Genomic DNA, 130,000 nt, shown 5'->3' with positions numbered 1-130,000 from the left:
GTTTGTTTTGTGCATTGTAAATAATGGCGGACAATAAGAAGAAGGTTGACCGTTCTCCAAATTGTGACCATGTTGTGGTGTTCGATACTGCTAAACATAATAAAGCTTTATAAAACGACAATTTTCGTTTAGTAATACAGTTAATTAAACATTTATGAATGTACCTATCATATCCATTAATAATAATTAATGGTTGTTATGAACATAATATAATTATAGGTTATGTTATTTGATACTGCTGAACATGATAAACCCTTATAAAATATAAGAATGTTTGTGTATTAAGGCAAGGAATTGAAAAAAAATATATATATAGCCTATATATGTATCTACCATATCTATTAATATTAATAATAATGGTTATTCTTTTTGCACAATCTGCTACTCGTATATTTCAAACAGAAAAGAAATAACTGAACTTGGATCATCTAATTTAATCGGAGAAATTTCTTCAGTCAAAGTTGACTTTAGTTTAAGACAAATTAATCTCAGATTAGACTTTATACAACACAAAATTCCAAGTTCAGCTAGAACGAGGATCAATTTAACCTCTGATCTAAGATTAAATGGTTAATACAATCGGCCCTAAAAAGAGCAGATTTGTCTGTGTTTCTCGAATGCTTACGAAAAGACACTTTTCAGTACCAGTGATTTACTTTGTGTGAAGAGGGTTGGAATTTTTGGGGAAAGAAAGAAAGAAAGGTAACCGTGTTCTGAAGTTTATCCCAATACTGCTGAAGAACTGCGAGCAGTGGGCTTGGTTCGTGCAGTGAAGTCAAATGCGTCCTGTCGTCATAGTCCAGAATTCATATTTGTTTCGTTGGGGCAGTAGTTTCCCGCTGACGTCTGAATCTCTGATAAAGTGATCATGTAAATTATGGACGGTTGGTGCAATTGTGGATAGGAAATGTAAGTGCTCCAAGAAAACTTGTTTTTGACCGCCACTTATCCCAATGTGGTGTAGGTATTACTCAGTATTACTTAGCACTTCAGCTAACAATATGTTCTTGCATACATTTTTAAACTTCATGCTACGAAGGTTTATCACAACTACTGTTACCAAGGGGGGTAACACAATTACCCCCATCAAAATCATATACCAATCTTTGCTAATACATTTTACTATTGTTGACTGTAGACCTCCAGAAGATGTTGAAATGTAAAATAATCGGGCTAATTTTTTTTTTAATACAGAGTGCTTCAAAAGTTCCGTTCGATATTGTTCAAAACGTATATTAAAATCAAATATCTTTAGATATGTTACTGGTGACACTATAAAATGACATACCGGCATACAGTAAATTTAAAATTTCCTCCCTTCCATTTCAAGACAAACTCCTCAAAGCTGTAGGCCTACCTATAGTTTAGACATAGCTATGAATGTTAGTACTGTAACATAAATTGGAAATCATTTGATTTATTTGTTGAAATGTAAATATTTGATTACAATAAATACAGTCATGTACACCTCCAAAACATATTCATACTTACTCACTTACTTACTTACTTACTTACTTACTTACTTACTTACTTACTTACTGGCTTTTAAGAAACCTGGAAGTTCATTGCCGCCCTCACACAAGCCCGCCACTGATCCTTATCCTGAGCAAGAATTGTAAAATGTTTTAAAAAAAAATATACAAATAAATAAAAATAAACCCAATAAAACAAATTTTAATTCTTTGCTCAAATTCAAGTATTCGAACACCAGCTGCATTGCAATGGGGATCTCGGAAAAAGCCTTCACTTAATAAACTCGCTTTTCGATTAACCATAACACACACGAATGAAAAAAAAATTGCAAACCAAACGTCATGGTAATATAAATAACAATATGAAAAATGATATAACACGAAAGAAAATAAGAGGTTTATCAAGGCATATTTTTATTATTCTTTTCTGTAGCAGAGTTATTGGCATGAGGGAGGTTCTATAAGCACTATCCCATCCTATAATACCGTTTTGTAATATAGCTTGTACTAATGCACAGGATAGGGACCGATGGCGGGCTTATGTGAGGGCGGCAATGAACCTTCGGGTTCCTTAAAAGCCAGTAAGTAAGTAATGCGAGGTAAATCAGTCGTAAAGTATGGACAGTCAAGTAATTTAGTAGGATAACAAAATAGTGAATCATTTTTCTTAACATATTGCACAGAAAAAGAACGTGTTCATCCCAACGTAAGCGCTGGTCGATTATTATTCCGAGATATTTAACTTGAGGAGATTCGTTTAGAATAGGACAGTTACAACTATTAGAAGAACAATTGGATGTATGAAATTTTAAATACAAGAGCGCATCAGGAGATTTCATACCAACATATGTTAACGAAAGTGGTACAACCGTAGTTTTAGAATCATTTAAGAGAAGTAGGTTGGAATCAAACCAATTTTTAACCAACGTGATGGTATTATTTGCATTAAAACAGGCATCATCCTAAGTTTATGTGCAAAACTGTATGTGTCATCCGCATACGAAAATATCTCACCATTTAGTTTTTCTAAATTAATTGCCAATAAATCGTTAATATATGTCAGAAACAAAATTGGACTGAGGACAGTCCCCTGTTGGACACAGATACTAAAGCCATTATCAATTTTGGTTACAAGTGTTCTGTTTCTTAGGTAAGAAGCAAACAATTCCATTACTTTCTATCTTATTTAATTTGTATAACAATATAATGTGATTCACAGTGATTAGTGGATATATTCACTGTGTGTTTAGACAAAGAGGCGAGACAATAGAATGTGAGATGCTCACCAGGGTTCCTTAACCAGGAGTCGCGATCGAAACAAGGACCGCGACTTTTGGGGTGGGTTGCCGTAGGTTCACGAAAAAAATTAAAGTGAAGAACTTCAGACTAGTGCAAGGCCAGTGATGTTGTTGAAATACTGTGAATAATTGTTTTTTAATTTCTATTTTATAAAAGTTTTGAAGCTTTAATTAGGTCTATTATTACATGTTATTTGTTCCACTATATGACATTACTCACACCTTCCCAGTATTGGCATTAATTTTATTGTGATTACAGAATATTACAACTCTGTAATAATAATAATAATAATAATAATAATAATAATAATAAAAATAATAATAATAATAATAATAATAATAATTCATTTCTGCACTTACTACTACTACTTACTGCCTTTTAAGGAACCCAGAGGTTCATTGCCGCCCTCACATAAGCCCGCCATTGGTCCCTATCATGAGCAAGCTTAATCCATTCTCTATCATCATATCCCACTTCCCTCAAATCTATTTTAATATTATCTTCCCATCTACGTCTCGGCCTCCCTAAAGGTCTTTTTCCCTCCGGCCTCCCAACTAACACTCTATATGCATTTCTTGATTAGCCCATACGTGCTACATGCCCTGTCCATCTCAAACGTCTGGATTTAATGTTCCTAATTATGTCAGGTGAAGAATACAATGCGTGCAGTTTTGTGTTGCGTAACTTTCTCCATTCTCCTGTAACTTCATCCCTCTTAGCCCCAAATATTTTCCTAAGCACCTTATTCTCAAACATCCTTAACCTATGTTCCTCTCTCAAAGTGAGAGTCCAAGTTTCACAACCACAAAGAACAACCGGTAATATAACTGTTTTATAAATTCTAACTTTCAGATTTTTTGACAGCATCCCGATAAAAGCTTCTCAACCGAATAATAACAGGCATTTCCCATATTTATTCTGTGTTTAATTTCCTCTCGAGTATTATTTGTATTTGTTACTGTTGCTCCAAGATATTTGAACTTCTCCACCTCTTCAAAAGATAAATTTCCAATTTTTATACCTATTTCCATTTCGTACAATATTCTGGTCACGATACATAATCATATACTTTCTCTTTTCGGGATTTACTTCCATGGTTTACGCACGTCGATTTTGAGTGTTGATCGAACCCCTGCTGCAGACTGTATCGATGAGAATGTGTGGCCACTAGAACGTATATAAAACCTAGCTCGTTCTTTCCACTCACCCCCAATTTGGATTAATGTAACGCGATCTAGAAATCTGTTTTATTTTCAATACGTTAACCCTTGTGTGATATAGACAATGGTACATGTTAAATAAATACGAGAACAATAGTCTATTTTATTTGAAATATTACAAGATAAGATCACATTTGCAACCAGATTTTATGCAATGTGATGGGTGAAAATGTCCCATGTAGCTGTATTTGATTCAGCTTGATTACCGTGTTAATTCATTGGACCACTGCAAGGAAAGCTTTGCAAACAAACACGCTAGCATTGCAAAAGTATTTCGTAAATTACACACGCGTAGCCTATCTGTAGGCGACTCACTGGCTGTGAACATTAATTCTGCAATTCAAATAGAATTCACTGCAATGGGGAGGGGGACATCGGAACAAATGAAGTGTCCGTACGTGCGCATGAAATCTGGACTATGCAAAAGGAAGGAATAGACACCGCTGAACTTTTAAGGTATATGTACACCTTTACATACAAACAATTTTGTTTCGTATAATTTTGCTCTGTAAAATTTTTATACAATTGAGAATGGTACCAGACAGAGAATGAAGTGAACAGATCCCTTGAAATTATGTCTAAATTGTTTTTAAAAATTATTTTGTTTATAATTTTGACATGCAACTTGAAACATGATAGCTCATGCAGTTTTTAAGATAGAGCCACAGTTTCTTCACTGTTTTATAGCTAAAACTATTCTTTAGTGCCTAACATAGAGCTATTTTTTTTATTTTTATTTACATTAATTAAATATTACTACACAGTAGAACTTGGTTATAACGACATCCAAGGGACCTTGAAAATTATGTTGTTATAAACGAGTGTCGTAGTAACCGAGATTCACATTATCAATCTAGTGAGGTGGGAAATGAAAAATAACAAACATAATTAGGCTTATTTTAGATTTATGTATTTACTTTTAAGCATACCATGAACACAATAAAATACATATACAATTATAAATACAGTATTCTGTATTAAAACAGTTTGTTCATTACTCACCAAACTTATTTACTGAGGAGTGAAGTAATCAGTCATTTTACTCTGTTGTCTCCTACTTGCCCAATATACACTTTCTAAATTAAATTCTACGTTCATTATTTCAGTTGCAATTTCACTGCTCCTTCTCCTAGCTTCACACTCCCTCCTCTAGCTTCATAGAAATGTTCACAATTCTAATGGCTTCTAAAGTGTCACTCACTTCTTTTAGTGGCCATACTGCGTTAAAATGCGTGCACTTAGTGAAATCTTCCTGTCGAAACTGACTGCATGCAGGTACCATTAATACCGCATGAATTCGGGCAGGTTACAATGGGATGGGGAATCTGCCTGCATTCCAGAGGTCTATGATAGAAGGGAACAGTAAAGGATTTGCCACATTTCAGCAAACTATTTCTTAAAATACTTTGGTTCTTAGAAAATTGTATTCCAAACTGAGGTTGAAAATGACGTTATATGTGAGGTAGACGCATATGCGTTTGTCGTATTAAGCAAGGTAGGAAAGCATGTGTCTTATGGGGAAATAGTTGGACCACAGAATATTCGACGTTATAGGCGAGGTGTCGCACAAAACGAGGTCGGTATAACCAAGTTCTACTATGTGACTTACAATAATATTTTATGTTGCATAAATCATGTAAAAATCCATAGATAATTATTAATGATTGTATTAATGTTATTTTACTCATTGTCAGGCACTGGGGGACATTTCAAGCTTCAAAATGACACCAATATCTTCTTGGTATCACCATATTTGACTGAGATATCATGTTTGAAATAATTAAATATTCTAAAATTACTATTTACAGGAAATGAGCCACAAACTTTCAGAGCCTAGAAGACTCTATCGTCATATGTCACCCCTTAAGCAGCTTCATGTCGGTCCAGTTTCAGCTTCTTTCTGCCTCTCAAATACCTCCTCCTTGTTTTAACTTCAGGTGTTGAATATTTTTTTGGCATTTTTATCCCTATTTCCATTGATGCAACAAATCTTGCGATGGTGTTTGTGCCAGGGTTTATGCCCAATCCTCCTCAGAATTGTAATTTCTACTTTTGGACTCTTATTAAAATGACGTACAACATCACTGACACACAAATTTACAGTTTTATGACTAACAGTAAAAGATTGTAAATTACTTCATTATGTAAAAAAGTTTTTTTCAATCTAATGATCATGCCCAGATATCTATGCATCTATTTCGGGACTAGAAAGAAGTTTATTTTACAAGCAATGCTGGACGAGGGGATTGACTGCTACGAAGATCACTCCAAAAGTAATGCACTCCAAATGTAAGTGACCGTGGCTGATGACGCAGCATTTTGGAAAATGGGAGTTATCTGAAAAACCATAAGGCATAAATCGAAAATTATTATATCAAATTAAAGGGGAGAAAATTCTCTATTAAAATAGTTATATTTTGAAAATTCTAATTTTTCATCATTTTTTGCGTTTTGTGGGTGTACATATACCTTAAGATGAGTCGAGAAATTTGAAAGTAGACGAAATTGGAAAGAAATGAAACAAAATTACAGTACAGGAAATAAAATCTGCGGCATGTACAAAGAACGAAGGACCAGACAAGTGGAAATGCAACTTTAAAGTTTGAAAGTTTAATTGACTGACTGTACTCAGTGCTGCGATACACTTATTAAACGTTCCATGTGATTGAGCAGTCGAGGATGCCTCCACGATCCAGCTAACAACCGGAAGCTTGTTGACACTAACTTCGTTGTTTGTCTTCCAGATCGTTTTCAGATTCTTTGAGCAGCAGGAAAATTCTCGTTTACGTGATGGTGGAAATGAAAGAAGATGCTAGCTCAACTGTTTAGAGGGATGGACAGATCAAACACAGCAATGAAAACAGAAGCTGCTTGCTTTAGGAGTGGCAAAGTGGCAAGACGCAAACACGGACCACAGCTGTGAGGCGTACAGTCGCCGTGTTAAATAGATCACGGCTGCATTAAACAGCAACAACGGACGTGGGCGGGGTTCGAACCACGACTGTGCAGTGTCGAGACTGTTCGTTAGCTATTAGATACGAAATTAGTAGGTACTAAATTATTGAATAACTAGCCGTACCCGTGCGCTCCGCTGCACCCGTTAGAAATAAAAAGTAATTACATAATTAAAATAGGACATTTGATCCAGGGAATATTCGTGTTTGATAGAAGGGTAACTCGTATATTATGTTACTTAATTTAAATTGTATTAAAAAATTAAAATGCGATCATTTTGATCCAGAGACCACTCATTGGGCCATAAAAATTATTTTAGGAAATACAGGAAACGAATGTACAGAATAGCCTATCAAGTTTCCTGTGCATAAGAAGCTATTTTAATCTTACCTGTCCTCGATTCACTCACAAGTTACTGTAATAACATTATAGCATTATGTCCATCTAGAGAAACTACACTTTCCAATGGTGAATTAATAATTAACTATACAAATCGGTTAATTTAGCTTCCGATATTACTTCATACAAACACAGAAACATTCTCTGTATTCATAGCTTTCGATTGTTGTTGTCCAAGGCCCCTTATAGACGAAGTCGTTTATTTTTTATTTCATTACATCGCCTTAGATGGCGTTGTTATTGTAATTTTGAAACTCATTTATCTCATTAAATATCAGTCCTATCAAAATTGTGTATAGAATAAAACTTATCGGAAATTATTTTTAAAGAAACTTTTGTTATGTAATATTTTTCACGAAAATTAATAATAAGGGAGATATTTCGATTTATTTAATTCAAGCCCCCTTATAACCCCCCCCCCCTTTTAAATAAAATATTTTGAATGCCCTACAGTCTAAATTCTAAGTTACAACGAACTTAATTTATATTCCAATTTTCATATAAATCGGTTCGGCCATTATCGCTTGAAAAGGTAACATCCAGACCGACAGACAGACAGACATACAAACAAACATTTCAAAAAAGAGATTTTCGGTTTCAAGGCGGTTAATTGTATATGTTAGGACCAATTATTTTTGGAAAATCGAAAATTACCAGAAAAATTTCGGCTACAGATTTATTATTAGTATAGATTGCTGTTCGGAATTGAAAATAACTGATGGACATAATGCTGTAGAAAAGGAAATCATAACAACAATTAGGCTATACCAGCCATCGCCAACTGGCCTGCATACTATAAAAAATAGTTCGGAGCGCCGAGACGCTGGCTGAGGAGGTAGTAGTGTGCAGTGTGTCTAGCCAAGCCAACGCATCCCATCACAGAAGCCAACTTTCTGACCATAATTTACAATGCCTTCTTCGATTGTTCTACACGAGCATTGACACCTAACATAAACCAGTTAGTGAGGGGGAAAACGAATTAAAAAATTCAGGAAAACCAGTGCTAATGATCGGCAAAAATAATTTGTATCATTTGTTATTTACATTGTAATAAAATAATTTAGGCCTACTTCAGTCTTGTAACAGAAACGACAATATGTTATACAAAATAACAAATAATTGGTTTTGTGATATATAGTGTCAGATAAAAAATGGATAATTAATTTTATTTTATTGACGACACTTAAACAAAGGAATAGGATGACAGGATTTAAATATTAGTAATGGGTTCGATTTGTTTAATATTTTGTAACAGTGAAAATGCATTATAGGTCTGTAAGTTCTCAATTACTTTAATATAAAAAAAAAACTATTTGTTTTCAAAACCGCTGCAATACATGACGAAAAAGTACAACTTGCTTGTTGTCTTAAACTAAAAAGTGATTTAAAAATCCAGAAAAACCAATGCTAACGAACAGGGAAAATAAATTTTATAATTTGTTATTTACAGACGTGGACAAATTATTAACAAAATTTACGATTTTTATGATAATTCTGTTTACAAAATTTGACTTTTCAATTTAGACTACAGTTGACAATTTTGCATATTTCTATCATTACAATAGATAGAAATATGCAAAAATGTCGACTGTAGTTTAAATTGAAGAGTCAAATTTTGTAAACATTTATAATAAAAATCTTCATATTTTGCTAATAATTTGTAAATATGCAAAAGTGTCAACTGCAGTTTAAATTGAAGAGTCAAATTTTGTAAAAAATATAAATTAAAAATCTTCAGTTTTGCTAATAATTTGGAAATATCCAAAATGTAAACTGTATTCCAAATTGAAGAGTCAAATTTTGTAAAAATATATAATAAAAATCTTCAGTTTTGCTAATAATTTGTAAATATGCAAAAATATCAAATGTAGTCCAAATTGAAGAGTCAAATTTTGTAAAAAAATATACAATACAAATCTTCAATTTTGCTAATAATTTCGAAATACGCAAAAATGTCAACTGTAGTCTAAGCTGAAGAATAATATTTTGTAAAAATATATAATGAAAATCTTCACTTTTGCTAATAATTTGTCCACGTCTGTACATTGTAATAAAATAATTTAAGCCTATTTTAGCCTTGTAACAGAAACGATAATTTTGTTTGATATGTTATACATAATAACAAATAATTGGTTTTGTGATATATAGTGTCAGATAAAAAATGGATAATTAATTTTATTTTATTGACGACACTTGAACAAAGGAATAGGATGACATGATTTAAATATTACTAATGGATTCGATTTGTTTAACATTTCGTAATAGTGAAAATGCATTAGGCCTATAGGTCTGTAAGTTCTCAATTACTTTAATATAAAAAAACTATTTACTTTCAAAACCGATACAATACATAACGGCAAAATACATATTGTTTCTTGTCTTAAACTGAAAAGTGGTATACTTATTACACAGTTCCTCTTAAAATAAATTAAGTACATGTTTCTTCCGTGTTTATTATAATTATTAGAGGCTGATTAACAGGGTTGAACAAGTAAACGGACGCCACTGCCATCACCCGATTCCTTCCCTCCACCTCCTGCTGCACAGCTGATGTCTAAGGGCCGATACTGCACTGAGTTGACGACTCCTGGGCTATACTATAAATCTGTGAACAGACTTCATCACGAATTACAGTGAACAAACATGCATGTGCTGATCGAGGTTGGAACCCACACTTGATAACAACTCGGCCGGAACCCTTTTACCATCACGAAATAAAATATATTAAAATGCTGTTATCAATTGTGGTGCAGAGTGTATCTGTGTCCTAGCAATTGCCACAGTATTTAGGCTATGTAATGCCTCTCACCCCACGGTGCTTGTAACCTCATCCTCATCTCCGTTCTAGAGATTCTGACAGATCGCATGGCGTTCGTTTCTGGAACTAATTATATTCTCTATTGAACACAATTTTGTACAACTTTTAAAGGCTTGGGTGAGGATGATGATGGTGAGGAAGGGAGAAGGGGAAACCCGATGCCGGCACGTAGCCTACTCCTGTCGAATAGCACCAAGAGGGACGCCAGGCTTAACGTCCCCATCCGACGGACGAATCACTATCAACAGTGACATACGCCTTCTCTTCATATGCACTGTGGAGAGATTTGGAATTTAACCCATGCATAAAAGATAACCTTCCTAGCATTTCACTCCAATCATACTGATTTAAACTATCACTGTCTACATTGTTACTTCTTTCTTTAGACATGCATCCTGATAGTGCTGTATTTTCAAAATTGTCTCATAATAATCTCTTTCTATTATCTAACATTATTTGAAATATATTAACATTCTATGTATTTTAGCTTAATTCTGCTACATAGTGTAGTTTGTATTTCAGTGTTTAATTAATAGTTCACAGTATTTTGTTGTTTTATTCGTAAATAACTCTTGTATACATGTAGCTCTTATCTAAATCAAATTGTTGAATTCTTTGCAAGTTCATACATATGTATGTATACTTTTTGCTGATTGAGTGGAAGAGAAGGCCTTACGGCCTTAACTCTGCCAGCCAAAATAAATTATTATTATTATTATTATTATTATTATTATTATTATTATTATTATTATTATTATATTGGTGCACGAAGTCGTCATATCAAAGAAAAAAGAACGATCATATCTCGAAATAAAATGTTGCATTACATGAAAGAGGTTGGTTTGTTCATATTTTAATGTGGCCTGCATAAAGACCGTGAAGACCGTATGGAAAATTCGGTAAATGTTGGTCAAAGCTTGTACGTTTATACAGAGAATATACAAACATACGTAAATGCATACACATACATACATACATACATACATACATACATACATACATACATACATACATACATACATACATACATACATACATACATACATACATACATAGACTCATATTAGATGTAAGACACATTAATAAAAATAATAATCCTAGTAGTGGTCATACATGTATGTATATATGTATGTGCGTAGTATGTATGTGTATGCATCATCTAGTCTGCTGTCAAAAAATCTGAAAGTTAGAATTTATAAAACAGTTATATTACCGGTTGTTCTTTATGGTTGTGAAACTTGGACTCTCACTTTGAGAGAGGAACAGAGGTTAAGGGTGTTTGAGAATAAGGTGGTTAGAAAAATATTTGGGGCTAAGAGGGATGAAGTTACAAGAGAATGGAGAAAGTTACACAATACAGAACTGCACGCATTATATTCTTCACCTGACATAATTAGGAGCATTAAATCCAGACGTTTCAGATGGGCAGGGCATGTGTCATGTATGGGCGAATCCAGAAATGCATATAGAGTGTTAGTTGGGAGGCTGGAGGGAAAAAGACTTTTGGGGAGGCCGAGACGTAGATGGGAAGATAATATTAAAATGGATTTAAGGGAAGTGGGATATGATGATAGAGAATGGATTAATCTTGCTCAGGATAGGGACCAATGGCGGGCTTATGTGAGGGCGGCAATGAACCTCCGAGTTGCTTAAAAGCCAGTAAGTAAGTAAGTAAGTAAGTAAGTAAGTAAGTAAGTAGTCATGAGTACTGCAGACGACTGTGTATGAACCAAATCAATGCGATTATTTGGGAGTTACGATTTGCTCCATTTGACCTCAAATCATTTCCCGAAATATCTCCGTAATTATTGATCGCAGGTAGCGCTTCCTGCCTTTAGTTTCGTCAGTAAGGTATTCTGTGTTATGCCCCTGTCGTTCTGAAGAAGCAATATTCCTACACACTCTATAATTACGCGAGCTTGGATAGGCCTATGTGTAATGTAATTTGAGGTTTGCTTTTTATGCAGCTACTTGTACGTGCTATAAGCACTCCTGTTCTCCGCACATCACCCCCATTGTTATCCTGTCTGTGGGTAGTTTTTTGTGTGAGGAAGGAATGTTTAGCTGTATGACAAGTCTGCAGTTAAATTAAATTAAACAATCTCAAGGCGATAAAACAGTTGAAGCTATCAATCAGTATGATTGTTACACTCAATAAATGCAGACAACCCGAATGTCTGCGTAATAATTGCCAGTCACGGTGATTAATGGGCGACACTGCCCCACGCAGAAAGATGCAAAGAGGGATGTCTGCTACATCAGTAGGGTGGGGGCACAGCACCAGTTATTGTACCATCCACACACGATATGTACTTCGAACGTCAAGGTTGCGCTTTATTTCAAAAGCCTTCCGCTATAGACTACTAAATTTATTAATTGTTTACGATGCATAAAAAGGACCAATTTTATCTTAAATTTATATCCATAGTACTTGGACTTTGATGGATAAATTTATTCGCCCCATAATATTCAATAGAAAAGGTCCGATGCAATAGAAAAGGTCCAACGCAAGGCAGCAAAATATGTCAAAATGGGGAAGGGACATGGTGAGGAGATAGTAAAAGACTTAGGGTGGGAATCTCTCAAATCAAGGCGACGAAAAACCAGACTCACCGCATTGTTTAAGGCACAAATGGGACACAAAGCATGGACCGACATCAATGCTAGATTAGCAACACCATCATACTTAGGAAGGGCTGATCATATTACGAAGTTTAAATGTAGAAAACAAAAAACGGACGTGGCAAAATTTTCCTTTGTTAACCGCACAATAGTACACTAGAACAGCTTACCTGCGGCAATCTTTCAGGGTGGTCCTCTTAAAATCAATACATTTAAGGAAAGGTTGAGAAGAATAAACTGACAATGTAACTGTAGGTGCAGTGTAATTATTTAAGTTGTCATGTAATTAATTGAGTTGATATATAATTAATTAAGTTGATATGTAATTAATTAAGATATGTCATTAAGTTGGTATGTAATTAATTAAGGTGATATGTAATTACTTAAATTGGTAATAGTTGGGTGAAATAGAAGTACTTATAAGTTAGATTTACTTTTGCTTATCGTAGGCGTTATTATAGAATAGTTTTTATTTATAGTCCTAGGTTTATTGCATCTACTATTTATAGATTTACGTTTATTTTATTTTATTTCATGTACGTTTATTTTACTTTATTACTGTAATTATTATATATTATATATCACTGCCACCGGGTATACACATACATAAATATTCCTATAATTAAATTGCAACTAGAATAACATGTCCAGTTCTTGTATGAAATAGATACAGTGGATTATTGCGTTAATGTTTATGTTTAACAGTCGCAATAGGCCTACGATATAGTGGTTACTATTGAATAATGTTTGAAACATACTCCGAAGATTATTACATTAATATTTACACAGTACTGTGAAATGTCAAGGATTCATCTACAGATAGAAAGTATGTAAAATTAAGTAATTCTTTAGTTTTTCTTTAAATGATACCTACATAGTTTTGGCTATGATTTCTGATGTTTCCACGAAGACTATTAAATATATTTGTCACGTAACGTACTCTCTTTTGATAGTATGGCCGATTTGATGATGTATGAAAATCATTCTTCCTATGGGTTTTAAAAACTTGTGCTAAGTATGACTGAATTAGTAGGAAAATGTTCTTTATTACATAAGAGGACGTTTACTTATTTACTGGCTTTTAAGGAATCCGGAGGTTCATTGCCGCCCTCACATAAGCCCGCCATTGGTCCATATCCTTAGCAAGATTATCCTAAATATCTGTAGAATAATATAGGTAGCTGTAGTCACTGGAAGGATGTAGTATTCTAATTCTTAAAAAGACGCTGACACTGCGAATTTTTTAACTATCTAAACAAATCCCGTTAAACATTTCTACTAATTCCATGACTCTATTGCAAACAGAATTCTTGTACTAAGAAATCTAAATGTTGATATAAAGTCGTAGCATATAACAGCCAAAATGTACGGGCGCTGAGATTAACTATTTTATTTTTATAGTTTCGGGTCGTTCGGGTCGCCAAACACGAAAATGATCATCATGTTTCTTGACTGATTCTCAATTTTTGCAATTTTCAGAGTTCTAATAGGATATATATTTACGAAACAACCTGTAACTGGGATGTGGCGAGTATTATAGCACCCAGCAGACAGGTATAGACTCCCCTTAAGTGTGTCTTTCATTCAGGAATCCAGTTTAGTTCTTGCTTTTTCCGTGGTTGTGTGTTGTGCCATTCTTTGTACTTGCGGTTGTGAATGGAATAAACTACTTTGTGAGTGGTCAGTCATGATGGCTGATTCTAAAATACGAAACTGCCGTTAAGTTTGCCAATTCCAATAACGTTTGTTAGCTTATATCTGTGGGGAAATCTCAAAAACTAAATTAACCTCCATTGTTAAAAGGTATAGGCCCTTACAATCTTTAATTTGGTTGCAAAATAGGAAATCATGATAAGGCATTTCCACCTCGTATTTGTCGACTTAATTATTCTACAAACATACGAGAGTGGCTGAATAGAAAGGCGCGGTTCCTTCCGTTATTGGCGTGAATAATAAGAAGAAAAAAATTACTTTAACTTTCCTAAATATTCCTTCGGCTATTCACCCTGTACCACACAGTGATGAACTCACAGTCATCTACATAACGCATTCATTCATTCATTCATTCATTCATTCATTCATTCAATATTACAATTACAATTTTTTATAGTTTTACAATTTAGTAATTTTCTACAATTTTTACAATTTTGTGCAATTTTTACAATATTTTGGCGAGATGTAGTGATACGATGAAAGAGTAATGGAACGGAGAAAAATTCTCTCCGGCGCCGGGATTTGAACCCGAGTTTTCAGCTCTACGTGCTGATGCTTTATCCACTAAGCCACACCGGATACCACCCCGGCGTCGGACAGAATTGTCTCTGATTATGTTCCAACTCTTGGGTTCCCTCCGTTCCCATTACTCTTTCATCGTATGATGACGCAGAATATCTGCATGGAAATATCATATGTACTTCTGTACATTAAAATAATATATATATATATATATATGATATGCGTAAATCACTTTGTAATTTAAGACGGCGCTTATTCCGTCGGATCCCGGCCAACTAAGCACTCATAACGAGTGCACCTCAGCACATGCGTGGACTTCGGTCCTACGTTCATAGACATCTATGACGTAGTGCAGAGGGCGGCCACTAGAGGGAACCCAAGAGTTGGAACTTAAAACTGAGACGATTCTGTCCGACGCAGGGGTGGGTATCCGGTGTGGCTTAGTGGATAAAGCATCAGCACGTAGAGCTGAAAACCCGGGTTCAAATCCCGGCGCCGGAGAGAATTTTTCTCCGTTCCATTACTCTTTCATCGTATGATGACGCAGAATATCTGCATGGAAATATCACATGTACTTCGGTACATTAAAATAATATATATATGAGATGTAGTGAGATGAGGCGAGGTCCGAGGATTCGCCAAAATATTACCCGACATTTGCCTTTTGGTTGGAAAAAACCTCGGAAAAACCCAACGAGGTAATCAAATCAAAGGGGGGGGGGTAATCACGTGAAAGAGTGCAGACACAATCAACAGTAAAAGATGCAGATTTTGTGCCTGATAGATTATTATTTTCTGAGTCCCATAGTGACTCAAAAGGAGCTGAACAACCTTGTGAGATTTTTGGATTTGCCTAGAATTGCTATAATCTTTTCGCTGTAAGAAAAATCGTAATATAAACAATAGCACGTGACAGAAGTGAGGCTTCATTGGCCGCTGTTTGGCGCCATAGATTCTCAGTACGTGTTCCCGCCTACTGTTGTACATTCTGTTTCATGTTAAACATTTCCCGTTACTCGTCAAGTAGGCCTAACCTCACTACTATGCATTCGTTTGCTTAGGAAACATTTACTTTATAATTACTGTAATTAAATAATTTTTAAGTCTTATGTCTTCACAATGGACAGTTGAGGATGCAGAAGCCATACTTCAGTACCACGTGCTTACATGAACAAGTAGGAGCTCAAGTGACGCCAGCTTGTTACAAGAACAGACCACTTAGGTGTTACTGTTGGTATTCATCCGCTTTCATAGTACATAACAAAATATAAAATTAGCTTTTCTTTTAAATAGCGTTTCACATATGAGTAAAGTTAAATGTTTCATCGTATTTAACAATTAGAATTCAATTTTTCATTTTCATATAATACAAGATTATGGTTTCCAAATACGAACTATATTTTCCTGCGTCGTGTGAGTGTTTCGACTGGGAGCCAATCACGGGTATGACAGCAATGTGCTTATGTTTACATTAGGATTTTTCTTACAGCGAAAACAGTATAGAATTATGACTTAAACAGAGGAATCCAGTCGAAGAATCCTGCCCTATCAACTGACATCTTAATATTTATGCTGAACAAAATGTCAGACGACTTAAAATATTAGAAATGTCCAGCGGCATCCTTTGCAAAGCATCTGGTTATGGCTGTTATTGAGAGTGTCATAAATTATTGCATTGTGCCAGCACAGAACCAGTGTTCCTGTTGTAAATAGGAATTGCAATGAAAAAGCCTGACTGGACAACGGACAGATCGCAGGTAGAGGAGGGTGTTGTTCTGTTAGGAACAATGAGGTCCTGTGTTCTCTATTCCACTGGGTCGGCTTTGTCCATACAATAATGGCTAGTAAGACAGAAGTAGAATTCCAACCTGTGCGAGAGCCTTCAAAACCTCACCGTGTGACAAAATCAATTGTGGAAATGTCTGTGTGCCGGGTGGAGTTCACGAGGTCAGAACAATCCATAGAATACAATGTTCCCGTCGCAATCATGTAATCAACGTCTTTGCAATCCTGGCGCGTTACATAACATCTTCTGTTGCCATTGTCTTTTCCTGATGTGAACTGTTACGTAGATAGGGAGGCATGCCGTTCACCGCTGTGATCCAGGGGCTCCGGCTTCTGTTCCTGGAGGATAAGTAGACGGACTATATTCTCCTTACGTTCTCAACTCCTACGCCGTAGCGTCGTGAACTTTAGCGTCATGTGTTAGACCAGCGTTTCTCAAACTTTTCTGAAGTGGGGACCACATTTTTAAGTCAGAACAGTTCCGCGGACCACCTTACTCTTGTTCCCTTCGAAAGTAAATTTATCGTTTATGTAGCATATTTTAATACCAGTATACTAATATTTTAATTTGGAAATAATTAATTAATAGTACATTATGCAACGAGCCTATAATGATAGTAATTAAGACGCGAGGATGTTTATGAAACGAGCGCAAGCGAGATTCATAATTTTCATACGAGCGTCTTAATTACCATTATAGGCAAGTTTCATACGACTTTTTATGCTCGACCATATTTCTAACTTGAAATTATTCATAAGTATTCATGTAATTCTTATGTGACTGGGGAGCCTGACCTTGTGCAATCTCGTAAATTGTGAGATGTGCGCAGAAGCGAAAGTATTGATTTTTTCCGGGCAACGAATGTCGACGACCTTAATATAAATTCGAGAGTAAGATAAACGTTAAACTTGATATAACCTTGAAATTGAATTCGACATTGAAAAACGAGATGACAAATTGAATTTATTTGAATATTATTTACTATTAAAGCTAATTATTATAGTAACAAAACATAACCTTCTGCGACAGTATTGGATTTCCAGCCTCCGTGACGTTTCGCTAGTTGTCTTTCGATTGCATATCCGAGAATAATCGAAAACCTGTACTTTAATGAGTAGGTGTACTTTAATGGCATGCATTAAAGGACTGCTACCAGGTGTATAATTACTACATTTCGGCATGGTCGAGCATAAAATTAATTTAATTCAATTAATTTTATATTAGTATTAACTAATTAAGTTAATGTTTAATAGAAGAAAATTTCTTATATCGTCATCTGCAAAAAGAGAAATAAAAAAAATTAATGCAGAAACATGAGCGATTTTCAACAAGTAAAGATGCAATTTTGCTTTTTCTATTTTTATTAGTGTACGACGTACAGTACGTGACCATATCAATGTTCTAACTATTAAGAAAGTCATAAATACATGAAAAGTTTCGGCACTTTGGTTTTGTTATAAATTCGGGTAGTTCCTAGCTTGGTTAGAGGCATGGCGCCAGATGTGCAGGGAAAAGATGGCGAGAAACACCACGTTCATAGTGCTTTAAATCCCTCTTTTTTTGCTGAGAGTAGAGTGGGAAGCCGATAGAACGGGTAGGGTAAATAAATTTCATAAAATGTCAGTACTGGGAGAAAAAGTGAAAGGCGATTGCCATGGTCATTTCCAAACTCTGAGATTTTCAGCTATAGTGTAATACGCAATTCGTTTGAATTTTATTTTTTCTTCTGTCTTTTTTGAAGGACCACAAGGGCAGATCTCGAGGACCACGTGGTCCGCAGACCATAGTTTGAGAAACGCTGTGTTAGACTAACGTTACAAAAGAGCGCTGGCTGGAGTCTTCATGAGGACCGAAATTTTTTCGTGAAGCTTTCGGCCAGTGTATGGAACTGGTGACCACCCAGCACCGTGATTAATTTGGAGATCTGTAGTGCGTAGCAAAGTCCTATTTTGCAAACCAGTACAACGGCTCGGGGAATCAAGGTGATAACCTCGCTGCTGGTTGGTGATCACCTCTGCTGAGGAATGTGGACGTGATGCCAGCAGTCGGTCCCCCGGGTGGTGTTACCACGCTAGTCATTGGTTCGAACGCAGCCGAAGGTTAGCATGGCTTCCTTCGGGAAAAAAATTTGATGCTGAAAGGAATCTGCAGCTAAAAGCATCGTGTACCTACTACGTGTGTGTGTGTGTGTGTGTGTATGTATGTATGTATGTATGTATGTGATTAATTTTGGTGGGCATTATCTGGTCCTGAATCACAATCGTAAAACCTTTCATTATTATTATTATTATTATTATTATTATTATTATTATTATTATTATTATTATTATTATTATTATTTTACTGGAATTTTACTGGAAGCAAGTAAAGAGATAGGTTTGGAAATAAATCCCGAAAAGACAAAGTATGTATGTATGTATTTATTCACACTGCAATGGGTATATACCCGGTGGCAGTGATAACTAATTACACTCAATAATGACAATAATAAACTTATTAATTAAAAATACAATTAATGATAATACTAATAATTAATACTAATAATAATAATAATAATAATAATAATAACAACAGGGAATAGGCCTATACTAAATTAAATGACACGATCACTTAAAATAACATTTGAAATATTCTAATTTGTATCTTAAAACTAAGATCGAACTAAAACCCACGAGTATATGTTCATATCTGCACAAGTACCTTTCAACATTACACTCATTTCGCTGTCAACTCACTCACTGCACTGGAACTACGACACATTTCACTGATTCTATCCTGATTTCACTAACACTTCAAAAACATTTCACTGTTCAAATACTTTGCACTGCCACTATAACCTATACAGCTTCACTGACAGGAACACGTTTCACTTACACAGCACACTTCACTGACACGACATACTTCTTCACTGATACAACACACTTCACTGACACAACATAATTCTTCACTGATACAACACTTCAATAACAACATATCATTTACACCCTTTAAGTACTGTGTATAATTACCGTCTATTAGTAAGGTCCTTAAGCCTATTTTTAAATACATTTATTATATGTATATGATTATGTCTCATGACGAGAATATTGTACGAAATGGAAATATAAAAATTGGAAATTTATCTTTTGAAGAGGTGGAGAAGTTCAAATATTTTGGAGCAACAGTAACAAATATAAATGATACTCGGGACGAACTTAAACACAGAATAGATATGGGAAATGCCTGTTATTATTCGGTTGAGAAGCTTTTATCATTCAGTCTGTTGTCCAAAAATCTGAAAGTTAGAATTTATAAAACAGTTATATTACCGGTTGTTCTGTATGGTTGTGAAACTTGGACTCTCACTTTGAGAGAGGAACTTAGGTTAAGGGTGTTTGAGAATAAGGTGCTTAGGAAAATATTTGGGGCTAAGAGGGATGAAGTTACGGGAGAATGGAGAAAGTTACACTACACAGAACGGCACGCATTGTATTCTTCACCTGACATAATTAGGAACATTAAATCCAGACGTTTGAGATGGGCAGGGCATGTAGTACTTTTGTGTGAAACTATAAATGCATATAGAGTGTTATTTGGAGGCCGGAGGGAAAAAGACCTTTAGGGAGGCCGAGACGTAGATGGGAAGATAATATTAAAATGGATTTGAGGGAGGTGGGTTATGGTGATAGAGACTGGATTAATCTTGCTCAGGATAGGGACCAATGGCGGGTTTATGTGAGGGCGGCAATGAACCTCCGGGTTCCTTAAAAGCCAGTAAGTATTATTATTATTATTATTATTATTATTATTATTATTATTATTATTATTATTATTATATTCATGAAAATGTCTTTCTATCTCAGTGAAACTGAACAGAAAAATCGTACAAAATCTGGTTTCATTTGTCAAGGTATCTAGCTATGCCTAAATGTTGAAAGTTTCGTAATCCTTCTGTTTCAGTGTTGTCTGTGGGATCAAATTATTTAAAAAATATCAATAGCCCGAGGAAACGTGAGTCCACCTGAACTAAGCTCGCGGAATACGATTCACGACCACCGCTGAACGACCTTTGAGCAGGCCTTGGTGCCCAACACAAAAGGCGTAGGAGAATGGTTTGGTTCGTACAAACTGTGGATAGACTTTGTTTTGTATGAGTCGAAAAAAAAAAGTTGACAATATTAACTCGCGTGTTTTACAGAATATAATATTTGATATTTTGAATTCCGTTTATTTCGCCGGGATGTGCAAAACTTGTTTAATGGTATAAATTGTACACAATTGTCGATATATTTTTATGTGGCTCGCATTCAGATAGTGGCAGCCATTCAACCGTACAGAAGTGTATTTCCGTTATATTACAAGTTATCATGTGAAATTCATAACAGAAAATCTCTCTGGGCACGTATAAAACAGAATTGTTGATATTAGAACCCGTGTATGTTGTTTCACCGCCGTGTTATGTGACGTCAGGACGTTTACTCAACATCAATTGTAAATTGAAACTACTGTACGATCTAATTACTCGTTTCATACGAGTGTTTGGTCATTGAAACATTTTTATTATACAGGCTCTCTGCTCGTATACATAATGTGTATGCGCTTGTTTTGTTATGCGGGGGTGGGGGGCAGTATATGTATTGAGCTAGGTGGCGTTGTTGATATAAATTGGCCCTCACATCCATGGAGTAGCGCCTACTGAAGTTTTTTTAATGTTTTGTTTTGTTTTTGAATGGCCTCCTGTCCACACCGCTTGGTCACTATACAAGAGCACAACAGGCGGCTTTGGAAGTGAGGCGATTGTTCTATTGTGAATGCCACATGTTTGTACTCTAGCTCGCTCCCTCTCGCTCCCCACTTTTTTATTTTTCTACTTTACTATGCGTTTATATATACGTGTGCATGCGCTTTCATCCAATAGACAATATCTCTGTGTCTATATGCTGCAACGCCCGCTCTCGACAGGCCATCCATGACAGACAAGCTTGCATCCCTCCGAGCTGGACCAGTGACGTCATCACAATGGACAACTGCTGGACAATGCGCGTTCATTGGCGTTCCGTCCACAAGTCAAATATGGGGAAGGGTCCCGTGCTGTGTGAGGTCGAAGAAGACAAGGTGGACTATGGGGGTTAGCGCGTTTCACACTGTCCTCATTTTTAAGCTTGTGGTGATTGTCTCTTCTGATGATACTGTCTGAAGTGCTGGTCGATCAGTGTAGTGGTTTGCAACTTAATTCTAAGTTAATATTTATTACAATTTGCAGAGGATCAGTTGGTAGTGGCAGAACATTATGTATGTATGTATGTATGTATGTATGTATGTATGTATGTATGTATGTATGTATGTGTGTGTGTGTGTGTATGTATGTACGTATGTATTTATTCACACTGCAATGGGTATATACCCGGTGGCAGTGGTAACTAATTACACTCAATAATGACAATAAAACTTATTAATTAAAAATACAATTAATAATAATACTAATAATTAATACTAACAATAATTAAGAATTAATAATAATAATAATGATATTATTATTATTATTATTATTATTATTATTATTATTATTATTATTACCGTATTATTATTAACAGGGAATATCCTAAATTAAATGAATCACGATCACTTAAAATAACATTTAAAATAAATCTAATTTGTATCTTAAACCTAAGTTCGAACTAAAACCTACGAGTATGATATGTTCATATCTGCACAAGTACGTTTCAACACTACACTCATTTCGCTGTCAACTCACTCACTGCACTGGAACTACGACACATTTCACTGATTCTATCCTGATTTCACTAACACTTCAAAAACATTTCACTGTTCAAATACTTTGCACTGCCACTATAAACTATAAAGCTTCACTGACAGGAACACGTTTCACTTACACAACACACTTCACTGACACAACATAATTCTTCACTGATACAACACTTCAATAACAACATATCATTTACACCCTTTAAATACTGTGTATAATTACCGTCTATTAGTAAAGTCCTTAAGCCTATTTTTAAATACGTTTTTGGTTGTTGGTAAAGCCTTTAGTAAGTCTGCAGGTAAAGCATTCCAGTCCCTGATAGTACGATTGAGATGATGTGGAACATTTGACCAGAACATCGATTGAAGAATGTGCTAAATGGAGTTTGAACATAAATTTACTTAAAACTAAATATTTGGCAGTTTGGGAGAAGAATAAAAAGTTGGTATTTTATTAAGGATATGATTAATAGATTGCTAAGAGTGTGTAGGCTATATTTGGAAGCCTGTAAACATTAAGAATGAAGGCACTTACGGAACTGAAATAATAATGAAGGGAAGATCAGTTATTTCTATGCTATACTCAATATTGTAGGGCAAAATTGTTTCCAAAGTAATAAAAATGACATCATACAACTCATTGAACGATGCACTGCAAGGGATGATGAACGAGAAAGAATTTTGGGGCAGAAGAAGATACCAGATGATAAACATTATACTCTAGTATTTGCTATATTTATGTAACGTTTCATTTTATAATGCAAAATTGGAAATTTGTCAAACGAGGCCGCAAGCTGAGGTTAATAATCAGTCGAGAATTGTAATGAAGTGCCGACAAGTGTATCGTGCAAAGTTTCATCCACTTTGAAAAAAAAAATTAATTTGAATATTATCTAGTTTCGACATTAATAGATGAAAATGTAGATCCAATTTCCTTGGAAGAATTAGAAACCACTATTAATAATAGTAAGAATAAGAAAACTCCGGGTGTTGATAATATTAATAATGAATTAATTAAATATGCATCAATTCAATTAAAATATCGTCTTTTAGATTTGTTAAACATGTGTTGGAAATCTGGTCATATCCCAGAAGAATGGAGAATGGCAAAAATTTATCCAGTTTATAAAAAAGGAGACCGTCAAAACTGTGAAAATTACAGGGGTATAAGTGTTTTGGGGATTTGTTATAAAATTTATGCATCGATACTAAAATCTCGTTTTAATGTAATAATGGAAAACATTATCCTAGAACCCCAAAATTGGATTTAGGAAAGGCAGATCCTGTTCCGATTGTATTTTTGCTATTAACCAGATATTTGAGAAACATAGAGAATATAATATACCAACTTTTATACTGTTTGTAGACCTTGAAAAAGCCTTTGATAAAGTTAATAGAAATAAATTATGGAATATCATGAAACAGAAAGGAGTACCTCAACACTTAATAACTGTAATAAGAAGTTTGTATGTAGAAAACAAGATATTGGTTGAAACTGGAACGAGACATAAAAATGATATAACGGCAACCATAAATAGAGGTGTAAGACAGGGATGTCCACTTTCTCTTCTCTCTTTAATGTTTATATTGACGATGCCATATTTCATTGGCAGACAAATTTAGATTCACATTTCAAAATAAAAGAACAAATATTAGATATGTTACTTTTTGCTGACGACCAGGTTCTCATTTCAAGCTCAGAAAATGATTTACAGAAGGTCACATTTCAACTAAGTAATATTCTTAAAAATGATAATCTTAATATATCAACAAAGAAAACTAAAGTTTTAGCTTTTAAAGGACCAGAAACCTTACGAGCAAAAATTATTTTGGATGGGAAACCTATTGAGCAAGTAAATAATTTTAACTATCTAGGCTGTAATATGTCCTATTTTAAGAAGGAAGATCTTTTTAATAAACTTAGTAAATTTAATTTTATATGTGGCACAATAAAGAGATCCCTGAAATACACTAGAAGAGAAACCAAACTAAAATTCTATAAGGTTATGGCTGTGCCTATATTGATGTATGGTAGTGAATTTTGGACTTTAACCAAGAAAGAAGAAAAAACTATAGAAGCAGCTGAAATGAGGTTTCTACGTAGTGTAGCCGGTTGCACACTTTTGGATAAAAGAAAAAGTGAAGATATCAGGAATGAATTAAATATTTTTTAACTGATGGATAAAATAGAGCAACATAGGAACAATTGGAAGGAGCATGTTCAGAGTATGAAACCAGGCCGAATACCAAAAATTATTTTAGATTATAATCCAGAGGGTAGAAGAAGTGTTGGTAGGCCAAAGAAGAGATGGATACAAGTTTTAACTGAAATCTATGAGACCGGAACGAGCCTAAATGGCTTAAGCCGTGAAATGTTGATGATGGTGATGATGATGATGATGATGATGATGATCTAAATGTAAAATTCTTATGGCCGGCTATATACATTTGCTCGCTCCTGCAACGCACTTACCCCGAAACTTTGCCCTCGCATCGATCGATACACCGCAGTTGACGACCACTGCTCTACGCTATATTGTCGGACCATCGGATCTATGCCCCTTCAGCGCTGTCGTCGTTCTTGGAAAAGTTAACGCCTCTACTCACCCCATTCCACCTGTTTCTCTCCCACTACGTCAAACACCAGGCCACGAACCTTGCCAAACTTCCGTCAAACAGTGTCATGTCTCTTGAATATTGCTTATAATACTGTAAGGTTAATTATTACTTATTCATAATTTAATTTAAGTAGGTCTAATGACGCTGATTGACTTATGCAAAATGCTATTACTTGCTTAATAATATTTCTTTCACCACTCCGTGCTACAGTATTCATGTTGGGTTGACAACACTGGACTGCAAGTGCAAATAAACTGTCCCGCAAGAAGGCTCAAAATTGTGAGTAGTAGAGGAGAGAAAGAGAGAGGGATAGAAAGAGAGAAATAGGAATACAGGGGGAGAAATGAATTGCCGAGGCTGAAAAGGAATTAATGTTCAGTTCGCATATCTTACGGGGGCACAGATCCGATGGTCCGACTATACCTGGTCATAATTTTTCGATTTTGGTAGGCCTATGTGTTACTGTTTGGAAAACTTTATTTGGAAATAGATGCATGTTTCTCGAAAATATGAATGCATTCTCTCTCCTGTCTTTTTAATATATTTTATGGTTTTGTTCCTTTATTTCCATTTTTCTTCCTTGAATTATTCGACTTTATTTTCGGAATTTTATTTTCGAAGGAGAAGACCTCGCACACAGGCGTAAGTTGTGCTGTATGGAAAATGAAGAGCCGCAAAGACGGCAAGGAAACAGAAGCATAGGAAGAAGTGCAGCCAATGTCCGTTGAAGAGGGACAGACATCGTTCTATATTGTAAGATTGAAAGGAAAGAAGTCATCTGTTTCCCCTTCGTCCTTCTTCCCTTCGTGTTCCCCGTCTCTTGCTCTTCACATCTGCAGAAGATTTTGAGGACACTTCGGAACACCCTGTACAGTGGCCAAGATATAATATAATCCAAGGACAGACTTGTCGCATTCTATGATATAGACCACTATCAATCAGAAGGTGAAATTATCTTCACATCCCCCACAAAGCCGTCAAGCAGCACTGGAGATGAAGGCAAACAATTTTATTACGTTGCCGGACTCACATAAAGTGTTACGCTAACTACATAAGACTGTACAGACGTGATTGGAGGGAGAATTATGCAGGATTAACAAAGGGTGAATAGTAAAGAATTTAACTATTGGTGGGAACTTAATTGCGTTCTTGGGATTTATAATGAGCGAATATTTTGAAGTGTTCTTAAAGGAAAAGAGCTCTAGAAATGATTCAGAAAGAAATTAACACTATGCCACTTGTAAGTTATACTGGGTGTTCATTTCAAAGTGTGTCATGACGTCACTGTTCTTGGGTCACCGATTTGAAGCGAGTTTCAGCTTATATGTTAGAGAAGTTGCCTATTATTTAAGGCGTTCTTCAATCTGAACTTGAGAACGTGTACGGTATAACTTGAACGTCGTAGCAACAGATGGCGGTCTGTACGGTCTGTGTGCTACCATAACCTCTTTCGAACTGTGTTTTGCGCCGGCAAGTCGTACGCAGGGTATTTGTTATCATCGGTTGCGTACGGCAACATTCCACAACACAAATCAAATGCTCCGTGTCCATGTTGACCGTCGAAGTTAATGTCAACAAATACGTAAGTAATCGTCTTAACCCTCTCCCCATATCCCGACAGTACGTATTTCCAAACAGTTCACATTCCTGCCACTACCGGCGTTACCGTACGTATCGGTACGTACTCTTCAGAATGAACGCCGTACTTGCAAGACAACTTCTCTGCCTCATAGGTTATACACCTCTGCGGAAGTGTAGGAAGATTGAATTCTCTAGGCTCATCGGCTAGCGACATGACGGCATACAGCGAGCCATGACACACTTTGAACTGAACACCCAGTAGAGGCATGATTTTGTAGTTAATAATTCTATTTCTTGAAATAACAACTCCTGCAAACAAATTGCAAACAATTTTGTCGGTATCAAGAATACTGAAAACTTCAATTTCGAACATAATGTTTGTAGCATCACAATATTTTTTATCTATACTTTGTGCATGAGGTAAGCAAAAAATTCGGTCTGTGTATTAATTCTCCACTTACGTAGTACTAATCTGCTACTGTTAATACAACTGTTACTAATGCAGCAAACAATGCTGCTACTGCTGCTACTGGCCATCGACATAGCTCAGTCGGGCGTCGGTTCGATTTCCGCTTGGACAGATTACCTAGTTGTGTTTTTCCAAGGTTTTCCCTAACTGTAATGCGAATGTCAGGTATCTACGGCGAATCCTCGTCCTCATCTTGCTATCATCAATCCCATCGACACTAAATAACCTAGTAGTTGATACAGCGTCGTTAAATAACCAAGTAAAAAACTACTAATACTAGTCTACTACTCCTGCTACTTACAGAAGGCTTTTAAACAATTCGCAGGTTCATTGCCGCCCTCTCATAAGCCCGCCATCGGTCCCTATCCTGAGCAAGATTAATCCAGTCTCTATCATCATATCCCACCTCCCTCAAATCCATTTTAATATTATCTTCCCATCTACGTCTCGGCCTTCCTAAAGGTCTTTTTCCCTCCGGCCTCCCAACTAACACTCTATATGCATTTCTGGATTCGCCCATATGTGCTACATGCCCTGCCCATCTCAAACGTCTGGATTTAATGTTCCTAATTATATCAGGTGAAGAATACAATGCGTGCAGCTCTGCGTTGTGTAACTTTCTCCATTCCCCTGTAACTTCATCCCTCTCAGCCCCAAATATTTTCCTAAGCACCTTATTCTCCAACACCCTTAATCTCTGTTCCTCTCTCAAAGTGAGAGTCAAAGTTTCAGAACCATACAGAACAAACGGTAATATAACTGTTTTATAAATTCTAACATTCCAGAGCAGACTGGATGACAAAAGCTTCTCAACCGAATGAGAACAGGCATTTCCCATATTTATCCTGCATTTAAGATATTACTACTACTACTAATTAAATCCAGACGTTTGAGATGGGCAGGGCATGTAGCACGTATGGGCTAATCCAGAAATGCATATAGAGTGTTAGTTGGGAGACCGGAGGGAAAAAGATCTTTGGAGAGGCCGAGACGTAGATGGGAAGATAATATTAAAATGGATTTGAGGGAGGTGGGATATGATGGTAGAGACTGGATTAATGTTGCACAGGATATGAACCTCCGGGTTCAGTAAAAGCCATTTGTAAATAAGTAACTACTACTATATATATAATTTATTTCAAGAAATAGTCTGCCCAGGCATCCTGGGTTGCCAAAAACACAGAATAACACACATATAAGAATAGTAATGATTACAGTAAGATAGATGAGCCAAATTTAAATGTGAACTAGGAGCTTAAGTTTAAGAAATAATAAATTTGTACATATATTTGTAACAATCACACACTAACGAATAGAAAAGGGGGGGGGTATTATGATATTCCGTATAAATGATTTTTCAGAATTGCCACAGACCCTTTAATGGTTGAAATAATTATTTTTGGAATGATGTCATGGATTCCAAATGTTTTGATAGTGTTTACAGTTGATCGTGGGATGGTGCCCCTCGCTCCGATCATTAAACCATGTACTTCCCAGGTGCCTTCCATCTGATATTTTTCTCGAAAATACGGAATAGTAGGCTCATAATTTGTTGTTTTTCTTTGTTGACCTCGGATGGTTGGGTCTGGCTCATCTCAAATCTAACAGTTGGGTCCAGTATAAAGCCTTTACTATTAGTCTTGTCTAGAGCCACGATGTCCGCTCTTCTAATTCCGCCGCCTTCAGACGCAACGCAGTGCACCTCTTCATGGACCTCGAAGGATTTGTTTCTAAGGGCTTGTGCTGTTAGTTTTCGGATGTTATGATGGCGTGAATTTCTCAGGAGTTCTCCATGCTGACAGGATCCTAGGACGTGTGCTAAGGTTTCAATCTCGTTGCAGTATCTGCAACGGAAACCGTCCAGGGATCTCCCATGAAGACTTCTCACTGGTGCTACGTTAGCATTCATCTTAATTGCGTCCCGCCATTCAGAGGAAGATAGACCCTCCTTAGAAAAAATCCATTTATTTCCGGGAGTATATTCTTGAAATAAAATAACACCTTTTCCTTTATGTGGAAGCGCACACCATTTGTCGTACTCTTGTTTCCTAAGATTTTGTCGTAGTTTATGGACATTGATGTTACTTATATCCAGATCTTCAGGTGGAATTTTTAACTTCCTGGAACATACTTTCTTTTCTGCTGCTATGTTCCTTGTAGAAACGACAAGAGGATTCGAGGTTCTCAATAATGTGTTGCAAATATTGAGATGCTGTAAATATGCTTCCCATTGAGCTTTGAAAAGACTGAGACCCTTATATTTACGTTCGGTGTACAACATCGCGTCGGGCGTGTCTCCTGGCAAACATAAAATTTCCTTCACCGAACTTTTAATTAACTTATCCACATCTTCGAGAAACCGGTCAGAAAGCTGGTGAAGGGGAGCATTTTGAAGAGGATAAACAAGTATAGGCCAAATATACATATTTAAAACATTGAGTTTTTGTTCTGGTTTCAGAAGATAAGTAGATGTTAAAGCTTGGATCTTATTATTTAAATTATTGATTACTTTGGCAATGTCAAACTTAATTTCATCAGAAAAATTAATCCCAAGGTATTTGATTCGTTCATCTCCATCAATACTATTAACAATTGATCCTCCAAGATTCAATGTCGTACTACTTAATTTTCCTTTCTCGATAACGATGGTTTGAGTTTTAGATTCATTTAGACTTAATCCGATCTGCTGTAATGACCGTTTTGTCATGGTAAATATTTCAGATGCAGCAATTGTACTTTTAGCAACAAGTGCAATATCATCCGCAAATCCTAATGTTACTACATTATTTAGATCCGATACAAGGTCATATCCAAATTCTTCAGCCACAGTAGGCTCGGATAATTCATCAAAAATGTGGTCTATGCTGAGATTAAAAAGCATTGGGGAAAGAGGAGCGCCTTGCATAACCCCTAGTTTAAACGGTATGGGTTTTGTTTTATGGATTCCAACCTCTATCTGGGTTTCATTTCCACACTGTAAATTTATAATTAAATCCTGTAATTTTTGGGGAAGGGCAGAATTGTGAATGACAGATTCCAAATGCCGATGTCCAACAGTATCATAAGCTTTATGCACATCAAGAAACAAGATGGTGACATCTTCTTTTTCGATTTTGGCCTTACGAAGAACTGAATTTAATATAAGTTAGAGGCATTAATCTGTGCACCAGCAGTAGATACAAATCCTCGTTGGTTTTCATTAAATTCTACGTATTGTTGCATTCTTGAACAAAGACACCTCTCCAAAACTCTTCGAATACTACTACTACTACTATTACTACTACTGCTACTACTAGTAATACTGCTGCTACTACTACTACTACTACTGGTACTGCTACTACTACTACTAGTAGTAGTACTGCTACTACTACTACTAGTACTGCTACTACTACTAATACTACTACTAGTACTGCTACTACTACTACTACTACTCTACTATTACTACTATACCTACTAGTAGTAGTACTGCTGCTACTACTACTAGTAATACTGCTACTACTACTAGTACTGCTGCTACTACTACTAGTAATACTGCTACTACTACTAGTAATACTGCTACTACTACTAGTACTGCTGCTACTACTACTACTACTAGTACTGCTACTACTGCTACTAGTACTGCTACTACTGCTACTACTACTACTACTGCTAGTACTGCTACTACTACTACTAGTACTGCTACTACTACTACTACTACTACTAGTAGTACTGCTACTACTACTGCTACTACTACTAGTACTGCTACTACTACTACTAGTACTGCTACTAGTACTGCTACTGCTACTACTACTAGTACTGCTACTAGTACTGCTACTGCTACTACTACTAGTACTGCTACTGCTACTACTACTAGTACTGCTACTACTACTGCTACTACTACTAGTACTGCTACTACTACTAGTACTGCTACTGCTACTGCTATTGCTAGTACTGCTACTGCTACTGCTACTACTATTGCTGCTACTACTACTACTAGTACTGCTACTACTACTGCTACTACTGCTAGTACTGCTACTACTATTACTAGTACTGCTACTGCTACTACTACTACTACTACTACTACTACTACTAGTACTGCTAGTACTGCTACTAGTGCTGGTACTACTACTACTACTACTACTACTACTAGTACTGCTACTGCTACTACTATTGCTAGTACTGCTACTGCTACTACTACTACTACTACTACTACTACTACTACTACTACTACTACTAAGTGAATATAACCTGTATTGCGATATCTTCAGTGTTTTCATTCCCTTATAAAAGATAAATTGTTGCGCGTCACAACATATGGCAACTCTCATCACATGCTGCAAGCTCTCATTTGTTCAAATGAATTGCAAAACTCTAAATTACGTTTTATTTGGCTAAAATGTGTAATTCTGAAACATATCGGAATGTTACAACTCCATGTTCTGCAGCTGCTGAAGTATGTAGGCTACTTGATGTTATAATCCTGGTCGGACACTGTGTTGCCAGCTCGACCGGAACGCCGCACTAATGGGCCTTCAGACAGAGCTGGCTGTAGCGCCTTGTCTGAGAGCTGGCATTGTTCTCCGTCAGTCCGCATCGCAGCTTCTTTGTCGAAGCCCAGTTGACGTTGTGGTGTTGCTCCAGCCGCGACTCGAGAGCCACATCCGGGACGGCTTGCATTGGCCCATTGTGCGCCCTGTAGAAACGATGGCATACGTGAATACGATTCTGACAGGTGCGCCACCTTGTCTTGTATCTGGTAAACCCGAAGGCTCGGAGCCCCAACCCTGCCTGTATCAGCATCGGAAACTCGCACTACCCCCAAAACTTCACCCCAACCTGTGATAGAGGAAATGACGGGGAGGTGGAGAGTGTTGATGGAATGATAGGCTGGAGTACCCAGAGAAAACCTGTGTAATGTCCTCAAATTCCATCACGACTTGACAGGGGATCGAATCCGGGCCACCTAAATAGAAGACCGGCGGATTAGCGCTTGATCCATGGATGCGACCATTGGACATCCTGCAGACTTTCTTCAGGCGAATGATGCAGGTTGAAGCATGCATGGATTAACGTGAGCGGCGAGTACTTCAAGCGAAACGCGTGCTGGACCAACTAAGCAACTACAGATGTGAGTGGTAAAAGTCGCTAGACAGGGAAGTGGGCTGTAGAGAAATAACACCCAAGCAGCTGATGTGATCTTTCGAGTCCAGGTTCCTCTGCTTTAAATCTGCTACAAAATGGTAACGCGTACATCGTGAGCTTATTAAGCACTTGCAAAAATTGAAGAAATTATGGTCTAATTCTGCAGTAAGTAATTTATTGACTTATTTATTTATCTACTCATTGATTTTTTATTTATTTTTATTTATTTGTCTATTTATTATTTTTGTCTATTTATTCATTGCTAGATTACATTAACACAGGTACATAATAGTTATATAGAAAAGTATATATCTAAGTAAAATTAAACAGGGGGGGGTTCATCAATATAAAAGCTTGGTTTTTCAGGCTCGCCTCGCATAAATCCGGACTACAAGAGCAACAATGAGTCGCCTCAGACCGATTCGTCCTGCCGGATTTGTGGGAGGCTTCAGCAAACAGCTTTGGATCTAGAGGGAATAAACAATTGTGTTGTAAAACACAGATGGAGATTGGATTTGTTTTTTCATTGTTTAATTTTAAATGAATTCACAACGTTTCGAAGATTGGTTCTATCTTCGTCCTCAAGTGAGAAAAAAGAGTGGATGAGAAATGTAGCCTACTCGTTGGGGTCGTTACAAATAGCTGTTCCATTTAACTGATTAACTATATATTATTTTTTTCTGAAAAAAAAACTGTGAACTTTCCACCAATATCATATTATAGTTTTTTGTTACACATGACATGAGCTATTCGCTCTGAAAATCTTCGAGGCTATTTCACTCCCACCCTGTATATGTTACGTAATTTTGTGCTTAAATTTATGAACATTTATGTTTCAAAATAAGAAAATTTTTCAGTCATACTATTACATAATTTGGGGCCAAAATTGGCGCTATGTGTATCTTGTAGTTGTGATACTCCTCGGCTATGTAATTTGGCCAGCACGTCTGGTATGTCAGTAATGTAAAAATAAATAACTGAATTAATAACCGGAAATATGCCTGGAATGCGGTTAAGAACCCATTCTCTTATCATTTTAATTTGTTTTATTTTTATTTTAGTAGGTTATTTTACGATGCTTTATCTATATCTTATGTTATTTAGTGTCTGAATGAGATGAAGGTGATAATGCCGGTGAAATGCGTCCGGGGTCCAACACCGAAAGTTACCCAGCATTTGCTAATATTGGGTTGAGGGGAAAACCCCGGAGGAAACCTCAACCAGGTAACTTGCCCCGATCGGGAATCGAACCGAGGCCACCTGGTTTCGCGGCTAGATGCGCTAACCGTTCCACAGGTGTGGACTCAATTTGTTTTTTTTTTGTCAGTTTGATAGATTGTGTGTGTGTGTGTGTGTGTGTGTGTGTGTCTGTCCAAGATCAACAGAGTCAAAATAATAAAATAGTTGGGCGATCACGTATCACGTTGGAAATTAACTCTCTTGACCCGGCGACTGTCAATGAATTAACGGACAGGGATTGGAACATGCGCATATCGCATAGGGTCTAACTGCATATTGTTACATATTATGTGGCCGCTCGTGGACCCACAAGTCTCTCCTCCACACTGAAAACTCTCGTATTCGTCCCGCCATCCTGCACTCTTGCAACTTCAGCGTTAAGCTTTCCCTCAGGTGTCTCTGCCATGATCACGCCTTGAAACACGTCCGCCAGATATATAAGTATCATGAACGTGCACTATCTACCAAAAAGTAATTGGGCACCCAGGATTTTACGTGCTAGATGCCATGTTTCGATGGCTACTATGCAGTGGCATGCAGACAATAATGTTCACCGGTTGGACTGGCCTGCACAGAGTCCTGATCTCAATCCCATTGAGCACCTTTGAGACAAATTGGACCGGCGATTGAGGTCTCGGGAAATTCGGCCAACTTCCATTGTCCAACTGAGTGCCATATTGCAAGAGGAATGGCGACGCATTCCAGTGGATATCCTACACCAGCGGTGGCGAAAATGTAGTTGTGCGCCGAGCTACTGTGTAACCTGCAACGTGCATAGCACCTATGGAGGGAGGCGGACACCCGAAGGGGAAGTGAAGCAACTGTCTGACTTATTAACGGATTTTCATTTTCCTTACGTCAAGCGCTTAAATATAAATTTATAGAGTATAAGGTTACAAACTAATGTTTAGTACGTGTAAAGAAGAAAGGAATGAAGAATAAATGAACAATATCACAACCTAAAATTAACTGTCTTCAGAATGTCTCTGCGACAAAGTTTCAAAATCAGGAATTATGTCACTTACTGCCAGTCGTAGTTGATCACGAAGGTAGTTGTCTGTCAGTCGTGATCTAAATTTGGTTTTTACTATTTTAATTGTTGAAAATAATAATTTTTCACAAACGTAAGTTGTAGCGAACATGGCTTCAACAGAGCAAGCGAAATAACGAAGCTTCGGATATCTATTTTTTGGCAAAGATTGAAAGTTCAACATTTGTCAAGTCCTTACATCTAGCTTTCAATTGACATCACATAGTAAATCAGTGAGTTCAAAATGAAGAGCTAACCGCATTATTCGTACATTTGCTGAAAAGGGTCGACGTATAGAGATGATGATGATAATGATGATATTATTATTATTATTATTATTATTATTATTATTATTATTGTTATTATTATTATTAACATCTAAATTTTAATGTTTCATCAGTAACATGTAGTATAACGCCGTTTTATTTATACAACCGTTTTCCTCGTAATACTTGTGAACAAATCATACATTTAATATTCTCATCATATTGACAGCAAAAAAATGTGTCCTCCCATCCTACTTGGAACTTTCGTACATGGTTTCGAGAGAGACATATGCCACTCGCAGGTCAGAGACAAATACAAATGGAACGGAGTTTGACTCCAGTGAGTGAGAGGGTGGGGGTTGGGGAAGGCTAGAAGCAAGAGAAATGCATAGCTCTCACTGCGAGCCACAATGTCCTCGCGAGTCGCATTCTCGCCACGGCTGTCCTATACAAAGTAGTGGAGAACATGCCTGACGGGGTGGCTGCTGTTGTAGCAACAAGAGGTGGTACCACGAGTGCCCAATTACTTTTTGGTAGATAGTGTATTTTTAAAGCACATTCTTGTTTTGCAGGAAACTAAAGAGGTGTAGAGGGACTTTTGCACCACTCTGTATATTACATTTTCTTCCTTATTTTATCTCTTCTTCCGTTGCAACCATTTCTCGCTGCATTTTCTTCGCTCTTTCTTTAACCTACCTCTTTCCTTACTTTTTTCTTTCTCTCTTAGTTTCTTCTTTTCCTATTTTCCTTTCAGATCCGTCTTCTCTGTCTGACTTTTTCCTCAGAAGTCTGTTAAGGATTTATTACGTTCGCAGCTCCTATATTTTTAATAGTGGAGGACGGGGTGCCAATGTTACATTAGTGGTGCACTAAAGATGTTGGCAGAGTTATGAAACGCACACAATGGGGCGGCGGGTGCCACGACAGAAAGTACGAGAGGGATGCAGGAAAATATCTCGACAATGAAATGTTGGGGTGAGTCACTTTCCCTCCCTACTTGTGCACAATGTCATAACAGGCGTTTGCAATATGCTGAGGATGCGATAGGATTTCATTGTTGACGCCATGTAACTGTTGCCACAAGTGGTGTTATAGTGTGGCAAATGGACACTTGCACCGGGGCTATTGTAGCTTCCCCCCACTTGGGGTGTCATCCCCCCTCGTCATAAGTAATGCGATGAAGTGTAATTTGTTTCATGAAATCATGAGCTCGGACGATCTACGCAAGCCCTGGCGGAGGAAAGTAGCTAAATGAACTAAATAATATATCAACTTTAATTTTCTTTGCTCACGACATGTAGGCTTCGGGCCGCTCTCAGCTTCCTTTTCCCGATCTGTGGAGAATGCGTGTATCTTAAAAGGTTATAATATTTGACAGAGCCATTGTGGGCCGCAGAACTTCACAAAACACGCATTACCGCTATTTATATGTGGAGAGAGACCGTAGACCATTTAGTTGCCTCCGCCTGCTTCCATAGAAAGGACGCAACTTTTGTCAGTTTTCAAAACTGTTTCCGCCCTATAAAACAGCTTATTTTTTATTGATATCGTCTGTATACATTTTTCTCTCTTTTCTTTGTTAGGAAGAAACTAGCGCAGCATAATGTCTTCGGTTCTCATAAAGAAGCCTGTAATAACAACAGTGTCTGCTCTGTGGGTATAGGGGGCCTCACAAGCAACTATTTTTGAACGGAAAATTTCTTTACGAAACTAAATAATGTACATTGGCTGCAAAATAAACTCGAATTTGCTAATTTTTTCACTTGTAATAGACACCTAGTGCGATGTTTTCTAGCAGGACTGCAAGGAGCACAACAATGCAATCGAAAAGCGAGTATAATCTGGATCACGGCCAACTGAACGACTTTGTCTTTTCAGATATATCACAAAAAAGTAAAATTCTATTTTCTGCAATTGCGAGCGATTTCTGTAATATGAAATGACAGCAAATACTTTACTATAATAATATCGGACAGCTAGCAGTTTTACGTGCGAACGACGATGGTGCTGCTACCTATCTGCCGGGATGGAGATACTCGCGAAACAAGCTGTAATCAACTGCAATGTGTATTCTTGCTGGGCTAGTTAATTTGTTAATAGTTTTATGAATTAGTACTAGTGTTAAAATGTCAGGGTGTATATGTGCTGTCTATAGTTGTGACAATTGCAGCATTACAAATTGCTCCAAATCGTACTTTCGATTTCCGACAGTTCATAAAACGTGAGTCAACAACATTCTTTAGTAGGCCTAATTCCTTCGTCTTTGTGTTGATAGAAAAATACAAATTAGCTTTTTTATTTAGACTTAATATATAAATAGACGTTAAAATGTATTGGATTTTAAGGTCTTATCAAATTAAGTTTTATTGTTGTCCACATACCTTTACTAATTATTACAAGCATCAGATTACTATCAATTTTATCTTTGCAGTTGTCAGCAATGCGTATATAAAACATTATTGTAAATTCATTCCTAATATCAGATTGATTTTGTCTCGGTAAACCAAAGAAAAAATATGTAATAATTAATTACGGAAAGTAATATGAAATATGCAATATTTCTCATAATATACAGCTTTGATATAAGATAATAATTTGACATTAAATATTATTCAACATTTCTTAAGTGTTTCATAATATGAAATAATATTATATAATATGAAATATGAAATAATATTATATAATTCCACATTAGTAACTCACGTTTTAAACAATAGTCCGAATCTCGCTATGTAAATATTTGTATATGTGGACGTAATTCCATCCCTCTGCGCTAGATGTCAGGTCCGCGATTTTTCGCACTCACGCCAATGCTGCTAGTATACAGCTGTCCGGTATTATTATAGCAAGGTATTTGATGACAGCATTACATCAGAGGAGAGAAGAAACAAATTTGGAGGTTACCTAAAGAATAAGGGTTCAGTGCTTTCTCGAAAAACCTAAGAGAAATTTTATTTCGGTTAAGCACTGCACAAGGCTGTACATACATGTGCTTATTTTACACAGATTAACTTAAATGTCTGAACGTGTAATTTCTAATATCTTTTACGAAACTCGGCAATCTGCAGCTGTTAACCCGCCCACAATAAGTAGGCCTACTCTATGTTTGAAAAGGAGTCTGATCCTATAACAGCGATGGTTATCACAAAGATAGCAGTCTAATTTTATTATGCTTGCCTTGGTTTCTTACATGATCTTGTGTGATGACTTTTACGGGTCTTATCAAAATTATCAACAAAAAATAAAAATAATTCCGAATATTACAATTTATCAGAATTTAAGAGTCTGCGAACTTAGCCTAATGTTTATCGCACTTCAATATCTCTTCATCATATGAAATAAAGAAATTTTAAGAGAAAAATCTTCGGGCAGATTTCGTTTCGTGGCCATTTTGAGACAACATTTTCAGTTCAAAACCTATTTTAAAATTATTGTTTGTGTGTGCACCATTCCTCCATAAATCCACTCTGAGATACTGAATATGGGCAAGGTCCATTAATTGATTTAGAAGAAATGCTTGCAAACAGGCACACAGACAGCATTCGGACAACATATCTCTATTAACAAGGATGCTGGAATGGCATGATTTCGGAAGATCTCGGAATAATTATCCAGCACCGCGATATCTCTTTCTCTCACAACTTGTATAATTCATTCACTCATAAATTTAGCTCAAGGCCAGGTCTATCACTGCAAGCCTAGAATTCTCCAATATTTCCTATTTTCTGCCTTCCTCTTTGTCTCCGCATATGATCCACAGCCTATATTTTAATGTCGTATATCATCTCTTATCGTGACGAGAATACTGTACGAAATGGAAATATAAAAATTGGAAATTTACATTTCGAAGAGGTGGAGAAGTTCAAATATCTTGGAGCAACAGTAACAAATATAAATGACACTCGGGAGGAAATTAAACACAGAATAAATATGGCAAATGCGTGTTATTATTCGGTTGAGAAGCTTTTATCATTCAGTCTGCTGTCAAAAAATCTGAAAGTTAGAATTTATAAAACAGTTATGTTATCGGTTGTTCTTTATGGTTGTGAAACTTGGACTCTCACTTTGAGAGAGGAACATAGGTTAAGGGTGTTTGAGAATAAGGTGCTTAGGAAAATATTTGGGGCTAAGAGGGATGAAGTTACAGGAGAATGGAGAAAGTTACACAACATAGAACTGCACGCATTGTATTCTTCACCTGACATAATTAGGAACATTAAATCCAGACGTTTGAGATGAGCAGGGCATGTAGCACGTATGGGCGAATCCAGAAATGCATATAGAGTGTTAGTTGGGAGGCCAGAGGGAAAAAGACCTTTAGGGAGACCGAGACGTAGATGGGAGGATAATATTAAAAAGGATTTGAGGGAGGTGGGATATGATGATAGAGAATGGATTAATCTTGCTCAGGATAGGGACAAATGGCGAGCTTATGTGAGGCCGGCAATGAACCTCCGGGTTCCTTAAAAGCCAGTAAGTAAGTAAGTATATCATCTGATATCTTCTTCTGCCCCAAACTCTTCTCCCGTTCACCATTCCTTCCAATGCATCCTTCAGTATGCAGTTTCTTCTCAGTCAGTGACTCAGCCAGTTCCTTTTCCTCTTCCCGATCATTTTCAGCATCATTCTTTCTTCACTCACTCTTTCCAACACAGCTTCATTTCTTATTCTGTCTGTCCATGTCACACGCTCCATTCTTCTCCATATCCACATTTCAAATGCTTCTCTTCACTTCGTCGTAATGTCCATATTTCTGCCACTTACAATGCCACACTCCACATAAAGCACTTCACTAGTCTCTTCCTTAGGTTTTTCCAGAGGTCCGCAGAAGATGCTCCTTTTTCTACTAAAAGCTTCCTTTGCCATTGCTATCCTCCTTTTAACTTCCTGGCAGCAGCTCATGTTACTGCTTATAGTACACTCCAAGTATTTGAAGCTGTCCACTTGCTCTACTGCCTTATTTCGAATTCGCATATTTTGAAAGAGAAATTATTAATAGGGTGTGACGTAATTTCATGTCGCATGGGCCAGCTTTAATGACGTGGTGGCTTCACTGTAGCATTGTGATTTATTTTCATATGATTATTATATTTTGGTAAAACTTTGCGCATTATTAAAATTTGTCTTCGCAGGCAGGACAGGTAGTTAATTTCTTTGTTATCGCTTCTTTCAGCGCGAAGGAGACATTGGTTACCCATATTCAACGTTTCTAGGGTCCACACCTGTGGAGTAACGGTCGACCTGTCTGGCCGCGAAACCAGGTGGCCCGGGTTTGATTCCCGGTAGGGGCAAGTTACCTGGTTGAGGTTTTGTCAGGGGTTTTCCCTCAACCCAATATGAGCAAATGCTGGGTAACTTTCGGTGCTGGACCCCGGACTCATTTCACCGGCATTATCACCTTCATCTCATTCAGACGCTAAATAACCGAAGATGTTGGTAAAGCGTCGTATAATAACCTACTAAAAAATGTTTCTAGGGTACAGGGAGTTACTGCTGGAACTAGTAGAGAGAGTTAACAGATTTTCTTCCTGTATCTATTTTTTTTTAATTTGAAGTGTGAATATCGTAAGCTGTTATGTATCGCCACCTCTTTTCTGTGTGCAAGCAGTATTCTAATATAGGCTAATTCTTCAGGCACTATGAAATTCTTTCATCATTCTTCGTGTGTATTTAATGCCTTAACCTCAAAGCAACTCAAGGAAAGACTTTTTTCCTCACCTAACATCCGCAGCTGGTTAAGACTGCTCCTGCCGTCCTGCGTGCCAGAGTTGATCTCCGTGGCGATAGGCATGCCTTGCCAGCACCATTTGAATAGCAGGAGCATTCACCTTATTGTACCAGGCTTCCCTTTCATATGCAGTGTGTACAAAGAAAGGCATCATGCAAGAATTTATACACGGCCCCTACATACCACAGAAGTCTTGACTGGCGATTGTAAATATCCAAATATCCACAACTCATACCACAGCTGTGAATGGATCCAGATCTACAAGCGCAATCAATCCTACTGTCCTTCACTCAGCAGTCGCTTCTGGTGGATTTAGGATTGACAGAGGCGAGGATTATGAATTTTGTAGATCATTTCTTTCTTACGCAGATACTCAATTCTTTTAGTGATCGCTAGACTTCGTAATTCAGCTACCTACATACAGGGTGTTTCCGAGGTGGTGTTACAAACTTTCAGGAATGATGGTAATTTTTTTTTATTTTAGTAGGTTATTTTACGACGCTTTATCAACATCTCAGGTTATTTAGCGTCTGAATGATATGAAGGTGATAATGCCGGCGAAATAGGTCCGGGGTCCAGCACCGAAAGTTACCCAGCATTTGCTCATATTGGGTTGAGGGAAAACCCCGGAAAAAACCTCAACCAGCTAACTTGCCCCGACCGGGAATCGAACCCGGGCCACCTGGTTTTACGGCTAAACGCGCTAACCATTACTTCGCAAGTGTGCACATGATGGCGAAGGGCACATGTATCAATTTGAGATAAGGAACCCTGGTCCGGAAATGACTGAGTCGAAAGTTACAAGCAAACATAGTTGTGTGGAAATGAAATAATTTTATTCCTCTGTACACCTTATTTATGTGTAGTTATCTGTACATCTTACACATACTGTATTCATCTGACGTTGTTTACGTTGTCTACTTACAGTATTCTATTCAGTGCGCTGTCTGAGGGGTGGGACAGGAAACTACACTAAAGCAATGCAGATAGCGTAATGTGTAACGGACATGGTCGGTCCTGATATGCACGTCTGTAGACAGCAGTGTTTGTGTAGAAGTTGCAGTGTCCAGTGGATCAGTCCTAGTGAAATGGAGGAGTACACGAGAGCGGAATAAGCAGACCTGATTTTCGAATACGGATGTATCGGGACAAGTACCCACGTAGGAGAAATCCGGGCCATACCATCTTTCCACGACTGTTCCAAAGGTTAAGGGAAGGAGAGCACGTGGTGCCAAATTACAATTCCATTTCCACAAAACTTCTTTTCTTTGTTTCGTTCTCTTCTTCTCCACAATTTTTCTTTCTTGTCCGTTCTTTATTTCAATTCTTTTGTCACCTTCTCCATGTTCTGTTTCTTGTTTCTTGTGTATTAAGCCTAGTTCTTTTTCTCCCTTCTCCTTTTATTCCAGTTTGTTTTCCATTCTTTCCATCCCATGTCTCTTTCCAGCTTCCTCCATTCTTCCTCCTGCTGTCTATTTAGTTCTTTTTCTCTCTTTTCCTTTTATTCCAGTTTGTTTTCCATTCTTTCCATCCCATCTCTCTTTCCAGCTTCCTCCATTCTCCCTCCTGCTGTCTATTTAGTTCTTTTTCTCCCTTCTCCTTTTATTGCAGTTTCTTTTACATTCTTCCCATCCCATCTCTCTTTCCAGCTTCCTCCATTATCCCTAGTGCTATCTGTCTAGTTCTTTTTCTCCCTTCTCCTTTTATTCCAGTTTCTTTTCCATTCTATCCATCCCACCTCTCTTTCCAGCTTCCTCCATTCTCTCTACTGCTGTCTATTGGAAGTCTTCGTATGCATTATCGTCGTTATTGTGTTGTTACACAGTCTCGGTTGTATCGAATGCAAAGTCTGCGTTTTCAAGAGTAGCAGTTGTCTCTATACTCGCTTTGCTAACTCCGAACTATTAGAATCGTGGAAATGGACTGGCTGAATGGCAAGTGGCTTAATCTGCAGACAAAGCATCGCTGCTTGTTCAGGAATCTGTTGCTTGTCTTAATGTAGATATAGGAGAGAGCTCTTGAATGGTGCTGCATTGCATGTTATGCGACAGGAGAAACTAGCAGGCATTCAAGTGTCAGGCTACACACATTGTACAAGCGAGTGGTCTATTTTATACTGCCGGCTGGCAGCTGGTACAGTCGCTTCCTATTCAAGTGGACGCTTTGCAGGTCCATGTGCGTAAGTCTGCTTTGCTTACTGGCACTTGTTTCAGTTTTGTTCTCGTAGTTTACACTGACTTAAAACGTCTCCATAGAGCTAAGCTGAGATCTTTAAGTAAATTATCAGGATGAGGCTGAGTGACGACATTAAAATTCAGTTAAGAATATATCAGTGCACCAGAGGTCTACATCGCACGTTTTCGCTCGAGCGCCAAGTAGTTCATAGCATGGTCCGATAGATAGCACACATGCATGATGGGTAAAATTGTCACGAGCAATAAATCCTCGAACGGTATAAGCCGAGCGTTAGACATTCGTTCTTGTTACAGTGATGAACTGTGTAGTAACATCATAGATGTTTATCATTTCAAAACTTTGCAGTGTTTAACTAACCTCTCCATAGTAAAACTACAAAACTTGCTTTAAAATGTAATATAAACTAATGGCTTGTGCAGCAAATGCTGCTGCAAACTAAGTTCGTTAGACGTTCAAATAAACATTTTTCAGATTTATTTTCAATGAAGAATACTTGTCTTTTTAATAGTTATTTGCTTCCATAATAATGAAACATACTCCCTCTGAATGCATTTTTTTAGGCCAAATACTTTTTCTTGAACCTATCCAACTTCCGTTTTTAGTTTCAACGCGAAAACGCAAGTATCAATGTCAGGACGATAGCAGTAGCTATTTCAGGTCATTGTGGATTGTAGGCAAAAGTTAAAAAAATGTCAGGTTTGCTAAGCTTTCGAACTACAGCATTTTCGTATAGCTGCTGCAGCTATGTAGAGCGTAAAATCATTTTATCCTACTAAGAGATCTTGCTGAAATGATCTGGAGACTACAAAATTTTCTAGGCCTCTTATTTTATCAGTAAGTAATACCTTTTGATCTTTCCTTAGGAACTGTAATTTTTGCGCTCTCTCGAGCCAATACTGAAGACAATGACACATATCAATATCTACACTACACCGCCATTAAGTAGGATATGAAAAAGACCCAATCCCACTGGATTAATAAGTATAAAAATATTCGATTTTTAATAGCAATATTATTATCTTTCTTAAGTTTTGTAGTTATATATAGCAGTCACTCAGTAAATTATAGAAATGAAGATCTAAATTAAGATATTCTCTACATTTACTTACATAACCTCAAAACGTTTCACTTTCATGTCATCAATATAGCATCAATATTATGTACAACTAACGAAAAATAGACGCATCATGATATTAACTATAATAATATTTAATTCCTAATGGTAATGTCATCAAACCACCTGAAGTATCGTAGATTACACAGCTGTACTCAGAAAATTATACACTGCAGAATCAGTTTTTAATAACAAATTGAATTGAGCTCTAAATATGTCGGCAATCCTGCAGGTCATGGCCTTCGTGTAATAGCCTATTGTTGATTGTAGTGTGTGTTTTGTTCTGAAATTCAATCAAGTCGGCCGTGATTCAATAAAATTAGTTCTCAAAACTGACAACAGATGGATTTTGGAAAATAGGAAAATTATGTAATAAAATTGACATTTCACTGAAAACTACTATTTTTCCGAAAAACTTTGGATGCCAGGCATGAAAATGAGGGGTCACTCGTTAAAATCCGTTTAGCCGTTTTCCCGTAATTTCCATTACCAGTTCAAGTTATATATATAGATGTTGTAGGTAAATGTACCCCCCCCCACAACGGAGTGATTTTGTTTTTGCCACATCTGATAGATGTTATTGGATGTAAATGTAATTATTATAAACGGAGAACACAATCACAATAATGCAAGAAATGCATCCAGTTTTCTAGTAATAATAATAATAATAATAATAATAATAATAATAATAATAATAATAATAATAATAATAATCTCTAATATTAGTGTATCAATCTTTGCGTCCGTAACAGTTGTGCAGCATGATTATTCGTTTTATTATATTTTCTGTGACGTTAACTCTGTACTAATATTGTTATCAATTTACTGCTATATAATAATATTTTGTAAAACGTTTCTACATTGTCGTAGTATATAGGCGGAACACTATGTATGGACTTATCATATTATATATGTGGTAAATCAAATATTGAATAATTTTAATTAGGAATAATAACTGTATGTCGAAGTTTTTCATGTACTGTGCTCCTATTTATTACGAGCGTATCACGACCGATCTTATCTCACTCGAGGGTGCGACACTCGACCGAGTTCAAGCGAGCGATTTAACTCTGCAGCGCACCAACAAGGAAATATTGAAACGTAATAATCGATCTTTAGTTATTTTTGAATAGGATGAGATTAAAGATTTCATGGAGAAGCAGCAATTGAGAAGGTATTTGAAACGTAAAATATTTATTATTATTATTATTATTATTATTATTATTATTATTATTATTATTATTATTATTATTATTTACTATACATGGCCCAGGGTACCGCTGACTGGTAGTCGTTGATGGAGAGAGACAAACCTTCTGTTTTCTTCCCAGATTCCAACTTCAGCTTGCGTCTGTAATCGGAAGCGTTACTACTTGGACCAAGATGGAGGATTCTTAGTTAGCTATAGAGAGATGAATATTAAAGTCGGTTATGAAACGTTGGCAACCCAGAGTCGAGGACTGCTCCATTTCTTCTCTCCTTTTGTGTGGCTGATCACAGACTCACAGACGTTGACAGATAATGCAGACTGGACGCTAAATACGCCCGAAGACATAGCAGTGATAAAGTTGGAGGTTGTAAGTGTCAATAATTTCGAAGAATATCCACCTCCTTATCCTTCTTGAAGGAATATCTTTGGTTGGCTATACTGTAATTTCATTACATGATCATTTGTTATATCAAATTGAAGCTGTGTGAGATCCATAGCCTACCTTCAAATTGAGGACACATATAATTCCGTATCACAGCCCGATTTTCTACACACACTGTACACTTCACGTAATGCACGGGGAACGAATTACTTTTTTAATACTAAATTTTCATGAGTTCTACGCGCTGTGGAATGGTGTAACGTTGCATGATTATTTGTCAGCAACAAGTGTAACCATGGGAAAAATATGACTGCTGTAGCTTCATTAACATGGCAGCTGTTATATCTCAAAAGTAGGACACTCTTATTGGAAGACCCTATATAAATTTACAAATAAATATCATCATCATTTTAGTACATAGCATTGTTATTTTACCTGCTTTTGTGATACTTGGTAACAGCTGGCAACACAAGTTTTTAGGAAATAATCTTACGTGAATCCCACTACAGTTTGAAAAATGCAAAAAAAAAAAATGTATTATAACAGGGCGATTGTGGAGGTCCGTGGTTCGTTTCTTTTACGGCTGAGTCCACACCTGTGGAGTAACGGCTAGCGCGTCTGGCCGCGAAACCAGGTGGCCTGGGTTCGATTCCCGGTCGGGGCAAGTTACCTGGTTGAGGTTTTTTCCGGGGTTTTCCCTCAACCCAATATGAGCAAATGCTGGGTAGCTTTCGGTGCTGGACCCCGGACTCATTTCACCGGCATTATCACCTTCATCTAATCTAAGCTGTTGATAAAGCGTCGTAAAATAACCTAATAAAATAAAAATTTACGGCTGATCCCGGAAATGTTTAGTGTCTTACTTAGAAAAATAACGGACAAGGATGAGTTGCCTCAAATTCGTCATCCGTTTCTTTGTCTCCCAAGTTTTTCCTTAGCAGTCCAAACAAGTGACAGTCGCGCGGGATTAAGTCACAGTCTAGTATATACAGTCGCGAAGCTCAATACGTAGTAAATATGCAAACATTAGACAGTTGCTCACCACTAGGATCGCTAATATCGCCTCATTACAGGCAATGCAAAATAGTACCGTCACAGTCTATTGTTTCTAGCACCCTCAAAACTCAAGCTTCTTGACTGTATATAGTAGACTGTGGTTAAATCCTGAACATGCACCAGCGGAACACTTTCCAGCCAGGTTAGGCAAGTGTCTCTTGTGCGACTTTTACGCAGTGAAGACGGATGTTGTCATGGAGACAATTTTTCACGTCTCCAGAATTTTTTTTAAGATGTCTTTCAAATGATTACTACAGTAGGGTATGCTGCATTCATTTTTTGTTGATCTAAGGGAAGATCGATACCACATTCCAAAAAAAAAAAAAAAACCGTAGCCATTACTTTTTTGTTTCTATTTTGGACTCGTTATTCTCTTCGTTGCTATGCTGAGGATGTTGAGAACAAATCCAACTTTTCTCCCTTAGTTTCTTCAGTCACAATTCTGGGCATCCATTTTGCGCACTCTTTTACAAAGTTTAGGTGCTCATTAATAATTTGCTCGGTGTTACCAACTCTGATATGATTTAATTCCTTGGCCAGTTCGCAGACACTTACATTCTCCTGGTGGAATCAAAACAACTCCAATAGATTCTATGAGATTCCTCACTAATATTAACAGCATCAAAATGACAATAGAAGAAAAAGCACTGATTCAATATGAAAAACTTGTCAGATCACCAGGAAACAATTGGCATTCATAAAGTCCTCTCTGTAGATTGAAAACTCAAAAAAGTTTCATATCCATTGTTCAAGAATTAAAACAGAAAATCAATATCCCGAATTTAAAAGAAAACTTACAAATTAAACCAAACCCTTTAACTCTATTAAATATAGAATATAATCTAAATTTAACACAAGTAATACTGAAATCAGAAGTAAACACTGAAATAATGAAACAATTGTCTTTAGAGACAATTAATATTAGGTACCCTCCACAAAACTGGCTTCATTTATACACCGACGGATCCTTGATCTCCAGGGAACAAGGTGCCGGTGTAGGTGTTACGTGCTGTCTCTTCTCACTTTATAGATCTCTTGGATATGGAAGAACAAGTTTTGATGGAGAAATCATTGCAATAAATGAAAGTCTCAGGAATCTTCTATGCCACATCAATAAATTTAAGAATGCAGTTATATTGTCAGACTCCAAAGCAGCTATTATATCAATAGTCTCTAAACACACACCTTCATCTCAAACAGCAGAAATAACTAAAATGCTCTCTCAATTAATATCACTCAATAAAAGAATTGTATTCCAATGGATACCACCCCATTGTGGAATCCTGGGAAACGAGAATGCGGATGCTTTAGCAAAGAAGGGCAGCACTGCTACTTACAGACCTGTTACTAAATCTACGTATTACTCTGTGAAAAGATTTATTAAATCTACATACTTAGACTTAGAATTTATAAAACAGTTATATTACCGGTTGTTCTGTATGGTTGTGAAACTTGGACTCTCACTCTGAGAGAGGAACATAGGTTAAGGGTGTTTGAGAATAAGATGCTTAGGAAAATATTTGGGGCTAAGAGGGATGAAGTTACAGGAGAATGGAGAAAGTTACACAACACAGAACTGCACGAATTGTATTCTTCACCTGACATAATTAGGAACATTAAATCCAGACGTTTGAGATGGGCAGGGCATGTAGCACGTATGGGCGAATCCAGGAATGCATATAGAGTGTTAGTTTGGAGACCGGAGGGAAAAAGACCTTTGGGGAGGCCGAGACGTAGATGGGAGGATAATATTAAAATGGATTTGAGGGAGGTGGGATATGATGATAGGGACTGGATTAATCTTGCACAGGATAGGGACCGATGGCGGGCTTATGAGAGGCCGGCAATGAACCTCTGGGTTCCTTGAAATCCATTTGTAAGTAAGTAAGTAACATACTTAGACTTCAACAAACAAAATTTGATAACACAATCACAAGGGAAAAAACTGAACTTTCTGGATCATAATCCACAGTTAATTCCCGATTTACCACGCAAATCGTCTGTAGCTGCATTTAGATTGGCAACAGGCCATGATTGTTTGGCCAAAAACCTGCATAGAATTGGAATATATCAGTCCCCTAACTGCCCATTGTGCAACTCAAACCAAGAAATGGATTCGGAACACCTCAAAATCTGTGCTTCAGTGGCTGGCCATGATAATATCTTTGAAAAATATTGAAGTGCAAGAGGTCAAATGACTTTATTCTCAAACGCCTGGCATTAGAAAACAACAAAAACAACAACAACATTCTCCTGTCGACCTCCCCAAATGTTTAGTTCGTCGACAAGTCGCAGGCAGCTCAGAGGAGGCGAGGTCTATGAAATGCGTACCTGCCTGTACCTAAATCATTTATAATTCGTATTCACGTCGCATAACAGCTCTCAACAATAAACTATTATAACCATGGGGGCAACTATTAAAAGTTTTTCACCTCACTTGTATGTTGCGTTTGTCATAAGTCATATTTTGCTGTGCATTGTATTGTGACATGAAGACAGGCAGTCTGTGCCTAGAACAGAAAGCTCGCAGCATTTCGGTTTGAATGCAGACACCGAGTCCTTACTGTGCATAACGTTTCCAATTAGAGAACTCGCATTGTGACCTGTAATTATGTTTTCTAACTAACAGTTCACACATAATAACGGGATTATACTGAGTTATATTAACGTGTGTTCATATCATCTGCAGGGTTTGTTTTTATCAACACGAGATGTCTGGCTTAGGGTAAAAAGCAGCGTGCGGGGTTGAATCAAGTAATTGTAATGGATTTCCATATTTCATTAGATTCAGACTTGTTAAATGTTTATGAAGAGATCAACGGAAGAGTGACTAATCACTTTCAGGAAAATTAACTTAAATCAGGGGTTTGACAAAATCTAACTTGGACAATAGGTATTATTTTTATAGAGAAAACTGAGATTAAATGCATCCTATTAGGCCTATACAGTAATTCTAATTGTACAGAATGATAACTAACAACATAGCTACAGGGAGGTACAAAGTCGCTTGACCGAAATTTGAAAATGAGTGTTTGATCAGACTGTGTTACGTATGAGATGCTATGTTTGTAGCTGATCATGATCCAATCAGATAATGTCATGTACGAGATATCGTGCTTGTAGTTGTCCAGAGTTCGATCAGAGTATGAGATGTTATGTTTGAGTATGCCGCGATTGTGCGTAGTCCATGGATAGTATTATATTTATTGAGTTGCATAATTTTTAAATTGGAAATGAATTTAACAGAACTTTGTATCCCTTTTATGTGCATTAGTTCTGAAAACCTGTTAGTCGAGTTTAGATTGTGGCCAGGGTGTTTTTGTTGTCGTTGTTTTTAGTTGCAACAATGAATTGAAAACTAACTAAAGAAGAACGTGTAGCTCATTTATTAAAGTTCACATTAACACTTTGTTTGTTAAAAACATAAAATTACTTAGTCATACGTTAAAAAGTGTTAAGATTTTAAAAAAAGTATATACATTCGACAGACGGCCCGTTTCGACGTTATGTCACGTCTTCCTCAGTGTCTCCTGAACTACTGGTGATCTTGATTCTGCGATGTGCATTTGTCGATTATAGGGGTGGGGGTGTGTTACTCTTATGGTGGGGGCTGGTTGTTTGTGTGTTATGACGTATCATGACGTCGAATAATGTGTGGGTATTGAACTGTAATTGTGTGTTAAGTATATGTTGTGGGTATGTTATTGTATGTTTATATATTTCGTATTGTTCTAGGATGTTTAACTGTGAACTTTTTGGTGTGATGTGTACAATACTACAATAATATAGAAACAGATATGGAAATTTTACACATCACACCAAAAAGTTCACAGTTAAACATCCTAGAACAATACCAAATATATAAACATACAATAACATACCCACAACATATACTTAACACACAATTACAGTTCAATACCCACACATTATTCGACGTCATGATACGTCATAATACACAAACAACCAGCCCCCACCATAAGAGCAACACACCCCCACCCCTACTATCGACAAATGCACATCGCAGAATTGAAGATCACCTGTAGTTCAGGAGACACTGAAGAAGACGTGACATAACGTCGAAACGGGCCGTCTGTCGAAGGTATATACATTTTTTTTTAAATTCTAACACTTTTTAACGTATGACTAAGTAATTTTATATTTTTAACGTGTAGCTACTGGATTTTTGAACGTAGCCTAGTGTGAATAGTAAGATCACATGTTGCAGCACCGGACTTCGATCTGGAAGAAAGAAATTCCCTTAACACTCTTTTCAAGAATGAATTGTCGGTATGAAACGATAGAATGGCCATCTAGGTCATGTGACCTAATACGATGTCATTATGTCTTGTGGGGAATGGTAAAGGACGAGATGTACGCACAGACCACAAGATATTGGCAGGGTGCCGGGCGTCCTACATTTCCCGGACATGTATCCCGTGTTCGGGAAAAGTGTGAAAATGTTCTACATTTAAGGGGAGGCAGAGGTGAATATTTCAAAATCCACAAAATGTATCCGATTTGTTTGAAATTGATCATGGATACTAAGTATGTTATTAGTAATGGACATACCAAGTTTCAACTTTCTAAGTACAATAGTTCTGTAAATATTTAATAATTTTTAAATCTTTATATCGTTTGATATAAAATGTTCCATGCACCATATTGTAAGAAATTTTCAATATTTCTTTTTATTTATATGTTCAGAGAAGGTATATAAATAATGATAAGTATTAGTTTATTATGGGAATAATGTAGTAATACAGTTATCTTGGTTTTAATTTCATACTTTTATTGGCACAAAATCAAAAACTAACATCGGGATATGAAAATAAAGATAATAAAAATGTAAAAAACCAAATTTTAATTTTTTCTTCAGTTTTGTTCGAAAATTTCACCTCTGCCTCCTCTCAAAGATTTCTTTCTTTATTATCGTTAATGAAAATTTGTTTTCCGTCCAATTTATTAGATTACTTTTGGATTCCTGCCAAAAAGTTCATACCACATCCGTAGAATCGCGAATAACAATATAGGCTAGTAATTTAGTGACTTTCAACATTTTTTTCACAAACCCGGTTGGCTACGCTGGCAACAACATCCGTAATGACTCGCGTGTCGTGTGTGTGTGTGTGGGGGGGGGGGCGCGTGGGCGTGAAGTCATAAAGATCTCGCCTTACTTGCAGCATTTAGTGGCACTGCCTTTAAATAAATCGCCTTGTAAATCGTCCATTTCTATTGGCAATGCCAGCAGTGATTAGAAAGGCAAACTTATCTTAACGAAGGCGGGAAAGGTACTCAATAGCCATATTTTCGGTTAGTTTCGTTCTAGCGATACGCAGTGTGTGCCTAGGATGGATAAATCGCAATACAGCGAACGCCAGTAGGGGAAGTTATCCCCACCCACATGAAATGTGCATTCGACACAACACTCGCCTATCACGTAGAGTGTCTGATGAGCTAGTAGGGGAAAAGTGGAAGGGATCGTGGGCGGAGCTTCTACGTTCGCTATATTGCGATTTGCCCGCTGCGTCTTCTACCGTGCACATCGACTTGACTCGCCTGTGATGTGTATTCCAGTTTTCAGTAGTGTTCATGCTACATGAGTACCTACGCCTTTACCACAAATTAGAATTCATTTGCGATGTAGGCCTATGCCAGCATATCAGAGGTGCAGACACGCCACTGCTCGTAGGATTGGCTATCTGCGTCTTACTAGCATAGCAGTGAAGTGCCGACTGTAAACGCAACTTCAAAACTTGATGACATTGATGGAATTTACTCTACAAAGAATTTCAGGAATAGAAGATAGCTATAGAATCGGAAGAAATACGGGAAAGTTGACAATGCTTGTCAAGGAACACGGAAGCAGTGGTTCTCTTTTCGAATCCGGCCTGGACGTTTGTCGATGTCTGACAATAACTGGAAGCCCGCCGTTGTCTTGATTATAAGTTATAATCTGTGCCCATCAAAAGGTTCATTTTTTACTATAGCCCCAAAAAATGTAATGTAAGTCTCTAGGGTCGAATTCCGGCCTCCATTATCTCAGCTAAAATTAAGAAAGTGTTCAGATACAGACATGCCAGGATACCGGGACTTTGGGTCAACAAGACACCGAGTTTGAGTACATTTAAAACCGACATAAACTTTTTTTAAATGTCAAAACAAATTATTATTTCGTGCACAAACACTAGTTTGCGTAAAACCGGATCTTTTTGTATAAAAATGACGCAACAAACAGACTTGAATGCTAGAAACAAGTACGGCTTCATTAGTTTGTGTAAAACCGGATCTTTTTGTATAAAAATGACGCAACAGACAGACTTGAATGCTAGAAACAAGTACGGCTTCATTAGTTTGTGTAAAACCGGATCTTTTTGTATAAAAATGACGCAACAAACAGACTTGAATGCTAGAAACAAGTACGGCTTCATTAGTTTGTGTAAAACCGGATCTTTTTGTATAAAAATGACGCAAGAAACAGACTTGAATGCTAGAAACAAGTACGGCTTCATTAGTTTGTGTAAAACCGGATCTTTTTGTATAAAAATGACGCAACAGACAGACTTGAATGCTAGAAACAAGTACGGCTTCATTAGTTTGTGTAAAACCGGATCTTTTTGTATAAAAATGACGCAACAAACAGACTTGAATGCTAGAAACAAGCACGGCTTCATTAGTCTGTGTAAAACCGGATCTTTTTGTATAAAAATGACGCAACAAACAGACTTGAATGCTAGAAACAAGCACGGCTTCATTAGTTTGTGTAAAACCGGATCTTTTTGTATAAAAATGACGCAACAAACAGACTTTAATGCTAGAAACAAGCACGGCTTCATTAGTCTGTGTAAAACCGGATCTTTTTGTATAAAAATGACGCAACAAACAGACTTGAATGCTAGAAACAAGCACGGCTTCATTAGTTTGTGTAAAACCGGATCTTTTTGTATAAAAATGACGCAACAAACAGACTTTAATGCTAGAAACAAGCACGGCTTCATTAGTCTGTGTAAAACCGGATCTTTTTGTATAAAAATGACGCAACAAACAGACTTGAATGCTAGAAACAAGCACGGCTTCATTAGTTTGTGTAAAACCGGATCTTTTTGTATAAAAATGACGCAACAAACAGACTTGAATGCTAGAAACAAGCACGGCTTCATTAGTTTGTGTAAAACCGGATCTTTTTGTATAAAAATGACGCAACAAACAGACTTTAATGCTAGAAACAAGCACGGCTTCATTAGTCTGTGTAAAACCGGATCTTTTTGTATAAAAATGACGCAACAAACAGACTTGAATGCTAGAAACAAGTACGGCTTCATTAGTGTGTGTAAAACCGGATCTTTTTGTATAAAAATGACGCAACAAACAGACTTGAATTCTAGAAACAAGCACGGCTTCATTAGTTTGTGTAAAACAGGATCTTTTTGTATAAAAATGACGCAACAAACAGACTTGAACGCTAGAAACAAGCACGGCTTCATTAGTTTGTGTAAGACCGGATCTTTTTGTATAAAAATGACGCGAAAAACAGATTTGAATGCTAGAAACAAGCACGGCTGCATTAGTTTGTGTAAGACCGGATCTTTTTGTATAAAAATGACGCAACAAACAGACTTGAATGCTAGAAACAAGTACGGCTTCATTAGTTTGTGTAAAACCGGATCTTTTTGTATAAAAATGACGCAACAAACAGACTTGAATGCTAGAAACAAGTACGGCTTCATTAGTTTGTGTAAGACCGGATCTTTTTGTATAAAAATGACGCAACAAACAGACTTTAATGCTAGAAACAAGTACGGCTTCATTAGTTTGTGTAAGACCGGATCTTTTTGTATAAAAATGACGCAACAAACAGACTTGAATGCTAGAAACAAGTACGGCTTCATTAGTTTTTGTAAGACCGGATCTTTTTTTATAAAAATGACGCAACAAACAGACTTGAATGCTAGAAACAAGCACGGCTTCATTAGTCTGTGTAAAACCGGATCTTTTTGTATAAAAATGACGCAACAAACAGACTTTAATGCTAGAAACAAGTACGGCTTCATTAGTTTGTGTAGGACCGGATCTTTTTGTATAAAAATGACGCAACAAACAGACTTGAATGCTAGAAACAAGCCCGGCTTCAGTCCTGAATACGGGATTGTTATTCACGAAAGCTTGCAAGCAGTAACAGGGGTTGCCACTCATGGCCTTAGTTATGAAAAGTCTGTGATTGTTAAAGCGAAGCACTACACCAGTAAGGACGTGGATGATAAGTTATTGATAAGTTATACTTTAAACAGATGTTTACACTTGAGTGAATTCCTTAAGGGGGAGTAAGATGGGGTGGGGAGGTTCACTGAAACAGAATGTACGTTCAACTTCCTCGTATATATTACACAACTCAAAAGGTAACGTCAGTCCAAGTGGAAAACAAGGTTATAAGTACTGAAAAGTAATGTTTAGCCAATCAGTGCACCTTTGTTTGCTTCACTGTACGGGAGTGCAGACCCTCGAATGTTTCAAAAACCTCTTAAGATTTACAGAGAGGTTTTTGTAAAGATTGAAGTATGGCTTACTTCACTTTCATTTCGACAGTAGTCAGCTTTACTTGGTCTATGGCTACACTGCCATTGCTGAGAACTGATCGTGCCAAATTTTATATAATTTAAGACTTGTATGTTTTTGGGCTTTTGTGACTGGCAAGATTTGGTTAATGATTATCAAAGATTTGTTATAATTTTGAATTTTAATAGAAATATTGTGGGTCCCTATCGCCACGGCATGGCGCGTCCTCAGGTTGCAGATAGAGAAGACTACGTCCAGATATGGAGGGTAGCTGCGAATATATTGAATAAGCAGTCGTGGACAGCCGATAAGGGGTGGTCCTCCAGCGTGAGGGTTGGGCGAAGGGCTAACAAGTCATCACTCTAAAAAAGAGGTTGTTACTACACTCAACATAAAACTCGAAATGAGACTGATTTTTTTTGGCACGACCACAACAAAGGTCACATCAGCTTCTTGTCTATGCGGATGACGTGAACACGTTAGGAGAAAATCCATAAACGATTAGGGAAAACACGGGAATTTTATTTGAAGCAAATAAGGAGATAGGTTTGGAAATATACCTCGAAATAACAAAGTATATGTTTATATATCGTGACCAGAACATAGTACGACATGGAAATATAAAAATTGGAAATTTATCCTTTGAATTGGTGAAAAAATTCAAATATCTTGGAGCAACAGTAACAATTGAGGGCTTTGCCGGGAAAGAGGTTTAAAATGTAGTGAATAATTATAGTAGCGAAATTTTGTTTTGATTGTACTGTACATACCTGCAGGACAGGTCTGCGTGCGTGTATAACATTTTATTCAGGTGCGTTTTAAAATCTTAGATTGCATGTATCTCAATTCGCCATATTGACGTATACGCCCTTTTTCCGCCAAACCCCTCAATTATATGACTTTTTTATTTTAGTTGGTTATTTAACGACGCTGTATCAACTACTAGGTTATTTAGCGTCGATGATATTGGTGATAGCGAGATGACGCCGAGGATTCGCCATAGATTACCTTGCATTCACATTACGGTTGGGGAAAACTTCGGAAAAAAACCCAACCAGGTAATCAGCCCAAGCGGGGATCGAACCCGCGCCCGAACGCAACTTCAGACCGGCAGGCAAGCGCCTAAACCGACTGAGCCACGCCGGTGGCTAATTATATGACACTCGATAGGAAAATAAACGCAAAATAAGGGAGACGCCTGCTATTATTCGGTTGAGAAGCATTTGCCATCCAGACTCGAAAAACTGAATGTTAGAATTTATGAAGCAGCTATATTATCGGTCATAGGAAGAAAAGTAAAAAAGATGCATTTGCGAATTCTAAATGAGCCAGTAGAGCAAGTGGACAGCTTCAAATACTTGGGGTGTACTATAAGCAGTAACATGAGCTGCTGCCAGGAAGTCAAAAGGAGGATAGCAATGGCAAAGGAAGCATTTAATAGAAAAAGGAACATTTTCTGCGGACCTCTGGATAAAGAGCTATGGAAGAGACTAGAGAAGTACTTTGTGTGGAGTGTGGCATTGTGTGGGGCAGAAACATGGACATTAAGACGAAGTGAAAAGAAGCGAATAGAAGAATTTGAAATATTAATATGGAGAAGAATGGAGCGTGTGAAACGATAGTTACCCAGCATTTGCTCATATTGGGTTGAGGGAAAACCCCGGAAAAATCTCAACCAGGTAACTTGTCCCGACCGGATTCAAATCCGGGCCACCTGGTTTCGCGGCCAGACGCGCTAACCTTTACTCCACAGGTGTGGACTAGATATTGAATAGCCTTCAGGTCGTACATATTTCTATCATAATAAATTGTAGATTAGAGATATTACCCAGACTGGGGTAGGACATTTAATAGGCTAATTATGCGTTCCATTTTCTTGTTTAGTAATTATTGTCAACTGTCTGACATTGATAACAGGGGAATCTAGGACTCGTAGGAGCTACATGCTGTACATTAATTGAGCATGTGTAAAACTGGTTGCTGTAAAAAAGTCTTGTTTGTAGTTCGGAAAAAACTGGAATTATTGGAAACTTCTTTCTTTAGGGGTAGGACTATCCAGGGTATAAAGACCTTCCAACCTTTGTTACTTCTACTTAAAATTTGTTGCATCTATATAATTGTTATAAAAGGCAGTTATTGTGCCATTACATAATCAAATGTTTATTATTATTATTATTATTATTATTATTATTATTATTATTATTATTATTATTATTATTATTATTATTATCCTTTACATAGGGATAAGTTGGAAGCATCAAAGTCATATGCATAGAACGAAAATGAAGATGATGATGATAATAATAATAATAATAATAATAATAATAATAATAATAATAATAATAATATCTCCAAAATGAAGCACTAAATTAAGTTCACTTGGAAGATATTAAAGTCTATTATAAAAACCTCCTCATGGAGGAATGAATTTCTCCATGTCTGCTCAGAGCATATGTAACTAGTCCGTCATTTTGAAAAAGGATAATCATGCGGTTTTGCTGACTATTGGAATCTCGTGACGTATTTGTACCACCCACCCAAAATTGAGGTTTGTCTTTCATAAGTACTTACCTATGTACTCCTTGTTCCTTATGAAAGAATTTCTACCACTTAGTCTGAAAAAGAATCTTATTCAGACGCTTGTAATGCCCCATTTTGATTATTGCGATTCCTTGCTAACTAATGTAAGTTCACTCTTAGCTGAGAGACTACAACGTGTTCATAATGTGTGCATACGATTCATCTGCAATACTCGTAAATTTGACCACATAACACCTTCCCTCCAGTTACTTTCATGGGCGTGTCTGAAGGAAGGAAGAACAATACATTCACTGTCTCTTCTGTTTAGAATCATGCATACTTCTACTCCGAATTATCTGTTATCGCTCTTTCAATTTCTTACAACTCTTCGAAACCGACATCAAGCACTTCTTTCTATCCCTCATCATAGAAAGTCTTTATACTCATCTTCATATACTGTAGAAATACCTCGCCTCTGGAATTCGTTACCTAATGACGTCAGGGACTGCCGGACTTTATTACAATTCAAAATTAAATTGGAAAATTTTGTCTTAATTAATGTTTTCAGGTATTGCTAGAAGTATTGATTTGTGTTTTTTTCTTTTTCTTTTTTAATCTAGATTAAAATTGCAAGTTTCTTGTTTATGTTAGTTAATTAGTTAGGATACAATTAATTATGATACTTAATCACTCATTTAAAGTTTGTGTGACTGCAACCTATGTATATTTTTGTCGTGACTTTACTTTGTTTATAGTGTTTTTTTCTCTCTCTCTTTATTTCTTGTGTAGCTTTACTTTGTATATAGTGTATTTTTTTCTGTTTATTTATATTATTGTATTTGTATTCGTGGTGTTGTGGAAGAGAAGGCCTGATGGCCTTAAGTACACCAGAATAAATAAATAAATATAGAATTAGATAATTATAGATTATTATCTTTATTGTTATTAATGTCATATTATAGTCATTCCTGTGCTAACGTATTATTGGGTAAGAAGTTTTGCTTAGCACTTTGATATTAATAAGTATTAAATAATAATCCAGCCATGTGTTCAGTATGAGTACGAGATGAACCCAATTTCACATCCCTGTAGAAAGTGTCTGGAAACACAACCATTTTTGCCTGGAAACGAGATAGTTCTCACGCGCCTCTTTCAAATTATTCACATACAGAGGGATATTTGATTATTATTCTCCACGGAAACAAGCCCACATTTAATTCTATTAGCGCTGCTGTGCTTGTGACAGATTGCTTTGTAAGGATTCTGGATGTTTAAATCCAGCCTTTAAACGAGTTCTGAACAATTGAATGCTGTTTAATTCCGCGCATTATGGTAGCCCTTAAGCTGAAGGGCGAGGTTTGCATTGTCGCTTAAGTGTTGCGGAATATTGTGGTGTGTGCGGAAACTTTGTATCGACGTGAGTGAATGAGTAATAAGTGGTGTCCCGTTGACGGCCCGTGACGCGGAACTAATTGCCCCATCTGGCGCAGATCAGCTCGCAGGGCTACCTCAGACGGTTACGCTCTGCGTTGCCCTCTTGGTTTACTGCACGAAATGAATCCGAGTCTCCGCTGTGGCTCAGGTATTGCAGCCCAACATAGCGGATTAGAATTACGCATTCAAGCCCCGATAAGGCTTTTTTCACTCCCTTGTACTGCTCGTTCAAAATGCTCGCAGAATATCTGGCAAAAGGGCCTATAATTCTAGAAGGAATACTTAAAACCAGGTCGATGTCTCGATTGAGACTTCTCATGTCTCTGCATGAAATCAATGTCTCGATTGAGACTTCTCATGTCTCTGCATGAAATCAATGTCTCGATTGAGACTTCTCATGTCTCTGCATGAAATCAATGTCTCGATTGAGACTTCATATGTCTCTGCATGAAATCAATCTCTCGATTGAGAATTCTCATATCTCTGCTTGAAATCAATCTCTCGATTGAGACTTCTCATATCTCTGCTTGAAATCAATCTCTCGATTGAGACTTCTCATGTCTCTGCAAGGAAGCAGTGTCTCGATTGAGACTTCTCATGTCTCTGCATGGAAGCAGTGTCTCGATTGAGACTTCTCATGTCTCTGCAAGGAAGCAGTGTCTCGATTGAGACTTCTCATGTCTCTGCAAGGAAGCAGTGTCTCGATTGAGACTTCTCATGTCTCTGCAAGGAAGCAGTGTCTCGATTGAGACTTCTCATGTCTCTGCAAGGAAGCAGTGTCTCGATTGAGACTTCTCATGTCTCTGCAAGGAAGCAGTGTCTCGATTGAGACTTCTCATGTCTCTGCAAGGAAGCAGTGTCTCGATTGAGACTTCTCATGTCTCTGCAAGGAAGCAGTGTCTCGATTGAGACTTCTCATGTCTCTGCATGGAAGCAGTGTCTCGATTGAGACTTCTCATGTCTCTGCAAGGAAGCAGTGTCTCGATTGAGACATCTCATGTCTCTGCATGGAAGCAGTGTCTCAATTGAGACTTCTCATGTCTCTGCATGGAAGCAGTGTCTCAATTGCGACTTCTCATGTCTCTGCAAGGAAGCAGTGTCTCAATTGAGACTTCTCATGTCTCTGCAAGGAAGCAGTGTCTCGATTGAGACTTCTCATGTCTCTGCATGGAAGCAGTGTCTCAATTGAGACTTCTCATGTCTCTGCATGGAAGCAGTGTCTCAATTGAGACTTCTCATGTCTCTGCAAGGAAGCAGTGTCTCAATTGAGACTTCTCATGTCTCTGCAAGGAAGCAGTGTCTCAATTGAGACTTCTCATGTCTCTGCATGGAAGCAGTGTCTCAATTGAGACTTCTCATATCTCTGCAAGGAAGCAGGGTCTCGATTGAGACTTCTCATATCTCTGCAAGGAAGCAGGGTCTCGATTGAGACTTCTCATATCTCTGCAAGGAAGCAGTGTCTCGATTGAGACTTCTCATATCTCTGCAAGGAAGCAGGGTCTCGATTGAGACTTCTCATATCTCTGCAAGGAAGCAGTGTCTCGATTGAGACTTCTCATATCTCTGCAAGGAAGCAGGGTCTCGATTGAGACTTCTCATATCTCTGCAAGGAAGCAGTGTCTCGATTGAGACTTCTCATATCTTCGCAAGGAAGCAGAGTCTCGAGTGAGACTTCTCATATCTCTGCAAGGAAGCAGTGTCTCGATTGAGACTTCTCATATCTTCGCAAGAAAGCAGTGTCTCGATTGAGACTTCTCATATCTTTGCAAGAAAGCAGTGTCTCGATTGAAACTTCTCATGTTTCTGCATGAAATCAGTGTCTTGATTGAGACTTCTCATGTCTCTGCAAAGAAGCAGTGTCTCGATTGAGACTTCTCATATCTTTGCAAGAAAGCAGTGTCTCGATTGAAACTTCTCATGTCTCTGCATGAAATCAGTGTCTTGATTGAGACTTCTCATGTCTCTGCAAAGAAGCAGTGTCTCGATTGAGACTTCTCATATCTTTGCAAGAAAGCAGTGTCTCGATTGAAACTTCTCATGTCTCTGCATGAAATCAGTGTCTTGATTGAGACTTCTCATGTCTCTGCAAAGAAGCAGTGTCTCGATTGAGACTTCTCATATCTTTGCAAGAAAGCAGTGTCTCGATTGAAACTTCTCATGTCTCTGCATGAAATCAATGTCTCGATTGAGACTATTGCCACTTAATAGTGCACCTTAACCCATGAAAAGCGATGTTGCCCCTCCATTTGTGGACTAATAAGAATTTACACAGACCTGAGCACATAATGAGTACAATTTTGAACTTGCATTGAAGTCCTTAACATTGTACTTCAATCAGTTCGACACTGGATAGATCTGACTTTAATAATGTGGTGAAATTATAAACCACCTTCTCTATGCCATAATAGTTCCTGAAACGTTTTTAACCTAACTTTAATATCACTTCTCTAGCACACCTCGCATGTGAAGGCTTATTGACTCGATTGGATACAGACAGCCGCCTCTGATAACATGGCCATGTTTAATAATGAGGCGGAATATTAACAAGGGGGAATGCGGCGTGGTGAGGGTAGCCACAGAGTGAGTGACATTGTAGTGCCCCGCACCCCTCCAAAATATTGGGGGCACGATGCGTTTCCAGTTCAACACACATCCAAGTATGCAGCTGTGTTCTCCTGCACTGCCCAATCTCAGCACTCAAGTCGAAGTTTCCTTAGCTTATTTTCACTCTGGGCTGACACAAGATGCGAGGTTAACGTGACTTCTGATCTTCGTCTAGAATAATGAATAGCAAAAACGAATAAATGTCTGCCTTACCTGAACTCACTGTGTCGATATCGAACAGCTGTACGACAGACAACTAACAATAAAAATCAAAGAATGATTCGGGGATGCAGGAAAGTTTGAAGTTGATGTTGCTGTTCTGTGTGGAAGACATGAAGACGGGAGATTACTTGACGTCCTCACTTCAGTTTCGTATCTTGAAATAATAATAATACTAATAATAATAATAATAATAATAATAATAATAATGATAATGATAATAATCCTTAGCGTTACAGCCCGTGAAGGGCCTAGACCGACCATCCGGCTGCTATGCTGAAGCAGAGGTGGACGATCATCCAACCAGAATGGAGGCATCCCCCCGCCGTTATAGCTGGCATTCGCAACCGGATTTCGCTACCTATCGTAGCTCCCGAAGTGCATCACGATGCTGGGCGGGCATCGGTCCCATACACTGGCCGAAATTTCATGAGAGAATTTCTTCTCCCATGAGGACTCGAACCAGTGCGCAGTCCGTAATGCGAGTCCTAGGCAGGATGCCTTAGACCACAACGTCACGGAGCGGGATAATAATAATAATAATAATAATAATAATAATAATAATAATAATAATAATAACAAAAGAAAGAAAATGGATTGAAAGGGTTCTGCGGTCACACTAGGTATAGGTTAAAAGGGATTCCACGGTAGAAAAGGTTTGAGAAACCATGATCTAGAATAAATGACCACTATTTTATCGCCCCGAATAGAATTCACTGAAACTAAAGAAGAGATGTGAAGACTTAATTGATAATGATGTTTTTTTTTTTTTTGTAAATATAATATTTGTTCCGAGTTAATTAATTTGAAACGTAAGTAATCCTGTAAATGTAAATTCTATTATAAGTTCATTCATACGGAGCGGACTGTACAAGCAGCCGCTACTGTAACTAGTCGTGCGTGCACACAAAGATTTTGTAAACACAGAGCTCTACGCACGATGCAGCGTAACCTATAACCAATACTTTTTAAGAAATTGATGAACTAGCGGACTTACTCGTGTTAATTATGTAAGTCTATGCGACTTACAGCTGTTTCGGTGCTTCATCACATCATCTTCAGAGCCCACTAGATCTCGGCGTCATCTCGAACTTCTCTGCCTGTTGTGTGGGTGCGTTTGATTGTTGAAAAGTGGAGTCAAATAGTGTGTGTGTACTGAAATTGATCTGTGTGTTGAGAATTTGATCGGGGTGTGTTTTAGTGTGTTTGTATATTTGATATTGCTCTAGTGTGTTGCACTAAAACACACCCTGGTGAAATTCTCAACACACAGATCAATTTCAGTACACACACACTATTTGACTCCACTTTTCAACAATCAAACGCACCCACACAACAGGCAGAGAAGTTCGAGATGACGATGACGCCGAGATCTAGTAGGCTCTGAAGTTGATGTGATGAAGCACCGAAAGAGCTATAAGCTGCACAAACTTACATAATTAACACGACTAAGTCCGCTAGTTAATCAATTACTTATATTCAAGTGTTAAAAGTAGTGTACGCAAGATTCAAAATGGACAATACTTTTTGTCAATTCTAATAGTGACGAATGTAAATCATCTGGCTTGACTTCTTGTCAGGGATTGCTTCCTTGCATTCAGGTATCCCAGAGAAGCTTGCAACGTGTTGTTGTTTAGAGTAACTGAAATGTGATATAGAGGATTGGAAATCCATTTCGCCACACAAGATATATTTCAGAACATCGTCTCCGTGGCTGTGTGTGTCTGTTCACTTTCATTGATTCGTCATGATCTCATGATTTGCAGTATTTTGTTGGTTTCAGTTGTGACGTTCGATTCTTTTACAAACCAGAGCAAATTCATGGCAAATCAAGATGTCTGTGAATTAGATTCAGGTAACTGAAGCACCTGATGTCTTCCAAGAAGCTATAGCTTAGGGACCGTTACAGTTCCTTGCCCTAGTTCTCCAGTTCCGGGGACAGGACAGGCTTACTGCTGTATCGGATGTGAACCTGCGGACTTCCTTAACCCAACACTGATGCATCTCGGGTACGGTTTACATCTCTGGAGGTAGTGGAGAGTATTTGGTTGACAAATATTGCATGTGTGGAATACGCTACTGCCTATGGATACAATTGGAAAATAAACAGAATGGGGCCTGGATACATTCTGCCCCTGCCTACGTTATTCTATTCAAATCCGAATAGAAGGAACAAGCAACAATAACTTCTCCTCCCGCATTGATTCTGAAAAGATCGATCGAGGGGGAATGCGAAAAGGGGAGTTGACAATGGAAACCAGTCCAACAATCGATACGGCCTCAAGCTGTAATAAGTCTGAGCAGCGTGTTCCAACGCGACTTTCTTGTTGGATTGCGAAATTAAGACTCTTACGTCTCTGTTTGGATTTGTGGCGTGCTAATTGGGGGTCGCGGGATCGAAAGATTACTGCCCTTCTTTGCAACCCTGAGCGGGTAAGTATAGGCTACGGAAAGATTATGGCGGTTGGCGTAAAGAAGTGACGATGAAGTTTGCAATTGGGCAGTCGCTGCCGTCTGGAAGTAACAGCCAACTCCACAACTAATAGCATAATCAGCTTGACGTAGGGGAGGAGTGGGTACAGTGAGACAGGGAGAACAGTGAGACATTTTTTATTAGATGGTAAATTTTGATGTTGAAATGTTTGTAACAGTGGAGTTGTATGTTGCATGAGTCAAGTAACAATATTTTCATACTCGATTTGATTCTAGTTATAATAATAATAATAATAATAATAATAATAAAAATAGGGACCAATGGCGGGCTTATGTGAGGGCGGCAATGAACCTCCGGGTTCCTTAAAAGCCAGTAAGTAAGTAAGTATTAATAATAATGATTTATTTTAACTGGCAGAGTTAAGGTCATAAGGCCTTCTCTTCCACTCAACCAGCAAAAAGTGTATATAGGCTACATATGCATGAACTTACAAAGAATTCAACAATTTGATTTAGATGAGAGTTACATGTATACAAGAGTTATTTACGAATTAAACAACATCAATTATAAAGGTGAGTGATGAAAAAATAATTCGTAATATTTCACTCTAGCAGTAAAATTTTGGCTTGTGTTTAATGAAAGTTATATTGGTTATACAAATTAAATAGAAATGTGAATCTTTTGTTACCTAATACTATGGTATTTGACGTTACGTTTGGCAAAGTTTCGTCTTTCTTGTTTTGATTTTGAAGTAATGGTGTCATTTTTAAACGAACTATGCGTAAAGGGAACAGTGAGACATGCCATTGAAGGGTACACTGAGACGTCTCACTGTTCCCATGTACCAATGATTTGCAAAAACAAACTGTAATTATATTACATTTACCGGTAACTAACATTAAAAATGAACATACTAGTAACCAATTTAGGAACTATAGCTTAAATACATTTTAATGGTTTCTTAAATAAAAAATTATTCACAAAATTAAAAAAAATATATATGTTTAAAAATAATAAAGAATTAAATTAAATTCTTATAATTATAAGCTTTGTTGTCACCAAAAATTCATTTTATTTTTTCGCAAAAGTTTGAGAAGTCATGGAAAATTCACTTTTCCAAATGTTCCAGATGTTTCAATGGTTTCGAAGTCAGACATCAAAATGATTCTAAATAAGTCTACAGAACATGTCAAGATAAAGAGACAGCAAGCTTTCTTTTCTTTTGAAATAAATGTAAATCATTTCAATGTCCGTTAATAGACACTGTGGTGTCTCACTGTACCCTCCTGAATGGGAACAGTGAAACATTTGCATTTTTTTGACAAACACGCATTGTATATTATGTCCTTTATCTATTAACATTTCTGTTTATGTATTATTGTACTCCATGTTTTAATGTATATTTCTGTTGCACTTGATTTTAAAAATACTTGAAATTTCACTTGCATGCATATGTCTTAATATTTTGTGTCTCACTGTACCCACTACTACCCTACTGCCAAAGGTACAATATTTAACACAGGAGAATAAAGCATAGGCCTAGTAGTAGGCGTACAGGTCCCGCGCCGTGGCGTCGTGGTCTAAGGATCCTGCCTAGGACTCGCGTTAAGAAATGCGCACTGTTTCGAGTCCTCATGAGGGAAGAAATTTTCTTATACAATTTCGGCCAGCGTATGGGACCAGTGCCCACCCAGCATTGTGATGCACTTAGGGAGCTACAATGGTAGCGAAATCCGGATTTCGAAAGACAGCTATAACGGCTGGGAGGGTTATCGTGCTTACCACACGATACCTCCATTCTGGTTGGATGATCGTCCACCTCTGCTTTCGCATGTGAACGTGAGGCCTCTTCCATTCCTTGCGGACTTGGTCAATGGAAGCACTAATTTCAAGCACCACTTTGCCCTACAGGAAATAGTCACCGACGAGCAGTATTAAAGCTTACTGTTGACGTGTTCATTTCACTTTTCTCTGAAGAATTTACTGGTTGGGGTTTAAAGGGAATTATTGATGAATCGCTGTGAAGAGCCTCAGTTTCCCCTTCCTTGCCGAAGGAAGACAGAGAAAATGAATTGTTGGAGACACAGCATCTTTTAGTGTATTACATGATGCCAGTGGAGAAGAAGACAAGGTACCGTGGTTTATACGTCTAATGCATAATAATAAACCGCTTCCATACCTGATCAGGTTGTAGAGGCCTATCAACACGGAGCACAAGAGTAGACTACTGTAATCTAAGAATTCCACAGCCCTACAGTCGACAGCAATAGGGATATCTTATGCGAAGTTTTACCTTCAGATGGCAGGAGCGTTCCATGCGGAACAACATATTGTAGGTCTATGTTTTGTCGTATGCTACAGTTGATTACGTTTTCCCGCTTGTTGGTTTTCTGTGCGTGTCAAAATTATATTTACAATTATTTTGTATAACCTGGTATAATTTAATATTTTCTTACCTCATAATTTAGTTTAATTTACAATAAATAATAACGTAAACCTGTATAATATTGAGCGATTTCCCGAGATGGGTGGGGAAATCTGCAGTATGCAGAATATAGATACGAGTAAATTGAATGTTCATGAACCTAAACGAGAACCTTGAGAACGAGGTGCACGAATAAAAAAATAGGAAATATGTCGAGGTGAATATTGTCCTCTTTAATAATTAGTATTTAAGAACCGTACGCTAAAAACAGGATATGCAGCCACCAATGTGTTTTTTATAGGGAAGAGACTATCGAGATTGAATTCCTTGTATTTTTTCTGTAGTTGCAGAAAGATCAAATGCAATTTTTAGTAGGATGATATAATATGATCGCAAAAGTATCACGATTAGTAGTGTGTTTTGTAGGTTAAGGACATGCAGTTTTGAATACTATGTAAGATGATTTTGAAAATTTGAACTTAAACCATGGCTTTAATAATTAGAATACAGTACATTAAAAACATTATTCACGAAATGGATTTCACTAGGGATCGTCCTGGATAATAAACATCCCAGTTTATCGAGAGTTTACTGCAGGCGTAAACTTCGGAGACTCCTACAACTACTGCATATAATCTAAGCTAGCATAGCTCGCTGTCGAGGTTGCATATGTTTTTATTAATTTTTCTTTTTCCTCTTCCAAAATGAAACTATAGTCAACAATTACTTAGTTGAAGTACTTCTAGTTACTTTTATTTAATAGCTAGCTCTTTCGAGGCCCAATTTTATTACTTTTATTTTTGAAGGTTTAAAGCATGTTTGCCATTTTTAGTTTTTTTTAAGCGTATTTAATATACTAATACACTACGTATATCCTCAATGTTTATATACCGAAAAACAAATGCACACGCAAAGCGCATCCCTCATAGTACACGTGCTCTATCTGTTGGTGCTAGTTCAGGATATCCCTATTAGAAAGCCCATCGTCTGCTAGCGTTTGCGTCAGTCTCAGATAGTGAGAGTAAGGCGGCGTACAATGTTGCCACACATCTACTTTATGCGCACGTGCAATGCAAATAGCGCAGGAGAAAATTTAAATTATTATCGAAAGACAATAATGACTTTAGCTGTCGATTACTGTAAGCATGACACCAAACAAACCCTCTTTCGAATAATTTCAAGAAAAAATTGTTCCGCGGCCGGGTATCGATCCTGCGACCTTTGGCACCAACAATATTCTTTATACGGTTCTCAAATCCACACCACATGCTTCTGCAGACGTTTCTTGCGCCAGCACCATGATGGCTGCCAGCGTTCTGCTCGTCAACATTTTTTAAATAATTATAAACCTTAAACACTATTTCCCGCGTTTGCATGCGCAGTAACTTCTTTTTACATACTCTCCTTCCATTTATTTATCTTACACACAGTATCTAGCCAATGTTAATTTTACTTATTCTGTAGGCCCATATTGAAACAATCACTCGTGAACAAACGAACTTGGAAAGTACTTGTTACAGACTGATTTAGATTGCAAATCAAGCTTTCATGTATAATTCCCTGTAAAGTTAATTTGAATAATTTCGAGGGAAAAATTGTTCCGGGGCCGGGTATCCAACCCGGGACCTTTGGTTAAACGTACCAACGCCCTCCCAACTGAGCTACCCGGGAACTCTACCCGACACCGATCCAATTTTTCCCTCTATATCCACAGACCTCAAAGTGGGCTGACAACCGTCAAGCAACCAACATTGAGTGCACACTAACTCTGTGTGACTTAGATTGGTTCTACTATACAAGCTTGTGACGTCATATACCACGGCGCATATAGCCGATGACCGCCTTCCCAAATGCCGTCGACTCTAGAATTCTGAGAGCTTGGATCCAGTTAGTTAATGTAATTAATTATAGGACAGCAGAAAAATCATTCGTTTGAAATATATCTCGATGCCTTTGTTGCCATGAATTAAAGCCACACACTTTTACGGGAATGTATGATATATTTATTTCCCCTTATATAGAAAATAATACTTAGAGTAGTATCATGAGCTCTGCCATGAGGATAGCTATGGCAAAGTAAGCTTTTAATAGAACAAGAAGCATTTTCTACGGACCTTTGGAGAAAGAACTAAGGAAGAGACTATTGAAGTGCTGTGTGTGGACTGTGACATTGTAGTCTAGTTTTGTGTGGGGCAGGAACATGGACATTACGAAGAAGTGAAGAGAAACGACTGAAAGCATTTGCGATGTGGATATGGAGAAGAATAGAGCGTGTGAAATGGACAGAAAAAATAAGAATTGAAAAGTGTAAGTTTTCTCATAATTTCCATTTTGACGAGTCATTAAGATAGAACATTCTTGAAATAATGTACATATTACAGATTTCTTCCCAACTACGTACAGTATGTTAGGGACTATAAATATTAAAGAAGAATATGGAGAGGCGGCTTAAGGAAACTGAAGAGTGTAGGCCTATAACGAAGAAGGGAAAGGGAACAGTGAAGAAGAGGTTAGGAACAGTGGGAAGATAAACTGAGGAGAAAGTAAAAGGAAATAAAAATCTAAAAGCATATTATTCAGTCTATCATTCAATATGGTATAATTGTTTGGGGTGGAAGTACAAAAATTAATCTTAGTCCGTTAAATTTACTACGAAAACGAATAATTAAAATTTGTTTGAAGAAACGTTTGATTATCCAACTAAATTAATTTATTCTGAATTTAATGTATTTAATATTGAACAAATTTATAAGTATACGCTGTTAAAATTGTATCATAAAAATCGTAATAAGTTTGTATTACAGACACACAATTATGACACAAGACGAAATATTAATTCAACATTAGTAGAACCTAAATGTCTCGCATCTGCTGGTCTAAAGCATAGCATAAATTTTGGCCCTCGGTTGTACAATGCTTTAACTAAATTACACCCAGAACTTCTAACATGTAACCCACTAACATATAACAAGAAAATTAGAAACGTGTTAATATCTTCAATTTGATTAAATAAATTTATAGTCTATGTGTATGGATTAATCAACCTATATTATATTTGTATTTTATAATTTTGATATATATATAGTCCTACTTTTCACATGCAATATTATTCTTCTCTAGTGTTAATATTATATTATATAATTCCATTACCGCTGTAATTTAAATTTTAGTTCCTATTTTATTTTACTTATTTATTTTTATTATTATTTTTTATTTTCTATATTTCTCTTATATTAATATTGTATTATATAATTTCTGTAACTGTAATTTTAATTTTATTTCCTATTTTATTTTATTTTATTTTATATTCTCTTATAGGCCTATTAATATTATATCTGAACTGCGACCGAACACGAGCGCTGCTCATTCGGTCTCAAATTTTGTTAATACTACTGTATCTCCTTTTTTATATTGATTGCATTATTTTATTTATATTTTTCTTGTTTGTTTGCAATTATATTGTCTATCCTGTATATTTAAATTTAAATAAATAAATAAGTAAATAAATAAATAAATAAATAAATATAAAAAGGGAGAGTGAGGAGAGAGCGAAAAAATAAAATAAGAAGAAGAGGAAAGAGGAAGACGGGAGAGCAAGTGAAGACAAGGACGAGAAGACGGAGGCGTAAGGAAAGAGAAATAAACGGAGAGCGAAAGACAAAGGGGAGATGTGCAAATGAAAATAAGGTATAGCAGAGGGGAATAATTAGGATTGGCAGTACTAGACGAGGAGGAAAATAATTTTCTTAAGATAGTGGAATGATATAGAAAAGAAATCAAGGTACGCTGGGAAATAATTTACCTTAAGATACAAGAAGGCACGTAATTCTCCGGCGAGTGAAGGTGAAGAGGGATTCATTTTATATCTGATTGTTTGCACTTGTATTGAGAACAAAAGAACTTTCTACGACTACGAAAAGTTTCACTTCGTACCTCCCCTCCGAGACAACAGAGACAGTGAAAGATACGAAAGGAAGGGCGGAAAAAAAATTCTTAACTCTATCCCTGGTTCTTTTATGGGCATCTATGCATTGTAAGAAAAGGAGAGGAAAGGATCTGAAAGGGCAGCTTCCCCCCTCTACACATACCACCCACCCCTTTTTTCCGCTCTTCTATTAGCGCCCGCATACCAAAAAGCAAAGCAAAACAGCTGCTGCAGTCTGCCTTACCACCCTATTGAATGCACAGGTTCCCCCCCCCCCCGCCGACCCCACTTACCCACTAAATTCACCCTCCAGTATACCCTAATACTTTTTTTTTTACCTTTTCAATGCTTTGAGTAATTGAAAAATGAATACTGTGGCTTTTAGATCAAGTCATAGGCTATAATAAAATTTCTAACTTCTTAAGTTTATTATACAAGTCATCACTATTGACGTTAAGTACACACCTCTAATGTTTTTTTCTTGGTTCCCTGATTTAATTACACAGGCAGGGACTATGACAGTGTTGTATACACACGAGTCGAAATCTTTGTATGCTCGTCATTAACCGAAGCCCTGTATCACGTGGTACATGACAGCATCTGCCATAGTCATCATTATCCTCATCATTATTCCTGTCATCTTTCTTACCTTACTTTTGTTCTTATTAATATTTTGACTTTATCATCCCTATTCTCGTCATTGTTGGCCGATCCTTTCAGTTGTCCTTGCTTGCTTTATCTTTGTTCATTTCACCTTGTCTTACCTTCTCATCGTTCTTGCCTTTGCCCTTATCATCCTTACCTTTATCCTTGTTATCTTCACATTGGTTCCTATCATCCTGATCTCTATTTTTAACAACCGTGTATTTGTGCTTGCTATCCTTAACTTCGTCCTTACCATAATTATTTTTGTCCTTGTCATCTTTACATTTTCCCATGTCATCCTTACCTTTGCCCTTATCATCCTTGCCACTGTTCTTGTACTTATATTTCTCCGTGTCCGTTTTTGCATTCCTATACATGTAGGCTATGCATGTGTTAAGGATATGCGGGCCTATATTTTCGTAAACTTGTGTGAGTCACTGAGAGCATATGAGCGTATGAGTGAGTGAATGAATGTGACTAAGTGACTGTGAGTGAGTGAATGAGTGACTCAGTTACTGAGCGAGTTATTACTGACTGAGTGAGTGGATGACTGAATGAGTGACTCATTGATTGATTGAGTGAGTGAGTGAATGGATGAGCGAATGACTGAGTGAATAATTGAAAGAATGAGCAACAGTGAGTGAATGAGTGACTCAGTCACTGAGTGAGTTATTACTGACTGAGTGGATGACTGAATGAGTGACTCAATGATTGATTGAGTGAGTGAGTGAATGGATGAGCGAATGACTGAGTGAATAATTGAAAGAATGAGCAACAGTGAGTGAATGAGTGACTCAGTCACTGAGCGAGTTATTACTGAGTGAGTGGATGACTGAATGAGTGACTCAATGATTGAGTGAATGAGTGAGTGAATGGATGAGCGAATGACTGAGTGAATAATTGAAAGAATGAGCAACAGTGAGTGAATGAGTGACTCAGTCACTGAGTGAGTTATTACTGACTGAGTGAGTGGATGACTGAATGAGTGACTCATTGATTGATTGATTGAGTGACTGAGTGAATGGATGAGCGAATGACTGAGTGAATAATTGAAAGAATGAGCAACAGTGAGTGAATGAGTGACTCAGTCACTGAGCGAGTTATTACTGAGTGAGTGGATGACTGAATGAGTGACTCAATGATTGAGTGAATGAGTGAGTGAATGGATGAGCGAATGACTGAGTGAATAATTGAAAGAATGAGCAACAGTGAGTGAATGAGTGACTCAGTCACTGAGCGAGTTATTACTGACTGACTGAGTGGATGACTGAATGAGTGACTCATTGATTGATTGAGTGAGTGAGTGAATGGATGAGCGAATGACTGAGTGAATGGATGAAAGAATGAGCAACAGTGAGTGAATGAGTGACTCAGTCACTGAGCGAGTTATTACTGACTGACTGAGTGGATGACTGAATAAGTGACTCAGTGATTGATTGAGTGAGTGAGTGAATGGATGAGCGAATGACTGAGTGAATGGATGAAAGAATGAGCAACAGTGAGTGAATGAGTGACTCAGTCACTGAGTGAGTTATTACTGACTGAGTGGATGACTGAATGAGTGATTCAATGATTGATTGAGTGAGTGAGTGAATGGATGAGCGAATGACTGAGTGAATAATTGAAAGAATGAGCAACAGTGAGTGAATGAGTGACTCAATGATTGAGTGAGTGAGTGAATGCATGAGCGAATGGATGAAAGAATGAGCAACAGTGAGTGAATGAGTAACTCAATCACTGAGCGAGTTATTACTGAGTGTGTGGATGACTAAATGAGTGAATCAGTGATTGATTGATTGAGTGAGTGAGCGAATGACGAAGTGAATGGGTGAAAGTATGATCGTCAGTGAGTGAATGAGTGACTCAGTCAATGAACGAGTTACTGAATCAATGAGTGACTATGAGTGAGTGCATGACTGAATGAGCCTAGCGGTCCTGACTTTCGAGTCTGCCTGTAGGCAGCACCTAGCCGCTCCCTCTCAAAGTGCTCCTGATAATGCTGGCGACCCGCACAGCAGCACGCTCAAGAGAATCGCTCTGCTATAATATGTAAGCCCGACTTAAGTGGTTTTATTTTAGTTGCATTAAAGTTCACTTTTAATGCTGGGACAACTTATACAATATGTATACAACTTCCATCCATCCGTGAAGGACCGGCTTGTATGGGCCTCACTTCAAACCCCCTCAAATTGGGGGACGTATGAAGAGTTTCTATTCAACATTGCAATTGACTTATTCATTAGAGACAAAACGTTTTATAAATGAACCTCTATTCACCTACATGATAGGTCATACGCTCGACTTATGTCGTTAATCTGTATATAAAACATGCAAAGAGGGAGGTTTAATGAAAAGCAAAATTAAAATGACTATTGAGATGATATCTAGCTATAATCCGCTGACTTCAATTCTTCCTGAATCCCCGCCTGACTTAGACAACACTGCTTTTGCACCCTCGTCGAAACAGTGCGTGAGTTTCGTGATTGTTGTTCACCACACTTCCTACAGTTGGCAAAGCAGGACGAGACTCGAACTCAAGATTTAGCTTCCATGCTGCACGTTTGTCGTCTTGTACCAACTGTCATCTACCGTGTGTAATCCGAAAGATTACAATTTTATGAGCATCATAGTAAAACATTTGATTTCATTTATAAACTCTACCTAAGGTTCAGATAAGTGTCACATGGAATAACTGCTGTAGATTAAGTGTAATATAATAATAATAATAATAATAATAATAATAATAATAATAATAATACCTACTGGCTTTTAAGGAACCCGGAGGTTCATTGCCGCCCTCACATAAGCCCGCCATCGGTCCCTATCCTGAGCAAGATTAATCCAGTCTCTACCATCATATCCTACCTCCCTCAAATCCATTTTTATATTATCCTCCCATCTACGTCTCGGCCTCCCTAAAGGTCTTTTTCCCTCTGGCCTCCCAACTAACACTCTATATGCATTTCTGGATTCGCCCTTACGTGCTACATGTCCTGCCCATCTCAAACGTCTGGATTTTATATTCCTAATTATGGCAGGAGAAGTATACAATGCGTGCAGCTCTGCGTTGTGTAACTTTCTCCATTCTCTTGTAACTTCATTCCTCTTAGCCCCAAATATTTTCCTAAGCACCTTATTCTCAAACACCTTAACCTATGTTCCTCTCTCAAAGTGAGAGTCCAAGTTTCACAACCATAAACAATAACCGGTAATATGACTGTTTTATAAATTCTAACTTTCACATTTTTTGACAGCAGACTGGATGATAAAAGCTTCCCAACCGAATAATAACAGGCATTTCCCGTCTATTTATTCTGTGTTTAATTTCCTCCCGAGTATCATTTATATTTGTTACTGTTGCTCCAAGATATTTGAACTTCTCCACCTCTTCAAAAGATAAATTTTCAATTTTTATATTTCCACGATTTTAACTCGGCAAGACAAATTTAATTTTGTTGTATTTGATTCAAACATTCTTAATTATGAACACAATTAAATTTGGATCCTGAAGACTAGAATTTAAATAATTAAAATAACTGAAAAAATCTAATAAGTACGCAAAATTTGTTAGTTAAGTCCTTCAGACTGTCTTTCTGATAAATTCTGGAATAAGAAAAAATATTCCAGCATGCTGATAAAAATCAGAGAACACAGGCTTAGTTAAAATGCCATTCGGTCACGAGGACCACAGGTTGGAAACCGCTGGAATATACTGTCTCTGCATAAGATAGCGGCAAGATGAAATTACTTTCCCTGTCTATATTAGAAATTGCGTTTCCATGACAATATCGAAATTGATTTTTGCTGCATCGTAATGCTTTTGTCTTTATAGCTACTTTATGCAATGTGGAAGTAAAAATCAGGGAAGAGATCTGCCACGAGGATAGGGTTTAGAAAAGTCCAGATCTTTCCTGAGATGCTTCAGTCGACGAAATTATGAAATCAAGGATTAAGACTCGCTAACCGAAAGGTCAAACAAGTTACAGAGACCTGAGTAACAGAATGTGGACTGCAACTGTCCATACGAGGGCGCCTCCATTTTTAAAACGTTCATTTTTTTTTTCATAAATTGTGAAATGACTGTGATAATAAAACGCTTTGTGTTCCAGGAATTTTATGTAATCGACGAGGAATTTCCTGTTGGCCAGATACACGAATTTCACAGACGGTTGCTTCTCAAAATAAAACCGTTTAGTTACCTGATAACTAAATATATCTAACAGCGCGCTCACTAAGGTCCAAAATTAAATGCGAATAAACGCATTGGACAACTTAATTAAAATTTCAGATGTACCATTTTAACTCTGAGAGAATCGGGCCATGTTCATTGTACTGAAAAGCCGGATACCAAATAAATGCAAATTTTATTAATTATAAATAAAGCTATTCATTTAGGCGGAATAGTGGCTGAATATTTCCGCTGAATTCACACATAGGGGCGCACTAAACTGGAAGCGAAGGACTGGCCGCAGACACTTCGGATGCTGCAGCACACAAGACTCTTATTGTTCTCGAATTTTCCCGGTCACTAAAGAGAGAATAACTCGATATCTGACAACAATAGGCGGTTTAATTAAAAGATGACGGCACGTCTCTGATGGACGCGCACAACTGACCTTATAAACTACAGGAATAGCTGAACACCATGGCGCGAATGTTTACCATTATTTAATTCAGTTCCACTAGAAGTTTAGAGTCTGATGTGTCCTGCAAGATAACTTCCTTTGAAGTCAGATTGCGGTTGGTTTATGGATTTTCTATAGCATCCCATAGGTTAGGGTAGCGCTGCCATGTATCGCAAACGAATATAGCCTAGATCAGCCGTGGCGAGAACGTGACTCGCGAGACATTGTGGCTCGCAGTGATAGCTGTGCATTTCGCTTGTTTCTAACCTCCGCCAACCCCCACCCTCTCACTCACTGGAGTCAAACTCCGTTCCATTTGTATTTGTCTCTGATCTGCGAGTGGCATACGTCTCTCTCGAAAACATGTACGAAAGTTCCAAGTAGGATGGGAGGACGTATTTTTTGCTGTCAATATGATGAGAATATTAGATGTATGATTTGTTTACGAGTATTACGAGGAAAACGGTTGTATAACATAAAACGGCATTATACTACATGTTACTGATGAAACATTAAAAGCTTGTGTTATTGTTGTTATCATCATCATCATCATTATCATCATCATCTTTGTACGTCGATCCTTTTTCAGCAGATGTACGAATAATGCGGTTAGCTCTTCAATTTAAACTCATAGATTTACAATGTGATGTTAAATGAAAGCTAGATGTAAGGACTTGACAAATGTTGAACTTTCAAATATTTGCCAAAAAATAAATATCCGAAGCTTCGTTCTTTCGCTTGCTCTGTTGAAGCCATGTTCGCTACAACTTACGTTTGTGAAAATTTATTTTCAACAATTAAAATAGTAAAAACCAAATTTAGATCACGACTGAGAGACAAATACCTTCGTGATCAACTACGACTGGCAGTAAGTGACATAATTCCTGATTTTGAAACTCTGTCGCAGAGACATTCTGAAGACAGTTAATTTTAGGTTGTGATAATGTTCATTTATTGTTCATTTCTTTCTTCGTTACACGTACTAAACATAGTTTGTAGCCTTGTATTGTATAAAATTATATTTAAGTGTTTGACGTAAAGAAAATGAAAATCCGTTAATAAATCAGACAGTTACTTCACTTCCTCTTTGGGTGTACGCCTCCCTCCATAGGTGCTATGCACTTTGCAGGTTACAAAGTGGCTCGGCGCACGATTACATTTTCGCCACCGCTGGCCTAGATACATAGGCACCATAATGTTCACCATCTTTATCTTTAGTCTCCCCTTTTACATATTAACGTAAGTTGCTTGCCCTTGAACACAGGCCTATAGGGCTACTCCGTTACGTATGATTGTTAAAAATATCTATAATCACTTAGGACAATCTGTAACACATAACTATCTTAATTTTCAACATATTTTTGCATTTTAATATCACTGAAAATTTATTCCGAGGTGAAATTTTGACATTTTCTTTCTAAATTATGACAAAATATTCTCATGATTCTGATAAATTCAAGAGAAACGAACGTGAAAAATGAAGCTCGGCGTTTGATTATGATATTATGATTATGATATTTATTTGTCATTCAACTTTACAATTCACAGTTATGGTGGACCTTCACATTTCTGTTTTTCGACCCACCATCCCTTTAATACATACAACTCTTTTCTATTAATGTATTCCTTGCCGAGTATTTCTTGATTACTTTCTAATGTTCTGTTATGACTGAATTGCTCTATGTCCTTCCCTCTCCATCCTCTTCTATTCTCTCCCTCCTACCTAGACTGTCTCCCTTCCATTTCTCACTCACCTTTTAAATATTGCATATTCCTTCATTAATAATTTGCGTTATTTATTTATTTTCTTCTCTACCCTCCAATCCTACCTACTCTTAATCATTGTTTTCCCGCTATTTTCTCCTACATTACTTGCTGACTTTTCCGTTTACTCTATTTTACAACACTTACATCACTTTTTTTTTCCTATCCTCTGATTATTTACATATTTATCTCTTTCTTTTCGCTTCGCTCCTAAACTTCCTATTGTGCTCGGCGATTGAGCCCATCATATGAATTTGAACAAACAGAAATCAAGATTAAGCTCAAGCTTAAACGACAAGCATCTCCAAAACGTGTTACTTCAGACTACCACAGAGCAGAGGCCGGATATCGACAAGCATCTCCAAAACGTGTTACTTCAGACTACCACAGAGCAGAGGCCGGATATCGACAAGCATCTCCAAAACGTGTTACTTCAGACTACCACAGAGCAGAGGCCGGATATCGACAAGCATCTCCAAAACGTGTTACTTCAGACTGCCACAGAGCAGAGGCCGGATATCGACAAGCATCTCCAAAGCGTGTTACTTCAGACTACCACAGAGCAGAGGCCGGATATCGACAAGCATCTCCAAAACGTGTTACTTCAGACTACCACAGAGCAGAGGCCGGATATCGACAAGCATCTCCAAAACATGTTACTTCAGACTACCACAGAGCAGACACCGTATATCGACAATTTATTACCTTCAAAACACCAGTTCCACATTTCTCATTAGATGACTAATTATGCATGCCCTTTTACTTAAGTATTTTTTTAAAATTAAGTAATCCAAATTTTATAAAATTAATCAATTAATTTAATTATAGTCTGTTTTGTCGTAATATTAACAAAAAATTACATGTCCTTCTTTTAAATATTAAGTACACTGTAATGTGACCCGAGGTCAAACACTAGAGCAGGCTAATTATTGGCCCCTCATGGTAGAAAGTTTGGGCGCCCCTGCTTTAAACTGTGGTGATAGGTTGGGCTTGCACCTACTTCGCAGAGAAAATCTTTCACGTTGTTGAGTTGTCCGACTTGTGTTGGAAAGTTCTGAATAAGTGAGGATTGTTAAGGTCATGATGATGATGATGATGATGATGATGACGATGATGAAGCAGAATACTGATTTATTGCAGCACTCGCTGGTGTCGTGACCCATGCAGGACCCCCAGACTCAGTGTTTGTCCCGCCACTTACTCCAGCTCAGACAGTCGTCTCTGTTTATCTTCCATATTAACGAAATCTGCGCTGTATTTAGTTGCAGATTATAGCTGACCTTGTTGTTTCCTGCAGATTTTAAAAGCTGTCTTAACTCTCCGTGAACTAGCGTCTCGGAGATTTCGGGCTTCAATTGGCGAAGTCTATTCTTCGTATCCACTTTAAGAAAAAGGTAGACCTAGTAGTAAACCAAAATATTTTTTGTGATTTTTCTTTCAGTTGGTTACTTAAAAGCTCTGTATCAACTGCTGTGTTATTGGTTTGGTGATAGCGAGATGGTAGGCTATATTGAGAGATAAGGCAGAGGATTTGCCATAGATTACGTGCCATTCGCTTTACATTTGGAGAAAACCTCGGAAAAACCAAACCTGGTAATCAGTCCACGCGGGAATCGAATCCAGCCCGAATACAGTTCCAGATCAGCAGGCGAACGCGCTACGCCTGAGCTACACCGGTGGCTTGAAGTAGCTATTGATTAAAAACTTACATAAATGAAATCATTTAACACGCACTCTAAGAAAAGAATTTCAATTTCATTTTCTGATTTACTGACAACTTAAAAATATTCCTTACAGTAAAACATTAAGACGTCTAATTTCATTGTGACTTTTAGTTTGCACAAATGCACATTGAAATAATTTTTAATAATGTATACTAATGTTATATTTCCAGAAATTGAAAAATAATATTCACTTTAAGGGGAGTTAAGACTGAGTTTTCTTTTTGAATCTTGCGTACACTACTTTTAACACTTGAATATAAGTACAGTAATCGATTAACTAGCGGACTTACTCGTGTTAATTATGTAAGCATGTGCGGCTTACAGCTGTTTCGGTGCTACTTGACACCATCCTCAGAGCCTACTAGATCTCGGCGTCATCTCGAACTTCTCTGCCTGTTGTGTGGGTGTGTTTGATTGTTGAAAGGTGGAGTCAAATAGTGTGAGTGTACTGAAATTGATCTGTGTGTTGAGAATTTGATCGGGGTGTGTTTTAGTGTGTTTGTATATTTTGTATTGTTCTAGTGTGTTGAGTTTTTGGTTCTTGGGTTGTATGTGTAGGATTTCCATGTCCGCATTTATGTTATGGAAATCCTACACATACAACCCAAGAACCAAAAACTCAACACACTAGAACAATACGAAATATACAAACACACTAAAACACAACCCGATCAAATTCTCAACACACAGATCAATTTCAGCATACACACACACTATTTGACTCCACCTTTCAACAATCAAACATACCCACACAACAGGCAGAGAAGTTCGAGATGACGCCGAGATCTAATAGGCTCTGAGGATGGTGATCAAGCACCGAAACAGCTGTAAGCTGCACAAACTTACATAATTAACACGAGTAAGTCCGCTAGTTAATCAGTTACTGAATTTTCCAATTTCTACAATATTTTAAGTTACCATTATGAAATTTTTATATCGTAAATTTATGCTGTTATGAGTATATACTACCTATGCCAAATTTGGGCTCTGTGGGTTTGTTGGTTACAAAGTTATTAACTCTTAATTATTACTCGATATAAGAAGTCCTTTAGATGATAGTTTTAATTTGAACAAGCTCAAATGTGCTGAAATACATTTCAAATGTAGGGGACACCGGGGCGGGACGGGATACCGGGGTAGAACGGGATAGTGGGTCTATTTCCCACCAGAGGCTCGGCAATCACCTGTAACGTTCTAGTGTCCTTCAGTAGGCTGCTGTGCTTTGTTCAGTGAGGTTGGAATGTTATTGTAAGTTGTTTGCTTTGAAATCTCAGTAGAGTTGCGGAAATTTGAGTGCTGCTGTAACATTTCGCAAGTGTTTAGCCAAGGTAAGATAAGTTGAGCTGTATTTTTCAGAATTAACCACTCTTTCTATTAAATTCAGCATGCTTTCAACTACATTATTTTCACATTACAATAGAGAAAAGCGTATGATATGTGATAACGATGTGATATTCTTTCAATAAGTGTTCTTGGGGCGGAACGGGGTTCAGGTCAATCTTCGCTTATCACATTTATTCTTTCCTACTTTAACGTGTTGCATATTGTTTCTTCTGTGTGCAGATGGTACGGACTTATTTAAAAAAGACAGAAAGGCAACAATGGTCCGCAGAAAGCATGGAAGAAGCCGTTGATTCTGTAATTAGTGGGAAAATGGGATACAAAAAAGCATCAGAACAGTTTAACGTGCCTTCAACAACTTTGGAACGTTATGTGAAAAAGAAAAAGGAAAATCCAATGGCGACAGTTGATAAAACATTAGGAAAATTTCAGTGTGTGTTCGATACAGAGCAAGAACTTGAACTTGCACAATATCTAAAGGATATGCAAAAAAGACTTTTTGGTATAACAATGAAAGAATTCCTTAGGTTGGCATACCAGCTGGCAGAGAGAAACGGTTGCAAGCATCCTTTCAATAAGAATGCGGGAATGGCAGGAGAAGATTGGGGTCTAGGATTCATGGCTCGTCACCCTGATTTAAGCATGAGAAAACCAGAAGGCACTTCGGGAGCGCGAGCAATGGGCTTCAACAAGGTTGCAGTGTCTCAATTTTTTGCGTTGTTGACACATGTTATTGATGAAAATAAATTAACAGGGGCACAAATCTATAATTGTGATGAAACTGGCATGACTGTGGTACCTAAACAGCATTCTAAAATTATCGCAACAAAGGGGCAGCGTCAGGTTGGTGTGTTAACATCAGCAGAACGTGGCAACACAGTGACTGTTGAAATTTGTTGTTCGGCGGCTGGAAATTTTATGCCTCCCATGTTAATCTACCCTAGGAAACGGAAACAACAGGAATTTGAAGTTGGTTTACCTTCAGGAGGCTGGGCCGAAGTTAATGATTCTGGATGGATGACAGCCGATCTATTTCTGAAGTGGGTGAAGAAATTCATTGCATTTTCTAACGCCAAAAAGGAAAGACCTGTGCTTCTTCTTCTAGACGGTCATGCTTCACACACAAAGAGCTTGGATGTTATTGATCTAGCTCGTAACAACGGTGTTATTTTACTGTGTTTTCCTCCTCATTGCTCCCATCGGCTCCAGCCGCTGGACGTGGCATTTATGAGACCTTTGAGCTTATATTACGAGGATGAGGTGAGAAGATGGTTAAGATCGAACCCAGGAAAAGTAGTCACCTTATGGTAAGTTTCAACTCTTTTCGGACAGGCTTTCATAAACGCTGCGAACATGAGAACTGCGCTAAAAGGGTTCGAAAAGACAGGCATCTGGCCAACAAACATGAATGTCTTCTCCGATGATGATTTTCTACCGGCAGCAACGACTGATATTCAGATTGCTGACAGAGAGTTACCTGCTATGAATCAAGAAATTCTGGAAACCGAAAGAGCAAACGATATCCCAATCGTTCCCTCCTCAGTTGGGCCTGTTGAATTGACGACTTCGGTGGATGAACCGGAACCTCTGTGTTCCGAGATGCCAGATACCCCCACACATAGGCCTAATTCACTTAATTCCAGTTTCCCTTCCCTTTCCCCGGAAAATGCTATGCCGGTCCCAAAAGTGAAAATTGGTCAGAGGAGGGTAGCAAGAAAAAGAGGGAAAACAGCAATTCTCACTTCCAGCCCCTACAAAGCACAACTGCAAGAAGCACAAAAAACCAAAGAAGTGAAACAGACTAAAGTGAAAAGGAAACTGTTAGACCAAGAAAAGATAGGAAACTCAGAAAAACAATCTAGGCCTAAACCGAAGAAGGTAAGGAAAACTGCAGAAGAAAAAGATGAAGACACAGAATGTTTCTACTGCAACGAGCTTTATTCCACGTCAAATGAGGGTTGGGTGTCATGTGTAAAGTGCAAGCAATGGGCTCATAACTCGTGTGCTGGTACAGAAAGTGATGACGATGATTTCGTTCTGATTTGTGAGACGTGCAAAGTGTAAATTAAAGGAGAATTGAGAGCATCCCATTCCGCCCCGTACACGGGGCGGAACGGGATAAGACGCACCTTTTTCTTTTTTTCATATTTCATTAATGAGAACTGTGAAATATTGTTTCTTTTGTGCGTTCTATTTGTGATAAAATGTTTAAATAAAACATACCTCATGTTTCGTATTCCTATCTTACCATTTGCACCTCCAAACTTTACTTCAATCACTAGGTACCCCGTCCCGCCCCGGTGTCCCCTATATATAAACAAAACGTGTTACGGCGGTTTTAAGATTTTTGGATGTTTTACGTTCTTGTTTTTTAAATAATTAGTTGTTATAGTAATTCGATCTATTAGGGTCGTATTCATAGACATTTTTAGCGCGTGCTTCCGGTGGATGATCAGCGTTTTTCGTATTCATAAACCAGTGTTAGCGATAGGATATGATTTGAATTCTGTACTAGTAACCAGTGGATAGCCGGGGCTAGCTTAGTACGCTCGTAGCGCGTGCTGCGAAGTGTCTATGAATAGCACCCTAAAAATTTATACTAAACCTAATTTTACATAAACCCTCCAGATCAAATTTTAATATCTGTGCTTATTGCGAATTTTTTTAAATTTTCAACCAATTCGGGTAAGAATTGCATCACAAGGAGCATATTGTAGGCAGCAAAAAAAAAAAAAAAAAAAAAAAAATTAGACAGCAATGGAGAGCTAGTTATATCGGATCTTAAAATGCAAAGCGCATACCTCTTAAAAATGTTCACTGGCGACTTTCGGAAGTGCAGAACAGGGAGAGTGGTCACATTTCTAATAGACGAAGAATTTATTTTTTTTAAATTGCGGAAAAATAAAATGCTGTCTTTTTTTTTTTTTTTAATTCCTCAATTTCAGTTATAACTCCTCTTAAAAGATAGACTGTTCGTGGCTGCGGATATTACCAAGAAGCAACATTATTAGGCCTATATGCAGGCCTACAAGCTGGGGAAGAGTTCTGCAACTGCGGCCATTCGTCCATCCGTTACAACTAAAATCTCGGAGTTTTGCCGTCCTTATTTGTGGCGAAATTCAATCTCTGATAGCATAGCTATTCTAGATTTGTAAAGAAAAGTAGGTCTACTTTTACAAAAAATATATATATATATATATATATATTATGGTTGTTATGTTCCCTTCCCAGTGGTTAGAGCCACGTGAACATTTCAAAGTAATTTGTGTTGATAATTTTATAGCCTAGGCTATACTAAAATTTCTCGAATGCAGCTTACAAAGACATGGACAATTCCACAACTGGCGAGTTTTTTTTATTCTGTTGTAATAGTATTCTTTCCTTGTTCTGTTTCTGAAACGGCGAGAATTATGTTAAATTTGGCAGGACACTCCCTTTGATGTTAGAGGGGAAGAGAAGGCCTGATGGCCTTATCTCTATCAGGTTAAATAAATAAATAATCTTAGAATTTTTGTCTGAAGTGGCTGTTTGTAATTGAAATCACTCTCTAAATAGCAATTAAGTATCCTAACAGAAACGTGGCTGTAGACAGAAACATTACAACACCGAGGAAAATACGTCCAAACTATAGTCCGGGTCAGCTTACTTCATACCCTAAGGGTGAAACCTAATCATTTTTTCCCCATTACTACATATGCTAGTGGTGATTTTTTAGTTTGCAGGTTGAATTTTCTTTTGCCAACTTCGTTTCGAATTTCGATACTGACAAATACTAGAAATGGTAGTGATTTTATAATTGCTATGTTGGCAGCTGAGACAAATATCGACAATATTTGTCGGTACTGAAGTTCCATGAAATTAAAATTGTACTAGATTTCTGAGCCGGTTACTGGAAGCTAGTGAAATTTGAACATACTAATAATTAATTAATATCGGTATTAATATTAATACATAATATTTATTTTATGTGTTGCGTTGTGGTTATAATTCAAAACTACAGTCAGGTAAGTTTTTGGAGTTAATAGGCCTACTAATAATTTCATGTGGTCAAATAAAATACATTTTTAGGTTAGGTCTCGTGAGTCAATTATTTAGTCAAACCAATGAATTTCATATTGTCAGACAAAATACTTGACATGTTAATCCCTTTCTCGCATAGTTTTCCTACGAAAATATGTTACAAATTATTGACTTATTTAGAATAACCTTCCAACATAAAGTACTGTAAGTAAATAAGTCATTTAGTACGTAGGATTGTGTGATATCTGGTAACAGTTGGCAACACTGACAAGACGGCAATATTAGCTGTTTAGGAACTGTTCTTATGTGACCCTCACTTTACTTTAGAGTAAACTATAATTTTCTGTGTAATTTTAATAAAAACTTGTTAAAATTTTTAGTTGAATTGTGCTTAATTCCCGGTAGCATCGAAATAGTTAATTTGTATTGTGTGACAGTATAAAATAAAATACATGTCCCGATGGATATTAATATACATCGCAGATTGTGTCGTCATGGAAACCCGCCTTGGACATGTTAATGTTTTGACTCGATGATGAGGTCTCCTAGCTGGAAAATGAGGAGTACAAATTGAAGTCATTTTTTACCAACATATCAAAGATAATAGATAGCCTATATAATATGACCAACATAGACTTGAGAACAATAGGAAGTTCAACTGTGCAGGGTAGAGATCAGTTCATAAATTTCTTCTAAGAAGGGATGGATGGGGATGGATTTAGTTGTGTTACTTTGTGGGATGACGGGAGCTGAACTCAGGACGTTCTGCACACTGCATTGCTCGCTCGTTATTGATGTTACAAGCCGTAACTCTCTCTTCATATCTGTTGAATCAGCTGCTTTGTAAGTCGTTTTATTGCAAACTCCTCTTCATCATAGTATATCTACCATCAGACTCTCTGCTCCAGTTTTCCTTCCTACTGGTTCTTATCTCCTTTACACTGACAACTTGCTTTCATTACGAATAAACTGGATATTGTTCAATGATTATTAGAGGAGAAAAATTTGCTCCGGCGCCCGGGATCGAACCTGGATCCTTGGTTCTACGTACCAAGCGCTCTAACCACTGAGCTACGTCGAAATTCAACCCGCAGCACCGGATCGAACCCTTCTCCTCTAGTGTTTTTCCCTTTGTGGCCTGACTCCAAGTTCGACTAATTGTCAGCTGTCATACAAGGAGCGCACTCAACTGAGTGACTTGGTGGCCGGGATTCCACAGTAATATGCACTGTTGAGCGAAGAATCTAATGTACGTAAAGATTAATTTTTGGTCCTACAGAAAATATACAGATTCGATCCAGTGCTGTGGATTGAACTTTGGCGTAGCTCAGTGGTTAGAGCACTTGGTACATAGAACCAAGGACTCGGGTTCGATCCCGACGCCGGAGCGAATTTTTCTCCTCTAATAATCATTGTTACCATAACAGATATATTTTGTAGGACCAAAAATTAATCTTTACGTGGATATTGTTCGTTTCGTAGTCACAAAGTAGGTTTTTGTCATGGACCCCAGTAAATACAAGTAACTGAACATCATAGCCTACAACGTGTGTAGTACATAGAGATTTGTTATTGCCATAAGAAACCTGTGTATAAAACAATGAAGAATTAACTTCATCAGTGTGCCATGCTTAAAAATTAACAGTGGGAGAATATCAGTTTTGACCAAGTAGCCATACAATGATATTACTTATCTTGTTTTTCAAATTGACAAAAGCCTGCTAATTTACGAACATCCCCACTGATTAAAGTAACCAGGTGTGTAAATCTACCATAAGCCCACATTTTTCCCTGTATCTCGTCAATTTTGAAGTTACTCATGTAGAATTTTTAAGACAGCTTAGGAAAATTGTAATAAATATTCTCTGTAAATTTTAACATTCTAATGAACGTATAAACATTTCAGTAAAATGTTCCTGTGAAAAAAATTGAAAACAGTGATGTGTAATGCCAATTTTTCTCATAAACTAGAGATTATTTTTTTTTACAAAGCCTACATACATCATGGAATGCTTGTAACTAGAGTCATATCTTACGTAGTGGGTCTAGGAATGAGATGTGACTTTTTTATTTAAGAAAGTAATTAATGTACTAATTCAAATTTCTAAAATAAATAATATCTTATTCCCAGACTAACATAGGAAAATGATTATAGTATTTAGTATTTATTTATTTAACCTGGTAGAGATAAGGCCGTCAGGCCTTCTCTGCCCCTCTACCAGGGGATTACAACTATAATATGAACAATAAAATTACAATTAATATTAAATTTACAATTACAATAAGAATTAAAGTACGACAAGATTACCTGATTAATGAAAGCTAGACATTTTATCATAGAAGTTAAGAACAAAGAATATTTTTGTATTTATTGAATTACAAATTAAACCTAGAATAACATAATTGTATAGTGATGAAATTACCATATATTGAAATATTTTGTGATAGATTAAGATAACTATTTACAAGAAACCATGTCTGAACGAGTCTCAATTACTGACCAAGTGCCTATAGTAAGTTTGCGTTTGAATTCTATTTTATTTCGACAGTCCCTGATGCTAGCAGGTAACGAATTCCAGAGTCTTGGCAGGGAATTCGTTACCTGCTAGCATCAGACTTATAAGTAGTTACAAAATTAAATAATGTCTGTAGACTTTGTAAAAAAATCATTGTAACACTTGCACTAGTTTGAGAAACATTGGCACTTACATACAAGTACAAGTTTTTTCAAAAACATTTTATGAAAGTTTTTTTATGTTCATTGGAATATTTTAATTTACAGGTTATGTTAATCAGAGTTACCTTAATCTTCTTAGTTTTAAAAGTGGATGAGATGCAGAGCAAAATTGTGGGCTGCTGCATATTTTTATTCTATAATAGATTTACACTTTCTAGTTACCTTAAGTTATTTCTTCATTCTTATTATGCGTAGGTTTCTTATGGCAATGTTACGTCCTCAAATCATATACCCAGAAAAGCACATTGTATAGGGTGAGGGGGTGAAACATGTTTTAACTTGTTGCTTATCATAAAACAGATCTGCAAGTGCTGCTGGAGGCCAGCCTTGCAACCCCCGAAGCTAGGGAAGACAGGGGTATACCTTATTTTATTTCAAGGAGTGCAGTTCGGTGGCTCCTTTGAACACCCACTTACAGATTTATGACTTCCTACACAAACACCTCTGACAATTCCATCCTGTCCCCTAGTCCCAACATTGCACAGTTGTCACAATCCTGATGACCTTCGAAATTATGCAGTGAAACTGACGGGATTCTTGGAATTCGGAAAAGATGCGGCAACTCTGCCTCCACGTGGATTTGACGGGCACCTGTCAATTCTTCTAGACGAGGGTTGTGATTGGTTACTAACAAGAGAAGACAAGATTTCCGTCACACTAAGGAAGACATTTATTTATGACAACCAATTAGTAGGGGGCAGTAGAAGGTCTGTCGGCAAAGTCCTTTCTATGAAACTGCACTCCATGAAATAAAATACAGTATACACACTAGTAGTCCAGGGACGTGAGCAACGGCTGATTCATGTTGTACCTTAGAGGAAAACGTCTGCTTTCATTTGAGAATAACTGTAGTATTATGTAATAGTATTAGTGTAGTGTGTTTCAGAAAAAAAAAATATTTCGTAAATAAATACAGTGAAACCTCGTATTTACGGACATCAAAAGGACGTAACACTCTGTCCGCATCTGGGAGGTGTCCTTTATTGGGAGGGAGGCTCCCCAATCTAACTGTGAATTTATAATATGCATTATGTATCCCTTCACGCTTTAAATGAAATGTATTACTGTAGTTTAATTCTAAATACAGTACAATATACTACAGTAAATTCTTTGCAACTTTGAACTACAGTAGATAAGATCGAAAAAGGAAAATACAGTACTGTGCCATGCAGTTTTATTCTAGGTCTACAGTTATGCAGTACTGTAATTTTTACTTCTCAACTTAACCTTTACATTCAGGTGCCATGTCTGAATGAAGTGAAGAGAATAATCCTACTAACCCTATCATGTGTCGAATACAATTTCACGATCGCGGAAACCTTAGACCCATCTGACAGGTTAAATTTTATGACTCTGTTTATCCACCCGCTTCCAGCTAACAAGGGGTAGCCGGCTGGGCTAGTGGTAGCCTACGAGACCCTTATTTATTGTCTTCTTTCATGTTAAGAAATGTCTGTACAGTTCTCAAAACTAATTTTTCCATTTTTATAACACATTAGGTCTTGAAAACCAAACCAAACCAGTCAGGAGGTAAAGCAAGCTTTAGGACTGTCAAACAGCTGTCCGTGTCCGTATCTGAGAGTGTCCGTAAACGAGAGTTAAAGTTATCATTATTTCTACATTATTTCAATAATTTCAAGGGAAAAAATTGTTCCGGGGCCGGGTATCGATCCCGGGACCTCTGGTTGAACGTACCAGCCCTCTACCACTGAGCTACCCGGGAACTCCACCCGACACCGTCTCAACTTTTCCCTTTATATCCACACAACTCGCGTGGGCTGACGAAACGCCAGAGACCCACAACGAGTGCACACAATCTCTGTGTGACTTGGAACAATTTTTCCCTTGAAATTATTCAAATCTGCTTTACAGGGAGCTTCACCTGAAAGACTAGATTTGCATAATATATTATTTCAGTTGGTACATAAAAATCTGTCCGTATTTGAAGAGTGTCCGTATCTTGGGGGTGTCCGTAAGGAGAGGTTTCATTCTACAGTACTTATTTTGCACAATGGCGTTAGGAGCGTGTCCATCTCGAGCCGATCCGAAATTAAGCGCTCAAAACATAGGGGAGAGTCGGGTAGTATCGGACAGTGCGTTTCTTTCATCTACCACCATATGGTGGTACCTGAATGACATGGTTACGTTTCTCTATGCGACATCACAGAAACGTAACCATGTCAATCAGGTACTATCATCGTGTAGTAGATGAAAGAAACTCACTGTCCGATATTACCCTACTCTCCCCTAATCATATGATAATAATAACCCATTAATAGCCGTTTAGGTAATTATATCCCAGCTTTAGGTGAACACAGGAGGCCTGAAAGGAAGCTCCACATTGTAGCTCCTAAAATAACCCAAGTCGAAGAGTAGACCACTCCGCCACTCATCGTTCTGGACACGGTCAGTCATAGCAGCCTGGCTTACAGTCACTTTCCTGTTACAGGACAACACTTCTGTCATCTCGCGCTGAAATCAATAATCTGTACGTGAGATCACGAAATACAAACAGGCTACAGGGCGGAAGTGATATAGCTGTGCAAACTGAAGGAGGCAATAGAGTACATTAAAATAAATATAAATCCGATTATGTGTTTTGTAATTGTAGTAAATGCATGGTTAATTAAAAAATTATGAAACATGGAAATTCATCCTTTGAAGAGGTGGAAAAATTCAAATATCTTGGAGCAACAGTAACAAATATAAATGACACTCGGGAGGAAATTAAACGCAGAATAAATATGGGAAATGCCTGTTATTATTCGGTTGAGAAGATTTTGTCATCCAGTCTGCTCTCAAAAAAGCTGAAAGTTAGAATTTATAAAACAGTTATGTTACCGGTTGTTCTGTATGGTTGTGAAACTTTGACTCTCACTTTGAGAGAGGAACAGAGGTTAAGGATGTTCCAGAATGAAGTGCTTAGGAAAATATTTGGGGCTAATAAGCAAACATTCTCATGGGGGCAGATCTGGGGCTGTTTACAGAAAGAAAACACAATTTCGTTCGAAAAATTGATTGGAACAGATACAACTGTTGAGCTATTTTTCAACACATTCCCCACTGGAATCGAGACATGTCATACCGTGGGATCGACAGGAAGGTGCAGACGGCTGTCGTACACTGGTTCCGATCCCAGGCGGCAGACTTCTACGACAAAGTCATACAAAATTGATCCTACAGTACGACAAATGTCTCAATTCCAGTGGAGAATGTGTTAAAAAATAGCTTAATAATAATTGTTGTGTGTGTTCCAATAAATCCTTTTAAAATTATGTTTTCTTTCTATAAACGGCCACAAGGAAGCTTGTAATTGCGCTCGAGTGGCCAAAATTTGTATAAACATTTGCTTTAATATTATTAACATGGTGAAAGAACAAAATAACTTTTTCATCTGCACCCATGAGAACGTTTGTTTGTAAGAGGGATAAGTTACAGGAGAATGGAGAAAGTTACACAACGCAGAACTGCACGCATTGTATTCTTCACCTGACATAATTAGGAACATTAAATCCAGATTTTTTAGATGGGCAGGGCATGTAGCAAAGTATGGGTGAATTCAGAAATGCATATTGTGTTAGTTGGGAGACCAGAGGGAAAAATACCTATGTGGAGGCTGAGACGTAGATAGGAGGATAATATTGAAATAGATTTGAGGAGGTGGGATATGATGATGGGGACTAGATTAATCTTGCTCAGGAGAGGGACCAATGGCGGGCTGATGTGAGGGCGGCAATGAACCTCCCTGAAAGCCATTTATAAGTTGTAAGTAAATAATAATAATAATAATAATAATAATAATAATAATAACAGTATCCTTTATAAATCAGGCTTATTATAATTGCTGCTTAACTCAGTCTTACAAAAATCCAGACATCAATGATCCATTAAAGAGAATAGGCCTAATAGAATTTCCAAATAACCTAATTTGTGTTCCTATTATTTTGGCGTAACGTCTTCAAAAGTAGTCTAATAGTCCACTCTATATTTCTTTAAAATTATTTTAAAAAACCTGCTTTTGTCTTATCGCAAAAATGAAGGTTTTTCGCAGAAACGGCCAATTATCGCCAATTTACTGTCACAATTATGATAAAATTATGTTTTATTTTACAACGCTCGCAACTGCCGAGGTTATGTCAGCGTCGCCGGATGTGCCGGAATTTTGTCTGGCAGGAGTTCTTTTACATGCCAGTAAATCTATTAACATGAGCCTGTCGCATTTAAGCACACACAATTATGACAGTTACGATTACTGCTTAACGAACGTAGAAATTTTCATTCTCTTGTTCTCCTTTTCCAAGTCCTTCACACCTCTACAACTACCTACCTTGCCTCCCGTTTCAGTTACCTGTCATCATATCATAATCTCTTCACACGCACGCAAAATAGCCGCATACTAGCCATACCAACACATAAGACATCATCGTATTCATCATCATACACAATCTCGCTCTCGCGCTTGTGGAATACCCTACCCAGTGACATCTCAGACTGTCGGAATTTAGTAGCGTTCAAAAGCAAGCTTATTAAGCATTTTCTTACTGCGTAGACTAGGTTTACTTTTTACTTAATCAATAAAAGAAATGCTTCTCTCTTCTTAACTTTTACAATAAACTGTCTAACTTTTATTAATGAGTTAATCTTTTAGTAGGCTACTTTGATTTTTATTGTATTTGTAAATTTAATATTAATCGTAATTGTATTCTTAATATTGTAGTTGTAATCTCCTGGTAGAGGGGAAGAGAAGGCCTGATGGCCTTATCTATACCAGGTTAAATAAATAAATAAAACCTGCATGTACTTCTTCGTGCATTTGTTACACAGGGACATCACTTTATTTTTACCAACATTTTTAACATTAACCTGGCTATACTCGGAAACTCAGTTGCCCCCTTCCATTACAGGAGTTTGATGTTGCTAGTGCAATATGTAAACAAATCATTTTACTGGGTATAGGAGGAGAAAAAAGTAGTGTATCCATTTATGTTGTAGGGAAATACGATATCACGATTTTCAGTTTGATCATCACTTTTACGGAATTTATCAAATTACAGTAGAGTAGTAACATTTTTTTTTCAAAAACTCAACTTTTCAGGCGGCTATGTTCGTTATGTAATGTCTACTTTATTTAGCATATTAATTATTGGTGTTAACATACAATATAGAGAGTGCAATTTAAATTGAGGGGGTCATAAGTAAAGGGCTGTAAGTGCACTTAAGTTACTTTTGAGAAAATGGGGTTTAAATATTTAAGCTTTCGTAAAATCGGGTGAAATTTTTATTTAAATTTTAATGTGTGATGCTATTAAAATATCCCTTTGCCACTAAAATTTTGGATACTTTAGCTTACACTGGATGCACTTAACTCATGTTATTACAAATGTCACTAGCATTCCTTTGCTTCCAGCCACCTCAATTCAAAATAAGCTAATCTGAATTTTTAAATAAATTGCTGAAAATGGTTGCCGTTCATTACAATGTAGGCTTCAATTCTTTACGCATATTATTAAAAACATTTTGAAGCATATTCTCTGAAATTAAATTTATCGTTTCTTGAATATAATTTTTAGTACGATATTATTAATATAGGTTCTTTCTTCTATAGAAAACGCAACCATATTTCTGAAACACACTATACACTGCAGTGTTTACTTCACTGCTTGAAGACTTCGAATGCAACAGCGGCCGTAAGTTTGTGTGTCTGACGGGAGCAAGGACATTAGTGAAGGGGTGGGAGTGAAGTACATTCAGAAATGCAGGTAAAATAAAGATGCAAGTAAAAATAAAATGATGTCCCTGTATTTCGCTGTTATCGTTAGTAACAAAAAGAAAAAAAAACGGCCTGTAGTAGGCTAAGTACACCAATTGAAATGCCTGGCACGGCGCGAGTGAGAAGGGGTGGGAACCAAGAGAGTAGCGTAATGGGCTGAATTAAATTAGTACGAGAGAGAACAATGTCGTCTGAGTCGTCAGAACGGCAGCCGAAGGACTGCTCCACCAACATCGATCAGGCGCATCGCTGACTGAAGTCTTTTTTTACGTCTTTATGTCACGACGCTGTATCAGTTACTGGGTTATTTAGCGTCGGTGGGATTGGTGATAGCGAGAATTCACATAGATTATCTGACATTTGCTTTACGGCTGTGGAAGACCTCGGAAAAAATCCAACCAGGTTATCAGCCCAAGCGGGACTCGAATCCAATCCCGAACGCGCTGCTGCCTGAGCTATACCGGTGGCTAACTGTACTTGTGCATCATACGGGTTTGCATTTGAAATAGCGGATTTCTTTTACTTCTTCATACCCGTATTCATTCTCCTCGTACCATTAAAGTATCTAACCGAATTAATGTTGTGATGAATTGTTGTGTCTAAATAGGCCTATTTATTTTGAGGTATTACACCACAGTGAAATTTTGAGACTACATCAACAGTTCGTTTCTGGAACTCCCTACCAGCTCCCTTGGGAAGTATCGAATAATTTCAGAATTTCAAAGGAAATACCGAAATTTATATAGACTATTAACGTAACATCTTAAAACATAGAAATTATTTACTCATATAATGTAGATTATTTTTTCTATTTATTAAATTTTATATTACAAGATCTCCAAGTTCATTCATCATATTACAGTTTCATGAATCAGTATTTCATATCTGCCGTGTTAAAATTTGTCCTGCTGATTTTTATCACTTGAATGTTGCAGATATAATTAAGATCCAGTACCACTATGTAGCCTATTATTAATTTTCACCGTTTCAGAATGCCACTTAATAATTTCATACTTAGCCCTAATGTTCTTGGAGAAATAGGCCTAATTAGCATTCTTTTAAATTTTGTTTTATATATTATTTGATTGGAATTGAACGGGTTATATCAGCTGCTTGTCTATGCGGATGACGTGAATATGTTAGGAGAAAATCTACAAACGATTAGGGAAAACACGGGAATTTTACTGGAAGCAAATAAAGGGATAGGTTTGAAAGTAAATCCCGAAAAGACAAAGTATATGATTACATCTCGTGACGAGAATATTGTACGAAATGGAAATATAAAAATTGGAAATTTATCTTTTGAAGAGGTGGAGAAGTTCAAATATCTTGGAGCAACAGTAACAAATATAAATGATACTCGGGAGGAAACTAAACACAGAATAAATATGGGAAATGCCTGTTATTATTTGGTTGAGAAGCTTTTATCATCCAGTCTGTTGTCAAAAAATCTGAAAGTTAGAATTTATAAAACAGTTATATTACCGGCTGTTCTGTATGGTTGTGAAAATTGGACTCTCATTTTGAGAGATGAACATGGGTTAAGGGTGTTTGAGAATAAGGTGATTAGGAAATTATTTCGGGCTAAGAGGGATGAAGTTACAGGGGAATGGAGAAAGTTACACAACACAGAACTGCATGCATTGTATTCTTCACCTGATATAATTAGGAACATTAAATCCAGACGTTTGAGATGGGCAGGGCATGTAGAATGTATGGGCGAATCCAGAAATGCATATAGAGTGTTAGTTGGGAGACCGGAGGGAAAAAGACCTTTAGGGAGGCCGAGACGTAGATGGGAAGATAATATTAAAATGGATTTGAGGTAGGTGGGATATGATGATAGAGAATGGATTAATCTTGCTCAGGATAGAGACCAATGGCGGGCTTATGTGAAGGCGGCAATGAACCTCCGGGTTCCTTAAAAGCCAATAAGTAAGTAAGTATATTATTTGATTGTCTTTCTTTCTTGGGTCATCTATTGATGTTTTTAGAAAGTTCTTTAATAAACAACCTATTTTAGTATTGCGTTTTATATTGCTTTTACTTTTAGTAGACCTATGTGGAAGAGAAAGCCTGAATGCCTTAACTTCGCCAGAATAAATAAATAAACAAACAGTTTTCGAACATTTCAAAATTGTACATATTCATCACTTAGTCATTTAGCCTACAAGGAGTTAAGGTATGCAATTTTGAAAATGCAAATTAAATACGAGAGATTCTACAACAGTCTGAAGTGAAGATTATGATGAATTCGGCCACTTCCAGTAGATCTAATGTGCTCAAAGATCTTGGAATCCATTATTATTTTTCGCATTTTTCCTGCTCGTTATTCGTCCGTTAAAGAATTTTACCTTAAGTATTTCTAAAATATCCCCACTTAAATAGACACAGTTTGTTAAATGCTGCAGTGCCCATATTAGTCCGTCCTCTTCCTTCCGTAACACAACAGCGTCCAACTGTACCGATATTTTCCTCACGCAAGTTGTCGCTGCAGAGAAGCTCTCCTGGAACAAGCGCTTTGCTGTATCCCGTGATTAAAACATAAAAATAAAGTAACAAAAGATTAACTGTAAAGTAATGCTCATTATGAAAAGATTTCTTGGGATGGTGAGGTCAAACATCTACAGTAAGAAGCATTTGTACAAACATGACGATTTATTAACAAGTCTATAATACAGACAGTTACCAGACGCATTCATACACTTTTATAGAATCCAACATTATGAATCAGACTTTACATGGAACAAACATATCACAACTTACAGCTGGAACAGTGAAGTGTAGAGCCATAAATGTTATGGCTAGCAAATAACTCAACATGAAGTACAGGCTGCCGAAAATTTTTTCAAGCTCCTTATAGGGCAAAAGATTGAGTGAAATCCATCTGAATTTCCAACTTTAAGTTGGAAGAGACGCACAGATTAAACCGTACATACATAGGCTACACGTATTTTGCCCTACAAAGAGACTAATACTTGGTTATGAAGAAAGCGTTGGCTATTTCTGAAAATACTTAAAATTCGTCTTTTAGCACCACAATGCTCTCCGTATAACTGTGTGGCCAGAAGCTACAAAAGGAGCTGCAGCACAATTGAAAGTAGGTCAGAATTGTTCGAAAATTCTGAGACAGTAATTGTGGATGGAGCATTTAGTGTACAAGGTGAGGTGGGCGATATCGTGGATTAGGGTAAACACCAGGCAAAGCTATTTTAAAAGTTATTTGAAAACGAAAATGCAACACACATTTCTTCCACAATTATAGGAAATGAATTTGGACAACTTAGCCTATATTCATCAAAATGGACGGAGTTATGTAACAATAGACGAACCGACAATTTGAAAAAAAAGAAAAAAGAAAAAAAAATAGATATATTTGCACAGATGTGTTGTTGGGTGGATTATTGAACGCGGAAATAATCTACAATGAATATCTGCACTTTTATGTCATTATTATTGTATGACATTAATTTATTTTGCTAGCAATATTAAATCAGCTGTTGGTGTTATTAAAATCAGGTAGCCTGGCCTTTTTTTTATAATTAGCCTATCTCTGCTATTTTTTTTGTAATAGTATCTATGTTACAATATTATTCTTGCATAAAATGTAACTAGATTTAGCTACTTCAGTAGTCAACATCGGGAAAATAGGTTTTTGTTAGTTAGTCTGTTATTGCAGAACTCCGTCCAATTAACCACATGGCCACTTCATCACATTGATGATTTATGCACTATTTTTATATTGTCTTTGATCCACTCTCTATGAGAATATTGGAAGGAAACCAAACACTAGAATCAGCCGGGGTGCCACGTCATGGGGATAGGCCTAAATCAGGAAACGAACGCGGCACAGCGACGAAATTTATAACAGCAAAAATTAGAGCACGTAATAATAATTTTTATGTATTGAGCTTGGGCCTGTACTATAATTTCACAGTTCAAGTTTGAAGCTATGCAACTTATAGCAACAAGATCCCTTAACAGAGGAATATCGACTAAACGTGGTGTTAACACAGACACATTCGCGACTAGCTCTCACGGCGCGATAGAGCTTAAAATTGCTTAATTCGAAACGAGATCACACAGCAAATAGAAGCGAAACTAATTAAAACGATATTTTTACTAATCATAAAGAAATTATTCCTTCCTTTTCAGTTAAAGGATACTTTATGGAAGCAAGTTCTAAATATTTTTTGCATTATTTTATCGCACTTCTTTTTTCAAGTATACCTATCTACAATCTCAGTGCTATGAAATGGCCACATGAAGATACTCAGTAGCAATTAGGCACGATTTCGCATGCCGACAACAGATGGTGAACGTGGACGACACATATTTATGTACAACACATGCGCGACACGCATAGAGGTTTCTTTGTAATGTCCATCAGTTCAATTTTAGATTAGGCCTAAACATGCTGAAAACACCGTCACTAAAGAGCAAGTTGGACGTCGCTATGGCACATAGTAAAGCTAGTCAGGTGGGATGAAATGATATTTACACGGGTAAACGTGACAAACAGTCCGCTTAAATTTTGACCTTCGTGATTTGTTGATATGCTTGGTAAATGAATAGCTTTCCTTTTAGGATCTTCAACGTAACATTGAATATAGCCTGACAATTCCTGTTAACATTAAAATAAGACTGAAATATTGTCAAGTAATTGCCTAATTTATGCAAATAAGGTGTAGAAGTATTTCTAGCTCATAAATAATATTTAGAATAGGCCTGAACGTCCACGCTTCAGCCACATTGGGTCAGGTTTTCACTCTGGGTATCGAGCGTCGTCATAGAAATAAACACCGTCTTTGGCAACTTCGTAACATAACTTATATATAGTCCGTGTGACTTACGACTAGAAAATGACGGACACGGGCCTGCGGAGCTGCTCCAGGTCCAGGGCCGGCGTGGGGGCGGCGTCGCCGGGACTCGAGCCGGGACTGTGCTGTCCGGAGCCCCCGAAGAGCAGCGGGGGCGGCGGAGGCGGCTGGAACAGCGTGCCCAGGGGCGGCTGGAACGGGGACTTGGTCTGGGCGGACGGCGGCGGGTACAGCGACGAGTAGAAGGAGCCGACGACGGACGCCGCGCTCTTCCCGGGGGACTCGCCCCCCACCAGCTTGGAGAGGTGCACGGCGTCGAAGGCCGAGCCGAAGTAGGGCGGCAGGGGCGCGTAGGCGCCCAGGGGCTCCAGCGCGGGGTGCGCCGCGAAGTAGGGCGGCAGAGCGAAGCCGGGGAAGGCGGAGGCGGCGGGCGCGGGCGACGCCACGGCCGGGGGCGGCTTGACGCCGGGCGGCAGCGGCGACTTGGGCTTCCTGCGCGGCCGGTACTTGTAGTCGGGGTGCTCCTTCATGTGCAGCGCCCGCAGCCGCTTGGCCTCGTCGATGAAGGGGCGCTTCTCCATCTCGCTGAGCAGCTTCCACTCGGCGCCCAGCCGCTTGGAGATCTCGGAGTTGTGCATCTTGGGGTTGTCGAGCGCGATCTTGCGCCGCTGGATCCTGGACCAGACCATGAAGGCGTTCATAGGCCGCTTGATGTGCTGCTCGCCGTAGTGCGCTCCGTCCATGCTGTAGGCCGACATGGCGCGCTCTGGCTCACGTGCGCGCCGAACCGCCGAGCGCCGCCCACCGGGGGCGGGGCTGCCGCCGGCCAATAGCGGCCCTGGCCCCGCCCCGCGCTCTGATTGGGCGAGCCCGGCTCTGTGACCCACATAGCGCGAGCTGCCCAGCTGGGTGCTAACGCACTTCTTGTTTTTGGTTCGGTGTCGTGCAATTGCGTATTTCAGTATCCACCCTGCGAGCAATTATGTGGGACCTTCCCACAATAGAAGGTACGGGGCACATAGAATAATACAGGGTGATTCAGGAGCAAAGAGCCTTACGTTGAGGGATGCCAGTATCAAAGTATAAACGTTATATTATGGTTGCCAGTGTCCCGTATTGTACAGGAAGCGCATATTTGACACTGTAAAATCTTGCCCCTTGTCCATCCCATACGGGAAGTCCAAAATCCCGATTTACGGTCAAATAAAATAATGACCACTATCATTATAATTATTCAAGTTATTAAAAATATGTCAGAGCGTGGTGCCGACCACACCACCTCATTCTAGTGCGGAGGTCATGGAAAGCATGGGGCTCTACCTCCATGCCCCCCAAGTGCCTTCATGGCATGTTACGGGGACACTTTTTTTTTTAAGGGGAAGAAAGGGACAGCCTAGATGTTGCAGCAGGATCTTCGGCAGTTGGGGTCCAAGTGAACTTTAATTTTAGTCATAGCTGTCTTTCATTTTTGAAGGAATTAAATGTAGAAATCATAATAGGCCTATAACTTAATTTGTATTAGAGATCTATACAGTAATATAATAAAGGCTAAAGATGTATAAACTTGAGATACTTTGTACTAGATAAATTATCAGTAATTTTATTGGATAATTAAGTAGACAGATCTGTAGGTAAACCTAGGAAGAGATTGCTAGAAAATCTTTGAACGCGAAACATGCAGATAGCTGCCTATATCATGAAGTGAGAAAGAAGAAGACGAATTTAAGTAACACAAAACCATTTGACTAGTTTTTAATCTGAATCTCAAATAATAAAATTACAATAAACAAGTTGTTAATTCTTAATTAAGTCTTAGATACATAACTGTGCAATAACGCGGCATGGTGTTCTATCAAATTAGCTATTTGCATTATATTTGCTGCGATAAAAATTGGCATTCTGAAAACCTGATAGCTAAACACATGTCTTGTCTTTTCTCAACGGTTTTTGAAAAACCAATCGAAACCACGAGGAGAAACGGTGCAGGTGACAATAAACTAAGAGTTGATTACCTATATGTTGTGTTTAATTGCCAATTTCTCTTTACGTAACAATGCACTGTGTAGCCAGATGCTGTGTAGCTAATTTGAGCCCGTTCGTTAATTATAAAATATGTGATCACTAACTTACAAGCTCCTAACTGTAACTCGGAAGCGAGGTGCAATGGAATCCATGTTCATATAGAGTTTCCTCTTTGTTTTGGTATCTTCTGCCCGCTGGTAACGTCCCACGTATTACGATACACCCTGTAGCCTATATGTATCGTAGTCTATGCGGAGAGTAACAGGAAGGCGGAAAAGAGGTAAGATTGGAGAATACTGGATTTGAAGCGGAAGACTCGCCCTCGGCCAGAAAACTATGAATTGATATAGCCTATAGGTATATTCATTCATAGTTTGAATACTAATAGGCCTAATTGGAAACCCACACAATATGAAAACAGTTATACCAAAATATGAAGTAGGCTAAATATTTCAATGCTATAATAGGCTACCTTCGCTCGTAAATCATTTGGACTTGTTTACACTATGCTTTACAAAGTATGTATTTTGATATTAATAGTTTGTATTTAACACGGTAAAATAAAGTAGGCCTACAACAAATCTGCATGATTAAACAGTTTTTCAGCATTATTAAATTTTTACTTCAAGGAAACAACTAGATAATTCCATTTTTATACTAAACACAATAACAAAATTAAAAATAAATATATATATATTGTTTCTACATTGGCCGGGTTCGTATTAGTCTACCAGACCTCGGATTTTTAGGCTCGAATAGAAATATTTTGTGTAAAAATCTCTTTATGTATGCAACACGAAAGTCTCCAGCGATGACATTCCCTAAAGCTAGGTGCATTGAAGGACGTAGGCCCTATGTTTCAGTCTACGCTAAACGAGCCTAAAAATTACAGGTTCAGTAATAACGTAACACATGTGATTTTTGTCTTTTACCAAAACATTACATATTTTGTCAGTTGATATTGTTTTGTACAATGATAAACTCATGAAGTTGCAAAACGATTAGAAATGAAGTAGACAGCAACATTTATTGTTGGAACCAGTTTAAAACATTAATTAACACGTAGGTGTATAAATAGATATGGTAGCCTACTTAGGTCCAACACTTTCACTGGATTCGAAAGAATGAGCAAAGCGGAATAGGAACCACTTGCTTTGTTTTCGCTCCTCATGAGTTCAATAACTATAAATGAGAAATTAGAGATTTCTCCTGGCCTTGGTATCCCCGAATGTTGGTGAATTGTGTGGCAAGGTTTGTCAAGTGTTTCCTAGAAAACATCTCTATTGCATCCTTATAATGCCTGGAAAGACCGGTTCAGTGGTAGCTATAGAAATATTAAAAGAGGGGAAAACGTGCAAAATATAAACAAAATATGGAGATTTTTTTATGAAATATGAAGAAATATTCAGATTTTATGAAACATAAAAAATATGAAGATTTTTATGAAATGAAAAAGTATGAAGATTTTTAAGTATTATGAAAATATGAAGTTTTTATGAAAAATTAAAAACATAGATTTTTATATGATATGATAAAATATGAAGATTTTTATGATATAGGCTATTAGAAAACGTGAAGATTTTTATGAGATATGAAAAAATGTGAAGTTTTATATGAAATATGAAAAAAAAACATGAAGATTTATATCACATGAAAAAATATGAAGATTTTTATGGAATATGAAAAAAAATGAAGATTTCTATGTACTGTGAAAAAATGTGAATATTTTTTATGAAATGTGAAAAATATTAAGGCTTTTATGAAATATGAAAAAGTATGAAGATTTATATGAAATATAAAAAAAATGTTAAGGCTTTTATGAAAAATGAACTATGAAGATTTTTATGAAATATGAAAATATGAAGATTTTTATGAAAGATAAAAAATATGAAGACTTTTATGGAATATAAAAAATATGAAGACTTTTATGAAAAATGGAAAACTATGAAGATTTTATGAAATATGAATGGTACGAAGTTATTTTTATGAAATATGAAAAAAAAAAAAAAAAGAGATTTGTATGAAATCTGAAACAAATATGAAGATTTTTATGAAACCTGAAAAAATATGAAGATTTCTTATGAAATGTGAAAAAATATGCAGCCGTTTATAATTGTGAAAAATATGAAGACTTTTATGAAATATAAAAATATGAAGACTTTTATGAAAAATGGAAAACTATGAAGACTTTTATGAAAAATGGAAAACTATGAAGATTTTTATGAAATATGAATGGTATGAAGTTTTTTTATGAAATATGAAAAAAAAAAAAAGATTTGTATGAAACCTGAAACAAATATGAAGATTTTTATGAAACCTGAAAGAAATATTAAGATTTCTTATGAAATATGAAAAAATATGAAGCCGTTTATAATTATGAAAAATATGAATATTTTATGAAATATGAAAAATTATGAAGATTTTTATGAAATGTGAAAAAATGTAAATTTTTATGAAATACGAAAAATATATCAAGGTTATTATGGGATATGAAAAATATGAAGATTTTTATGCTATATTAAAAAATGTGAAGATTTTTATGAGGTATGAAAAATGTAAAGATTTAGGCTACCCTATGTTAAATATGAAAAATATGAAGATTTATATGAAATATGAAAAAATATGAAGATTTTTATGAAATGAAAAATATAAAGATTTTATGAAACATGAAGATTTTTATCAAGTGTGAAAAATATGAAGATTTTTATGAAATGTGAAAAACATCAAAATATAAAAATATATTAAGATTTTTATGAATTATAAAAAAAAAATATGAAGGCTTTCATGAAAAATAAAAAAGGAAGACTTTGATGACATAAAAATGTGAAGATTTTTATGATATGTGAAAAAATGTGAAGATTTACTATTTGAAATATGAAAAAATGAAGATTTTCGTGAGATATGAAAAAAATATTAATTTTTTTTATGAAACATGAAAATTTTACAAACATATTACGAAATATGAAACATTTTTGGGCGTTAATGAAATTGCGTTCTGCACATCGCGAATCGTGAATATTCTCGTCCCCAAAGGCCTATCGTTAACAGGAATGGATTAGAATATGAAATCCCCTATTTTCCCTGTGTCTACCGATAACTGATGTCTGTTTATTTAATAATATAGCGGGTATGTAATTAAGTGAATCACATGTTGGGTGGGGTCTCAACTACACCTCGTCGTCCCGAAGTCCTTGCTAATATTTCAATATAATATGAGTGCAGTTCACCGTAGAGGAAAACGCTCCATAAAGGAGCACACTGTAGGCTTCTTTGTTATCGGAAGTGTCCAATAAGCCGCTTTTGTCGTCCCCGCCTGTTCGGAGGTGGCGGAAGCAAGAACACGGTAGCTTTGTGCAAGAAACAGGTAGGGGGATAAACACCAGCATCCCAATAATGGGGCACCCCTCCCTACTCGCCCTCATTGACAATTTGAAAATACGGGATAAAAAATACATAAAAGAAGACCAGGCATCACGCATCGATGCTTATTCTAAAAGACGCGCGTGGGGAGGGACGCAGCTAGAATTAATTATATCAGAAAAAGTCCACACAGCTTTAATTAGTGTGATAATAAAACATTTGTGAATAGCCATGTAGCCTGCAGGTTTGCCTGGAATAAAACAGGCCGCGAGGTTTTTCTTGCAACAAGAAATAAGAACTTGTTTAATGCTATTGTTAGCATTAGGGAGTGGGCGCAGTAAATTGCGTGTTCTATTCTGAAACGAAGCCCACCAATGGGAACTGTGTTGCTAGTTTTAAACTTCACCGTCTTCAAAGAATACATTCAGATTTATTGTGCAGTGCCATTTTCAGGCTTGCTGTATTGCCGGCTTGTCTTTCAATAAAGATCGGTGTCTTCATATGATTCGCTACAATTAAGCTCTTCAATGTATTTAATATATGTTAAATATTTACTTACTTACTTACTTACTTACTTACTTACTTACTTACTGGCTTTTAAGGAACCCGGAGGTTCATTGCCGCCCTCACATAAGCCCGTCATTGGTCCCTATCCTGAGCAAGATTAATCCAGTCTCTATCATCATATCCCACCTCTCTCAAATCCATTTGAATACATTCCCATCTACGTCTCGGCCTCCCCAAAGGTCTTTTGACCTCCGGCCTTCCAACTAACACTCTATATGCATTTCTGGATTCGCCCATACTTGCTACATGTCCTGCCCATCTCAAACGTCTGGATTTTATGGTCCTAATTATGTCAGGTGAAGAATACAATGCGTGCAGCTCTGTGTTGTGTAACTTTCTCCATTCTCCTGTAACTTCATCCCTCTTAGCCCCAAATATTTTCCTAAGAACCTTATTCTCAAAAACCCTTAATCTCTGATCCTCTCTCAAAGTGAGAGTCCAAGTTTCACAACCATTCAGAACAACCGGTAATATAACTCTTTTATAAATTCTAACTTTCAGATTTTTTGACAGCAGACTGGATGATAAAAGCTTCTCAACCGAATAATAACACGCATTTCCCATGTTTATTCTGCGTTTAATTTCCTCCCGAGTGTCATTTATATTTGTTACTGTTGCTCCAAGATATTTGAATTTTTCCACCTCTTCGAAGGATAAATCTCCAATTTTTATAGTTCCATTTCGTACTATATTCTGGTCACGAGACATAATCATATACTTTGTCTTTTCGGGATTTACTTCCAACCCAATCGCTTTACTTGCTTCAACTAGAACTTCCGTGTTTTCCCTAATCGTTTGTGGATTTTCTCCTAACATATTCACGTCATCCGCATAGACAAGAAGCTGATGTAACCCGTTCAATTCCAAATCCTCTGTGTTATCCTGAACTTTCCTAATGGCATATTCTAGAGCGAAGTTAAAAAGTAAAGGTGATAGTGCATCTCACTGCTTTAGCCAACGGTGAATTGGAAAAGCATCAGATAGAAACTGACCTATAGGCTACGTACTCTGCTGTAAGTTTCACTAAGACACATTTTAATTAATCGAACTAGTTTCTTGGGAATACCAAATTCAATAAGAATATCATATAAAACTTCTCTCTTAACCGAGTCATACGCTTTTTTGAAATCTGTGAATAAATATGTTAAATATTTATATTTATTTATTTTATTGCTAGTAAATTTTAAATGCTACAAGTTAATAAATACAATGAAAGATAAACTAGCCTACTCCTGAATGAGTAAGACTCGTGCTCAGGAGGGGATTCCAATACAGACAAAAATAAAATTAAAATTGAGAGTGAATACAGATTAAATAGTGTTGAATATGTTTAAACCGAAACTATAAATCCAATACAATTTTTTTTTATTAATTTGGAGAGGATTCGTGGTTGAAATAATATTGGAATAAAATTTGTTTAATAATCTGGGACTTTGACTCATGCTATGATAAAAAGCTGCCTTGGTTTTACATTTTGGTTCAGAGAAACGCAGGGAATTCATATTTTTATTTCTATATTTATGTACATACCTTTCAAAGTTATTAAAATTTCTATGAAAATATTTTAATAAAATAAAATAATACATTTGTTTAATATTGAAAACTTTGAAATGTTTAAACAACAATTCACTTGGGTAATCTTTCTGCTTTTCTAAACAAATTTTTAATACTTTTTTCTGTAGTAAAATTAACGGATAAAGGTTGGATTTGTAAGTTCCACCCCAACCTATAATACCATACATAAATATAGATTGAAATAATGCTAAATAAATTATACGTAAACAGTTAATTGACAAAATATTTCTTAGAACAACAAAGTAACATAGTGGTTTACGTAATTTATTACAAATATATTGAATATGATTATTCCATTTTAAATGATTATCAATAATTAATTATACCTAAGTACTTAACTTCATTAATAACTGAACAATAGCAATTTATATCGGAATAATCAGAATTATGCATTTTAATTTGTAGTATAGATGAAATTGGTTTATTACATTTATTATTTAAAGAAAATGGGATAGCTATTGTTTTATCTCTATTAATTACAAGTGAATTTAAATCAACCATTTTATTATTAATTTTAAGCCGCAATTTGCATTATAATAAGCATCAATCCAAGTTTTTCCATTAAAAAGTAAAACAGTATCATCAACATACGAATATAAATCACCTTCATATTCTTTAAGGTCCATCATTAAAAGGTCATTAATATATATTAAAAATAAAATCTGTCAAAGGACTGTTCCTTGCGGAACACCTATTTTAATTTTAATAAATTCACTTAATACATTATCAATTTTAGTAGCTTGAACTCTATCATTTAAATAAGATTTTAATAAATTAAAATCATTATATAATATACATGTAATATAATTGTGTAATTAAATACCTAGAGTTACGTAATTAAGAACCATTTAGACCTACTGTACACCAGAAGAAGAAGATAAATATTACTTTCCTGTGGTTCACATAAAAGACATTTCAGTTCCAAAGTTGAAGTTTCTCTTTGTCGTTGGGGTAGTGGTAGTCAATCTTCTGCAGGAGCCATTGAAGCTCATATTTAATTTTGGTGCTCCCTCCAAATATTTCGTACAGGTAATTTAGGCTGGTAATAATGTTCCACTTATTGAATTAAACGTCCTTTATAAATTGACTGCGATATTAGATTCCTGTATTACAATTTTGGTTTTTGAATATGATCTGAAAATACAGTTCATAAATACTAAGTTTATTTATGTTATGTTATGGCTTTGCCGTGGTTCATGAAACCAGTTTTTTAGACTTACTAAAAGTAATCAGTGGGATGATTCATATCTTTTGTGTGAAAAATGAAACCAGGTTTTTTAGAGTTACCATAATCACTAGGTGGTAGGTGTTGATTTGCGAAGTCAGGCTGAATTGTAGGTAACGTACACTTCAAGTCGCAAGTCTGCCTCTACATTAAGCTCATTTGTAGGCCTACTTGTTCTCCAAAAGACCAAAGAGAAAAATGTACTGTACACAAGTAGGCTTATGCTGATGCAAGTGACATTAGTTAACTCCCTTAATAACAGTAATCTTTCAGTTGTTACCCTTAACAACACGCTAATCCCTTATTCATCTGTCGTAAAAAATCTTGGCTTCTTTTTTGATAATAATCTAAGTTGGAATTTTCAAGTTAAAGAAACGATAAAAAAAAATCTGTTCCTCCATTCACTGTTTGAGTCGCTTGAGAAACTTCTTGCCCCAGCAACTAAAACTTACCCTAGTGCAAACCCTAGTAACGCCGCACTTCGATTATTGTGACGTTTTGTTAAGTGACCTAAGTTCTGAATTGTCAGTCAAGTTACAGCGAGCTCAGAATATGTGCGTCAGATACGTGTGCAACATCCGACGGTATGATCACATATCACTGTCCTTCGCAAGTCTCTCGTGGCTCCGACTTAAAGAACGTAGAACTTTACACTCTTTGTCTTTACTCTTTCGAATTCTGCACACTTCATCACCAAATTACCTTTCGTCTCGTTTCTCTTATCTATACTCTAACCACGACGTAAATACCAGATCACTTATCTGTGGCACGCTAAGTATACCTCTTCATAGAACATCTTGTTATTCATCATCTTTTACAATATCCACCTCGCGTCAATGGAATTCCTTGTCACAAAGTATTAGGGGCTGCAAGACAATAAACACCTTTAAGAACAGCTTAAAAGATAACCTTATTAGCATTTCACTCCAATCATACTGATTTAAACTATCACTGACTACATTGTTACTTTTTTCTTTAGACATCATCCTGATTGTGCTGTATTTTAATTGTCTCGTAATAATCTCTTTCTATTATCTAATATTATTTGAAATATATTAACATTCTATGTATTTTAGTTTAATTCTGCTACACAGTTTATTTCAGTGTTTAATTAATAGTTCATACTATTTTGTTGTTTAATTTGTAAATAACCTTTGTATACATGTAACTCTCATCTAAATCAAATTGTTGGATTCTTTGTAAGTTCATGCATATGTATAGGCCTATACACTTTTTGCTGGTTGAGTGGAAGAGAAGGCCTTACGGCCTTAACTCTGCCAGCTAAAATAAATCATTATTATTATTATTATTAGCCCACGTGTTGTACTTCTATTCGGCAACATCGGAAGGCCTGTATATGGCTGGTTGCATGCAGTGAAGTTCGAAAGAGTGTGTTGTAGGAAACAAGCCCGAATCAAGAAAATTCTAATAATTTATTTGTATTTTATTCTGATGAAGTTAAGGCCATTAGGTCTTGAGTACCACACTACCAGAAATACAAATAAAAAGAAAAGCAAAGAGAAGTAAATAAGAAAAATAAATAACACTATAAACAGTGCACATGAAAAAATATAATTTATGTACAGAGATAATATCAGAATAGGTACAAAAACGTGGTAGTGTATTAATTGCCTATATTGTATTATATTAGGCCTATATTATATTATATTATATTATATATAATCCGTGGCGCTACAGCCCGTGAAGGGCCTAGACCGACCAGCCGGCTGCTGGCCTCACGCCCACATGCCGAAGCAGAGGTGGACGATCATCCAACCAGAATGGAGGTATCGTGTGATCCCCCCAGCCGTTACAGCTGGTATTCGCAACCGGATTTCGCTACCTATCGTAGCTCCCCAAGTGCACCACGATGCTGGGTGGGCACCGGTCCCATACACTGGCCGAAATTTCATGAGAGAATTTCTTCCCGCATGAGTACTCGAACCAGCGCGCATTCCGTAACGCGAGTCCTAGGCGGGATGCCTTAGACCACGACGCCACGGCGCGGGACTTGTAGTAGATTATATTATATTATATTATATTATATTATATTATATTATATTATATTATATTATATTATATTATATTATATTATATTATATTATATTATATTATATTATATTATATTATATTATATTCAGACATTAAAGTAAATAACTAAACATGTAATGATAAGTAACTGATTCTATAAATTTGAAGAGAAAGACAATGGTAACAATTTCGAAACTTGAGACAAATTTTAATGACATGCGAAGTAAAAGTCGCAATATGACCGTAGTAGCCCAGTTAAAACGACTGTTAATAATAAATATAAATAAACAACGTCGGAAAGTTTATTATTATTATTATTATTATTATTATTATTATTATTATTGTTATTATTATTATTATTACAATTGAATTTTAAGGAACTCCGAGGTTCATTGCCGCCTTCACCTGAGCCTGCCATCGGTCCCTATCCGGAGCAAAATTAATCCAGTCTGTACCATCACATCCCATCTCTCTCAAATCTAGTTTAATTTTTTCCTCCCATCTACGTCTTGAACTCCCCGAAGGTGTTTTTCACTCAGGTCTTCCAACTAACACTTTATAGGCTATGCACTTCCGATGCTTTAGGCTACTATTATTATTATTATTATTATTATTATTATTATTATTATTATTATTATAAGTATATGATTATGTCTCGTGACCAGAATATTGTACGAAATGGAACTATAAGAATTGGAGATTTATCTTTCGAAGAAGTGGAAAAATTAAAATATTTTGGAGTAACAGTAACAAATATACAAATGACACTCGGGAGGAAATTAAACGCAGAATAAATATGGGAAATGCCTGTTATTATTCGGTTGAGAAGCTTTTATAATCCAGTCTGCTGTCAAAAAATCTGAAAGTTAGAATTTATAAAACAGTTATATTACCGGTTGTTCTGTATGGTTGTGAAACTTGGACTCTCACTTTGAGAGAGGAACATAGGTTAAGGGTGTTTGAGAATAAGGTGCTTAGGAAAATATTTGGGGCTAAGAGGGATGAAGTTACAGGAGAATGGAGAAAGTTACACAACGCAGAGCTGCACGCATTGTATTCTTCACCTGACATAATTAGGAACATAAAATCGAGACGTTTGAGATGGGCAGGACATGTAGCAGGTATGAGCGAATCCAGAAATGCATATAGAGTGTTAGTTGGGAGGCCGGAGGGAAAAAGACCTTTGGGGAGGCCGAGATGTAGGTGGGAAGATAATATTAAAATGGATTTGAGGGAGGTGGGATATGATGGTAGAGACTGGATTAATCTTGCTCAGGATAGGGACCGATGGCGGGCTTATGTGAAGGCGGCAATGAACCTCCGGGTTCCTTAAAAGCCAGTAAGTAAGTAAGTATTATTATTATTTGTGGAGGAGTAAAATTTGTTTGGGTGAAATACTGTATTAAAGAAAAATTCAATAATTTTTTTTTTTTCAAATTTTATTATTATTATTATTATTATTATTATTATTATTATTATTATTATTATTATTATTATTATTATTATTATTAGTGGAAGAGCAAAATTTCTTTGGGTAAAGGATAAATACTGAATTAAAGAAAAATTCAATACAATTATTATTATTATTATTATTATTATTATTATTATTATTATTATTATTATTATTATTATTATTATTGGTGGTGGTGGTAGGCTACTAGTAGTAGTAGTAGTTTGTTACTTTTTTATTGTTACGTAAATTCTGCATAACAATGCTATACGTTAAATATTTTACTTGAGAGAAATTCACAATTTTTTTCTGAATGACTCATTTCCACATCGACAGCACAAACACAAATACACAGAATTTTTAACAAAGCGTTGTTTTGGCTTAATTGAAAAGTACTTCCAACAAACAGAGTTCCCTTGCCAGCAGTCTTGACCTTTCTGCCGCCCATTTGCCATTTCTTATATAAAATACTTCCATTTAGCCTCGTCCACTTCTTGTTGTTGACATTCATTAAGAAGATACATTACACACAAGGATATCGATTCGCGAGGGGGAGCCGTTGTGGTGCAGGCCTGGACTGCCTTGATAGCGCCCGCCGTCCCTTGTGAAAAACAACTCGACTTCCAAATGGACGTAATTAAAAAAGAGGGAGTGTTGAATTTCAGCAAGTCCACTGTGCGGCAACAATCCTGCTTTGTTGGCTCAAGTCTGTCCTGTTGTTACAGAGTAGTCATTTATGTTAAATAATTATTACAAAACATATAAATAAAATAAAAAAAGAGACCCAAGCTCTATCCATTTCCCCTCTACTGAATAAAATTAAATGTAACTTTTAGTCTGGATACAATATTCTGCTTTCTATAATGAATCTCAATTTTGGTGTCCATTGTGTAGGCTGAAGTTTATACATGCAGACGTACGTATTGGGGGTTTTCAGCAATGGCGATGTGAGGCAGTTACTGCGCTCGACTTTACGTTTGAAAGAGGTTTCTAATTTTAAATACGGCAGAAATAATTGTGTATGTGTGTTGTGGTGTGTGCCTGGAAGTCTGTAATGGGGAAGGAAAAACGTTGTTACAATACAAACGAAAAATAAATATATATGAACAGAGTTATTTCTCCGAAGAGCGGGCGGTTTCAACATTTAAACACTGAAATCACATACAGAAAGAAAATGTCACAAAATTGAAATGACAGCTGACTGAAAGGCAGTTTAACACGAGCCTGCGGGTCTTTTCCACACACAGAACGTATTATGTGAAAGCCAGCGCCCTGATGCATGTCACTAACCATCGTGTTTCAAAGTAATATTATGGAAAGTGTTTCTGCAGAAGCGTTTGAGTTAATGACAATGTAACGCCACATTATGGAGTAGAATCACAACAATGCAGACTTCCATGTTCACTATATTATCAGTTTCCAAATATCTGAATCCTGAGGACTTCTCTACCTCTACAGCTTGGCACCTACTTGATGGAACAATACGCCCTTATATGGCTAACAGTGTAAAAATGGCCAGCCGGTAAATTTTAACTGGGACCTCTTATTTATGATGGGTTTTCTTGAATTTGTTTCTACTATAGCCCTACAGGGTGTATGGTAACTTCTGCACCAAAATTTAAGAGGCTATTCTACATGTTAAATAGACTTATAACAAGACTTTTATTACTAGACTTCGTTGAATTGCCACACGCAGCATGCAATCAGGTTGTCGATGTACGGTAGTATAGAGGAGGTGAGCGACCGCCCGGTCTCGTAGTATAAGCAGTTCATGTTAAGAGTTGTGGCCGGTCCAAATAGATAGAGCAGCTACAGCTAATGTATACCTATGTAAGCACTTGTTTTTGCATTACTGTGGTTCGAATAGTCAAAGCTTAACATTTGTTCAGTGCAGACAAGAATTCAATCAAACATACTACAATGAGAGTGTTGCTGTTCCAAATAATTGCCCCTGGAATACCCTTACCCCCGCAGCCAGTCTTGACCCGTTGGGGAACGTGGTTGGATGCTGTTAATTATTATGCAGAACATTACGGCAAAATAATGGAGGTAATTGATGCATTGAATATCACAGACAGTTCCGCTGTTGCAGCTGTAAAATCATTGCCTTCTGAACAGCTATTGGAAGATATTCTGTTCATTGATTTTAATTTTAAAATCGTGTCCAAAAGCATCATCCTGTTAGAATCGTCTAAACTACAACTCTCAGAAGCCCTTAATATAGCCTAGTGGATAAAGTCTCACAAACCGTTATCCAAAATAACAATTCACTAATTTCAGAAAAAGTGAAATGTAAATTGAGGAACATTATTGTTAAAAATTCTGCCTATTCACAACTTCGTATTATAAATAATGTACCATCAGGTCACGACAAGACATCTGAAGTTGGTGTACTAAAAAGTAGTGACTTTCCGTTCTTCAAATATGCACCTATTACATCGTGTGATGTTGAACGTACATTTTCCCAATATAAAAACTGTTTAAGTGACCATCGGAGGAGATTATTTTGCAGTCGCTCAAAATGTACGTAACTCTTCACTGCAATGCACATATTCGAGGATGATGTGAGTATCTTACATTAAATTTTAAGAGTTAATATATCTCACTATGAAATAATTGTGTATTTACATGTTTAGACATTTCCTACTTCAATGATCATTCATTATATTTCTTGAATGCAGGATACAGGTTTTATTGTAACCGCAGTATACTGCTCAGTGTTTACATCAGAGGCATACTCTGTCCGTCGCACGTCCCCTTCTCATACAGTGTATACCGCGTGCGCAGTAAACCTTACGATTCTCGTGGCAATTCCACGAAGTCTACACTTTTCCTTCGATGGAGCACCGTTAAGCAGAAAAAACATATTTTTCCCAGTGTTTACAGCGTCCTATTGCGGTAATGGCCGAGAGAAATGGCTGATTGCTATACAAGGAGATGGGTGAAATAATCTGAACAGTTGATGTACTGAATCTTTATTTTTTTTTTCAAATTAAACCGTTTAGTCGTGAATTTAAATTGTCGTAATAGAAGTTATCACGTTTTAGTTGGCATGGTAATATAATGTAGCATCTTATGTTATTTTTAACTAAGAATAAAGTTTGTTTATACAAAAAAACAATTGAACATAAACTCCTAACACTCTGCATAGACCTACAAAACAAATGTAAGAGTAAAATGAAGTGAAATAATGCATTTATTCACAAACATGTATTTTTTTTTCTTTGTACTCTTAAAAATATATCGATTCTTACAGATGTTCCTTCAAAAATTTTAAGACTTATATCCCTTAGAACTCTTGTTGTAGCACTTTAAATTCCCTGCAGTCTCTGCTGTTGAACTTCTTTTTTGTTTTTTTTTCTACCTTTGACCAATTCAAAACTTATCTCCTTCCACAACTTTTGAGCTAGCTGCATGGAATTTTCTACATTCCTCCCAAATTCTACATACTGTAGGTAGATTACATTATAAAAGTTCACATGGATATCTCAACACAATTTCAAAGCGATTTTTGAAAAAATAATTTCTATAGTCGTGGCATTTTTTTTTTTTTTTAATTTGAACTCCAGTGTTATAATAAGCAATTCTTTCTAGACAGAACTAATAAACACACTTACATTTTCCTTGCAATTATTATTAGCCTAAAGAAAATATATCGAACATATTTCAGTTTAAAAAGTGATTTTATATGAGATGAAAAGAAATAAATAAAATTATTTTTTATGAAACACTTTTAAAAATGTACAAACTATTTACCAATTGATCTTAAAATGTATATGTATAGGCCCTACCTTTTATATACATTGATGTAATAGATCTGATGGTGGGAGTACGAGGTACCATACCCTCCTTCTTTGCCAACAAATGTAAAAACCTGGGGCTAACACACAGCATTGTGAAGGAAATAGCCATTAGTGCCCTCAAAGGGTCGGTTCAGATATTGAGAAATCATTTGTATGGGAGTGATAATGGAAATTTCAAGTTATCTTAACCGATGGCTGTTGATTGGTTTAGATATCAATGCCAATAAATCCGTACTATTATTTTTCTCGCGCTATAGACTAAGGCATTCAAATCATTCTAACCTATCTGATGATATTTTTCCCCCTTTCGTAACTGTAAATGAGCACAAACGCTAATTAGGTGTAAATTTTTCTGACTTTTGTATATTCGATTCCCTAACCGTTTCAAATGTAGCTATATCATTTTACCTTTTAGGGTGTGTTTCCAAATTATATGTCCTTAATACGCTTTGTCAAATCTGGCAACCTTTTTATAAGGGAAGCTAAATTTATTTATTTATATGTGTGTGTAAACAAATTAAAACTGCAGGTCCAGTATTTTAAAATTTTCAAGTTTCATTCCTAAATTACTGAATTTAGAACAACTTAGGCCTAGGCCTACCTGGTAGTGGAGATACGGAAAACTATCAAGAAAATGTCTACATTACTACGAAGCAAGATGCTCAGCTATATTGATGTAATAATTCGCTGTTGAGAGTCGAGTTCTTTGAAAATCTGGAAAAGGAGAAGAAGAAGTCGGTGAGCGTGACACATGCGCACGTGGATTGACTTCACCCGGCAACCCCTCATCTCATCTCCTTTCTGAGAAGTAATTAATACTGCAGAAGTGAGAAAGGCGACCTAGACAATCGTCGCTAGATTCATAACGAGTAATTTGGGTTCTGCAGTTGACTGACTTCAAATACAAATTTCTTTGAGGGGGTGGAGTGTGCTTTTGTCGAACTACCCTCTCCGTCGCTCTTTCCTCTCCCACCTTTCAAGTTTTAAAAGGAGAAGGAATTGTGTTCTACCGTGCTTGGATTTTCGGAACTAGTAGAAATAGGGTGAATAGAGAAAAGGGTGCCTTTTTGTATATATATGGCAGCCGATACACGTAACCTCTCTGAAAAGACCGACCAGCAAGAGGCTACTCTGATTGCGAGATGCGTGAATTAAGGCAGATCAGAAGTGTGCTTGTTAACAACAGCACTACTTGCAGAAGATAGCAAATGCCCTGGAAAGAAGTGAAGCACGATCTTAAATTGACAAAAAATTAGATTTATTTATATGCGGAACTATTTTGTATTTTGCTGTTTGATTTATCTGTTGTTTAGTTATTTAGCTATAGAAGGTGACAGAACGACCACTCTTATAAATTGAAGGAAAGAAGACAGAGGACGGACACTGGAAAGTTTTCCTTTCTCAATCGTACTATCAGGGACTGGAATGCTTTACCTACAGACTTACTAAAGGCTTTACCAACAACCAGAAATGTATTTAAAAATAGGCTTAAGGACTTTACTAATAGACGGTAATTATACACAGTATTTAAAGGATGTAAATGATATTTTGTTATTGAAGTGTTGTATCAGTGAAGAATTATGTTGTGTCAGTGAAGTGTGTAGTGTAAGTGAAACGTGTTCCTGTCAGTGAAGCTTTATAGTTTATAGTGGCAGTGCAAAATATTTGAACAGTGAAATGTTTTTGAAGTGTTAGTGAAATCAGGATAGAATCAGTGAAATGTGTCGGAGTTCCAGTGCAGTGAGTGAGTTGACAGCGAAATGAGTGTAATGTAGAAAGGTACTTGTGCAGATATGAACATATCATACTCGTGGGTTTTAGTTCGAACTTAGTTTTAAGATACAAATTAGATTTATTTCAAATGTTATTTTAAGTGATCGTTTCATTTTAATTTAGGATATTCCCTGTTGTTATTATTATTGTTATTATTATTACTATTATTATAAATTATTGTTAGTATTAATTATTAGTATTATTATTAATTGTATTTTTAATTACAATAAGTTTATTATTGTCATTATTGAGTGTAATTAGTTACCACTGCCACCGGGTATATACCCATTGCATTGTGAATAAATACATACATATTCTGGAAAGAAGTGAAACACTTTCTTAAATTGACACAAAAAATTAGATTTATTTATGCTCGGAACTATTTTGTATTTTGCTGTTAGATTTAGAGCTATAGTCAGTGCTATGGGTTTCGAGTTCCACTAACGTCTGAAGAATTTAAGTTTCATATTCAAAGACGGAATGTGGAAAACAAAATTTTTGTTTCTAAGATTTCATACCATTAGATTGAATTGGGAAATGAGTGACGCTTGAAAGAAAGAAACTGTGTTAATCATTTTTTATCTATTGTTCAACTGAAGTCAAGGAACGTACAATGACAGATGCCAACTACGTCACGACTACGTGGTTACTTGCTTTAGCATGTGAAGAGTGAATTTATCAGTGGCGTATACTGGTTAAAGGGTTTGGGCTACCACTGAGCCTATTATTACACAAAATATATCTAACAATTACTTTAATTTTAATTACTATGGTAAAACTAATAATACAAAATTATTACATTATGTTATATTATAAACTTTTTCTTTTGTAATTTCCTTGGGCTACTGCCGGTAGCCCGGGTAGTCCGCAAAATACGCCCCTGGAATTTATAGAACCACAGTACAAAGTAAATTGTAGAAAATCCACTTTCTGTATCGTTATCATTATGTATCATCAGCATTTCCAGAAATCGCTTAGTACATCTAATAAAGCGAAAATTTTAATGTGTGACTTTATACGAAATCATGCCTACATGGCAACATGGCCCTTTTACGCAAAGTTTGATGCAATAAACTGCAAATAAACTCACTTGTAATTTGTACACATTATTACAGTTGTCTTCCACAAAATATGGCATACAGTTGTACTCTATTACTCCATATTTAAAAATTACAAATTAAATTACCACTGGTCTGTGGATAAGCTTCGGAGCTTCTACCGCGTTGTCTTGGTGTTGGTGGCTGACGTTTCGACCCCTGTGTTGTCGTCTTCAGAGCAGTTGCACAGTAATACAAATACTTTTTCACAACTTACATAATGAGGATTTATCCAGTTTCACAGTAATACAAATACTTTTTCACAACTTAGATAATGAGGATTTATCCAGTTTCACAGTAACACAAATATTTTTTCACAACTTATACAATGAGGATTTATCCAGATTCACAGTAACACAAATACTTTTTCACAACTTACATAATGTGGATTTATCCAGTTTCACAGTAACACAAATACTTTTTCACAACTTACATAATGAGGATTTATCCAGTTTCACAGTAACACAAATATTTTTTCACAACTTACATAATGTGGATTTATCCAGTTTCACAGTAACACAAATACTTTTTCACAACTTACATAATGAGGATTTATCCAGTTTCACAGTAATACAAATACTTTTTCACAACTTACATAATGAGGATTTATCCAGTTTCACAGTAACACAAATATTTTTTCACAACTTACACAATGAGGATTTATCCAGTTTCACAGTAACACAAATACTTTTCACAACTTACACAATGAGGATTTATCCAGTTTCACAGTAACACAAATATTTTTTCACAACTTACATAATGAGGTTTTATCCAGTTTCACAGTAATACAAATATTTTTTCACAACTTACATAATGAAGATTTATCCAGTTTCACAGTAATACAAATACTTTTACACAACTTACATAATCAGGACTTATCCAGTTTCACAGTAACACAAATACTTTTTCACAACTTACATAATGAGGATTTATCCAGTTTCACAATAACACAACTATTTTTTCATAACTTACATAATGAGGATTTATCCAGTTTCACAGTAACACAACTATTTTTTCACAACTTATATAATGACAATTTATCCAGTTTCACAGTAACACAAATATTTTTTGCAACTTACATTATGAGGATTTATCCAGTTTCACAGTAACAAATATTTTTTCGCAACTTACATAATGAGGATTTATCCAGTTTCACAGTAACACAAATATTTTTTCACAACTTACTTAATGAAGATTTATCCAGTTTCAAAGTAACACAAATATTTCTTAACAGTATTTTATTTTCACACAATTAATATAACGCAGATAAAACCAGACAAGAATATTTTAGTAATGAACAATGAATTCCGCGTTTGCAACCTCCCATCAAATAGCTGCGACAACTGGCGAAAAAGTCAGAAAGTAGGAACACAGCGGGCGATTTATTCTGTCATGTAAGTTATCTAATTTTGAAACTGAAATAATAATCTTCCTGGTTTAGAAACTAATACCCAACTTCACCAGCCCAAAACAATGCTATGTAGCCGGAATTGAAATGGAATGTTCTTACAGGCTTGTAGAGGCCTCTATGGCCATAGTAAAACCAATGAACACAACTTCATAAAAAATTGATGTAGCTGCTTTTGAAAATACTTACTTACTGGCTTTTAAGGAACCCGGAGGTTCATTGCCGCCCTCACAGAAGCCCGCCATTGGCCTATCCTGAGCAAGATTAATCCAGTCTCTATCATCATATCCCACCTCCCTCAAATCCATTTTAAAATTATCTTCCCATCTATGTCTCGGCCTCCCTAAAGGTATTTTTCCCTCCGGCCTCCCAACTAGCACTCTAATATGCATTTCTGGATTCACCCATACGTGCTACATGTCCTGCCCATCTCAAACGACTGGATTTAATGTTCCTAATTATGTCAGGTGTAGAATACAATGCGTGCAGTTCTGTGTTGTGTAACTTTCTCCATTCTCCTGTAACTTCATCCCTCTTAGCCCCAAATATTTTCCTAAGCACCTTATTCTCAAACACCCTTAACCTATGTTCCTGTCTCAAAGTGAGAGTTCAAGTTTCACAACCATAAAGAACAACCGGTAATATAACTGTTTTATAAATTCTAACTTTCAGATTTTTTGACAGCAGACTGGATGATAAAAGCTTCTCAACCGAATAATAACAGGCATTTCCCATATTTATTCTGTGTTTAATTTCCTCCCGAGTATCATTCATATTTGTTACTGTTGCTCCAAGATATTTGAACTTCTCCACCTCTTCAAAAATAAACGATTCAATTTTGGGGAACAGAAAAATAAAACTCCATACTTCAGGATAACTTTCTGTTGTACTGTATTATACCATACATTTGTTGAATAGGACCCGGTTGAAGTCGTGGGCCCAGAAACTTGTAATTTTGTTGTGGTAAGCAGAATGTGGGCTATGAAGACTGTATCAGACCGATTATTGCAACTCTTGCCTGTAGATTATACCAGAACCCTGTAGAACTAACCGTCGAAGATGGATGCTGTTTGGAACTGTTTGCATCTTCACATTCCTTACACTAGTGGAAGACAAGTTAGTAGGCTACTCAAGTTGTGATGTATTGTATTGTATTTATTAACATTCCATGGTATTCATACATGCTTACAGCTAGAATATGGAAAAAGTAAAAAAAACGTAATACTATTATAAAGTCTTAATTTATAGTCACAGTCTAGATGAAATATATATAGACGAGATTTACAATATAGTCTACTAGTTACAACACAAAGTTTTAGTATCAATTTCATGAAGTGTTATTGAATGACATGAATTCACCTACAGAATAGAAGGCGTGAGAAATTAGGTACTTCTTTAATTTGGCCCTAAATAATTTTATGTTTTGAGTTTCATCTTTTATATCGGTAGTGAGGCTATTAAACATTTTTACTGCCATATAACGCACTCCTTTTTGATAGCACGATAGACTTGCCGATGGAGTATGAAAGTCATTTTTTTGACGTGTATTTATGCTATGAACTGTTGAATTAGTTACAAAGTTTTCACGATTGCATAGAGGAAGATTATTAATGAAAAGATATACTGACAAGCCATGGGCATTATTTGTAGTTTTTTGAAAATAGCCCTATACGATTCCCTAGATTTGGCACCTACTATTATTCTAATTACTCTTTTTTTGTAATAGAAATATACTGTTACTATCTGTGGAATTTCCCCAGAATATTATTCCAAAACTCATTACCGAGTGCAAGTATGCAAAGTATATTGTTTTTAAGGTATTGATATTTACTATCTTTTGCATAGATCTAATAGCAAAACAAGCTGAATTTAGTTTGGGGGTAATTTCTTTAATATGATTTTTCCAATTTAACACATTATCGATTTTTAAGCCAAGAAATTTGGTTGTTGTTGTTTCTAATAGAGATCTATTATTAATTATTGCGCTAGAAATTTGCGACGTTGAATTTAGACAGGATTTAAATTGAATTATGTTAGTTTTGTTACAATTTAATACTAATTTATTGACTGAGAACCAGTCACATATTTTGAAGAGAATTTCCTCTGTTGATTGGAATGTGTTGGAGCTATTGGCTGTAATTACTATACTTGTGTCATCTGCAAATAATATGGGATGACCTACATCTTTTATTAAGGGGGCAAGATCATTTATAAACACTAGAAAAAATAGGGGACCTAATATTGATCCTTGAGGAATTCCATTATTAATAGTTCCCCATGTCGATGCAGATTTCATAGTTGTATTGATTTCAACTTTCTGTTTTCTATCTATGAGATATGAGTGTAGAATAGAAATGATTGGTATAGCATAATTTGACGGATGTAATCCTCCGCTGAACACCAGGTAGCTCAGCGGTCTCGTTACGCAGGTCGCTGAGAAGTTGGCAACTCACCCCTCCCCCCCGACTCTTTGTCTTGCGCAGCTCTGCAGCTCTTTAATCATGGAACAAAATGGTTGTCGACAAAAGCAAAGCGAGTAGTCAGCACATAACAGAACTTCCTCTCCCACTCCACTTATTTATATATATACAAAACGCATTGTTACCCAGATGGGAAGATATTTATTTCGCATTATGAAATTTAAGGTGCTGCCTTTAAGATTAAGGGGTGGCAGGGGAGGAACTAGCACAATACTCTGCCGTTTCCTTGATAGAAATTTCTCCTTTGCTTCTATTCAGAGAGGAATGGAATAGAGATATATATGAGGAATTGTGTGTGCATTGTAAGGAGGGGGAGCAGCATGTTAGTCTGCGTTGGAAATTAGTCCATGATGGATGGCGACATTATGTCGATTAGGCACCCTACAGCAGTAGGACTATTGTTATTATTATTATTATTATTATTATTATTATTATTATTATTATTTCTTCTATACATCTTGATTACACAACTTTTAACACTGTATCACTTCGGAATATGTATGATAGGAACTTTCTTGTGTTAAATATTATTAACGTACCTTGTTAACATGTTTCGACCTATTTTCGGTCATCTTCGGAACTGGTCGTTGTTGGTCTTGGCGCCTCTTGTTTCCTGTGTGGGTGCGTTCGTAGTGTAGAGTCAAAGAGTGTATGTGTTTTGAAGTTGAGTTGTGTGTTGAGAATATCGTTGGGGTGTGTTTTTGTGTGTCTGTATATTTCATATTGTTGTAGTGTGTTGAGTTTCTGGCTTTTTGGTTGGATGTACAGTATTTCCATGTCTGTGTTGATGTCTCTGTAGGTGTGGTTGGCATTTGTGATGTGTTGTGCATATGTGGAGGTGTTTTGTAATTTTTTTATGGCTGTGATGTGTTCTTTGTAACGTGTTTGAAATGATCTGCCTGTCTGTCCCATGTACAAGTTGTTGCAGGTGTTACATTTGAGTTTGTGGTTGTATTTGTTTGTTTGTGTGTTGAGATGTTTTTGTAGAGCGTTATTTGTTCTGTATGCGATGTTATAGTTCAATTTCTTGAATGAGGTTGCGATTTTATGTGTTTTTTTGTTTTCGTATGTTAGTGTGATGTATTTTTGTGTTCTTGTGTTTGTGTTATATTCTTCTGTTTTTTTGTGGTTTTGTTTTGACATAAACACACATAAATTATAAAACACACATAAAATTGCAACCTCATTCAAGAAATTGAACTATAACATCGCATACAGACCAAATAACACTCTACAAAAACATCTCAACACAAACAAACAAATACAACCACACAGGCGTATACAAATTCAAATGTAACACCTGCAACAACTTCTACATAGGACAGACAGGCAGATCATTTCAAACACGTTACAAAGAACACATCACAGCCATAACAAAATTACAAAACACCTCCACATATGCAGAACACATCACAAATGCCAACCACACCCACAGAGACATCAACACAGACATTGAAATACTGCACATCCAACCAAAAAGCCAGAAACTCAACAAACTAGAACAATATGAAATATACAGACACACGAAAACACACCCCAACGATATTCTCAATTTCAAAACACATACACTCTTTGACTCTACACACAGGAAACAAGAGGCGCCAAGACCAACAACGACCAGTTCCGAAGATGACCGAAAATAGGTCGAAACATGTTAACAAGGTACGTTAATAATATTTAACACAAGAAAGTTCCTATCATACATATTCCAAAATTATTTCTTCTTCTGCTTCAAGCTATAGGCTCTTTTAAGCCTGTTGCGATTCCTATATTTGTTGTATCTATCATTTTTAGTTGTCTGCCGATATTTCGTTTACCTATAGGTGTAAATTTTTCAACAGTCCGGGGTACTCTACTCGTGTTTTGTTCCATCCGTTGTAGGCCTGTGTTCCCACCAGTTCGACTGATATTGGTCGGCAATGTCTGGTAGGCTGCGAACTTCTAGATCCTTCCTGAAGCGGTCTACTCGTCTCATTTCCGCAGCTTGTAGTCGACGTCGACTTCTGTCATAGTCCAATTCGTACTTATAGGCCTGAGTTGTTAACAATTTAATTCATAGCAATATTATATTTCAGTTTAATAAGGATATCCATACTTATTCTACAAGACAAAAGGAAAATATATTTTCTTCTCAGAATGGCTCATTAACTCTAAGGAAATAGCTTGTTATAACCAACTTCTATTAAGATAGAAAATTTTTATAAAATTTCCGATATTTTAAGAAACATTTTGTCAAAATTATGTACGGCCTATTATAACCTGAAACTCTCTACCACAACATGTCAGAGACTGTCGGACATTGTCTAGCTTCAAAAATAAATTAAAATTGCACTTTTTGAATTAGATTCCTCTCAGTTATAAGCCCTTTTCTCTGCCATAGTTTTGTAAAAATATAGGCTATATATTTCTTTCCTTCCTTTCCCCTTTTTGTTCTCTTTATCAACCGATGAATTTATTATCATAGCCTTTTTATTGTGAATTTTATTTAATTTTCGTATTTATTTTCTTTATTATTATTATTTTATTACATTTCATTTTGATATATTCTTCCTTACGTTTTTCCATATTAACCATTTGTACTAAATGAGTTGCTTTTACTATATTCCAATGTATTTTACTTTCTTTTTTTTTTTCTGTTATGGTATTATTTTCATGTTGTTTAGTGTCGATTTTATTATGCTATTATTATTTTTTTTTTGTAATATGTTAGTATTCTGTTCTTTAACTTTTTGTTAAATTTTAACTGCTTGTATACTTTGTGACCTGGTAGAGTGTAAGAGAAGGCCCTATGGCCTTAACTCTGCCAGTATAAATAAAGAATTACTATTATTATTATTGTTATTATTATTATTTTTTTGTAATATGTTAGTATTCTGTTCTTTAACTTTTTGTTAAATTTTAACTGCTTGTATACTTTGTGACCTGGTAGAGTGTAAGAGAAGGCCCTATGGCCTTAACTTTGACAGTATAAATAAAGAATTATTATTATAATTCGTGGTTAGTTTATTTATTGGATGGTTTCAGATTTTTTCTCCTCAAAATTGACTGGTACTTCACTGTTCTTATTATTTTCTTTCTTTGATTCTTGTTATGTCAATAGTAAGATATTATGAAATAAGTTCAAAAAGTTATACGCTATGGCCTGAGTCAATTTTTTGGGAACAAGCTAAGTGCAATAACTGTATAACATTATAAACGTGTTATGTCTTACTTATAGCCTACATTAACTTACAGTAGTTTTACTCCTTGGATATGAGATATTATAAAGAAGTACATTACGATCGCGCGGGCGTTAGGGATTTATAACATGCCCACGGGCCTATAAAGTTTGCCATGATTACAGCCTATTACAAACAGGCCTATAAACATGACATATTCTCGAAGTACGCCATCAGAATAGCTTCATTTACAACACCCACATGCTTATCTTTCATCCAGTGCACAAAAGTAGCTTATTTCTTGTTGCGTACATTCTTAGACTTTTCAGGAAACAATTTGTTAAAGCCAATTCACAAACTTCTCGAGGAATACTACATTATCCATTTTGTACTTCTCCCTAGTTACCATTTCATTAGTAACTTCATTGTTGACTCTGACGTGTATAAAATGACAAACATTCATAAAATTAATGTGGTAGATTAATATTTATTTCCTTTTCTAGTATAAAGAAGTAAGACATAACTTATTGTGTGTAACTCGTGAATTATTAATATTTAGTATATGTAGGCTACCTCGGGCAACTTACAAAGCCTCGAACCACAGACACTCGGTTTAGCAAATACAGTATGTTGCCCTCAATGCTTAATTATCAACATAATACTCTTGATACATAAATAACTATTTTTGAACGACAGCATTATTAACCAATTGATAAAGAAATAACATCAGATTTCTAATGATGGCTAGTTTGGCTATGAAGAAAGAGGTTGCTATGATAACAGTGATGTATTAAATATTATTGCATGACAAATCTATATATATATATATATATATATATATATATATGTATATATAATTTGAACTGGTAATTGAAATCACGGCAAAACGGCTGACCGGATTTTAATAAATGACCCCTCATTTTGAAGCTTGGAACCCAACGTTTTTCACAAAAATAGTAGTTTTCAGTGAAATATCAATTTTCCTACATTATTTTCCTATTTTCAAAAATCCATCTTTCTTCAGTTTTGAGAACTAGGCCTAATTGCATTTCAGCACGGCCGTGATTTCAGAATAAAACAAAACACACACTACAATAAACAATAGCTATTACACGAAGGCCATGACCTCCAGGATTGCTGACATATTTAGAGCTCAAATTCAATTGGTTATTAAAAACTTGAAGTCTCGCTAATTTACAGGTCTGATTCTGCGGTGTGTAATTTTATGAGTACAGCTGTGTATTGGATATTGAAATCTACAAAACTTGAAGTGGTTTGATGACATTATTACCATTAACAATAAAATTTCATTATAGTTAATGCCATGATGTGATTATTTTTCATTAATTATACATATTAATGCTATATTGATGACATGAAAGTGAAACGTTTTGGGGTTACGTAAGTAGATATAGAGAATGTGTTAAATTAGATCTTCATTTCTATAATTTACTGAGTGGCGGCTATTAAATATATTATAAAACTTACGTAACATAATAATATTGTTATTAAAATTCAAATATTTTTACAGTTATTATTTATTATTTTTTCATATACTTAATGGCGGCGTGGTGTAGATATTTATATGCGTCCTTCTCTTCAGTATTGGCTCGAGAGAGCGCAAAAATTACAGTTCCTAAGGAAAGACGGTATTACTTACTGATAAAATAAGAGACCTACAAAATTTTGTAGTCTCTCGATCATTTCAGCAAGATCTCTTAGCAGGCCACACCTGTGGAGTAACGGTCAGCGCGTCTGGCCGCGAAACCAGGTGGCCCGGGTTCGAATCCCGGTCGGGGCAAGTTACCTGGTTGAGGTTTTTTCCGGGGTTTTCCCTCAACCCAATACGAGCAAATGCTGGGTAACTTTCGGTGCTGGACCCCGGACTCATTTCACCGGCATTATCACCTTCATTTCATTCAGACGCTAAATAACCTAGATGTTGATACAGCGTCGTAAAATAACCCAATAAAATAAAAAAAAAGATCTCTTAGCAGGATAAAATGATTTTACCCTCTACATTTCAAGCACTACATGCAGCAGATATACGAAGATGCTATGTCTATTGTTCAAAAGCATAGCAAACCTGACTTTTACAATCCACTATGATCTGAAATAGCTATTGCTTTACTCCCACATGAAAAACCCACTGATCGTCCTGACATTGCTAGTTGCGTTTTCGCATTGAAACTCAAAGAGATATAGGATACATAGGTTCAAGAAAAAGTATTGGACATAAAAACCATTCAGAGGGAGTATGTTTCATTATTATTGAAGCAAATAACTTTCAAAATGTCTGGTATTCTTCATCTATACTAATAATAAATCTGTAGCCGAAATTTTTCTGGTAATTTTCGATTTTCCAAAAATAATTGGTTCTAACATATATAATTAACCACCCTGAAACCGAAAATCGCTTTTTGAAATTTTTGTTTGTATGTCTGTCTATCTGTCTGTCTGTCTGTCTATCTGTCTGTCTGTCTGTCTGTATGTTTGTTACCTTTTCACGCGATAATGGCTGAACGGATTTCGATGAAAATTGGAATATAAATTAAGTTCGTTGTAACTTAGATTATAGGCTATATGGCATTCAAAATACGTTATTTTAAAGGGGGGTTATAAGGGGGCCTGAATTAAATAAATCGAAATATCTCGCTTATTATTGATTTTTGTGAAAAATGTTACATAACAAAAGTTTCTTTAAAAATCATTTCCGATAAGTTTTATTCTTCGAAAAATTTTGATAGGACTGATATTTAATGAGATAAATGAGTTTTAAAATTAAAATAACTGCCATCTAAGGCCGTGTAATGAATTAAAAAACAAATGACTTCGTCTATAAGGGGCCTTGGACACAACAATCGAAAGCTATGAAACATAGCCTACAGACAATGTTTCTCTCTTTGTATGAAGTAATATCGGAAGCTAAATTAACCGATTTGTATAATTAATTATTATTTCACCATTGGAAAGTGTAGTTTTTCTAGATGGACATAATGCTATAATGTTATTACAGTAACATCTGAGTAAATCGAGGACAGGTAAGATTAAAATAGCTTCTTATGCACAGAAAACTTGATAGGTTATTCTGTATATTCATTTCCTGTATTTCTTAAAATAATATTTATGAACATATTCATTTTTATCTCAGAGAATTAACGAACAACGAGAGTGTATTGATTTAGTACGCAGTAATAGTACGTTAGCTTAGCAATCCATTACTTTATAATTCAAATTTTAACTATGCTCAATTGAATCGTGTTAAAATACATAAAATACATATGCAATAAATGCAATGCAAAAAAATTGGGTAATGAGCCAAGCAGATTATGTTGCGCTGTTGTAAAAGTTGTTCCTCCTGAGATTCAAGAGCTCCCACAACAAATTAAAAACTTTCTAATTCGAGTACATCCGTTATCAACACACTTTTTACATAGTATAATATAATATAATATAATATAATATAATATAATATAATATAATATAATATAATATAAACATAATAATAAATCTGTAGCCAAAATTTTCCTGTTAATTTTCGCTTTTCCAAAAATAATTGGTAATAACAATTATTAGCATGTTAAAGGAATTGTCATTGCACCAAATGAGTGATCTCTTGATCAAAATGATCGCATTTTAATATTTTAAATACAATTTAAATTAAGTAACTTATTAAACGATTTATCCTTCTATCAAACACGAAATTTCCCTGGATCAAACGTCCTATTTTAATTATGTAATTACTTTATATTTATTTCTAACGGGTGCAGTGGAGCGCACGGGTACGGCTAGTTGAAAATAAATCTGAAAAATGTTTATTTGAACGTCTAATGAACTTAGTTTGCAACATTTGCTGCACAAGCCACTAGTCGTTTCATAATGTTAACTTTATGGCACAAGTTATGTCGTCATAATAGAAGTCATGACGTTTCAGTTGTCATGGTAATATTTTACGGGTCTGGTACAATAACGTGGCATATTATGCACGATTTTCACTAATGCTGGAGTACAAAAAACATGTTTTTTCACAGAATGTACTGTAGTTCCATTATTTAACTAACTTATGTAAATTATAGAGTAACTAGGCCTATATAAGTTACATATATCTGTTCCTGGAAACTCAATAGGCTACACAGAAAAACACTGTGATGGAGAAACACTGGCCATTATCTGCAGGAACTTAGCCCTGTGTTCCACAAGCTAGAAGCACGCTTTCTTTGTAGTGCAAAGATCGGATTTCACAATCGTATAGCCTGAGGTTCAAATAGTGCTGTATTGTATCTGCATCACCGCGTGAAGCTCACAGCCCATGTGGGGGGGGGGGGTTGCTAATCTGCCACTTGCTGTTGTGGTTGAACACGATCATCGCTCCACATGAGGGAGTGAGTGAACTTGTGATAGTTAGAGGGGTGTAAAATCGGGGGGTTAAAACAAATTATTGAAAACCATTGTTCCAGAACTTGTATTAAATAGAAAAACGAATTAATCCACAAACTGCATACATCAGCAGACAGGACTATCGCAACTTTTTAATTGTGTTTACTTCAATCGCATCGCATTTAATTTCCTTTGTGCACCATCGGAGATAAAAACCAATAAAATCAAAGAGTTTGCATCAGTGGATGCGGGTTAGGCAGAATGAAATGTGCATGACAACTCTTCTTTGAGCAACGTCATTTGGCGATTGAAGCCTTGTGGCTGATAAAATCAAATAGCTTATTCTCTAAAGCAGCGTTTCTCAAACTTTTTTGAAGTGGGGACCACTTTTTTAAGTGAGAACAGTTCCGCGGACCACCTTACCCTTGTTCCCTTCGAAAACAAATTTATCATTTTTGTAGCATAATTTAATACCATTATATTTATATTTTAAAACAAAATTAATTAATTAAAATTAATTTAATTAGTTTAATTTTATATTATTATAAACGAATTAAATTAATGTTAATATAAAAAATTCATTTTCGTTTTTTAATAAATCAAGGCTATTAGAGTTTGGATAATTTTTAACTTATTAACTAAACAAAATAAATGTTGGTACTCACATTAATGAGATGGATAAGCCTGCCGATTATTGCACAGTTGTTATATATTTGGATGTATGCTGGTAAGTTTAAGTCGGAGATCGTCACATACATCGAGTCGATTTCGGTACTTTGTTTTTATTAGAGTTAGTGATGAAAACCCTTTCTCACACAGATACTTTTAAGTCCGATGTCATTCGAGAGTTCAATTAACTGTTCTCTTTCACTCAATGAAAGTTTGTTATTTTCAATATCGCAATGAAAGGGATCACGAACCCATGAAAATTCGTCATATTTACTTGGAAAATAAGTTTCAAATTGTGACCTTAGAGTTTCGAAATGCGAACATATGTCATTACATAATTATTTTCCAATAACGAAATCATTTTCAACCAAAAAAGATTCTGGGGTGGAAAAAGTGAAAATATCTCTGTTTTACGGAACTGACCTGTAAACCAAGTTTCCTCTCAAACACTATTTTCTCATGAGCATTGAGAACAGTCAAAGAATTACCTTGTAGAGAGAGATTTAGTTCGTTTAGTTTTGAGAATACGTCTGGAAGATCTGCCAATGTACTTAGCCACATCCATCAGCTAATGTGCAGCGAAAAGATGGCGAGAAACACCACGTTCATAGTGCTTTAAATCCCTCTTTTGATGCTGAGAGTAGAGTGGTAATTCGGTACACGGGATGGGTAATAAATTTCATAAAATGTCAATACTGGGAGAAAAAGTGAAAGGCGATTGCCATGTGTCATTTACAAACTCTGAGATTTTGAGCTATAGTGTAATACGCAATTCGTTTGAATTTTATTTTTTTCTTCTGTACTTTTTGAAGGACCACAAGGGCAGACCTCGAGGACCACAGGTGGTCCGCGGACCATAGTTTGAGAAACTCTGCTCTAAAGAATT

At 36.6% G+C, this 130,000-nt stretch overlaps 1 protein-coding gene across 1 annotated transcript; it reads right to left on the bottom strand.

Annotated features, from left to right (window-relative positions):
• Nucleotides 1-31,752: 31,752 nt before the first annotated feature.
• Nucleotides 31,753-98,913, bottom strand: LOC138696983 (SOX domain-containing protein dichaete-like). Its single transcript, XM_069822553.1, has 2 exons — nucleotides 98,153-98,913; nucleotides 31,753-31,892 (listed from the first exon to the last, which is right to left on the bottom strand). Exon 1 carries the CDS (start codon nucleotides 98,875-98,877, stop codon nucleotides 98,155-98,157), a length of 723 nt encoding a protein of 240 aa, XP_069678654.1. The 5' UTR covers nucleotides 98,878-98,913; the 3' UTR covers nucleotides 31,753-31,892; nucleotides 98,153-98,154.
• Nucleotides 98,914-130,000: the final 31,087 nt, after the last annotated feature.

This window comes from Periplaneta americana, chromosome 3 (assembly GCF_040183065.1).
Source record: "Periplaneta americana isolate PAMFEO1 chromosome 3, P.americana_PAMFEO1_priV1, whole genome shotgun sequence".
Classification (NCBI taxonomy): Eukaryota; Metazoa; Arthropoda; class Insecta; order Blattodea; family Blattidae; genus Periplaneta; species Periplaneta americana.
The sequence above is the reverse complement of the archived record's forward strand: the minus strand, read 5'-3'. Positions and strand labels throughout refer to the sequence as shown.

What these genes read in the sequence shown, in the direction of transcription:
- LOC138696983 (XM_069822553.1), bottom strand. Translation starts at nt 98,877, where the DNA reads ATGTCGGCCTACAGCATGGACGGAGCGCACTACGGCGAGCAGCACATC.